This window comes from Gopherus evgoodei, chromosome 4, assembly GCF_007399415.2.
Source record: "Gopherus evgoodei ecotype Sinaloan lineage chromosome 4, rGopEvg1_v1.p, whole genome shotgun sequence".
NCBI lineage: Eukaryota > Metazoa > Chordata > Testudines > Testudinidae > Gopherus > Gopherus evgoodei.
The window spans coordinates 11,308,728-11,452,906 of record NC_044325.1 but is presented as its reverse complement, the minus strand read 5'-3'; the positions used below and the strand labels follow the sequence as shown (position 1 = coordinate 11,452,906).

Genomic DNA, 144,179 nt, shown 5'->3' with positions numbered 1-144,179 from the left:
CGACGTGCCCCGAATCAACCAATCGTCCAGATAAGGGAACACGTGGACACGGTTGCGCCGAAGATGCGCCACGACAACTGCCATGCATTTTGTAAACACCCTCGGGGCCGTGGACAGGCCAAACGGGAGGACCGCAAATTGATAATGACGAGCCCCCACAACGAAGCGGAGGAAGCGTCTGTGGCGTGGCCAAATGGCAACGTGGAAATACGCGTCCTGCATGTCGAGGGCGGCGTACCAGTCTCCCGGATCCAGGGATGGAATGATGGTCCCCAGGGATACCATGCGGAACTTCAACTTCACGAGGTATTTGTTGAGTTCTCGCAGGTCGAGGATAGGCCTGAGGCCCCCCTTGGCCTTGGGGATCAGAAAATAGCGGGAATAAAACCCCTTGCCTTTCTCGTTTTCGGGAACCGCCTCTATAGCTCCTTTGCTGAGGAGCGTCCGCACCTCCTGCCGAAGGAATTGCTCGTGAGAGGGGTCCCCGAAGAGGGACGAGGAAGGAGGGCGGGAAGGAGGGAACGAAACAAACTGCAGGCGGTACCCCGTCTGCACCACGCTCAAGACCCAGCGGTCCGATGTTATTTGGGACCACGCCGGGAGGAAAAACGAAAGGCGGTTGGAAAACGGAGGGGAAGGATCCGTAGGGGAAACTGTTACTGCGCCCTCGAGCGCACCTTCAAAATGAAGGCTTAGGACCAGGCGGGGGTTTTGAGGAGCCTTGGTTCTGCCCCCCTTGGTTCCCCGACTGCCTGCGCCTCCCGTTCCTGCCGCGGCGCCTGTAAGGGTCCTGCCGCTGGCGGAACTGGGAAAACGGCCGACGGTGCTGCTGTTGCTGCGGCCTAAAGGGTCTACGCTGTGTCACGGGGGTGTGCATCCCGAGGGACCGCGCAATGACCCGGTTGTCCTTTAAACTCTTAAGTCTGGGGTCTGTCTTATCGGAAAACAGGCCCTGGCCTTCGAAAGGAAGGTCCTGTATCGTGTGCTGGAGCTCTGGCGGAAGGCCGGAAACCTGCAGCCAGGAGATGCGACGCATCGTAACTCCTGACGCGAGGGTACGGGCAGCCGAGTCCGCAGCGTCCAAGGAGGCTTGCAAGGCCGTGCGCGCGACCTTCTTGCCTTCGTCCAAGATGGCCGTGAACTCTTGGCGAGCATCCTGTGGCAGCAGCTCCTTAAATTTGTCCACTGCCACCCAGGAGTTAAAGGCGTATCTGCTCAGCAGGGCCTGTTGGTTAGAGACCCTGAGCTGCAGCGCCCCAGCCGAATACACCTTACGGCCAAGGAGGTCCATCCGCCTGGCTTCTCTGGATTTGGGGGCCGGAGCCTCCTGGCCGTGACGCTCCCTATCGTTCACCGATTGCACTACCAGTGAACCGGGAGTCGGGTGAACATGTAAATATTCGTACCCCTTAGAAGGGGCCATGTACTTCCTCTCGACTCCTTTCGCTGTCGGAGGGATGGAGGCCGGGGACTGCCAGATAGTATTGGCATTGGCCTGAATGGTCCGTATAAACGGCAGGGCGACCCTGGTGGGAGCATCGGAAGAGAGGATGGTAACAATTGGGTCCTCTATCTCCGAGACCTCCTCTGCCTGCAGACTCAGGTTTTGAGCCAATCGCCTGAGGAGGTCCTGGTGCGCCCTGAGATCCAGCGGGGGGGGACTGTTGGAGGAGGTACCCGCCACCGCCTCATCCGGGGAGGAGGATGATGAGACCCCAGGCACAATAGTGTCCAACTGAGGGTCTTCCTCAGCCCTCGCCTCTGTCTCCGGAGCCGCAGCGGAGTCCTGCTGTTTGGACCCTTCGTCCCCTTCCGGGGAGGGAGGGGGGCGAGACAAAGAGGCTTCAGGGCCCCTACGCTCCGCAGTCGCCGGCCTAGCAGGGAGCTGCTGGGGGCCCTGGGCCTGATGGTACGCCCAGGGTGTCCAGAATCCCCACTGTGGGGGGCCTTGGTCCTGCAGCGGCGGATCAGCAAACAGCGCCGCCTGCCGGTCGGTGCCCAGCGCATAGCCGCTGTCCGTCTGGGAGGACACGGACGGCTGCCTGGAGGGCCACGGCGGGGCCGACCCTGGATGGTACGGGTCTGCGCGGGCCGGCACGGAGGATCGTCTCGGTGCCGGGGACCGGTGCCGGGAGTCATAACGGTGCCGGGACCGGGACCGGGATCTGTCACGGTGCCGGGCGCTGCTTCGGGACCGGGATCTGTCACGGTGCCGGGCGCTGCTTCGGGACCGGGATCTGTCACGGTGCCGGGCGCTGCTTCGGGACCGGGATCTGTCACGGTGCCGGGCGCCGCTTCGGTGCCGGGACCTACTACCAGCTCGGTGTCGGGAGATCGACCGGGACCGGGACCTGCCACCAGCTCGGTGCCGGGAGGTCGAGCGAGATCGGGACCGGGACCTGCCACCAGCTCGGTGCCGGGAGGTCGACCGGTGCGGCGAGTAGCGTCGGGACCTGCTCCTGGAGTCGCGGTGCCGGTGTCGACTGGAGCCTGACCGCGACCGTCTCGATGCCGACCGGTGCCGCGAGTGCGACCGGTACCGCTGAGGGGAGCGGTGCCGGGACTGCGAGCGGCGTCGGGATCTGGAGCGCCCAAGACGTCGGGGCCTGGATGGTGAACGACTGTCCGAGGGCGGTGCCGACATCATGGGCTTGCCTCTGGACGTGACCCGCACCGGAGGAACCGGGGGTGGCAGCCGAGTAGGCTCCGTCAGGGCAATAAGGTCCCGAGCCGAGGCGAAGGTCTCCGGTGTGGATGGGACCATTATCTCAACCCCAGATCTCATGGGGGAGCTCGGCGGCACCGGACTCAACAGACCCGCCGGGCCCGGAGTCAACGGTGCTGACGGTGCCGGCGGCGCCGCGGCCGATGTCGAGGCCGGGCGTTCAAGCCGGGTCTGCCTGGCCGGAGTATTAGACTTCGACGGCCTAGGCACTGATTCCGGTGCCGGAGAAGGTCGGTGCCGAGGAGTCTTCTCGGTGCCGGAGCGATCCGGTGCCGGTGCCGAAACCACGGTCTGCGAAGTCGACGGGTCAAGTGCCGCCTCCATTAGGAGAGTTCGGAGCCTCTGATCCCTCTCCTTTTTTGTCCTCGGCTTAAAAGCCTTACAGATGCGGCACTTGTCAGATCTGTGCGATTCCCCGAGGCACTTCAGGCACGCTTCGTGGGGATCGCTGGTAGGCATGGGCTTCTTGCAGGCCGCACACTGCTTGAAGCCTGGCGAAACAGGCATGAGCCTGGCGCCCGGTGCCGGGAAGGGCTAAGCCCCCCGGCCAGGAACTACTTAACAGCTATTTACTAAACTATCTACTTAACAATACTAATTAACAACTATCTATAGAACTAGAGATAAGCGATAAACAAGCGATAGAAACTAGGAGAGCTAGGGACGTGGAGGACAGCTATGCCGCGCTCCACAGTTCCAACGACCGACACGGCGGTAAGAAGGAACTGAGGAGCGGGCGGGCCGGCAGGGATATATATTGGGCGCCATGGCGGCGCCACTCCAGGGGGCGACCTGCCGGCCCACTGGAGTTGCTAGGGTAAAAAGTTTCCGACGAACGTGCACGCGCGGCGCGCACACCTAACTGGAATGGATGTGAGCAATCACTCGAAGAAGAATCAATATTATTGGGGCAGGACCACACTTGTCAAGGCTACAGAGAAGAATTTTGCAATAATCAAGACACAGGTTGAGGAATTCCAGCTGTGTGGCTGGATAGGAAAGGCCCTATCTTAAAGACCTTGGAGAAAGAATCGGTATTTTAGACCTAGCCTGGGTGTGAGGACCTAGAGAGAAGCCCAGATCATGGGCCTGAGCAAATGGTAGGATAGCGGGGGTGTCCACAGCAATGGACAGAGGAGGAAGGGTGAGGGCTTGGAGGGAGAGATTAGGAGCTCTTGTTTAGCCATGTTGACCTTGAGCTGACAGCTAGACATCCGCAAGGAGAGGTCAGAACAACAGGCTGAGATTTGAGCTTGGGCAGAAGACTAGAGAGGCAGATCTTTGAGTCACCAGCACAGAGATGGCAGCTGAGCTTGTATTTGCTGATGAGACAACCCAGAAAAGATGTAGAGGGAGAGGAAAAGGGGACCCACAGCAGAGCCCTGAAGAACTCCCACAGAGCTGTGCAGGGTTAGGAAGCTCCTCCGAAGGAGCAATTAGACAGGCAGGAGGAAAGCCAAGAGAGGACAGAGTCATGGAAACCAAGGGAGGACAAGCAGAGGAGCATGCTTGATGGTGTCAAAGGTAGCAGACAGGTCATGGAGGATGAGGCTGGAGTACTGGCGTGAAGCTTTGGCTAGACGGAGGTCATTAGAGACTGTGGCGAGAGCAGTCTTTGTGCAGTGCGAGGAGTGGAAGCTGATTGTAGAGGGTCTGGGATGGAATTGGAGAAGAGGAATTGCAGACAGTGATTGTAAATGGTGTATTCCATGAGCTTAGAGATAAGTGGGTGTTGGAGTGTTAGCTGGAGAGACAAGAAGGATCACACACGGGTTATTTTAAAATGGGGGAGATGAAAGCCTGGGAGGAGGGTGAGAGGTTAAGGAGAAGAGGAAGAGAGGGGATGAGCGTGGGCACCAAGGAGATGAGGAGATGAGATGGGCTCCCTGGGACAAGTGGAGGGTTTAGAGAAGACAATCAGAGCAGGAAACATTTCTGCGTCCGTGATGGGTGGGAGAAGGAAAGGTTTGTGGAAAGGAAGGGGAAAGGTAACGTCATTGCGTATTCTGTCAGTTTTCTTATGGAAGAAATCAGTGAGATCCTGCTTGGAGAGAGAAGAGGAGAAGGAAGGAAGGGAAGGTTTGAGGAGTGAGTCAAAGGTGGGAAAAGGCAACTTGGATTGAGGAATGGGGATGCAGTTAAGCTGGTGAGGTAGAGCTGGTTAGGGAGGATGATGGCAGAAAAAGCAAATAGTGGAGGAAGTCAGCCTGCCCCTGGTATTTCTGCAGGCAGGGGGAAAGGGGACGCTGTGGGTGAACCAGCACTGAGGTTTGGAGGGTGGATTTTGCAATAGGAGAGGGGGCAAAAGAGTCACGGGTGGAAGCAAGTGAAGCATGGAGCAGATCAATCACCAGAAGAAAAGGAGGAGAGGGGTGAAAGCAGACAAGATCAATGCTGATGGCCTGGAAATAATGGGCAGGCTGAGTGACAGGGCACTTGTTGATGGGTGATGATGAAGGAGACTGGATGATGATTGCGGAGGGGTAACTGCAAGAGATAGCGTCTGGCGAAGACCAAGTCAAGTGAGTAGCCCTTTCAACGAGGGTGAGAGTTGAACCAGGGCTGCAGGCTGGATGAAGAGGTGAGAGGCGGAAATGTGTTTTTAAGGGTCACATGGGCCATTGAGATGGAAGCTGACATCACTGAGGATGTGTGGGGGAGATTGGGAGGTAAGAGAGAGAGAGGGGCTGATGGGGAGGAGTTGGGTAGGTGGTAGATGACAGCTACATGGGGGGAGAGAAGAGAAGGGCTGCACAGAGCTGTTCCAAAGAGGAGAAGAAGTGGGAAGAGGGGGGGAACAGAAGTAGCAGAAGACAAGAACCCCAACACCACCACGTTGGTCTGATCACGCTGGGGATTGTGCTTGACCTGTTATTGATTTGAAGTTTATACAGTGCTAAGGAGAAGGAAAGGAAATAGATAAAAACCAATCCACAACACTTCTCACATTGCTGGCTGGAAAAGGCACATGGCAAGTCATTTCATTACAGCTCAGAGCCCTATTCACAGCTCTCCAGGTATGCAGGAACGGCTCCAGTCATGTTATGTCTGCCGGCATATACCCCCTTCCAAACATGCACGCCTAATTCCTATGTCTAGCATCGAAAGCAGACTCAAGCTGGGAAAGAACAAAGCAAACAGTATCTTTGCAAAGCATCCATCAGACAAGCCAGTGCGCGGAGGCAGCAGCATTGGTAATCTCATCCACTGTCTATTCTTGGGCAATTTACAACTGCATTCTCTGAATTAATAATGCTGCTTGGGCTGGACGGTCTGATCCAGATGGTCTCACTCTGGTCTTGTTGCCTACATTAGATTTAACATTGTTTTTGACAATTTCATGGGAATGACAGATGCAGCCTGAGCTGTCGATTACTCCCAGATGCTTGGATTAGTGCAAACCAATTTGCTTCGTGCCCATATGCAATAGGAAAGTGATTGAATCCAAGGAGGAGTTTTGAAACTATTTCCGCTACCTGTCTGGACTATAGGGGAACCTCACTGAGTAACTTGTTTGCATGTCAGCCCTAGACACTGCTAGTAGTGTGCTGCACAACATTGAGGGTCTGTAAGCAAGTAACTATTTGAGAAGCAAATCATCTTTCTACAGTTCCAATCCCTTAGGGGAGTTGGAAAAAAGCCCCTTACCTAGTCAGAACTCTTTGCAAGCTTTAAGAGTTATCAGATTCTTGAGAGTTAGGTTCTGCCCCATTTTGGAGAAGGGAAACTGAGGCACAGAGCAGTGACCTGACATACCCATGGCCAGAGAGCAACATGCCAGCAGGGCTGGGATTAGACCTCAGAATTGTATATTTCTCAGCCTCTTGCTCATTTTTCCCTCCTTGATTCGGATGTTATTGGTCCCCCCATGAGTCACCGTCAGAACCTCCTCTCTTGGTTTACAGAATGAGGCTGTGGCGGGAGGAAGTCCCCACAGGTCTGACTGAATTGAGACTCATTTCTCCTGGTCATGCTAAAAAGCTACCAGGCAGATTACAGATTAAGACCAAAGAGGCATGACAATCCATAGAGCAGATGCATGTGCACGGAGCCTTTCCGCAAGGGCACTCAAAGGGCCACATCAGCAAAGAGGTAAGCCTCCTGCCTCCCTCCCAACTCTCCCACCTGCACCCCAAAGATGGCAACTGAAGCAGTAACACACCAAGCAGGAACACAGGCAGACAGGAGTTTAGCACCGGACTGAAGCTCAGCAGTATTGTCAAGAAGAGAACTCAGGGGTCCTCCCAGCTAATGCCTGCACTAAACACTGTTACATTCCACAAGAGGAGGGCAAAGGGAAACTAATGTTATCCCAATCAGTGTGTGACAGTTCCCAGGGCACCCAGGACTGAGTCCTCATGCTACTCCCTGCCTCTATGGAGAAGCAGCCTGCCTGAGGAGGCGGGGTGTTAGGCCGGTGGCTTTAATGAGCTGTTAGCCACTCAAGCATCTCCACCAGGCTTGCCAGTCTTGTCTTCACCTCGCAGATTAACAACAGGTGCACACCAGTCCCTGAGTCCCTGTGAGGCATTCCCCTGTAAGATCCGGCCCCTGATGCTGGCTACTCACAGAAAGCCCTGATCCAATGGAGCAATGTGTCCCAGTTGACTAGTTTTACCTGAAACCACCGCTCCTGTAGAACACACAGCGCTTGGAATAAAACAAGCAAAAGTTTATTGAAGAAAGAATGGAGTGAACGGGTTCAGAGTGCCACCTCCCATCCTGTGTTATGCTGAAACCCTCTTTTGGCTACTCACAGACGGGGCGATCCTCTGGCTGTCGCAATGTTCCGTTTCTACCCCCAAGTGGTTTTGATCATTTGCAGTTGTCTCCGGCGGTTTTCCATTGATACTCTGGGTATGGAGCAAGTCTAGACAACGGAGGCTTAGAATCATAGGCATGATTAGAAATGACTGCAAGGCTCTAGTCTAACCCCCGGTCTTGCATTACAACACTGGCTAACCAGCGAGGGGCGGCAACTCCCTCCTGCTTGACTGGGCCATCACCGAGATGCATTATCCCCTGCTGACTAACTTCTGCTCCAAGACCCCAAAGCATACTTTCCATATAGGTACATTATTCTTTAACTATTACCGATACACACCTCTTGCAATGATGAGGATTCTCGATAAATTACAAGCTTTCTGTACATACCCCACATGGTGCCCCTTACGGAAAAATACCCTGCAAGACACACAGGGGTGCTGGAAGTATTTTTATAGCAGGGTTGCTGAGAGCCATTGAACCACACTGTGAACCTTGTATATGATGGAAACCGCTTCAAGCTGGGGGTGCAGCAGCACCTATGTCTCAGCACCTATGAAGAGCTGGGTTTGGTGTAGAGAGTTTGTCATGCTTGAGATGAGAGCTGTTTGCAAAAGAACAGGGGACCCTTTGCCCAGGAGCCTCCGTGACACAGGCCCGCTATGCGAATTGATCTCAGGCCTATTGCACAAGCCACTTCTCCCTTCCACACAAGACCAAGAATTCTATAGGCCTCTTCTTTTAATGTTGCCACGCGGCCGAGACCCACTCAACTGTGTGCCCTTGTATCTGGAGAGCACCACAGGAGGCCTCCTGCTGATGTTAATTTCTCTACCATTATTATTGTTTAGTTCAGAGGTCACACCAAATAAATACGTAAATAAATCAAAGGTGCCTCCTCTGGCAAAGTAGTAGATCACAGAGCAGGTCACTCTGTACAAGCAGTGGGAAATCAATGCACAACGAGAACACTACTCACTAATCGCAGAACCAAGGGAGCCTACGGGTTAACAACACTGATTTGGGTGGATTATTATTAATTAATTTATTTATTTTTTTACCACCACCAGTGTCAGGTAAAAGAAAGACAATTACCATGCGGCGAAATCAATCTAGTTACCATCAGTGAAAAGCAGCTCCCTAGTCACTTGGAGAGACTATTAGGCTAGCAGGCTGGATAATGGAGATGAGGAGGAAGATAGGGTAGCAGAACTGAAATGCTGCTCTGATGGGCTAATTAAGATAAGACTACATTCTGTGCATTTAGCTTCCGCCGCTAGAAATCCAGACACCAGAAAAAGCTGCTCAGCGCAACAGGCTGGGAGATGTACATGGTCCCAACTGAGATACTCAAGTGCCCGTCTTTTGGCTTTGGTACCTAACCAACATAGCTCAGACTTAAATGAATGAGGCAATATTAAATGTTAACATTTAAGTACGGCCAATTGCTGATCACTGAACTGGGCACCGATAGAACGTACTGGGTTCCTCTGCAGGTTTGAACTGGATATTAAATCAGAAATCTCTAGAAACTTATCAGATGTGATTCATTAGTCTAAAAGTTTCTCCAGCCTGCATTCCTCATTCAAAGAGGTTTGTGCTTAACAATACTCATCCCGTTGTGTGATCATCGCAACAGAGTTGCAATTGAAATGTTAACTGTGGTCTGCCAGCGTGGCTTCATATGACAGACCGTCTTGTCAGTCACAGACTATTAAAGCAGGATCCCCCATTTACCGACCAGAGCTCTTTTGAAAAAATTCTACTCTTGCCGTGTACCAGCCAGGGAGCCTCTGCATGTACAGTGTTGGGCAATAGAAAAACACATAGCAGAATTCTTTCACCTAGTTTTAACATATCTGTAGGAGGAAAACAGGGCCAGATCCTCAGCTGATATAAATGAACAAAGCACCTGCTGTCTGGTGATTTACACCAGCTGAGCATCTGGGCCTAACTGTTCCATTATGACCTGTTGGGCAGAGCAGATATTTATTGCATGATTGTTCATGCTAAGTTTTACAACCTCCATATGGGATTACATCAGATAGCAGTGGAAAAAGAGCTCAGGTTATTTTCATATAGTGTCCAGAGGGATCAGGGCCCTATTGTACTAGAGACAGGACAAGCATCATTGTATCTATCCCCCTGCCAAGATGAGTTGTGTAGTCTCCTGACACAGGACACAGAAATTATGTTTATTCCAAAATTAACCCTAGTTATGTTATTTCTTCTTTGCTTGGCTCCTTTTAACCAAACCTCAGGTATCTCTGTGATGGAATCCCCAGGGAGCAACCTGGAACTGGGGTACCGCTGGGCACCCTTAACTCTCCAGGTGGACTCTCTCTCACAATGCTTTGCTAGTTACAACCAGCAAACTCCTCCATGCACTGTTATCACTCAGTATTTCATCATGTGGACCCCCACACCCAGCTAGACTGCATGAATGTTTCCAAAGCCACTCACAAATCATGCAGAGAGAGAGAGGTACAAGCCAATTCTTCCCAGCTCCCCAGCCTTGCGCCCCAAAACTGTAACATCTTACACTGATCAGGCTTCTGACCAGGGCAAGTTCATTACCCAATCTGCCCCTCCCTCGATGTGACAAGGAAACACACAAGCCTTTGTAAACTGAGCTGAGATTTCCCAAGCATTTCAACTGAAAGACACTGTTGTAGGTAAAACAAACAGGTTTATTAACTACAGAAAGATCGACTTTAAGCGATAGGCACAAAAGGTCAGAGAGTTACCAAAGAAAATAAAAGATACGTGCACAGGCTAAATCTTAAACTTTATTATACTAGGCAGTATTTAGATCAAGTATTTTTCTCACCACACTAGATGTAACAGCTCTTAATACACAGGTTTCCCCTTTTAAGCCTGGGACCATTCTCCTCCGTTCAAATCTTTTGCTTCTCAAAGTTCTTGTTGCTTCCAGCCTAGGTGGGGGAGGAGAAAGGCAAAAGCATGATGCCATTGTCCCCAATTTTCTATCCTCAGTCCACGTGCCTGGAAGACACTACTAGTCCAGGCATGCCTGGTGGCCCTTGATGAATCATACAGTTGAGCAGTTCCCCTCGTGTGGAGCTTACGCAAATGTCATTGAATTGTAAACCCCTTGTTTTAATATTCTCCAGTTGGTCAATGGCTGGTGATGATCATTCAACGCCTGCCCAGGTGTTGGTCACCTGCTTTGTCGTTGTCACTGGAGAACTAGCATTAGACACTCTCAAACTTACAACATATTTCAGTAACAACCATGCAGCAAAATCTCATAACTCCATACACACCAAGGATATACATGTTTGGACAGAACAATGGGTTTCAGCAGATCTTGACTTTCCATGTGATCGCTTACATGGCATGTTTTGTATGAAATGTATCATAATTATACAACAGGGTGAATATGGGGGTTCCAGGGTGCTGAGGTACAGACTGCCACATCTGAACACTGAAGGGTCTAGCTGGAGCCTGCTGCCCACTCATGCTGACCCACATTGTCTCATCATTTCTTTGTGCTCCCCCACTTGTCTTAGAATATAAACTCTTAAGGACAGGGACCATCTTCCAGTTCTGTGTTCATACTGCACCTTGCACAATAGGATCCTAGTCTATGACTGGTGCTCTTAGCTTCTAGCTATGGTCAGAGCCAACACTAGGCATAAGCAAACAAAGCAATTGCTTAGGGTCCCAAGCAACTTAAGGGGGCCCCCTATTATTAGTATGTATAGTGTGTGGGGGCTCCCCAAAATATTCTGTGGCAGGGCCAGTGCAAGGAAGTTTCACACCCTAGGCAAAACTTACACCTTGCGCCCCCACCCCCAAGCCCTGTGGCAGCTCCCTGCCCCTCCTCCGCCCTGAGGCCCCCCCCCCAGCAGCTCCCTCCCCTGCCCTGAGGCGCTCCCCACCCCCCTGGGGAGCCATGCAGCACCTTCCCACCCCAGCTCACCTCTGCTCCGCGTCCTCCCCGAGCACATCGCCCCCGCTCTAATTCTCCTCCTCTCCCAGGCCTGCAGCGCCAAACAGCTGATTGGCACCGCAAGCCTGGGAGGCAGGAGAAGTGGAGCAGGTGGATACGGCTGGATTTTTAACACAGACAGTAGCTCCTGGCTGTAGCTCTGACTAAACCCTTCCAGTATCTAACAGACAATGGACCTTGCGTAACTTTCAGTACTACAACTTGCAGTCCAACTTTTGGCAAACTAAGCACAGGTGAAAGTCTGACTTTGCATCACCTTCCCTTCCTAGAACTGGCTTCATGTTCCAGGGATGTGGGGTGGGATTGTCCAAAGGCTCAGCACTGGACCAGCTCCATTCATTGATATCCATGGTAAATCCCACCCTGTGGGCTGCATCTGAATGAGGAATCAAAAGGGACCTGAAACAGAGGAGCACTTTCCACTGGCCATGGTATTGGGCTGGAAAGCCAGATTCCTGGGCTCATAGGAGGGCAATGTGGCAATCCTGCTTTTCCCCACAGACCATGCAAGCAGGCACTTCTCCAAAACCACTTGTCTTGCCAATCACTTGACTGCAGTGAAGTCTGCTATGAAGAGCTCTTTGTAGATAGAGGCTTGACGCAGGGACTGATGTGTCTCCATTTTGATGGGTGAGAGTGCTGCTTGCTAGACAGACCAAGGTAAAAATACCAGTAAGAGGAATGACTTGATCAAATCAGCTTCTTGCCACACTGAGCCTGACTGTCTCTCCAGTGCCTGGTCAAAGACTGAAGCCTTGTCTACACCACAAAATTAAGTTGACCTAAGTTACGTCGAGGTACAGTAGGGGCGGGCAAACTTTTTGGCCTGAGGGCCACATCGGGTTTCTGAAATTGTATGGAGGGCTGGTTAGGGGAGGCTGTGCCTCCCCACAGGGCCGGCTTTAGGAAGTGCAGGGCCCGATTCGAATAGATTCGATGGGGCCCCAGCAGGGATGACTCATCCAGCGGCGCTCCAGGTCTTCGCAGCACTGAAGGACCCGCTGCCAAAATGCCGCCAAAGACCCAGAGTGAGTGAAGAACCTGCCACTGAAGTGCCGTCAAAGACCTAGAGCGCTGCTGGGTGAGTAAAAATTAAAAAGGCGCCTAAGTTAGGTGCTCTTCTTTGGGGCACGGAGCACTCTTAGTTGCGGGGCCCAATTCGGGGGAATCGACCTAAAACCAGCCCTGCCTCCCTGAACAGCCAGGCATGGCCTGGCTCCTGACCCCTATCCGACCCCCCTCCCTGCTTCTTGGTCCCTGACGCCCCCCCCAGGACTCCTGCCCCATCTAATGTCCCCATTCCTTGTCCCCTGCCCTCCCAGGACCCCTGCCCCATTCATCCCTCCCTGTCCCGACTGCCCCAGGATCCCCCATCTCTGACTGCCCCCTGCCACCCCATTCAACCCCTCCTCTAATTCCTGACTGCCCCCCCAGGACCTCTGCCCCATCAACCTACCCTCTCCTTCCTGACTGCCCCCCCAGGACCCCTGCCCCTGATTGCCCCCGACTGCCCCATCCAACCTATCCTCTCCTTCCTGACTGCCCCTATTCAACCCCCATTCCTCTCCCTCTGACCGCCCCTACCCACACCCCTGCCCCCTTACAACCACCCCGAACTCCCCTGCCCTCTATCTAACCCTCCCTGCTCCCTTACCGCACTGCCCAGAGCATTAGGACAGGCAGCCGCACCGCCCAGCTGGAGCCAGCCACACCACTGCGCAGCACAGAGACCGGATCAGGCCGGGCTCTGCAACGGTGCTGCCCCAGGAGCTCACAGTCCTGCCCCCCAGAGCATTGCGCTGGCGGCTCAGTGACCTGAGGCTGCAGGGGAGGGGCAGAGGGCTAACCTCTCAGGCCAGGAGCTCAGGGGCCAGGCTGGAAGGTCCCACGGGCCGGATATGGCCCGCAGGCCATAGTTTGCCCACCTCTGACGTACAGCCACCACAGTAATTACTGCAGTAGTTCATTTCCACGTGATGCCTCCTCTGTTGGCAGTGCGCATCCTCAACAGGAGCGCTTCCATCAACTTGACTGTGGGGTAGTGACAGCCAGCCCCCACCTCACCCTGGGGCTCACAGCCAAAGCAGTCAGGCTCCACCTGTGAGGGACTGACAGCCAGTGTAAGCAATGCAGTGTCTACACACACACTGCATCACCCTAACTACATCAAGCTAAATGCTGCGCCTCTTGCAGAAGTGGAGTTATTAGGTTGGTGCAGTGAGCGTTTTAGTGTAGACACTGACAGAGTTAGTCCGATGTAAGCTGCCTTACGTTGAACTAACTCTGTAGCGTAGACCAAGAAACGCACACACACACCAGCCAAAGCGCGTCCCTATTCTTCAGGGATTTTAAACAATGTCTGGAGCCGTTTAACCTTTTGCCTCGAGAAGTTAAGAGTTTCACAAAGCTGAGTGTTAATACTTTAAATGTTCAGTGTTTTGAAACCTCAACTTCCAACAGAGAAAAGATTAAACACCCAGCCTTCATTAGCTTGCGATTGTGTGATGGGAAACTGACAGACATGCTTAAAAACCCAAACTGTACACGCTACAATCACATCCTCCACAACTGAGAACCGGCTCTCCTCAAAGACCTGCTTCCTCACTGGTCTAATTACCTCCCTCAAATGATGCGGAACCAGACACAGCTCCTCTGAGATTACAAAATACATGTTTTTAGATCAACTCCCCATCCAAAAATAAAAGAATTGCTGAAAGAGATTTAAACCAAAGATCAGAAGCTGTGATGAGCCCCAAACAGAGATTGTTCTAGTGATGCACCAAAAGCCAAAACCTTAACTAATAACCTAATCAAGTCCAGGGAAGGTCATATAAACCCACGTTAGCTTGATCAAAACTGTTAGGGGAGTTCTGCACACTGGAGTTTTACTTGCAAAAATTGAATTTCTCCCTGTAACCATCACAAAACTTTCCTACAAAGTCAGCCAGTCACACATCTTATTACAGAAGCTTTGCATTCTTGTGCTGTCCTCACATCATCCAAGTCTTCTAGATAAAATTAGCTCTTCTGAGAAAAGCTATTTTGCTATGCAAGCAAGCACTAGCCTTATTCATCATGGGTCAAAAGGAAAGGCCTCTGCCTTATTTTTAGCCTAGAAATAAGGCAGGACTCTCTACTTTTGACCCCTGGGGAATAAGGCCAGTACTACTTTGTGTAGCAAAAACCACACCAGTGAATATTCTCCCACTTAAGTAAACAGGCAATAATTTGTTGTGTTCATAGCACACACCCGGAGAAATGAGATAAAGGTAACATCACTTTATTTCTTGGAATTCAGAATAATGCACAAGAACGCAAAACCAGAGAGACACAAAGCAAGCAAGAGAGGCAAATTGCACCATACCTGACTGCCTGCAAAATGGATTGCAGAGATTGTCCATTTTAATACCAGCACTTACCCATAGTATACTGCCATGGTATGTTTCATAACACATTTTCTTTCAGTTTTCTCTGATTAACCTTGGGTAGCTTAAAACTTAATCTTACACTGCATACACACTTGCCTACAGAGCCTCCTAGCCTGCAAGGACCACCCATTGCTTATAAAGGGATAGCTTGCAAGTCCCACACAGTCCTCAATACACCACATAATTGGATTTCTCTAGAACAGGATCTGCCCCAGAAATGCAACCACTTCTTATGTCAATTTTTGAAGAGACTTATGGAAAATCCAACCACACACATCTAGGTTTAAACAAAAGCAAGCAGGTATGACGCAGCAAGGACAATTAGCCTTGGAAGTCAGTCACTGGGGTAAACAGTGGCAGAGAAATACTAGTAATTTTTTGCAATTTCTTTCAGTTTATAAATTTCATTCTGAAGCTTTTTGAAAAGTAACAATTGGGGGAGATTTTTTTTTTAAATGTGAAAATTTGCTACCAACATTCTATTTCTTCAGTTTTCATTCTCATCCCCTTTTCCCCTCCTTTCTTACTTCTGAGGGAATTTTGTGTCACTGTATGTGCACAGAATTCATGTCCCCCGCAGATTTCTTTGCTTCCCCGCAGAAAAATGACTTCTGACAAGAAAGCAAAGGGAACGGCACAAGAGCAGTCACGCGCCCATCCCTGGCAGCCAGGGGTGGCTCTAGACATTTTGCCACCCCAAGCACGGCAGGCAGGCTGACTCGGGTGGCTTGCTTGCAGAGGGTTCCTTGTGGTGACTGGTAGAGCGCCCCCCCGGCTTGCCGCCCCAAGCACGCTCTTGGCATGCTGGGGCCCGGAGCAGGCAGGTTTGTTTGGACACCCAGAGCAGCTGATAGAGATGTGACTCACTGCCAGGGGGGCGGGGGAGAAGAGAGAGAGAGAGAGAGAGACACTGACTGTCTCTCTTGTTCACTACTGCAGCACACTTGGCATGAAGGGGACGGGCTTCGAGGTGTTTCTGAGGAGGTAAAAATGGAGCAAGCTGTGTCCCCTCAGAGCAGAATGTAGCAGCCTGCCTGCGTAGTGAATTGTTCCCATTCTCTTTGTGAATTCCCCCAGGAGTCTAAAACACATATAAAAGTTTTAAGGCTCCTTTACATTGCCAGAGTGACGTAAAGGACAGTATGGCTTATAAATGCTTATGGCCCTTTAGCGATTATAGGGACTATAACAATGTTTAAAAGGGAACTGGATAAATTCATGGTGGCTAAGTCCATAAATGGCTATTAGCCAGGATGGGTAAAGAATGGTGTCCCTAGCCTCTGTTCATCAGAGGATGGAGATGGATGGCAGGAGAGAGATCAATTGATCATTGCCTGTTAGCTTCACTCCCTCTGGGGCACCGGGCATTGGCCACTGTCGGTAGACAGATACTGGGCTAGATGGACCTTTGGTCTGACCCAGTACAGCCCTTCTTATGATTAGAAATGGTCTCACTTTCTGGACTGAAAAAATTTCCTATCAAAATATGTTCCATTAACTTTTTGCTCATGACCTTTCTGGAGATGGGCAGTAGCCAATATAAATGTTGAGTTTGATTCTCCAGCCCTCGCTTGTTCTTCAGTTGCCTATGATGTAACACTAAGCATATGGCTGCATATATTTGTTGACTAATAACTAGAAATAACTAAGGGTCAAACCTAGCTATATTACTATTAAGCAAGAAGCTTGGGGATTTCCTCCAATGCTCCCCACTCCCGTTCTCCATCCACTGCATTGTAATATAAATAAAGTACCAAAATAATTGAAACCAGAGTAACTATAATCTATTATTTTGACAAATAAAATATGCAGAATTTTAAAATATTGTGTGCAGAATTTTTAATTTTTTGGCCCAGAATTCCACCAGGAATACTTTTTCCATTTTAAATCACTGAAAAGTGAGGGAAAGGAGAAAGAAATGAAGGAAATTAAACTCATACACTTTCACTTAGTCAAAACTTGGAACTACACTTTTTTTGCAAAAAAAAAAAATCAATTTTCACAAAAGGTCATCTTTTTTCCATTGAAAATATGTTTTGTATGAATTTTTGTGACCAGAGGTAAGTGGAGAACACTGAAGATGGATTCCACCCTGAACTTGTATTTCATGCTTTGTTAAGACTTTCAGGTCCTGACTTCGAGTACTATAAAACCAAGACAGAGTCAAGTCTGCAGTGCCTGTCCTCACAGATGTTCCACCACAGTTGGTGGACATTCTAGGGTAGTTTCTGGAAAATTGGTGATGGCCTGGGAGGGGTTGAAGTGGTTTCTTGGCACTTTTCTTTCTGATTACTAGGACTCATTTATATGTCCTAGATTTATCCCAGGCTGTAGAAAGCTGTGGAGTCTGCCAGCCATAGGCGCCAACTCCATGGGTGCTCCAGGGTCCAGCCCCACAGATAAAAAACAAGTGAGTTCAGTACTCACCAGCAGCCCCCCCAATCAACTCCTTCCCATCTCCCCCCCCAGTGCCTCTCGTCCACCAGTGATCACTGTTCTGGCATGCAGGAGAAGGGTGAGGAGTGGAGGGAGAAGGGTGAGGAGTGGAGGTGGGGCATGCTCAGGGGAGGGGGCAGAATGGGGCGGGATGAGGTGGGGCAGGAGTGGAGGGAGGGCGGGAAGAAGCCGGGTGGAGGTGGGAGCTCGGGGGAAGGGATGGAGTAGGGGGCAAGGCCTGGGATGGACTGGGGAGCAGGACCTGGGGCAGAGCAGGGGGTCAAGCACCCCCCCAGGAAATCACAAAGTTGGCGCCAGTGTTGCCAGCAATCTGAGAGGACTCCCTGTTGATAGGGTAGGCATGGTAAGTGATTTGTGCCTCCGTAGCTGGCAGATCCAGGGGTCTCACGCAAACTTGCCTTCCTTGAATCCTCTATTGCTACAGCCTCCCTTTGGCGGGGACCAGATTTTTCCTGTGGAATCTGGAGTAGGTGGAATGGCTGGGAGCTGGGGGGTTTCCCCCGATACCTTGTGGGGCTGGAGCTGGGAGGTCCCCCCACCACCCTGCGGGGCTGGGAGCTGCAGGGGAGGCCTTGCCAGCAGTGGCAGCTGGGGAGCTACAGAAGGATCCCCACACAGCATCTGGGCTACCCTCTGTGTTATGGAAGCCGCTGGAAGTCACAGATCCTTAATTACAGGCACCACCTCGAGTTAAGGTAGCCTAATAGTTTGCATTATAAGACCCTGGTTTCAGTCGCTTATAAATTTGCCAACCTTTAACCATTCAGCCTGAAACTCTCTATGGCAGCTGTCTGCCACTGCCTATGTTTTTTAGAAGATTTCAGCAGAAATGGTCATACATATATACAAATATAGCTCACAGCACAAGGCATCCCAGGAGAGTTATTCTGGCATTTCAATTAAAAGCCATCTTCTGCGTTTGAACATTCACATTGGGTTATTTGCAACAAAAGTGTCTAAGTATCCATTAGTCACTGTCTCCCTCTAGTGAAGGAACAGACTAAGTGCTCCAGCTACATAGCCTAAATTGCTTACAGTACACTGTGACCACCCAGCTAATCTTAGGTCTGATCCATTCAGTGCTATTGAATGCATTATACCTGGGGTTGATAGAAGCCAGGGCATGGACGACAGCAAGCTGGCTGAAACTCAGTCTAGAGAAGCATGCTGCAATGGTGGTAGGTTGGGAAAAGCAGGGGGAAGATGTGGTGAGGCTCAGTAAGGCCTTCGGATAGGATTTTATTTTTAATATTACCTCCAATGGTCCCTACAGCCCAGGGCAGGTGTTTTAGGTTTTACTGCCCAGGCCCCAAATTAGAATGTCAAATTTAGGTGATGACACTTACCAGCCACCAAATTCCATCCAGGATTAGATTAAAAATTGAATACGCGAGGTTAGGAACGGAGGGCTAGCTCTCCAAAACAGAAGGACTCATGATATCTCATGTCCCTCTAGTTGAAGATCCCTCAGGCACCACCGTACATCAGCAGGTGCTCTCTGTGCTCAGTTTAAGCGATGAACTCTTCCGAGTCACATCCAATTCCAAACAGCACAGCCCTCTCTAGACCCTTCCCTAGCCATTAGCTACAAGGAACAAAGATGCTTCTACGTCAATTCTTGATTCCCAAAGCAGAGGGGAACTGAAACAATGAGACCTGCAAGAATGTCTCATGAAAAATTCAAAACCACCAAGCCTGTGTCACTGCAGGAAGAGGGCCAGCCCAAGCAGCCTCAATTTTGACCAGGCACATGGTCTGACAACACAAATGCATGAAGCCAAGGGTCAAGAAATAGCAGTTACTGGTGGCTTCCTGTCCTCCTCCTTCATGAAGTTGTTTCCACAGATGCCCGATAGGATCCCCAGCCAGCCAATGAGATGCAGTTTTTTAAATTTACTGTAAAACCTTAATCCTAAAATGAGCACCTGGATTTAGCCTCTATTTTGTGAGCTCCCCAAGATTAACAGATACATCCAGTTTTAATCACAGAGAAACAAGACACAAGCAAACAGCTCCTCCTCAAATTGTGATGGGAAGTCGGCTGCTATGGACTGACCAGCCTCTTGTCCCAGAAGAGACTCTCTAGAGAAAACTGGGTTTTCAGACATGAAGAGACCCCGCAAAGGGAATGACAGGATTCAGGACCCTTTAAACTGAGACGCTGGCTTGGTTGGTTGGTTAGGAGGAACTGGCAAGCTGGTATCTTTACAAGCCATGTGTCTGCCCTGATGCTAAAAGAGTCTCTTGGAAGTGCCAGCTGCTTTAACCAGCTGGGATGAGCAAGGACCTGAGGTAAGTGATTTAATGGAGAATGTAATACAGCCCCCAGCGATTGGCAGCCTGGCCACACTTTCACTTTGAATGGCAGATTAATGGTGCTGCAATTTCTCCCTGCCTTCTGCAGCGCTGTACCCTTAGTCATCCCCAGTTCTGCTCTGTGCCCAGCACCCTCTCGTCTACGGAGGACATCACCAGACTGCTTGAAATTGTTACCATGTGTCCCATGCAGTTTTCCAACTCCTTGTGCTTCTCCAGAAGCTAACTTCTTATAGATATCAGTAAATCAAATCAGTAACTAAGTGGAATTAGTGCTTTGAAGTGTTCTTCCTCTGTAACCAAGGACCTTCAGTCCTTCTGCAGCACAAGCATTTTGGGATATTGGGCGTGACCTCACCTGGCCCTCTCTTTTCCCATTGCACGATGCCCACCCTTGGCCATTGCTGAGCTCAGCGAAGAAGCTAGCTGAGCTCCAACTAGTCAGGAGGCAGGGTCAAGGCAGGCTTTGGAAGGGTCTACTCCAGAACACTGCATCCTCGACAGAAGGAATGGGCTCTGAGTGGGTGGGCAAAGCCACACATCCAGTTCCACTCAGTGTCTGCGATTCTCATGCCTGTTCAGTCACCTCCCTCTTCTCTCATTCTGACAGGCTTGGAGCAAAGCCACTAGCATGCATCTGAAGTAGGTTAAGCCAGTGGTTTTCAGCCTGTGGGATAAACACTCCTGCAGGAGACTCCACAGATGTAGCTGCATGTGCTGCCATTCAACCAGCATTGCAGGTGACGGCAGCTCTGAGCCCCCCCTTTCCCATCCCAGCTACCCCCACTTGAAACAGGGGGAAATGGAGTTTGTAGCAGCTGCGGGGGGGGGGGGGAGGGGAGAGAATCAGTGGAGATTAAAGGAGGAAAACAGCCCTTCTGAACTCTCTTCTGCTTGGCCTACGCCCAACATGATGGGGAAGGGGAATGAATAGACTATGGAAGGAGCTTGATGGATGGGTCCCATTCCAGGGGCAGAGCCCTAGAAAACGTGATCCCCTGCTAAATGGACAAGAGGGGGAGGAGGATTTTGCTCCCTGCTGCCCTCCAATAAGCCTTAAGACCTTTAGTGGAGAAGGCAGGAGTACGGAGCTACCAACTTGTTTGTGCCGCTGGAGACAATCAGGCCGTTGGAAGAGAAGTTCAGTGCAAATGCGTCAGATCAAAGAAGAGCTCAGACTCCATGAAGAGCATGCGAGATGCTGTAAGCTATGTCAAAGACACGAGGGGGTGAGCTGTCAAATGTGGGGGAGGGGGAATCCAGGATAAAAAGCTTGCAAACAGTTGCATTAATCAAGAGGTTTTTCCTGATCTTGCACTTCCCTTATGTTCAGTTCCATTGACACCCACACCCTTGGAAGAAGGCTATTTTTACCAAGATCAAAAGGTGATTTTTTTTTTAAATTAGGATTGACTTTATAGGTCCCCCTCCCACCCCCTTCCATTGCAGACTTCCATCTTGCAAGCAACGAAGTAAGGCATTTCCAAGGAACAGGGGAGTTTTCAAAATGCATACCAAGCATAGTAAGTAAACCAAGCCCCCGACCCTGAGACAGATGAGTTTCTACCAACACTGTGATTCAGCACGCTGCCCTGAATGGTTTTGCTAGGGCAGTTCAGGACAGGACTTGCAGCTTATACACAAGCAGCAGGAAAACAATGAGCCCATGTGAGAAACTCCCATTTCTGTTACCCTAGACTGGAAGAAGTACCAGTGAATGAACCTCAGGAAACAATCCCACATGGCCAGTGAAAGAAGAGTGCAAAGCTCTGTCAGGCTAAACTTCGCTGACCCATTTCAAGCTTCCATGATTAAATCACATCTGTTCCCAGTTGCTTTATTCATCTTCTTGCGGATTGTAATATTAGGAGGTGCTATTGGAAATTAAGCCAAGTGCGATGCTCCTGGTCCGTTACGACTGTTCACGAGGCTACCTACGCCCATCTGCACTACTGGATTCATATAGACATGCCCTTTTAAAAAAAACAGAACCCCATGAAAGGGCAAAGGGCCCATCTAATCTCCGTGTACAGCAAAGGAAGGATTTCTCCATTCCCCATCGCTACAGACAGAACAATTTTCTTATCCCACGCAGGCTATTGCCGGATCTGCTTGGTGGAGAAGCTCCCACTGAAGTCCCTTATTGGTCAAATAGCAGCACGTTCTTCCTTCCGCCAGAAGTTCAGATTTCAGATGTTTATGAGCCGCCCTATGCGCTGGCCGTGTTCTGGCTCCTAGAAGGCTGGACTTGTAGGGGAACTTGCATGCTGTGCTCAGCCCAGCAGCCGGGGGTGTGTGGCTGCAGGAGGCAGGTGCAATTCCCAGCCCAGGTAAAGAGACTCCTGCTGGCTTGCTGAAAACAGCAGCATGGACACTGAGGTGCTGGCAGCAGCTCAGACCCAGCAGCCTGAGCTCAGACCCAGGGGAGCGGGGCGGGCTTGGACTCTGCCCACTGCCACTACGTCCACTGCTACAGGAGTTTGCCTACTCGCACTGGAAATGACACTCCCAGCTGCAGTGCAGACATACCGTAAGAGTTCTAAGCACGTCACCATGAACGAACTGAAGCAATAATTGAACTTTAAATCACAACTAACATTTGAACTTAGCACTTCAGGTGGCCATTTTGTTGAAATCACTTCCGTCACTCTCAGAGCAAGAGTGCAAGGGGAAGGGGCAGCAAACCCGTTTAGACACTGACCAAAAAACTTTACCATAAAGAGAATCTTAATTACACATTTTAAGCCAACATCCCCAATGAACACAATTCATCTGAACAGAACATTTACAGAGTTCTGTGAAATAGACTGTGTCACGTTGTCTGGTAGGCTCCCTTCCCACCTGCAAATCATCCCATGCTATTTTCCTGCAACTTTGCTTTTAAGTGAATAACTTACTCTAATAGGCAGCAGGTTTACAACAAACAAAAGGCAGTATTTCTTCACACAACGCACAGTCAACCTGTGGAACTCCTTGCCAGAGGCCAAGACCATAACAGGGTTCAAAAGAGAACTAGATAAATTCATGGAGGTTAGGTCCATCAATGGCTATTAGCCAGGATGGGCAGGGATGGTGTTCCTAGCCTCTGTTTGCCAGAAGCTGGGAATGGGCGACAGGGGATGGATCACTCGATTACCTGCTCTGTTCAATCCTCCTGGGGCACCTGGCATTGGCCACTGTCGGAAGACAGGATACTGGGCTAGATGGACTTTTGGTCTGACCCAGTATGGCTGTTCTTATGAACAGAGATAAGAATTTATTTTTAAAAACATCATCCCCCCGCGCCCCTCCCCCGAGACAGTCAGAGAAAACTTTTGTTAAGTAGATCCCTGTGCGGATACACAAATGTGTATCCATATCTAATCTGCAAAAATTGTCTGCGGATTTGCAGGGCTCTACCCTGGGGGCTGTTCGGCCCATCGTCCTGCTGGAGCTCAGTTGGAGAGAGCCACATGGGCAGCTGTGGGGAGCCTGCACAGAGTCACGGACCCTCCACCTGCCCTCGGCCGGACGGGCAGCCTGGGGGGCAGGTACACAGCCGGAACAGCTCTGAGCTCCCCCTCCTCCGCACCACAGGCAGGTGGATGTTCTGTCACAGCTCCCCACTACTCCTCAGCTAGACTCCACGCTGGCCTGGCCGAGGGGAGACTTGTGGAGCTGCCCAGGCCCCCTGCCCAGGGAAAGTGGAGACTCCACTGCAGCTCCCCATTGCAGCCCACCTGGCTCTTACCACTGCCGATCTGCAGCTCCGAGCTGCCCTCGCTGGCTGGAGCCGGGTGGGGGAGAGCCACGCTGGCAGCTGTGGGGAGCCATGGCGGACCCGCGACCTGCCCTGGGCATGGGGCCCCAAGCAGCCCCTCTCCCAGTGTCCCTGCCCCTCCAGACACCCTGACCAGGGCAGGTGGAGTATTCACAACGCGATTCCTCACAGCCACCCAGCTGGCTCTTTGTATCCTCATCCGTGCCGTTATCCGCAGAAACAGTACACGGATATCCATGGACATAAAGTGGATACCCGCGGATTTGCAGGGTTACATTCATAAGTCTCCCAGTTTGTGCTGCATTGTCTATTTGGAGGAGACCTCTGAAGGAAACAGACTGGGCCTTGTACCCAGCACTCAAATATAGCCTGGTGCTATTCCTTCAGGGAGGAAGGCATGGAGCTTTCCTGGCAATGCCAATAAGTCAAGAAAAACAGAAGCACTTTCTGAATAATAAGCATCCCTTTAATCGCTGACACCATTACAAAAACCGATTACATTAGCAACCAAAAAAGGAGTGTTTACTTGAGGCTGAAGTCAGAGGCAGCTACTCCCAAAATGTATCTAAGTAAAACAGTGTACGTCGTCAGTATTAAAATGTTATATTTATTCCGTTGTTGCCATTTCCCCGCTGGATTTTTCTGAACAAGTTTTACTGAGCAAAATAAAAGATAAAAGATTATACATTTACCGTATCTCCAGGAAAGTAGAGGTCTAATTATCCAAACAATTTATATTATAAAACTAAATTCTGGAGGTGTCTACAGAGTTTTTCTTCTTTAAATCAGTAGTCTAACAAGAATTAGAAAAGACAAAACTCTGTTCAGTGTTTGACGAAGTAGAAAGGGTGAAAACATAAATAAGGCTTTAATTTGGCAAAATATAATACAATGCCTTCTGCTATCCTCAAATTAATGATTCCCCCGTGACTTCATTCTGAAAGAGAGAGAAAAAATCCACTTAAGCCACGGAGTTTACAAATAATTACTGCTCAAAGAAATTCATGTACAGCAAACATTAGTTGAGTGGGTCATCCCAAAAACTGGGCTAGTGGTCACCTCAGTGGTGAAGTCCAGGACAGTATGGATGCCAAAGCCCAGTGGGTTGGGAGGATGATAGCAAAAGTGATCATCATTCCATTGTTTATAATGCCTTGTTACCCAAGGTACAGGGCAGCTCTGAAGAAACTTCAGCTTCTAAATACAAGGGTGGGACAGCTCAGACACTAACTTCACTGAACCTCCTCTGTGTTCGTGACCTAAAAACTAATGGCTAATTCTTATAAACTGAATCTCAAACTCTGTTTAGTCTGCTATAGTAGCTCTTTCCATTCAGCCTGCAGCCTTTGCAGTCCTCCCTCTCTCTAACTTTTAGGTTTCAGAGTAGCAGCTGTGTTAGTCTGTATCCACAAAAAGAACAGGGGGTCCTTGTGGCACCTTCGAGACTAACAAATTTAACTGAGCATAAGCTTTCGTGGGGGGAGGGGCAGAGGGCAGCCGGAAGAGGGAGGGAACAAGGGAATGGGGAAGCTGCCCCACCCTCCCGCAGGCAGGGCCACCCGGAATGCAGGGGCTTTAGGGGCTGCAGGACCCTGGGCTAAGGGAGCCCCGGGGCCCTGGCCTGCAGCTCTAAAGCCCCTTTTGGAATGTGGCCCTGAGTCCTCCAGCCCCGGGGCCCTGGCCTGCAGCTCTAAAGCCCCTTTTGGAATGTGGCCCTGAGTCCTCCAGCCCATGGCTGTGCAGCTGCCCCTGCTCCTCCTGAGTCCTCCAGCCCATACTCGCAGGGCCGCATTCCGAAAGGGGCTTCAGAGCTGCAGGCCAGACCCCTTAGCCCAGGGCCCTGCAGCCCCTAAAGCCTGTGTTCTGGGTGGCCCTGCCTGCTGGAGGGGGGAAGGGGGCAGCTCCCAGAATCATGGTTCCCAGAATCACGGCCATGGGGGCGGTGCCACACTGCACAGAGCCACCTGCACCCCCTCTGCACCAACGAGGAGCTGCCCCAAGTAAGTGCTTTGCACCTCCTGCCTGCTCCACCTCTGAGCCTCCTCCTGCCACCCTGAGCCCCTTCCCACACCCTACCCCTAATCCAGACCTTCAAATCGCTGTATCACAAACCTTAAACCAAGTTTTTCAGAAATAATGAAACATATCTAATCACATTGCTCTCACTAAAAAATATTAATCATAAATTATTTTTTGTGAGAGCAAAAAGGTTTTTTGTATCATTAATAAAATACCATAAAACAATTTTAAATAGTTTATTTCATCTCTCTCATCCTTTTTTAATGTCTATTTTTTGTATAATGTACATAGTATAGTAGTATAGTAGTACATGTATATAATTTATACATAAATAAATCTACATATATTGGGGGTGCATGCTCAAAAATTTTTTACTGATAGGGGTGCGCGATCAAAAAAGTTTGGAGACCACTCAACTATACTACAATTTTATAGCCCCACGAGCCTGTTTCAGCTGACATGGGCCGGCTGTGGGTGTCTTGCTGCAATGTAGACATACCCCAGGTTACAGATAAAATATCCATTTCCTACCTACTAGCTGATAGTGTTCTTTTCCCTTTGAGAGCATTTGGCTTATTGACACAACCAGCTTCTTGAGGTGTCCTACGTCTTGGCTTAGAGTCACTGCCAGGTTTAGTCTTTTTTCAGTCAATTCCTGAAATGGGAGTGAAGAATCACTAATAGCTCATTTACAGTCGAATTACTGAGATACCAGAACTAGATTCTCAATCCAAAATGACGCCTTCTTACGCACCAGTATACACCATGCAACAACGACAACAAAGACGGGTATCTCCACACAGAGAACACTGGAGAAAGTGAAGGGTCCGTTGATTCGGGACTTACACATGCAGTGGGGTAGCCACAATGTGCCAGTGTCGGACTGTTGGCAGCTTAGCACCAAATAACCAGCAGGTCTCACTGAATATCTGATCAGAGTACAGGACACATCCCATGAGGCATGCACATTGGGGGCGGAGATAGCATGGTTAGCAAGGGGAGCCAGAATGCAGCAATCTGACAGAATGATGATAGCAGCTCCCTTGAGTGACGCAAGTCCGTCTGTATCCAACTGTGTCCAGAAGGACCCAGTTGGAGACCTGGAGGAGTGATGTACACGTGTAATTCTAATCGACCTGCTGATAGTGATGGCTGGGAGGGGCACAGGAAATGGTGATCTACTTTACATGAGGTGATGGCCCTCTGCCCCTCCCCACAAGCTGGTGTACAAGGCACCAATGCATTTTATAAAGAATTTGGTTTCCAAATGGATCTTGTTATTAGCAGCATTTAATGGTGGTCATACCCTGGGGCACAAAGCTCCAGCTCCCATTCGCTGGAGACAGAGCACAGTTCTAGTCCCAAGAGCAGAAAGCTGGCCTAGTATCAGCAGCACAGATTCATCACCAAGATTTGGTGGTGATGGGGAACTTCAACTATTCAGATACATGTTGGGAAAACACTGCGGGGCACAGACTATCCAATAAGTTCCTGGACTGCATTGCAGACAACCTTTTATTTCAGAAGGTTGAGAAAGCTACTAGGGGGGAAGCTGTTCTAGACTTGATTTTAACAAATAGGGAGGAACTCGTTGAGAATTTGAAAATAGAAGGAAGCTTGGGCGAAAGTGATCATGAAATCATAGAGTTTGCAATTCTAAGGAAGGGTAGAAGGGAATACAGCAAAATAGAGAATGGATTTCAGGAAGGCGGATTTTGGTAAGCTCAGAGAGCTGAAAGGTAAGGTCCTATGGGAATCAAGACCAAGGGGAAAAACAACTGAGGAGAGTTGGCAGTTTTTCAAAGGGACACTATTAAGGGCTCAAAAGCAAGCTATTTCAATGGGTAGGAAAGATAGAAAATGTGGCAAAAGACCATCTCGGCTTAACCACGAGATCTTGCATGACCTACAAAATAAAAAGGCGTCATATAAAAAATGGAAACTAGGTCAGATTACAAAGGATGAATATAGGCAAACACAGGAATGCAGGAGCAAGATTAGAAAGGCAAAGGCACAAAATGAGCTCAAACTAGCTATGGGAATAAAGCAAAACAAGAAGACTTTTTATCAATACATTAGAAGCAAGAGGAAGACCAAGGACAGGGTAGGCCCACTGCTCAGTGAGGAGGGAGAAACAGTAACAGGAAACTTGGAAATGGCAGAGATGCTTAATGACTTCTTTGTTTCGGTCTTCACTGAGAAGTCTGAAGGAATGTCTAACATAGTGAATGCTTGAGGCAAGGGGGTAGGTTTAGAAGCTAAAATAAAAAAGAGCAAGTTAAAAATCACTTAGAAAAGTTAGATGCCTGCAAGTCACCAGGGCCTGATGAAATGCATCCTGGAATACTCAAGGAGTTAATAGAGGAGATATCTGAGCCTCTAGCTATTATCTTTGGAAAGTCATGGGAGACGGGAGAGATTCCAGAAGACTGGAAAAGGGCAAATATAGTGCCCATCCATAAAAAGGGAAATAAAAACAACCCAGGAAACTACAGACCAGTTAGTTTAACTTCTGTGCCAGGGAAGATAATGGAGCAAGTAATTAAAGAAATCATCTGCAAACACTTGGAAGGTGGTAAGGTGATAGGGAATAGCCAGCATGGATTTGTAAAGAACAAATCGTGTCAAACCAATCTGATAGCTTTCTTTGATAGGATAATGAGTCATGTGGATAAGGGAGAAGCGGTGGATGTGGTATACCTAGACTTTAGTAAGGCATTTGATACGGTCTCGCATGATATCCTTATCGATAAACTAGGCAAATACAATTTAGATGGGGCTACTATAAATAAGGTGGGTGCATAACTGGCTGGATAACCATACTCAGAGAGTAGTTGTTAATGGCTCCCAATCCTGCTGGAAAGGCATAAACAAGTGGGGTTCCGCAGGGGTCTGTTTTGAGACCGGCTCTGTTCAATATCTTCATCAACGACTTAGATGTTGGCATAGAAAGTATGCTTATTAAGTTTGCAGATGATACCAAACTGGGAGGGATTGCAACTGCTTTGGAGGACAGGGTCAAAATTCAAAATGATCTGGACAAATTGGAGAAATGGTCTGAGGTAAACCGGATGAAGTTCAATAAAGACAAATGCAAAGTGCTCCACTTTGGAAGGAACAATCAGTTTCACACAAAGAGAATGGGAAGAGACTGTCTAGGAAGGAGTATGGCAGAAAGAGATCTAGGGGTCATAGTGGACCACAAGCTAAATATGAGTCAACAGTGTGATACTGCTGCAAAAAAAGCAAACGTGATTCTGGGATGCATTAACAGGTGTGTTGTAAACAAGACACGAGAAGTCATTCTTCCGCTTTACTCTGCGCTGGTTAGGCCTCAACTGGAGTATTGTGTCCAGTTCTGGGCAGCGCATTTCAAGAAAGATGTGGAGAAATTGGAGAGGGTCCAGAGAAGAGCAACGAGAATGATTAAAGGTCTTGAGAACATGTCCTATGAAGGAAGGCTGAAGGAATTGGGTTTGTTTAGTTTGGAAAAGAGAAGACTGAGAGGGGACATGATAGCAGTTTTCAGGTATCTAAAAGGGTGTCATCAGGAGGAGGGAGAAAACTTGTTCACCTTAGCCTCTAATGATAGAACAAGAAGCAATGGGCTTAAACTGCAGCAAGGGAGATTTAGGCTGGACATTAGGAAAAAGTTCCTAACTGTCAGGGTAGTTAAACACTGGAATAAATTGCGTAGGGAGGTTGTGGAATCTCCATCTCTGGAGATATTTAAGAGTAGGTTAGATAAATGTCTATCAGGGATGGTCTAGACAGTATTTGGTCCCGCCATGAGGGCAGGGGACTGGACTCGATGACCTCTCAAGGTCCCTTCCAGTCCTAGAGTCTATGAATCTATGAATCACTGCTGGAGGAGAGAGCACTCCGATTCCAGTTCTGAAAACCTGCTGAGCCGGCTGCTGGCTCGCTGCTCACATTCCCTCTGCTTCCGTGGGTGGTTCTTAGCCCAGCCATGGGTAGAATCTACGGACTGACTCTCTATCCCGTTTGGTGCACCTCGCTGCACTCACCTCATTTTAAAACAATTGGATATAAAATTAATAAGGTTCTCAAACTGACACCTGATAGAGGACTATAAAATCTAACAAGATCTAGAAAGAGATCACTCTCCTGATGCAATCAAAATAATGTCAGCACTATTTATTTATCCAAAATTCATACTTTGCATAAATAGATGACATGTAACTTCACTGTCCATTTATTCTGGATTCCAGAAGTCAAACTTGCTCAGGTAAAACTAGAACCAAACATGATATAAACCCCTCTTTAGACTGCAAATATTTATTACTTTCACCAGACGATTCCACATAAGTCCATCCTACCAAAAGAAACTTACATGTTACTATTTTCACTCGGCTCAGTAAACTCTGAAGCTGGAAGACACTGGGGGAGCTTTCATTTGCAAGTATCCACAAGTTTAAAAAAACCTGACCTCAGTGACTACAATTATTCCAATACTTAGCTGGAATACAGAAAGGCACTTTGAGTGTAATTTTCAAAAAAGTGTCCAGCATTAGCTTAACTCTGTTCTCATCATATCATTAGCAATTTTGCCATTAACTTCAGTGGGAACAGCGTTACGCCAATGGTTAGTACTTCTGAAAAACCCACCCTATTAGTTATGGAAAAATTACAATTAAAAGTTCAGACAGAACCACTTTTAGAGGTGTTGAATATTAAGATATGGTTTCCAAGAGGTCCTCATCCTATGTTATCAGAACTAGTTCAACCACCACTAGATAATCTACTGAAAGGTAAGATTTTTGTAATAATCAAGTCTTAAAATACACAGCTTTAGTGAATGGTTTGTCTGAAACATGAGTCATCTTAAAAGGCAAAAAGTGATCATGGAAAAAAATATGTACCTCATTGTGCTAAGAGTATGACTGGATGCGTCAAAAATCAATGAAGGACCCTAAATTAAACCTCCCAGCTCTGTCTTGGTGCCCCTGCTTGTCTAAGACATGTAGGTTGGTAAGAACGTGAGAGAGCTACATTTGCACAGTACGAGATCTGCAAACATGTTTCTCTACTGTAAAAATAACTGGTAATCTACATTAAATAAAGTAGCCACTATAAGTGATCAGACAATTAAAATCAGTGTATGTTGAACCTCAGCACTATGTCAAGTGTTTAACATGGATTAATAAGTATGATTGCAAGTTTGACTTGCAGTCTAGCAAATTAATGAGCCATAATTAACTGACAGCTGCATAAGACAGCACAACATATGGATTACCCAATAATGAACTGGGACTGCTCCTCTCTTAAGGAAATAGGTAAATGCTGTTTTTTATTCACTCTTACACCTCTTCTCCTCCAGTGGAGAGGTCTCCTCTCTCACTCTTTAATTCTGTCTCCGTCTCTTCCTTTCATATTCATTGTATAATTTCGTTTCGCTAACGGGGACTGGCTATAACTCTTGTTTTATTCATACCTCTTGGGGCCAAATCCCAATTCCCCCACAGACGTGGGCTCAACCCGACGCAGTCACAGTTACAATTTCAGGGCTGCAATACACTTGCTGCTGTGCCTTCCCCATAATTCTCATAATTCTCCACCGCGAGGAAAAAAAGATTCTGACTGGTGCCTTCTCTCCTCCGCAGCTGGTGAAGAGGAGGGAATCTGTGCCAACCACTCCCCCGCTGCAAGCTTCCCACAGTCGGCCGCCACCAGTTCGCCTGCACTCAGCTATCCCTGGGCAGGTGGGGAAGCAGTATTTGCCCTTTGTACACTCTCTAAAAAGCCCTCCGATAAAAAGATGTTGGAAAAGGAGCCGAAGAACACTCCTATCCTACATATGCCTGCCGCTCTCATCTTCCTGTCCAGACAGACAGTAAGCCCCAGTCACAGACTACACGGGGCATTCGAGTATTTAGTGCTGCAGTGGGGTTTTACGTTAGGATTCAGAGATTAGAAATGGGTAAGACTGCAACTGTGCTTTCAAAGGAGCGTACTTGCTAGGTAAGAAAGTGTCCAGATGTCTGTGCGCTATTAGAACTCGCACAGCTCCTCTCTGTGAATTCAGATCTGGCATGTCCCTAGTGCTCAGTGAGGTATCTTTGAAGCCATCCAGGTGAGCCAGGTGTTAACACTATAAAGCAATGAGTTTAAATGTGCAATGGTTCACGTGTAGTTTCCGTTTTAGTTAAGCAACCATAATTCAGAACTGACGGAGCAAAGAAGATCCTGCCTCAGTGCAGCTGGCAGTGATGGCCTCTGCGTGGAACATGACAATCTCCTGACTTGTTTGCTTGACATCTCTGCACATTTGCAAACTCTCTGTATCATAAGGGAACTTCCCAGTCCTGAAGCTTAAATAGCTTCATGGGACCAGATGTGTCTTTGGCTGCGGGTTCCGTAGCTTGCGATGCAACAGTCAAGCAGTGTCAATGACTGATTGCTTTCTACTCTGTCATTCGTTGCGTCTAATGACTGCAGAGCAAGGATTCTTCTATAGTGCTCTGTGGAGATGCCATAAACAGATAGCTAAGGGTTAATGTCTCTTACACCTGGAAAGGAGTAACCTGAAACACCTGACCTGAGGACCAATCAGGAAACAAGACTTTTTCAAATCTGGGTGGAGGGAAGTTTGTGTGAGAGTCCTTTGTTCTTGGTCTTGTGCCTCTCTCTCTCTCGGCTATGAGAGGACCTCTGTTTCCTGCCTTTGTAATCTTCTGTTTCCCAGTTGTAAGTACAAAAGATCAGATAGTGATTTATATGGTTTTTTTTGTATTTACATGTGTGTAGTTGCTGGAGTGTTTTGAATTGTATTCTTTTTGAATAAGGCTGTTTATTCATATTTCTTTTAAGCAATTGACCCTGTATTTGTCACCTTAATACAGAGAGACCATTTTTATGTATTTTTCTTTCTTTTTACATAAAGCTTTCTTTTTAAGACCTGTTGGAGTTCTTCTTTAGTGGGGAATTCCAGGGAATTGAGTCTGTGCTCACCAGGGAATTGGTGGGAGGAAGAAGTCGGGGGAAATCTGTGTGTGTTAGATTTACTAGCCTGACTTTGTATACCCTCTGGGTGAAGAGGGAAGTACTTCTGTTTCCAGAACTGGAAATAGAGAGGGTGGAATCCCCGTTTAGATTCACGGAGCTTGCTTCTGGTGTATCTCTCCAGGAACACCTGGAGAGGGGAAGGGAAAAAGGTTTATTTCCCTTTATTGTGAGACTCAAGGGATTTGGGTCTTGGGGTCCCCAGGGAAGGTTTTTGGGGGGACCAGAGTGCCCCAAAACACTCTAATTTTTTGGGTGGTGGCAGCATTACCAGGTCCAAGCTGGTAACTAAGCTTGGAGGTTTTCATGCTAACCCCCATATTTTGGACACTAAGGTCCAAATCTGGGAATAGGTTATGACAGGAGAACTCTGCTCCATGAGGCTTCTGAAGTCACTTTTACCTTCAGTAGCAAAATGGAGTCAATTGAAATTGCTTGTCCCATCAACATCAGCAGCTCCTTCCCTCCAAATACACTGGACCCTTGCTAGAAGGCGGGATTTGGGATCCATGCGTGGTACCACATTAACGCGGGGACCACATTATAGCAGAGAAAACGTTAAAATGAATTTCAATGAAAGTAATTAAATTTGAGATCCATGGCCGCGACCGCATTGTATGCGAATTCGCGCTACACAGACGCACATTCTGGTGAGGGTCTGGTTTATGACATTTCTTCCACCCTTTGACAATGTCACAAGCTGAAGCAGACCTCCCCTGACATGGTTTAGCTTTTTAGCCCAATTTGCGTGCACAAACATGGTATGTGTGGGCTCACAATAGATATCCAAGATGTTTAACCAAGTCAGGCCTTCATGGACATTCACAGCCTGGCGTTGGTTGCCCAACTCTGTAGCTGCCAAAATATTTCAGCTGTAACCTTTTGATGACGAGAATCGCAAAATAGCCCCACGCTCCAGAAAGCTGCCACACTGCAGCACGAAGGGATTCTCCGAATCACTGCTTACTGAAATGCAGACCAACGAGATTCTGCTGCCACGCTGGTCCAGGGTCACCGTGTTCCCGGTAGCCCGGCATCGGCTAAACTGGGACTAAGACACTTCCAGTGGGCTGATGCGCTCCTCCCTGTGGTTCGTACGGCTCTGACTGAAGGGGTTAAGCATGCGTGTTGCAATACTGAGGCAGGACAAGCTGCCATCTCCATGTGGAATTACATGCTTCAGAGTGCCCATCAAATGCTTAATGTTTGAAGCTTATTTAGTTACAAGAAGATTGTATTTAAGTGTCCCTTCATGGAGGGAGAAGCGCTGTTAAAACTCTTCTCACCTGCCTGCACCCAAAGGACCACGCCAATTTTATTTCCATTTTGAAACCCCTGGCTCGTGAGTCAACCCTCTAGCCCCACCCCCAAAGGTGAACTTGAAAGATAAAGGGGTCATGGTGCAAATACCGGCCAAACCCAAGTGTAAACACCCTTATGATCCTGAGCATTAAGAGGACACAGCTCAAGGAGGAAGCACGTCTGACATTTTTCTATGCTAGGTACGTTCTGCAGTTACAGCTCATTTCTCAGAGTTAACACTTTGCATAAGACCTGAATTTCCCCTGGAGACGGACTCAAAGAAAACACTCACTGGCTCTGAGCAACCATCACTGTTCTCGATAACGTTGGCATCCCCGGCAGCTTTTCCTATTTCTTTCTCAAGAGACGCCAGTGACTCCTGGGCCTGTAGGGAAAAACAGAGGCAGCAATTAAAGGATGGGAAGCAAAGCACCTGTCTCCCTGCTAATGTTAGACACACAGGAAATAAGTGTTCTGGAGGAAACTTGTTGTATGTCACATTCGCTCAGGGGACCACGCCGTTCCTTGAGATTGACAGGTCTTCTTACAATCAGGTATTTTGCATGTCAGGTTGGCTACGTGTGAAAGTTATGCTAGCCAGGAATTTTAACAGCCTTGCGTCAAGATTAGGAAAAAAGTTCAGCAGCAGATAGTTTAATGTGAAAACTAACTTGAATAATCATCTGAAACCCAGTTCGTGTATCTGCCATTTATGTAGAATACAATAAAAATCCTCTAGGATGGAGTGACTTTATTGCTGTTACTGTGGGAATTAATCAACACAGTCAGCCCATACATTAGGGTTACTGCACCATCACTTGCTTTGGTATTCTTGCACCTTAAATAAGGCCACTGATCTCTTTTTAATGTAACCCTGCACCCAGAAAGCAGAGCTGCCGTAGTCTTTTGCCCTTCTCTCCAATTGCAATGTCCACCCTGCCAACAATGCTGGCTTGCAGACCTACCTCTACTAAAGACGTCTTCATCTGTCCAAACTAAAAGCCTGGTGTGTCTGATATCTCCTCAAGGATATCTGGCAGTAGGTTGAAGCTCAGAGCTTTCCATCTTCCCCACCAAGGCCTCCCTGCTTCTTCCTCTCAATCACTGGAACACCACCACCATTCTGCCTGTCACTCAGACTCACAACCTGGGTGTCACCGTCAACTCAGATCTCTTAAGTTCTCCTAACCAGGCAAGGTTTAAATCTTATCAATTTTTTCAGCATAACATCTCTAAGATAGGGCCTTTCCTATCCATCCACTTAGCAAAAACTCCCATCCAGGCTCTCTTCTCGATTATTCAACACGAGTCTCAGCGACCTCGACAAACGCAATCCATTCTCAATGCTCCTGCAAAGATCAATTTCCTAGCCCATCATTTTGACCATGTGACCCCTCTCTCCACACCCCTCCACTGGTTCTACCTTCTCTATCACAGCAAATCTAAGCTAGTGGACTTTGTTTTCAAGGCATATCATTCACTATCAAGACGTGGACCCCAGTCTCCGTCACTCACTTATTCAATTTTCAAACAAGCACCTTTATCCTTTTGCCCATGCTGCTGCTCCTCACTCTTGGGAGAAGCTCCCCATAAACATCTGCAAAGCTACCTCATCAGGGTCTTTCAAAACCCTCCTTAGAACACGCTTTTTCCATGATGCCTACAAAAGAAAATCTAACAGTTCGACTCTGGTGCAATGAGACCACTGCCGTCCATGCTCACCTACACGGTCTAACTGATGCCTTTAACTCCTCTGTCTGTCTGTCTGTCCCCATCTATTGTCTCTTGTCTGAAATTGTAAGCTCTTTGGAGCAGGGACCTTCTCTTTGTTCTGTTTGTACAGCACTCAGCACAGAGGAGTCCTGGTGCAGGGTGGGGGCTACCGTAATCCAAACAATCATCTACAACTCTCAGAGCAGATACAGAGAACACACACAACTTGAAATGACATGCATCTGAGGAAGTGGGTATTCACCCACGAAAGCTCATGCTCCAAAACGTCTGTTAGTCTATAAGGTGCCACAGGATTCTTTGCTGCTTTTACAACTTGAAATGTTACTGAGAGGAGCTGTTCTTTACATGAGGATCTCAGTGGAACATGCTGACGTGTCATATGAAAAACTCTTCCCAAGATTAAAAAAGACTGGCCTTACAACTGGAAAAGCTCCTTCAACAAATCAGAAAGAGCAAGAGTGTTATATCCATGTGGACCTGGAAAATAAGGGTTAGGACCTGCCCTGTACTAGCAGCGAAGAGTCCTGTGGCACCTTATAGACTAACAGACGTATTGAAGCACGAGCTTTCGCGGGTGAATACACGATGCATCCAACGAAGTGGGTATTCACCCATGAAAGCTCATGCTCCAATACATCTGCTAGTTTATAAGGTGCCACAGGACTCTTTGCTGCTTTTACAGATCCAGACTAAACACAGCTACCCCTCTGATATTTGCCTTGTACTAGTGCACTCTGCTTTCGCACTTCTCCCATAGCACTGAAGGGCATTAAAGCTGCCCTAAACGAGAAACTAAGGGTTCCCTCAGCATGGGAGAGCGACACAACCGGCCTCAGGCAACCCCATCTCATCCATCAAGCAGAACAGGAGCGATAGTGAGGCAGTTGGAGCGCACTGCGCTCCAGTAACCCCAGGCCTTTGCAATAACCTCTGTGGAGAAGTTACACACTAACACAATCTAAAGCAAACAGCCAGCCAGCCCGCCCCAGGACTGAGAGTGACGGAAAGGTGGCATCAGCTGCACCAAGTGAAACTTTCTCAAATCCAAGTATTGATCCTCGCCATGTAAGATCAATTTATATATTGATTAGCAGCATCAGCATTTCTCACCCATCTTAGGTTATCCCCATTGCAAAACACATTCGCAACAATTGCTGGTAAAGAATCTCTGATCTCATGCAGATATTTTTCTTTTCTAGATCTTATAACATTATAGGATCTACTCCAGCTATAAACAGGAATGCATTACCAAGTGTAACTCATCACTGCTAATGGTTACTGTTAAGTGCATATCTATTACATTTGCATCAGCATGAATGCTAATGAACAGAACACAGTTTTAAGCAGAATAATCACTGGCTATACAGCTTTTCAGTAGTGTCCTTCTGACCCTGTTCTATTCTCAAGTAAGCAGATATGTATCTTAGTCAGATAGTGCATCCACTCTCCAAGACCATATACAGTACCACTGTCTGGAAATCAGAATTCAGGCCCTACAATTTACAATCCCACTCTGCAAACATTCAGTTCAAAATTTTATAGTCCACCTGTATTTTAGCACAACTGAACTACAGATGTTATTAGTGCCTGGTTCAAAAAAATAATCAAAGCTTTTATAATACCTTAATCTGCATCCATTAAATAGCTTCCCTTACCTTAGGCAAGTCGCCAGCTACTTTCTGCCTCTCACTTTGATCAATTTTAAGTTTTGCTAGCGTATCATTTAACTGTGTTTTCAGCTGTAAAATAAAAAGAAAGAGTAAGGCTCTTTTTTAATTAGTATCCTTCTTGGGTTAATCCAGTGCATCGTTGACTGCAGAAGGAACAAAAATGACTAACAATGACTACACTCAGGGGATTAGTCAACATGTGGTACAAGATTTACAAGGAGAGCCAAGAAAGAGATTCAAATCTATAAAGTTAAATGAAAGGAACAAATGCTAGAGAGAGAGTAGGTGTTAGAGTCAGTGTGACAATAGCATATGGTTTCAACTTCAATCTACACTGCCAGTAAGAAAAGTTGATACCAAAAAAGGTTGATGTTTGACTTAATTCACAGCAAACTTCCAGAGTTTAGGATATTGCCACAATATATTACTAGTTCCGATCAAACTGTCCCCTCTCTACTAAAATTTGCCATGCCTTTGTCATCGCAGCATAGCACCTACTCATTACAAACCATGTTAACTCCACCAGCATTCTAATGTCATGTCTAATGGTTTCTCAAGCATCTATGAGAGAGATTAAAATGTTCACTGTGTTTAGACTTTACTATTTAGAATAGTAAGATGTTTCAGTCAAGGAGAATGATTTCTTTGTGTTGGTTGCACCAAAATACCGCCTCTAAAGAATGATTGAAATTTTAAATATATCCTTTTATTATTTGTATTGCTCTTTGACATGCATGTGAACTCCTATAGGACTGTGGCTGCAACATTTAATGCACGATCCTCAAAGGGGCAAGTTCACTAGAAACCTTGAAGTGCTGCTTTGGTGGATTGCTGGTCATGCAGCACATAGTGCTATTGCTCACTCTTCTTGGGAGCTAGCAGGGGATTAAAAACAACAATAAGGGTGCTCCAAATGCAGAATTATTGTGAATTTCACTGTCTCTTTCCTCAAACTCTTGCCTGAAGCAAATCCATCCAAATGGGAGAATATTCCTGCATGTTTTGTATGCAAGTAGTACAGTCAGTTTGCTACCTCATCATATAGAAACAAGCAGCAGGGAAAGTGACAGGATGATAACGCCCCTACAGACATCACCAAGCCAGCACCTTTGGCCTGTAGTTTGGCTACCTTGCTAAGAAGCTGGGATTTTTAACGGTCACAGCTGTAGACTGAGCGGTGAACTTTGCCAGCAATATTCAAACAGTCAGACAAGCAGAGCTGTGACTGCGAATCCCTGAGTGTTTGTAACAGCCCTGCTGAAGACATGCATTTCTTTAAACAAAGGCAATGTTCATTTTTTAAGGTCTGTTTCCTTCGGACATTAGGCATTGTACAGCAATAAAGTAAATTTTTGCTCTCCAGGGAGGAGGCTGTAGTCGTCAAAGTGGTTCTTACAAGCCAGGATTGGCAGATAAGCCCACAGAGAGGGCACTGTACCTGTAACCCCAGGTAATCAGAAATCTCCCAGGATATTCAGAGTGGTGACACCAACATGGGGAAGTAACAGCTGAGAGCTGGAAGAACGGCTGCATGCTAGCGACAATCTCACTTCACTTCTAGAACTACTAATCTCAAGGAGGTTTGGGTTTTTTAAATTTGAGAAGGCTTAACCCAGACCAGCTTTGCATGTAGGGCTGGTCAGCATGATACTGCAATACATCTTGGGGAAATTAATGCTGGGTTTACCATCCTAGCAAACACCCAAAACAGGCATGGAGACTAGGAGTGGGGAGAAAACACTGATTCTGGTTTGGAAGGCATGAAAAGCTCTGGTCACACATAGGCATATTAAGGCATCATCGATTCTCAGAGCTCAAATGCCAACCCCCCTGTGAAATGACGGGGAGTTAGAAAGGAATCTGAGTTGGATTAACCTTCACACTGGAAAATATGTATATGGAGAAGCAGGCCAGACCTGGGTTCATCCAGCTCCACTTTGAAAAGCCTACCAGTGGCAGCATTAGTTATCAGGCAGTCTCCAGGATCAAAATGCCGCCTGGTGCACATTTGTATGCCACTACCCAGAACAACCACTCGGCTGTTTCAGAGCAGCGATAAGTGACTGAGCAATGGGAACAAAACCAGAGAAGTTTGGGCCATTTAGTATACGCAGAGTTCTTTCCTCTGTGCTTTTGCAACTCACATTATGATGGGTGCTCTGCACTCTTCTCCTTCGTGTTTATGTGTACTGTTTGTGTTCTAGATATATCTTTGGAAGAAAGCCCAAGGTGGATTTTTTATGTTAGGTTGATTGGCGCACACGCATTTTTGGTAATCCAAGTGTCGTACATGCAGCCACACTTGTTTGTCTACATTACATGAAACACTGATCCTGAAAAAGCTTACTGAAGTATGAAAATATCTGAAGGTTTAAGACTTTTCTAAAGAACCAGTCATGCTATATTAGGAGCAGAGAAAGATAAATTGTAAAAATCATACTACAAAAGTGATACCGCAATGGACAAAAACACCAAGCCGAAGAGGTTAGCAGACAGACAGGATTTGGAATGGTTTCTCCATATATGCGTAATGTGAGCCCACTGGAGAATATGTTTCTTACCAAATTTAACTCTTCATTCTGTCTTACTGCTTCAGAATATGAATCATCAAGTTTTTTCTGCAATTCAGTCAACAGATCTTTGAGCTGAAATGAAGTTTAGAGTTTTTAGGACTTGTCTCCTTAGGATGCCTGTTTGTCTTCTGCTCTGTTATTAGTGTGTCCATCTACCCAAAAGTCACAAGCACCAACTCAACTCTGATAGTTAAGGGTTCTATCATTATGCCAGCTGACTGATTACCATAGAAAAGCAAAAGGAAAGCTGTTTTGTCAGTTATGATTACCTCTCTGACTTCTGAAACATAAGTGGATCGCTCTATTTCTGCCTTTTCTAGTTCACTTTCCAAATGTTCTCTCTCTCTTTTAAGCTAGAAACAAACAAAACAGAGTTAACATAGTTTCCGATGGCTTCCTTTCATTTTTTTTTTCCCCTTAAACATTACTGTTGAATATAAAATAATTATTTATCTTCTCAAACCTTGTAGCTGGCACAGGCTGGCCATTTAAATTCAGTTTTGCCTAAGATTTATTTGAACTTTGAACATAAAAGCTTCTAAAAAAAATGTTTGCCTGAAGTTCGGCTATCAAGACTAGAGTTAGAAGCCTCCAGAAGAGACTTCATTTCTGCACCCAGTAGCTCCCACTAACTTGAACACTTATGGAAATTGGGCCATTTATGGAAGAACCTAAATCTAGTCTTAGGAGCCAAACTTCAGGCACCTACTTTTTCAAAATCTTTGCCAAAAGGTTTTAGAGCTGAATCTGCAATGCAGCTTAAAATCGACAATACAAAACTGTTCTACTTGCGTAAAACAGTTCCCAAAAAGGTTTCAAATTTAAGAAGCGACTTAAGTTTTAGATACTATCGAACGGAAAGCTTCAAAAGGGATAAAGTATTTAAACGTACAGTTTCAGCTTCTTTGATTTCTTCCTTTAATCTCTCTATTTCATGCTCCAATGAACCGACTGAAGAGTGCATCTGCAGTTTTCAATACAGATGAATACACAATTTAAGGTTATCAGAGATCTATCAGAGCCACAGTAATTCATCTAAAAACAGAAACTTGGTAAACATTTTGTAAAACAGTCCAAGTCTTGGGTATATTAAAGGGCCTCCCCTCCCACTCTCTCACATACCACCCCCACCCCCACCTCACCCCCATCACAATACAAGGAATCCTCTGCCTGAGATATTTCAATCCCAAACAAAAGACTCATTAGACAAGTACTAAACCAGGCCTCTATTATTCATACTAAGGCAAATGTCCTTCATGTTTGCTCGATGGGGAAGATGGCGTCCATTCATAACTAGAAATAGCTAAACCCAGCAGAGTTGGCCATATTAAAAATCTGTATTATGACAGCAGATGGTACTGCATCTACAGTTAAAGACACCTCAGCCTGCTACAAATCTCTTAAACAAGAGGTTTATAATTCAGCTCTACACATTTGCTCCAGGTTGATAACCTGGGTTTCAAATTCCCAGCCTAGTAGTAGTTTAGAAAGAATTTCTTTTTGAAAAATTGGTTTGACCTATTTTAATTCTGGGGTAGGGAAGGAAGCGTGTAAGAGTTACAAGCCTCTTTTCTGCTGCTCATGCTATAAATGGATCCTTTTCTAAAGGAAAGAAGCTTGCAGCTGATTTTTCAGTCATGTTTTAACAGCTTTAGAGAAATGGTTATGAATTGACTATAGCTAAACCTTGACACACCCACCCGGCTCTGTATACACTGAAGGATCATTGTCTTCATAATACCAATTGCCAGTAAGAAAATAGACGACTGAAAGTAGTACGGACAGTGATTTACTGGGGCAGAAGATTCAGATACTAGGGCATGTCAGTGGGACACTTGGAATGTGTTAGTTACAGCATTCTCAGCTTCCTGTCCTATCTGCTATGCCATGTTTCTGTGCACTATTAAACAGTGCCACCCCAGACACAGCTGCATCACAGCAGCAGTGAAAAAAAGGAGTTCACTACAGTTGTACACGTACTTTGTAAAATAATTTGAGTTCCTCTGGGATAAAAGGCAAAAATATTTATTTTCTTTGTTCTTACTACTGTAAGGAACTGCCCCATAAATCTAAGGCACTTTGTAATACTTTAAGCGTGTAGAGGTCTCTCTCCAAAACAGGGATGATCTTACACATAGTATCACAATGCAGCAAGGCAAGCCCTTGATGTTACAGTGAGATACCCTGGGTATTTTATTACACTGATTACAGACTGATTTAATGTTACATATAAACAGTGGCTAGGAAGTCACCTAACAAATGAGGTTTGCAAAATATTCTAGTGTTAGTCTGAACCACACACAAAACATCCACAAGAAATGAAAAAAGGTTCAGCACACAGATTTTTATAAATACCTGTCTAAGTTCCTTCTGTGACTCTTCAATTTTTATTTTCCATTTGCTCTCCTCCTCTTCCACACTCCTCTGTAGTCTTTGTAAAATCCCCTCCTAACAGAGAATTTTAGTTAATTTCATGATAGAAAGACTGGCAGTTTGCAGTGTCATTGGGTGAAAGTGACATGGTTCCCTACCGTCTCTGCAAGGACTGCCTTGTACTTCTCACACTCCAGCTGTAACATTATATGCATTTCCTCAGCCTCCTTCAGCTTCTGCTCCATAGCCTGGGGGGGGAGGGGGCGGGGGGAGGAGAGAAATCCCACAGATTTTACATCGACACAGATCTATGTTCCATATTTAACCATCTTAATGTAATTATCAAGCTCTGTGTTATACACAGTTACAGGACTTCATTCTGCAACAGCATGGAAAGGAAAATCTTCAAATGACACCAGGTACAACATTCAACTAAGGTTCTTCTATGTTTCTTTAACCTTTGTAATTATAAATGAGTGTGGGGCTATTGAAAACAAGAGGCAAGCTTCACGTGCTCTAATAGTACAGATCTAACGGAAGGGTTTTTAATATACCGCTGAGCCTGGGAATGCTGTGCCAGGCATATGAACGAATACTGGTTTTAGCAGCATGCAACTGCACGCTGCATAAAGTGTTCCAGTACACTGGGTTATAATGAAGTGTTTTGTAGATGTCTGACTTAAGTTAATCAAGAGCTATAAACGTGAGCAGTTCTCTAAAAAACAGAGGATAAGTAACAGCTGGTGGTGTGTTTCAGCACATCAACAGTGAGACTCCATGTTTATTAATGACATGACACTGCAGCAGCAGTGGAGGGGGAGGGGAAGTTTATCTGGAAGCCACTAAAGAATGGTTAACCTGCCGTTCAGTCAATGTGACCCTCTGAGGCTTGCTGTCCGCACAGATGCCACATGTCCGTATGTGAAATCAGATGTGTGTGCCCGTTGGAGCCATACCTACACCCTAGATCGCCTCACACGCCCCCAGCCTCCATGCCAGGGCATAAAGGACCCAACTGTCACTCGACTCCTTCACCAATACGGCGTCCAGAAGATTGCACTAATTAACAATAGCCCAGAAAAGCAGGCAGACACTGCTGGGGTTCAGCCTCCTTGCCACAGGGGGCAAGAAGGAAACGAGGGACATTTGGGCCCACTCCACCCATCACACATTTGGGTGAGTGGGATATGAGGAGACCTAGGGTGCAGGTGTGGCCCGAACAGACACCGACCACCAAAAGAATCTCGCACGCAGGTGCCACATATGCTCCAATAATGGAATCCACATGGACAAGTTCTCAAAGGAACCATCAGTTCTTTTTACATCACTATGTAGTGTCGCTGTCACAATTTTGAAAGATTTTGTTTGACTTTTTACAAAGTGTTCAGATCCCTTCATTATAGATATTTGTTAATATCATTATGGATGTCAATTTTTACACAGCCTGTTATCTGATTTGAACCTTATAAGCAATTCACAAGTTTAAACAGATCTGTGCTACACACAGGGTACCTTACGCTATTTGTACTGACCTTAACTTCCTCTGACCCTGAGGCCTCTTGTAAATATTCGCTTGCCATCTTTTCAAACCCATCTATCCATTCCTTGTGACTCTGTTTGGAAAGATGCATGCAATTAAAACCATCCACAATTTAAAATCTGAACAGGGAGCTTATTTTAGAAACACTTGTTTCCTACTGGAAATTATGGTGTGGATTTTCAACGTTCAGTGAGTGGGAATCTAATGCACAGTGCCTATCTGAAGACGTTGCAGATTCAGTTTTGTGCACAAACTAACCTGACAGTTAAGAGTCCCAGAGGGAGTGACACATTTCAAAATGGTAGTTTCCAAAGGGGTAGATACTAAAAACTTGTGTATTTATGTCACCTGTAGATGCTAGGATGTGGCAACGGGTATTTCTGGGGACCTGGAGAGCATCATTTCTCAAGATCCCTGTACATGAAACTACGAGGAGTCCAGTGGCACCTTAAAGACTAACAGATTTATTTGGGCATAAGTTTTCATGGGTAAAAAACCTACTTCTTCAGATGCATGGAGTGAAAATTACAGATATAGGCATAAATATACTGGCCCATGAAGAGAAGGAAGTTACCTTATAAGTGGAGAATAAGTGAAAACAAGGCCAATTCAACCAGGGTGGATGTGGTCCACTCAATAATTGATGAGGTGATGTCCAGTTACTGAATTACTGATTGAATTGGCCTTGTTTTTACCCATGAAAGCTTATGCCCAATAAATCTGCTAGTCTTTAAGGTGCCACCAGACTCCTTGTTGTTTTTGTGGATACAGACTAACACGGCTACTTGTACATGAAACTGGCTATTGCCACACAGACGCAAAGACCTCACCAGGAAGGTGGCTATGTAAGAGCATAGGTGCCAACTCCGTTGGTGCTCCAGGGCTGATGCACCCATTGGAGAAAAATGGTGGGTCACCAGAAGCCTCCCTGATCAGCACCTCCCCCTTGACAGTGGCCCCACCAATCAGCACCTCACCCTACCAGTGCCTCCCGCCTGCCACAATCAGTTGTTCAAGATCATGTGCACTCGGGGGAGGGTGCTGAAGAGGGTGGGAAGTGGCAAGGGGGAGGGGAGCCTAGGGCAGAGTGGGGGTCAAACACTCCTTGACACAGTAGAAAGTCAGCACCTCTCTGTGTTAAGTGTTCATTTTAAATGCTCCTAAGATTTTAAAACAAACTAGAGCCCCAGGTTTTGTAGCCTCGATTCCTCTCCACGCGTTGAGGTGAACTCTCAGAATCAAGCACACTACTTTTCTGTATCTTTGAAGACATTCTGGACTCAAACCAGTTTCGTCGCTGGTTATAAAACTACTTTAGAAACAGCCTAAAAAAGGTCTGTTAATGGGAGTTGAGGGGAAGGCTCAGCCCATGTGGGAAATCAGGCCAGTAATGATTTATATTGCAGCAGAGTCTAAAAAGGCTCCAGTCAGATATTGAGGCCCCTGTGCTAGGCAGTAAACAAGTACCTGCCCTAAAAAGTTCGCAATCTTGGCAAATGTCAAGATCTAACAGGTGGCTGACACAGATCCTGAGGAGGCAGCATGAGGCAACAGTAATATAAATTTTTTTTTTTTTTTTTTTTTTTGCAGAGACTTGCTGTGTGCACCATGTGTCCAGCTGTTACCAGTTGGCAGGGTACGTAAAGAGTATGACAGTTTAGATGCAATGGAATGCACATACTAGCTTATCTTACCAAGTTGGAAGGAAGAGACACCTTGGGAAACAGTTTCTGCAGCAATTCTCTAGTTTCCATCTCCACAGTCTCCAAGTATTGCTGCCTCTCCTGCATTGAGAGAGAATGGGTCTCATGAAGCAATACATTTCACAGACATGGCAATATCCTTTTCTAGGCCTAAAATCATGCATCTAAGCCAGGGTTTAGTTTTAGACTAACACAGGCTCCATTATTTCAAATATGGCCAACATTTTTCTGAAACTGAATTACTTCAGAACTTGGCCTTCACATAGTTTCTGATTTGGGGTTTTTTATTTGCATAACATTGCGCTCCAATCTAAAGCATTCTATGGAATTTTATAGCCGTGCTCAGTCATCCTGTCAGAACATGGACTACACTGTGCAGAGAAAATGCATACTCAGATTATGGACAGTTTCAGAGTAGCAGCCGTGTTAGTCTGTATCCGCAAAAAGAAGAGGAGTACTTGTGGCACCATAGAGACTAACAAATGTATCTGAGCATAAGCTTTCGTGGTGGGCTGCAGCCCACGAAAGCTTATGCTCAGATTATGTAGACACTTCAAATCAGTAATAAAAACTAAGTGATATTTTAATAGTAAAAAGTTAGGAATTGGACCTTAGAAAGAATCCACATTGGTTCTGATCAACTTTATCCTTTTCTTTTTTAAATCACCCCAACAGAACCCCCTAATTTATAATTATAAGGCAAAGAAGAAACTGTGTTAATGCACACTTGAACCAGGCCAAGAAAGCAATGTTATCTTTTCCAGATTTTATTTTACTATACTTAATGGGTAGCTCCTCCCTCCCGCCACCTCTCTCAGAGCCCTGGATGAAATGGAAAATCATCATTAGAGCTGGGTGAGATTCTATACGTTTCCTTTGCCTTTTTTGTGCGTGTTTTACAGTTTGTGGCCATATGAGCCCAATGACAAAACAAAGTATTATTTTCGGGCACCTTAATATTAAAAAGAACCACCTACGAAATGTTTGGTTACCATATTTGTAATAGATGGGTTTGTATGGACTTTTTGCCAGTCATTTAAACACACTCTTCTTTATTCAGGATCTTTGGATTTATTTTGAAACAAGGCAAGCTGCACCAACTGTGCTCACTAATACAATTTTTTAAAATTTGACTTGTAGATTACTGAGCCTCCTACTCTGCAGTTACTCAGCCGAAAGTGACATCTGCAGCCTTAGTAGTTTGGGATCCAGTGTCAGAGACAGATGGGAGAGAGATGAGGCCGTGAAGCTACACAGTTAAATTCAATGTTAGCTTTCAGCAAGATAGGCTTCACCGAAAGAAGCAAATACCAGTTTCATGAAAAAAATCTTCAGATTAAGAAAGAGCAATTAAATGTAGCGAGAAGCAGCTACATACGCCTATGTCTCAGAATGTTGGGCTGAGCTAGAGCATGTAGCTTTCTTTTGAAACAACTTTGAGATTCAGTGCTATTTCCCCCTTCCTCTGGCTAGCTGACCCTCCCCGCAAACATGCTTTTCCTTCCTCTTTTTAAATAAAGCAGCGCGTCTACTATTTTGACATTTCAGGACTTTCAGGCCAAAAAGTTTCCTTTCAGAACAACCCATTCACAATTCCATGATTTCACTCTGAACATGTGTTTCAGTGGGAGCTGGAGCTTCCCATTCTTTCAGGAATATGAATTTCCCACTGAAGTGGGGGGCACAATTTTTATCAAGGTTTTCTAAAATAATCCAGTTGTTCCTGTTCATTAGGCAATAAACTCATTCAGCCTGACATCAAAGCGAAAGGCCACTGACCACTGAAAGCAGTTCAGGCATAAGGGTTAGGGTCTGGCTTTTGACAGTTCACCACAAGGATAATGATTCTAACAATTATGCAAACAAAAACAAATCAGCATGCCCACAAATTAAGAAAAATAAAAGCAATTTAAGACGACAGGTAGAAGCAGAGGTGAAAGTATATGAAAGCTCATTCAGAACAGACTGTTTAAATTGCAGTAAAAGTTAAATGCTTCAGTCTGAATTAAAAAACCAGCTGCAGATTTGTTTCTAGCTTAACGCATTGTTTCTACCAGTTAACCTTACAACCTTGGCAGTCTTGTTCACTTTGTCCTGCAGCAATTTTTCAGTTGATGCCAATGCTTCCATTGCTTTCCAGTTTTTCTCCCGAAGGTCCTAATCATTTTTAGAAAGAATGATTTCAGTTCATCCAATATTCAAACTGTTTCTGCTTTTACTTTAGAGGTATATTTTGCATTACACTCAGTAATTTGCATTTAAATGCTGGTTACTGCAAGATGATTTTGCTGAATAAGATGACGTACACTAGCAAAAACAAGTGGGATGTTTAAGAGTTTGAATGAAGAAAGAAAAATGCCAATTTCCCACACATACACCCACCCATGTATTCAGAATTGTCCCCGTTGTTATTGTACTGCAAGCATATTATTACTGGGCTAACAACCCTGCACTTTGACTGCACTTGTGAGAGGAAAGCGGAAAGTACTCAGAAGTGAGGAACAGAGACACCAAACCACAGATTACAAAACAAAGCTTAGGCATGTGGAGCTGCATAATTTAGAATGACGCTAAATACACATGGAAGTGTATATGCTTAAATCCCAATCCTGCAATAGGATCCCCACAGGTAGATCCTGGCACCCAAGCATGGGATCAGGGCCTCGATTTGCATTATTACACAAAACTCATCCTCACTATATGGAATTAAAGAGACCCCAGCTTCATTTCTAACTCATCCCCTTTAATTTGAGAGTTTCGCCAGAGTGATGAGCACATTCCTAATCTGCTCGTGAATGACGCAGTAATTTGCTGTGCTCCTACTTCTTTCTTGGTAAGGACATCATGCACATTCTCCACAAGATAGATCATATTTCGCAGTTTGGAGTCTGAGGTAATTAGGTAACAATGTGAAGATAAATATTACACCTCCGTTATCTGAAAAGGGAAAGGTTGGGGTTGGGAAGAAAGACTGCTGGTACTTGGGAACTTGCCTTTTCCAGCCATCAAGACAAACAGTAAGTCCTTGGCAAGCTACTGATTAGACCGCTGCATTTTTAGTTACTAGACAAAAAGCATGAAGTCCAAACGTCCATTCAACATTTCTGCATCACCACTTCTGTCACCTGAAGATCCCAACAGCAATGCAGTCATTACAGAAAAGCAAGCAAGTCCCCGCTAAACTGTGGCGTGAACCTAAGGGTGTGGTCTCCCATTAGCCTTAACTGGAGTTGCATGTGCAGTGAAGGGGGCACGTACACCTGGCATTCCACAGAATATGAGCCAGGAATACAAGAGATGAGGTCAACTTACTTCCCCATGCTGACTATTCTTTGAAAACACATGTTCATTGGTCAACTCCCCACCATTTCTGGCTTTGCTTTGAAGCTATGTTGTTGCTCACCATAGACAGGCTAGCAAGTTCTCTTCTTAGCATTTTCTTGTATTACAGGTGTCCCTTTTACATCAGGCAGCCATAATTTTCTTGACTCATGTGCATTAGAGATTCTTACACGCTGTTTTGCTTTATAAATAGGTTTGATCTGTTGGATTTGTCAATGTTTATATATTCATTTTCTCCTATTAAAACACCCATAGCAACCATGGGCTCCGGGCTCCAGACTCCTGTTGTCCAGCCTGGCACAGATTATGCATGTTGTGGAAGCAATGCAGTAGGTTAATGCGTGAGAAGAGATGAGTGCAAGCATCACTTTGTTTCACCCATCAGCTGATGACCGGAGTGCTACCATGGCTGCAGTAGAAGGGACGCTTGCTGCCCTTCACTTTTCACTGTAAGAACTGGGATTATACATTTTTAGAAACGGGGGAAGCCAGATTTGAGTCATGAGGGGTATTATTTTTCTGTGCTGTCCAACACACAAATCAGATAACTGTAACCATCTTTTTCCCCAGTGAGACTCTAAATTTGACAGTACAGTTAACCACGTTAAATTTACGTTTATGAGAATGCCATTAGATCTTGCTCTCCAGCAATTTCTCTTAACCACTGGGGAAGGGGAATGTACAAAGATTTAATAGCAAAACTCAAATGTTTGGCAAACAAAGGGATTCTTAGGGTAGCTGTTCCCAAAGGAGAAATGACGTGAGCACACAACTCGGTACAGGGCTATAGAACAGAAGTTGTTTTCATGGCAGCAGAATATTGGGCACTGTTTAGTTTTGTGCACGCAGAAATACCCCTTGAGCTTTTGAAGAATTTACTTACATTGTTCTTTTTCCGCTGTTGCTCAACAGCATTTTTCAGGGAGCCGAGCTCATTTTGGAGACTGGTGATTTTGGTCTCTTTCCCTGCAATACTGAATTAGCAGAACACTCAGTCACAAATCTTCACATGCAAGATACTTAGAATGAAATATTGAGATTTTCTCCTTCTGCCACTTTGCTTGTAGCGAAGGCAGATTAATGTAGCCTGCATGCAAAACAGGGCAGTTTTGGAGAGATCCACCCATCTTGCACAGCATCATCATCATGCAGTACTCACTGAACAAGTGTGCAATTTCAAACACCTAGTCCTCATCTGAAAGGTCTTGCATAATTGTGCCATTACATCTTTGTTCATAATCCTCCTCTTGCTTCCAATGCTTTTGTCTTACTGCTCATTTTAGTCCCCCCCACTTTGCCCTCCCCCCAGCACTTAATCCAACTGCCCCTCTCTTCGGGCCAGCACCCCTCTCCCTTAGCCTGCCAGACTCCTTTCTTCAGATCACTCCTCAAAACCCATTTCTTCCAGAAACCCTTTTCAAAAGCTCACCCTTAGTTATCTACTCCCTCCGCTTCTGCAAGGGATGTTTTACTTCCTGTCTATTTTAGACTGCAGGCTCTCTAGAGTAGGGAGCATGTCTGCCTGGATCCGTAGAACCCAGTGCAAGGTATTCAGCAGTATTTAAGTGATTGTAAACCAAGTAGAGAAAAAAAATGTGGCACATTTTAATGCATGAGAACGAGAGCATGAGACCATTACACACACTGTAAGCAAGCACTGCATAACCTTTAACACAATTCTTTCAGTATGCTTCACTTCTAGCTTGTAACACCCTGTCATTCCTGAGCTTTTCCTCAAGATGATACTTAGGCCAGCCAGGCAATTTCATGACATGCACAAGAATGCACTGGGAAGCAAAGATCTAAAAATTCACTTTGCTTGGAACCTTAAATGAATTTTCATCTCAGCCACCAGAAGGATTAGGCTAGCCCATTAACCTTGAGCGTATTTAAATTTAAACTCTAAGAAATGGCTTGCTCCCACTGTGCCCTCAACATAGAATATGAGAGATTCAGGGTTTGCAGAACACCTGAGCTAGCGATTGCGATTCGGAGAGTTACATCTGTGAAGCTCCAATTTACCAGACACCTAACTTATTACGGTCATTTCTCACTTGCATGCCTGCAGCTTTTGAAAATCCATCTGGTTTGTAGTAGGTATGAGTTTTCAGTGCAATAATGGAAGTCACGTGTATTAAAAAACAATTACCAGCAATACTTACACTTGCAGCAGCTCGTCGCTTTGGACAGCCAGAGACGCCTACAAACAGATCAGAAATACATTAAAATGGATTAACAGTAGCTGGGAGTACTGTTGAGGAGGTGCCTTGCTTTGCTCACCAGCGCTCCCTGCCAGATCAAGCAGCAACATTAGCAGCCTCCTGTCCAGTCTTTTTGGCCAGAAGGTTGGTGACTGCAAAACGTGGCCTGAAAGGTAGTGAATGCAAAGCAGAGGAGCAATGTGGTGGGGTAATCAAGACTGCAGCATGGATGCAGACCCACAAAATAAAGTGGAGAGTAGGGACAGAGGGACCAGATATCTAGCAACTGGGAAACAGTTACAAATTCCCCTAACATGTCTTTAAATTGTTCCAGGATTGGTGCAGCTGATAAATAATGGGGATTAGCCTGCTGTGCATACTCACAGCAACAAGCCCCATCAATGTCAGTTATCAGAGTCAAAGTGGGAGCCATACCTGCTTATGAGTCTCTTGCTTTAATTCTTGGATTTGCATTTTAAACAATTCGTTTTCTTTCTGTGCCTCCTGTATAAAGAGAAGCGATGACATTATCTTCACACCCATGCACTCTTGTTTACCACTCAGGACACTAGTGCATGGGATGCTTATTCTCCATTAACATCTCACCTGTAACTGTTTTCCTTTGTTTGTAATTTCTCTCCCTCTTTCTTCTAACACAGCCTCCATCTTCTTCACCTCTTCTTCCTTCTCTTTCAATCTGTGATGTTCATTCGGGAAATCAAAAAGTGCATTGATTAAAAAATAAGCACCACTTTGGATAAGAGAGTTTGATATTCTAAAGAGGGCTAGCTTCACAACAATCAAGAAATTAAGCCTGGACATTTACAGCATATACATTACATAAGATGCTGCCAAGCAAGGTCAATCCACAGGGATCACCACAGCACAAAGTAGTCTCCACATACAAGCAATCTATGATCTCTGTGCCAAGAAAGCCAAAAATAGCACCAGCTGTGATACTGCAGATACCATCCCACTAAGAACTGGCCAGAAGCTACTGAGTCATTTTCACATGTCACTAAACGGCAAATTCATTTAGTCACCATCAACGTACATAACATTCAAACCAGAAACAGGGAAAGGTCACAAATCCCCCTCCAGCTAGCTCCCTAGAAGAATTAAACCTGGCTTCTGTGATTTCAACCTGGAATCCCAGGTTTGGCCCAGAAGTAGCTAGAGTGTCACCTGAGGCACATGGCCAGGGATGATGTTTCAAGACTGTGGAAGGCGAGTCCATCTCTCTTTTATTGGGCTGAACAGGCGTGGGACATTACCAAGCGTTGTGGTGGATTCTCCATCACTGTCAATATGGGCCTGTGTTATAGGCAGGCAGACTATATGTTCACAGTGGTCCCTTCCGGCTTTATAATCTATGAATTGTCTCTCTGAGAAGCACACTAAGCTATCTGACTCTAAAGACGTTTAAAGCAACTCTCTTATGAAACACCGAATACACGCATCCATTATCTCTCTTCACGTTAGATAGTGTCACGCTAACGGTTAGCATGAAAGCAAAAAGACAATGGAAAACGTAACTTTACAAATCAAGTGGTAGAGTGCTTCAGGAGTCCTGTGGAGGTAAATCAGCCATCTGTATCTCTTGTTGTTTAGTTGGTTGCTGCCTGAGTGGGTATTTCTAAACAGCCCGTAGTAGCAAGTTGATCTCAGAACCCAAGGTCCAGTTTAAAAGTGCCGTATACACAGCTATTTTTAGCATGGTAGTGCAAGCCCAACCCTGTCAACCTGCACTTGAAGGCTCGCTGCCAGGGCCAGGTAGACGTACCCTTTGATGCAGCACAGACCCTGGCCACTTTGTCAAACATATATTTAATGTCAAGGGAGATGGGGACAGAACAGAATACTGAGAGTGCTGAACACATAAGAGCCCCTAAGCATGCGTTAAGATTCTAGTGAAATTCAAGAAGCCTCTATGATCACTTCCTTCTGCTCTGTGTATGCACATTAGTATTTAGTCAGGCCGGTGTGCTTCTATCAGCACTAAAGCTTATTACAGCGAAGAACATGAAAATTCCCACAATGAAGTCCCACACATTTCAATTTCATAGATTATTAGGGTTGGAAGGGACCTCAGGAGATCATCTAGTCCAACCCCCTGCTCAAAGCAGGACCCATCCCCAAATGGCCCCCCTCGAGGATTGAACTTACAACCCTGGGTTTAGCAGGCCAATGCTCAGACCACTAATCACAGCACAGAGACCAGAAAGCACAGACGAGGACACTTGAGAAGCTGCGAGGCATACTTACAAGATCTCCAGATCCTGGGTTTGTGACACAGTAGATACCTATCAAAAAGAAACATTCAGATCCATACCGACAGCACAGTAAACACCTTCAGTTTAACAGTGAATATTTACGTCAGTCGGAATGACGACAACTAGCTCTTATAGAGCGCCTTTCATCAGTAGATCTCAAAGCACTTCACAAAGGGAACTACAGAGAATGAAGTGTCACTTTTCTAGGAAAGACCAAAGGGTTTTAGGTCAATTGAGTTTAAACATCTATATTGCTCCAAAACCACATGACACCAAATTTTAAACAAAAAACCCACAAAACTGATGCCAACTGGCACAAATCTAACTCAACCAGCCTCTACCACCTCCAGCCACCAGTGGGATAAAATACTCCCTGGCTACAGGACTGACTTAAGACAGAGTGTGTGTTTGGCACCACCTCTTGCCCTCAGAAAAAATGAACCAAAATTTCAGCACTGCAGATTTAATTCATGCAGCAGCAACCTACCTTGAGATCATGCTGCATGCCAGCCCTTTGGTGCCCCATGTAGGGAACAAAGAGCAAAATCCCAGCCCATCACAACTTCTGTGATAAAATCAAAGGGGAGAGGCACTCAGATTCCAGGCAAGGGCTTTAAGTGCACCCAGGAGATGGATGCTCTGTCTTGTGTCTATGTCACACTCACATCTGTCTGAGACACTGAAAGACAGGCAGTCTGCACTCGCTACAATTACCATGTGGTCTGCACAAAGAACTCCAAGAAGTGCACACCACTGCAGTTCAGCCTCAAGGTGCCAAAAAGCAGATAAATGTGATAAAGTTCACAAACTTCAAAGGCTCCAGATCACTGCTACCGCCACTATTGGTAAGAAATCCCCTCCTTTTTGCTATTTCTGCAACTTTAGCCTCATCTTAATCAACTCAAGCTAAACCACGACAAAGCCATTGCAAATCGAAATAAGCATGTTCGCAGAATCTTTTGCACTGGTTTAACCAAAGGATTGTCTACATATGGAGTTACTCCAGAATGGATATTGCACTTTAAATTCACACTCTACCTTAATACAAATTAACTTTCAAGTGTATACAAGTCCTAAATGGGTTTAAAATCACTAAGTTAAACCAGGGCCTGTCCTTTCAAATGGGCCATAAAGTAGAAGCAAAAGTGTGAAGGGTCAGACTGGGGTGTAAACAAGAAGGCCCTGCTTCATCCTAGGGCTGGCTATTTCAACAGGAACAGGAAGCTGAACTAGAGAGAGGGAAGCATATTGGAACTAGCAGCCATACAGGCAGCAGCAGTGCTTTTCCTCAGGCCCTAGGAGACTAACCTAACCAGAGGGTTTGTTCTGTAAACTTTAAGTTGGGAGCTCTGACCCAGAGGAGGTGAGGACCCTATGAACTGTTTACTGTACTTGCTACGGTCCTGAAACCTTAGTAAAAGGAGAAATGTTATTTTGTTAATGTGTGTTGGCTCCTCCTTGCCCTGTGAAAGTGAATCTGTTAACTTCCCCTGACAGGGCAGGAAGGCAGAGTGCACCCACAATGCTGCACTGGGGCACACTGGGATGGCCCATGCCTTTACAAAAACCCAAAGACATTGCCAGACCATTCTGCTCTGGAATCCATACCTGCTGTAGCTGTTCCGAGTTCTGTTGCTCTAGCTCTTGAACTTTACTGGTTAAGTGGGTAATTGTATCTTGTTGACTCTTTGGAGAGAAAAAGATTTAAGTGTCTGTAAATTCTGTATTCATAGTTATTGCATCAAACACTTCGCTGGACAATATAAAAAAAGTTTACCTGCAACGATTCTCCTTTCTTAGCAATATCTTTCTCCTTCTCTTCCAATAAGGCCTCCATAGTTTTCATCTGTTCTTCCTTTCCCTTCAACCTGTACCATTATGCACAAAAAAGTGTTTTAGTCATTTGAAAAAGAACTTAAAACTGTGCAGCAAGTGCATAACAAACTAGAGCAGGCTGCATGATCCAAGGCTCCACTGCAGTTTATGCCAGCTGAACAGGAGTACAAACACTTTCAAGCTCCTGCAAAAGCAGAGTGAAATGAAAGACGCACTTGATCAATGCTACAGCTCATTAAATCAAAGTGGACTGAAATTCTGCACTGATATATACTGCAGTGATTCTATACACCATTTCTCCTTGTCTCAAGATACTTCCCCGCTCCACGCGAAAGGGGCTGAATGGATAGTCATGGAGATTTAAGTCGTATTTTTCCACATAAGTACAGAAAGGATTCCAGTATAAATGTCCCACACTGCCCTGCCAGCGTTCTCAACTCTGACTTGGATGTAGCACCTATCAAGTAGTTGGGTCTTTATGCCCATTGAACACTTGATAACCTGCTCGGTGATCTCAGCAAATAGCCCCGCTATGGCAATGGCATTCGCAATAAGGATGCTTGTCCAACAACACTATTTGCTCATTTCACACAGAATGGACATTAGAGAAGTTGAAATGTTCTTAAAACAAAATCTGAAGAAGGATGCCATAGAGCAGATTATACGCTTCTGTTAAAGTAACAGTACTTACAGGTTCTGAAGGTCATTGACTTGTGAAGCAATTGATACCTAAAGACAAACATTTGGTACTCAATCACTTCTATAAGACTGGGCTATCCACACCAAAGTCCAGTATATACAGCTAAGCAAACAGACAACTATTAAAATTAGTTTGGGGAGGAAGAATGGGAAAACAAGGCCATTAGAGAGATTGTTAAAAGGGTCAGTGTCTAGTAGTTTAGATCTGTAGGAAAGAGTTACGAAACTGAATGTTATCATTTACACACTTTCCATAATGATTTAGCATACTCCCTGCAGGGTCAGAAATAGAAGCACTCCAGCACTGGGCCAGTGTACGAGAACCAGAGGCATAAATGGACCCTAAAGACATCCGTTTTGTTCCACTAGCCACCTTGAGCGAAGTTCAAAACAGATGATCTCTTTTATTAATTTAGATTTGAACACAAGAGATTTTTAAATAGGATTTCCAGACTGCCAGTGGTCCTTTAAGTCTCTGTTCAAAGAAGGATGCCAAAATAGAGTATTTAATTTTTGTGGGTGGATGAAAGGGAGACAAAGCTTACCTGGAATATTTTTTCATTTAAATTCTATATCAAAACAGCAGACTATAAAAAAGTCTACAGTGCATACTCCTAGCAAGAGACCTGGCAGGAATCACAACAGCTCAAAGGCCATTAATTCCAGTAGGTAGTGCCCTGCTCCAGTGTTGCATTAAAACCTGAATTATTTCCAAGGCCTTGTCTACAGCAGAGAAATGCATCATGCGAAGTAATGTTTGTACTACTATAAAAACACCTCATGTCCATACCCACCAGTGCATCAAACAATTTACAGGGGAACTAGTTACTGTTGAGAGCAGACTATGCATCAGAGCTAGACAGTGTTGGGTCCTCAGTCATTTTGGTGCCAGTGTGGATTGACTAGCCAAAAGGGTTCAACTAGCACTCTGTTAACGCTCCACAGTGCCCTGGTGGTTTCACAAAGTCTCCCACAATGCACTGCACGAGCACAGCTCTCACCTCCCGGAGCAGCACTTCAAGGAGGTGGTGTCCTATCTAGCTCTCATGAGACTGCAGCTGCATATTGTGTTCAATTCTGGGCACGCTACCAGAGGATTAAGGGAAAAAAGCAGAGCAATCATCAAGACCAAGAGAGATTGCTTTAGGAGAAAAGATTAGACAGAAAAATTACGTATAACTTTGACGAACACCCTCTAAGTCAGGGGTTCTCAAATGGGGTGGTGACCCATCAGGTTGTTAGGTGGGGGTCATGAGCTATCAGCCTCCACCACCAATCACTGCTTCACCTCCAGCATTTATAATAGCGTAACTTAAAAAAAACTATGTTTTTAATTTATAAGGGTTGGGGGGTAGCATTCACACTCTTGCTGTGTGAAAGGGCGCAAACCAAGACAAACGTTTTGAGAACCACTGCTCTAAATATTTGAAGGGGATGAGCACAGACAATAGGCAAGAGTAAGGGTAGTGCATCGAGGTATAACTAGGAACAACAAGGTGAAATCAAGAAAAATAAAGTATAGGCAAAAAATCAAGCAACTTCCTGACAGCAAAATGGAGAAGACTGCCTGGACAAGAGTATCCTAAATAGGGACAGTAGTCCCATTGTTTGGGACACTAGATAAACTAGGACATCGGACTTTTACCTCTTTGCTCCTGGTAGATGGAGTGAAAACTCACTCTGCAAAGACTTGTTTTCAACTACTGGCTAGGGGAAGAGAATGGCTGGTATGTTTACCTGGAGAACAGAAAGGCCAAGAGCACAGACCTTCTAGCTTTAGAGGGGATGGATAGGATCAGACAGGAGGAAAATTTGGACAAGAACCATTTTTGACCCAGTAGCTTTTAGCTAGTAGAGCAGCTGATGCAGGACAGTAAGAGGAAGCTCCTTCACTGTTTGCAGTCAAAGGGAACAGAACACTGGAGGCACTAGAGGGTGCCAGGGCTCTACGAAACGAAGGCGTGTAACTGCTGGAACTAACTGCGCAGAGCTGAGAGCTACAGGAGTTCTCACCAAGTCTTTCACTAGCAAGCACAGGACTCTGAGTATCTGTTATGGGGTTGCTGAGGAAGACATCTGTTAGAGTGTATCTTTATAGTTTTGTACCCTATAACCAAGGGCTTCATTTTGGTTTGTAGACATTTTTAAGAAAAAAATTCCCCGGTTTTACAAAAAGCTGTTTTTTACTCAACTGCATCTGAATTTTGGGTCACTAAGGAACACGAAAAGACTGATGATATTAAGAAAATCCAATACACTACATTAGGTAGGTGTGTTTATGTTAAAAATAAGTTAGTCTAAATGTTAATGCGAGACTGTCTGTTAAAGTAAGGCTGTGTAAGACACATACACATGTGCATACATGTACATCAATGCTCAAATCCTAAATAAAGTGCCAAAACTCCCTAGACCCGACTCCCTGTTCTGGAAGGAAAGGTCATCTCGGGTAACCTGGATAGACCCAAGGGGAACCCCAGATACCTGTTTCCCTGCTCCAGGAGAGATGGCGGCTCCATAACCTGTGCAGATCAGGTAACTGATCCACCATCTCTCCTTCCAGAGCGGGCCTGGAAGCAGAAGGGGTAAAAGGAGGCAGAGTGAGTAAATGGTGCCCCCTCCAGCCCCACGCCTTCTGGGCCCCGTTCAGCAGGAGAGATGGTGGCTTGGTAACCTGGGCCACCATCTCTCCTGCTGGAGCCAGGAGTTGGGTCAGAAGTACTCTCTTTTCTCTATTCCTTGGGTTATTTTTCTGTCCCCCCAGTATTAACCCTGATATTTACCTAGAAAAAAGTGAAGTTAATTTTTGCACTAATTTTTACACTTGAAAAAAAGGCCCCAGTAAAACAGTTGACGTACTAGAACAGATATGCTAGTAAGCAAGCATCCATTGCAAGGCTGCCTCATACTTCCAGCTCTAAGGAATTTTACCTGTTTTTCCATCTCAAGCTGGGAATGTCCTACTTCTTCCTTCAGAGCCTCTATTTCCTGTGTGAAAGCCTTTTCAATGACAAAACAGACAGGATTGGACCATTGAGAAAGCACCATCACATGTATTCTACAAGTCTATCACTACTAATTGCAAGGCAAGAACAAAGAAATGGAAGTTAATGGCACAGACACAGAAAGGCAACAGCACAACTCTGATAGGTACCTGAACCGTTTTCTCCTTGTTTGTAACTTTGAGGACTTCAGCCTCCAGGAGTTCTTCCACCGATTTTATCTTTCCATCCTTCTCACGGATTCTTAGCACATAACAGAGAGGAAACATCACAAGCTAGTTGAACTAGCGTAAGCAATCTTCATTATTAACATCACAATAGCCCCTAAGAGCCCCAGACAGGCCCCTCTGTGCTCGGTGCTGTACATCTGTATATCAGAATCACACAAGTGGGTATCCTACACACACCCAGGATAGCGGAAGGAGGGGGATACGGCAATGTGGTACAAGCTTGCTTTTGCAATAATGAGCTCTGTGCATCGTTGGTAGTAGGGTGACCAGATGTCCTAATTTTATAGGGACAGGCCCGATGTTTGGGTCTTTTTCTTATAGAGGCTCCTATTACCCCCATCCCATCCCGATTTTTCACACTTGCCGTCTGTTCACCCTAGTTGGTAGGTACCTAGTTTGGTTTGTAATCAGCAGCAGTAGTCCTAGTAGGCCACACGTCTACCTTGAGATTTCAAGTTCTGGCAAATGTGCTTCAGCAAAATATTTACTGCTGTTTTGTTTTTCTTAAACTTCAAGAGTAAGAAATACAAATCCACTCCTTTCACGCACATTAAAGGAGAACCGGTCAATAATCTAATGGTCCAGCACCTAGTGAACAAGGACAGGCCTAGAACCCTAAGGCCTGGACTAGCAAAACTAACGTGAGTCCTATGTCAATCAACTCCTGACCCCTACACTATTTGGTGCAGATCTATTACTGGATTTACAGAAGCATTATTTTAGCTTAACGTGTTGCTCAGAGCTCACAGCGCCATGCAAACTTTGTGCACCTGACTAAAATGGAATGTTCAGGAGAGGCAACATACCCCTGAACACAGCAAAGAGGAGTTGGAAAAGAGGGATGAGGTTTAGGGCAGAGGGATGATAGGTTCATAACACTACTTACACTTTCTGAAGTTCTTCCACCACTGATTCGAAAGAAACCTGAGCAAACAAATATTTAGTTCAGAGAGACTGAAGAGTTCAAAGTAACTACCTGGTGGTTAGTGGGAGGGAAAGGGCCTGGAGAGTGCAGGGATCAGTAATGGGACAAAGCTCTGCAAGCTCTAAGATGTTGGTTTGAATTTAGTCTGGGTTTGTGGTGGCCCTAAGTTTTTATCATAGGATAGCGGTTTGATGGCTTCCGTGGTGGTCCCTAGTGGATGAGTGCCCACCATCACTACAAAACTCAGTTATTGCAGCACGCTCCAGAATAACTTTCCCCAAAAAGAAAAAGTTCAAGATAAGCTATTAACTGGCAATGCCTCACGAGATAAAGCCCAGCAACTGCTTCTTTAACAATGGTCAAGGCAGACCACAAAGGCATTGGAAAGACCATAGTATGTAGGAGCCTTAGGCATGGACAGGCACCCCATTGGGCTAGCAGGCACTGTACAAACACAGGCCAAAAAGACAAGACTCAAAACCGCTGCCTGGCTCTCTCAGGCCCTTAAGGTCACCAGTCCATTTTTCAGGCGACAGACAGCACTCCCAGTGCAATCGATAACTCTGCGTACAAGTGCAGGTCACGCTTTGCTAATTAAGTGGGTAGGTTTATTCGTACATATAGTTAAAAAAAAAATTAGCATATAGTGCCTAACAGACTATTTGATATCATCAGATTGTTATGATCTGTATTTCCTTGAGCTTTGGGGAGGACAGAGAGATGGGGGCTGAGATATTGGGGCAAGCAAGAGGCAGAGAAACTCCTTTGCCAACTGGCTGGTTTAAAGGGGTTGGGATTTGCCACTGGATTTGTTATACTATAGATTGCATTTTAGCAGCCAGTAAAGCAAATAGAGAATGGGGATAGATATTGTACATTCATAAACTTCAAAATCAGTAAGTATCGAGTTAAGTAGGCTTCCCGTGAGCTTTTTTCAGTATTAAAAGCACTCTCGTGAGCTGCTTGGGTGAAACCTGGTGCCAGTAGGTGAGCAGCCTCCTGCAACTGCCCAAAGAATAAAACAAGAGGATTCTATAATGGACACACATACAACCCCACCCAAAAAAACCATTAAAAGTTTTGATCATATAATTAGACATCATAATTCATATCTACATTTAGATCGCCAGCACAACCTTATTTCTGGCATTTTCCAATCTGAAGGTTTGACTTTGCAACTTTAATATTTTGAACATAGGTTTTGTGTGTGTAATTTCCTAGGGTGATTTTTTTTATTATTTTTAAATACTAAATACAGAAATTGCATTGTATGGTATCATACAGACTCTATAGGAGTCATCAGTAGGTTTGGAACCTTTAGATCACGAGGGACAGACTTCTGCCACTTGAGCTAATGGAGTAACTGATAGCAGTAGTAGGTTGTCACCCTCTTTGTAGGCCATCACTAGACGGGAATAGAGAAAGATTTTGCCAGTGGGTTTTACAGATGTTTGCTGACGAATGGTGAGATCCAGAATCCTGCATTCCATTTCAGGATCTGGAGGTAAGAGACTAGGAGCCAGTGAGAATGGGGAAGATACACAGGATGGAACTGGAAATGGTGGGACAAGGAGACTGGGATGGGATATTCTGAGAGGTGAGACTAGGACTTGCTGGAAAAAGAGACTGGGATGAGATGCCTGCAGAATGGAGATTGGGACTGGCTAGCTAAGGAGAATGGGGCCAGAATGAGGAGCAAGGAGTGGGAGAAGAGAGAAGTCAGGAACGGGTTGGAAGGGCTGGGGCAGAAGAGGGTCCCACTTGGGGGAACAGATGGAAGAATTTATACCCACTAGAGCCTGCTCCTTTCCAGAAGCTAGAATAGAACCCAAGATTCTTGAGTCTCACCATTCCTCTGCAGTCAGCAAATATCTGAATATCTGATCTAATGGTTCCAACCCTGCTGATACCCATGTGGGTATCAAAAAATTGTACAAGATTATGTAACCAAAGGTTGTCTCAACGCATAGAGATGCAAGGTGGGTAAGAATCTCTTATTGGCAGGGCCCTACCAAAATAACAGCCATGAAAATCATGTCACAGACCATAAAATCTGGTCTTATTCATAGATTCTAGGACTGGAAGGGACCTCAAGAGGTCATCGAGTCCACTCCCCTGCCCTCATGGCAGGACCAAATACTGTCTAGACCATCCCTGATAGACATTGTGTGCTTTTACCTTATACAATACAGATTTCACAGGGGAGACCAGTGTTTCTCAAAAGGGAAACCCCAAAAGGGAGTTGCCAGGGAGAGGAGGGAGTGTCACAAGGTTATTTTTGGGGACGGGGCTGACAGTATTGCCACCCTTGCTTCTGTGCTGCCTTCAGAGCTGGGTGGCTGGAGAGCAGCAGCTGTTGACCAGGTGCCCAGCTCTGAGGGCAGCACCCGCCGGCAGCAGCACAGAAGTAAAGGTGGCAATACCACACCAGGCCATCCTTACTTCTGCACTGCTGCTGCTGGAGGTTCTGCCTTCAGCGCTGGGATCCCGGCCAGCAGCTGCTGCTCTCCAGCTGCCCAGCTCTGAAGGCAGCGCCATCGCGAGCAGCTCAGAAGTAAGGGTAGCAGTACCACAACCCCCCTTACAATAACCTTGCGACCCCCCTGCCTTTTTTTGTGACCAACTCCTTTTTGGGTCAGGACCCCTAGAATTACAACACCACCATGAAATTTCAGATTTAAATAGCTGAAAATAACTAAATTGATGATTTTTTAAATCTTATGACCATTAAATTGGCCAAAATGGACCATGAATTTGGTAGGGCCCTATTTATTGGGCCAACTTCTGTTGATAAAAGAAACAAGCTTTCGAGCTACACAGTGTTTTCTTCATAATACATACACACAGGTGCCAAATTAAAGTCTCACAGGCAACCTCAGTTATGGCATTTCCTAACTTCTGAGTGCCTGACTTTTAAAATCTTAGTGTTCTTTTAATGTAATTTGCACGTAATACAATTTAGGATTTAAAGTCCTACCTGCTCTGATTGCTGAATTTGCAGATTTTGAACTTCTTTTTTCAAGGATGAATTTTCTGCTCGCAGTGCCTTTTAAAGAGAAACACACAGGAAAAGTGAAAAACGCAGTTTTAAGAAAGATCAAAAACAAATTTGTTCACTGCTGTTTGGATGATACCTCTTAAAAGCAATATTCTCCTTCAAGTTTTTATATCTCTCTCGATTAAATTGACTCCAACTGAACTAGGATAGAAATTAAAGATGGAAAAAAGACCCACCTAGATCTAATCTCCCTACGCCCTGGCAGTATCTAATGTTTTATCTAGTCTAGTTTTACAGGTCAAGGGAAGTCAGTAATTTTTTTTTTTTGTTTTTTTTTTGTTATTTTAGCCTAAAAAGCTTCCTTCTCTTATTTTTACCACTGTGAAACAAGTCTCCCCTCTTTTGGAATTTACACACTCCTCAAATACTGGTCAACCCTTTCTGACCTCTTAAAAACTGCCTACCCACAATATGTACGTTTGTAGTTTATGGTGGCACCCACCATTGTACTCCTCTTCTCCATCCCAGCAAGTCGCATTAAAGGGCTACTTTGAACAGAATTACAGGAGGGGGGCATGGGTGAGAGGGGCTTGGAAATATTTCTTGCGGGAATGTTAGGTCAAAAAAAAAAGTTCTGCAGCGAGTTTAGTAATCGTCGCAATTTCATCTGATACAAGTTCCATGGCCTCTGTGAAAGTTCTCACATGGACTCTGAAGGCCAGCCTTCACACCTTGAACTAGACTTTAATTCACAGTGAGCTAGAGCAGTGAAGAGCACCAGAGTGATGTGCACACAGCAACTTTGGTTGCTTAACAACCACGCTATTGCTTTTTGTGCAAACTGTAGCTTTTTTATAGCAGATGGCTTCATTCCTAGATTGGGGTTTCAGTCACTGAGCCGGTCATTTACAAGTACATAGATCTCCATGCTCAGATTGGTGTTCTACCACCATGGCTTTCTGGGCTTTCCATCAATCTAACATTCTTCCATTTTGATATATTTACAAATACTTCTAGGTGGACAGTAAAAGCAAGTTCGATCCGTTTACAATTTACTTCATCTTCCAACTACCGCAAGAGTAGAAAAAATCACAGAAGCTGTAGTAATAATCCCAAGGGTATAAATAAACTTTTTCTAAATGTAATCTTGTCACTAATCACTCTGGACATATACATGTGAGATCGCACTAGTTTTTAGTCCTGACCAACTAGGACATTATCAAATTCCTTTAGAATAAGAATAGACTGTTCTAACTTGTGCACAAAAACATCAGCAGAAGGAAGTGAACATTTTGGCCTCAAGGAGGTCACTTTTCCCTATTCAAAGGAAATGTTCTGATACCTTGACATGTGGACCCACAGCTCAAAGTTACACATAACATGAGAAACCCCAGTCTCTCTTTCCCACTGATAATATTGCAAGAGATTTTTACCTTCAATTCCTCCTCCCTATTAGCCACTTGTATGAGCCCAGCTTCCAGCAGTTCTTCAACCGTCTTAATCTTTTCATCCTTTTCAGTAATACTGAGAAATTAAACAAAGATGTTACAAGATATTCTCCATGAAGAAACAAGTTTGCTCCTACAAGAAATTTTCATGGAAAAACTAGTAACCTTACTGCCATAGGATCAAGGAGGTACTTTAGCTTCCTTGATGACAGCTGAAAATCCCTTACCTCCTTTCCATTTGCTCCAACAGTTCTTTATTAGCCTATAAATTAAAGTATGAAAAGCTGGTCACCGATTGGATCAACACTGGTTTAAGATTTAGTAACAGAAAGAACTGATTAGCATCAGCTTGTCACCGAGTTTTTGGATTAAACTAGTCCAAGAGGTAGAGTTTTCATAATGTGTGCTCCCAATACTGCTATTGGAAAGTGGAATCTGAACCTGTTAGGACAAGGGTGCTGGGCCAGACTAGCTTTTATACTCTTCATATTAGTTCACAAACAGCAAGGAGCTCTGGACATCATGCTCAAATCTCATGAGGTGCCAACTGCCCCCTAACTCCGACGATGTCGATGGGAGCTGAGGGCGCCCAGCGCCCTGCAGCATCTGGCTCAGAACTTCCAGCCCACAGACCTGAACACCTGCGAGTGTAATCAAGATCAGAGTTTCTACATTTTCCAAAACTATTTACTTAGCTGGGGCACCACGCACCAGGTTCTGGCTTTTACATCTATGCAAGGGCCAACAGCAGTGCATGCTGGCAGCAGCTTTTTTAATGCCACCCACAAGGGAGGAGGCGCTCAAGCCAACAACTGGAGAAAACCCTGCATCAGGTTCCAAGGTGCCAGTTGGGAATCTCTAACTGTCACACCTTAGAACAATGGAGACACTCCAGGGGTAGGAGCTGCTGATTGGCAGTTGTAACTGCAGCTAAACAGATTACAAAGCTGAGGCAGCAAGACCTGTGGTGAAAGGGTAAAGCCATGTCTTTTGCTGATGCTTTTCACAGGCAGCCACTACCAACATGTCTGGTAGGTGAGGAACAAGGTACATGAGGGAGTGCTCCAGGTAAGAGATCAGGAATAAGACTAAGAATAACCAGTAGTACTGGTCATTATGATAGTCACAAGGAAAAAGTGTATTAGAAAAAGGTTCATCAGGTTAGACGGAAAAATACAAAAGGGGTCCAGACTTTTTAAGTTCAATTTTAGCTTTATGTTGCTTGCTGTGAAGCCTAGAGTTTTGGTTGGCTGAAGAAATATGGTACTATTGCCCCTCGTCCTGTCACAAGCCCCTACCGCAGAGGGGAGGCCGCTGGCAGGGAACAAGAGGCAGCTCACAGACGAATGGCTACTGCTCCCTTTCAAGGGAAAACAAGCAGGCAATTCAGTCTGGAAACTGAAAGGTGAGTGACAACGTGGTAAAAAGGGTCAGTCTGGAGTAGAGACCAGCCCAAAACTCTGAGGGAGGGAGCAGCACTAGCAGACAACCTGCATGAACACATAGAATTACTTGTGCTATTTACACCTGCAGTGAAACCAAGAGCATCAAAAGCAGTAAAAGAGTTAGAGAAGCAAACACAGCAGCATCTACAAAGTACACACAGAGCTAAATGTTGATAGCAAGGTGTCTTGCACCCCCCACTCCCTCTGCGGAGTGAATACACTAAAACATTGGGTCAAATGGCCATGGCTCTTATTTAACAACCTGTCACATGGAGCAAATGAGAAGAGTCATACCATTGCCTACAAGAATCCACCTCCACTCAGCCTTGCATCACATCCATGTAAAGTGACCCGGAGCAACCCCCCTTCCCATTAGCACAGCAAGGGCTTGCCTGGTAGAATGACCAGTTTACTGTCTCCATGCCACTGCCAGGAGCTGTCCCTTTAAAGTGCCCATACCACCTCCCTCCTTGCGGCATCGATCTCTCACGGATCAGCTCAGGCTAGAGAATGAGCCTCATCCAAATGATGAAGCAGGGCTCCTTCCACCAGCAGGATATTATCTCATTTACCAGTGCTGTTTCACCTGTAACACCATGACCTTCCATACTTTCTGCTACAAGCAGCCCCATCTGACTGAGCTATAATTATAATGAACTGTGCCTGAGAGGTCATCAGGACCCCAAGGGAAGGAGACGCCTATAACAAGAAAACACAGGCCAGTAAGCACCAAAATCCAAATGAAGAAGAACCCTCAGGGATTTTGAGCCTAGATGTCTCTGATCGCCAATGGCCATGTTGGCTGCTGGGACAGGTGACATACAGACAAAAGGAAAGAGTGATGGCCTCTGTCTTGACACATCATAGCGGGGGGAGGGTGTAGCATGGCTCTGATTCCACCAGAGACCCTCAGGAGGCCCATGATGTTCTTCTTTATATCCAGCAGCTTGACTGAAAGCTGCTGCTCATCCATCAGGTTAGGGCCACAAAGGACCTTCCATCTTGCAGTAGTGAAACCAGAGCTCTAAAAGCAATGGACGGAGCAGCTGGAGTTTTCAACCAGCAAAAGTAGGGATCCTGGTCAGAAGCAGAACTCTTTAAAACAAAAACCAACTCCACCAGCTATGTAATAAGACATCAGTAAATATTGATTGTACCTGCTCGGACAAGAGAGCCTGCAATTTTTGAACTTCCGATTGCAAAGCTTTGTTTTGATCCTTAAGAACCTGCAAGGAGATAGCAAGCCGTCAATTCAGAACGGCATACCCAAATTACTTTGTTTTGTAACATTAGCCATCTAATGAATCATAAGTAGAGAAGCTGCAGCTTTTTTTAAAACAAATACAGTAGCATAGAAAAAAAACTAAAAAAAGTTGGTTTTCCCTCTTTCTTGCTTCTTCAGAACACTAAGACTTGTGTCCCCAGATAGCCAAGAGAAATAGTCCCCATCCCCAGGGATGGGATCACAAAAAAATAATTGACTACCCCTGCCATAAAAGATGCAGCAGTGCTGGGAGTTGTAGTTCTTACCTAGTATACGACAGTGAAATCTAGACTATCCTCCTACAAAAAAACAACACTTATTAGCACCACGACAACCTATTGCTGATGACTGGCTTTTACAAAATGCTCCTTTTGTAAAGGAAAGGTTCCAATATCCCCTCCCAGATGCTTGCAAGCTACCCTAAAATGTTTATAAATACAGCAAAAACAGATGGGTCTGCAGTCTCTGGCATGCTCCAGCTCCAGCTGGTGGATTAGATGCCTATGAGAAGACAAGTAATCATACTGTGGGTCCCTCGTCTGCCTTTGATAATCACTCTAAAGGCGACAAAGCTGTTTCTCTCTGGAGCATGGCAGAAACAGAACCCCATCTTAATTGGCAAATCAAGACCTCAAAAAAAAAGTGCAGATCTAGCCTAGATTGCTATTTCTGAAACAACGCTAGCTTCTAACGAACACATTTTTCTCCCCACCAGTTACACAGATGACTTCATAGACAGACACTTCACCTCTTTTGGATAATGGCACCAACTTAATACTGCTTGGGATGCAAACCTCCATTTGATACTATGAAGAGCAGAACAGTAAAAATGTTTTACGGACTGGAGATAATAAATTTAGGATCCATGGGATCAATATATTCTTATCTTCTGTACTGAGAGCATCAACACCATAGCCGGACCCTTCCTGCTCACCTTTAAAGTCCCATTAGCTTAGATAAAACTGTTGTTAGTTTCTAGGCACTTTAGTTCATTATACAGCTACACCTCTATCTTGATATAACGCTGTCCTTGGGGGCCAAAAAATCTTACCGCGTTCTAGGTGAAACTGTGTCATATTGAACTTGCTTTGATCCACCTGAGTGTGTAACCCCATCGCCCCAGGGCACAGTTTTACTGCATTATATTCAAATTCGTGTTATATCAGGTGGTGTTATAGCGAGGTGGCGGTGTATTTGTCCACAACTTGCTGATTGTTCCCACGTGCTGGAGAAGGCAGGAAATGCAGTTCTTCACCACGTACTCTTTTTTAAAATCTACATTTAGCTCCATCAGCATGTATTTTTAGAGCCCTGCTTCCATCACTTTTACCAGTGATTTTCAGAATCCTTAAAAATCTGCTAGGCACCCTCTCTAAATACATGGTTCTTACCCCAAAGGTTTCCAGGGCAAGTTTAGACAGGAAAGGAGTACAACAAAAAGGATTGTGATTATTGTTGGACAAAAATTTTTGGCCAAAAGCATTTTTCCCCAATAAAAATGCAAGTCTGGCAACACCGAAACATTCCACAAAATTTGTGTCTGTTTTGCCAAATTGTGCTGAAAAAAAACTATAGAAATCCAAACATTTCAAATATTCAAAATTTTAAAAAAATTCAATTAAAAATGTTTTAAAGCACTTATAATCTAAATGAAACACTGTTGGACCCCAAATTAATTTCACATTTTGCTGAAAAAAATTAAAAATTCTCTCTCGGGTTGACCTGAAACATTTTTTTTCCAGAATTCCCAGCGAGCTAAAAGATCAATTATTTGCACAACTAGTTATGATTGAGAATCAATTCATTTTGGACTAGGATACTCATCCCGTTCTGCCTTTCCTCTGATGCAAAGCCCTACATCTCCCAGCACTGTTATATCTTTTATGGCAAGGGTAGTCTATTTTTTGTCAGGATCCAAATTTCTTGGTCAAGGTATAGTCAAGGTCCAGACTCCAAAGAAAAGAAAAGAATGATAATAAGTAAATAAAAAAAATTGGGGGTTCGTTCAAAAGCATCTAGCAGTCTAGCTTTGAGCCACGGTCTGCCTATTGACTACTCATGCTTTATGGGTTACCCTAGGAGGTTGCGTGTCAGCTCACTGCAGAGTTAATCTTGTGTGGGAATAGAAGTAAAGGGTAACCCATAAAGCATGTGTTGAAGGAACTACCTTTAGGAAGAAGGCATCAAAGCCCTTTATGGGAAGCAGACCTTGCTTTATAAGAGTTTAAATCCACAAGCAAGGATGTTTGGCGTTTGTTTGTTTAACATTGTTCGCTTGTGTGCGCACATAATACAGAAACAAACATAGCTCTGCACAAAGGAATTCAAATGTCGGCACAGTTATATCTTTAATTGATAGCTTAGCTGACACAGTACAGATGAGACATTTTAAGTTTAAGCAAAATATCAGATATTTTTACATTTATTTAGAGTTAAAAAAAGTCGTAATCAGATCACTAGCAACATGATAATCCAAACTATGTATGCATCAACATCTGGCAGGACACATTTCAAATATAAAATGCAGAAAAACCTGTCATGGTTATTACTGAACATCTCATCCTTTCAGAGAGTTCATTAACTATTTAGAGACATTAGTCTTCACAGCTGCAGCTAGTATATTTAAATGGATTTTAACACGGATGTACTCAGTTGCACAGCTTGCTGCTGCTACGACATCCTGAAAGGACGCCAGCAATATTACATATTCTTGTTTACAATTCTTAACAGCTGAAAATACACAACCTCCGCTCTGCAAATCAGTGCAGTTGTTTGCACTGCTACAGAATCTTTCAGAAATCTAGAAAATGTTACAAACAAACTTAACACAGAGTACAGTACCTTAAATTCTTCCCTTGTGTTTGAGACCTGGGCAAGTTGTCCTTGTAGCTGTTCTTCAAGTGCTCTTATTTTGTCATCTTTAATATGAATACTGAGACAGTAAATTACACAGTTAATAATACTTCCCTTTTCTACTCTTTTACAAAGCAACCATTCAATTAAAAAAGGTATAAACAAAGCTACAAAAAAATTGTTTACCAAATGCTGGTTGGATTTATTTTATTTACCTTTTCTGCATCCTCTCCAGTTCATGTGCAGCAGCCGCCTAGATATAAAGAGGATTAGCAGAGTCTTAACATATTACATCACAAGACTCAATCAACCCCACATTCCCCAATATTCAAGCTAGAATAAGTCAGTTTCAGTGGTTCTTTCACTATATTAGTCTCCAGCATAAGTGACGGAATAACGTTATCTTTACTCATTTTTAAAGACTGCAAGCTCACATCTTCCACATTATACATTCAACAATTGGTCCTCTGCACTGGTGCTCTCCGATATCCAGCACTCACTACAATGAAATAAAGCACTGTCAAGTATTTTAAATACTTGGCCATAGGGCTGAAATGCAAAGGGCCAGATTTTTAGAACTGCCCATGGGAAGCAGTGTGCATGTATGATTATTTTAGATAGTGGTCAAGACTGCACATGCAATCATGGTATCTGAATTCACAACTGTGGGCATAGTGTCTTGAAGGAATCTGTTTGAAAATTTAAATGAATCCGTATGATGAACAAATTAAAGCTGTAAACTGCAGTAACGGGGGTGTTAAATAAGCAGACTCTTTCTTAAGAAGATTCCTTCCATGTTTGCTTTCTCAAAAGTTATCACTAATGAGCCCAGATCTGCAGCCTTCATAGTTTTACCCTATTCCAAGAGTAATTTCATTGAAATCAATGAGGTTACTCGCAAAGTATGGTGCCATTCAGGTGTCTGTGTGGCAGAATCTGGCACTTAATGAGTTAAGTAAACATGGTTATTTTACCTGTTCATTTGTCAAAGCCTGTAACTTCTGCACCTCCGCTTTTAGGGATAAATTCATATTCTGTATAACCTACAGAGAAAAAGAGATGAATTCATTTGCTTTTTAAAGACACTATTTCAAGTATTCCATATTCTTCAGTGCTCTTTTGCTAAGAGCCTAACATTAACACCAAGATAATCTCTGCCTTTCTTGTAAGGCGGACAACTTTCTAATGTCTGAAAACTGGACACCCCTGCCCCACCTCTTCCCCCAAAACCCCGCCCCTGCCCCTTCACTGAGGCCCTGCCCCTCATTCATTCCTCTCCCTCTCCTCCCCCAATTGCTCACTGCTCTCCCCCATCAACTCCAGCATGAGGAGCCCCCAGGGACTTGCAACCCCAGCTCCAGTAGGGCACCTGGTAGTGCAGGTCAGAAGAGCAGTGTAGCTGCACGGGAGCAGCCAGGCAGCCCTGCTGACAAGCTAGGACATGGCCCTCCTGCACAGAGGCATCCCTCTGAGCTGCGTGCCTCACAGTCCCCTTTCCTGCCCACTCAAGCCCTCCCCGTCCTGGAACTGCCTGAGAGAGTGGCTGGAGAAAGTGTTGGCTGGCAGGACAGCATGCGTTTCTTCCCTCCCAGGGAATGTTCCATCCCTGCTGGGAGCCCCTCACCCCATTCACCATGGGCCCCTGCACTCTGTCCTCCAGTGCAGCCCTGCAAATTTTGCTCCTCAAAGCTGGTGCATGCGTGCTGCCACAGGAGCTGCCACTTCATGGCCAGGCAACAGGCTGCCCCTTCCCTCTTTCCTCCCCCACTTGCCCATACTGACCAGATACTGCTAAATTCCCTTTTCAACTGGGCTTTCCGGTTGAAAACCGGACACCTGGCAACCCTACTTCCTTGAAGTTCATCTGCCTGGGTAACCTACATGCCTAATAAGGAGATAGTTCTTGAAGAGATCTGTTGGCAGGGGATAGGAATGAGCTGTGTCTGGGTCATTGTTGCTAGACAGATGCACAATTACTTCTCCACATCCAGAAGTTTCTGGACTTGTGTGCGGCAGTTTTGGGTCTGCTGGGTTTGTGGGTTTCAGTTCACAATTACAGCTTCTGTAATGAGCTTGCTCTTCAGTCATTCAGTTTCCGTCAAAGGGGCATTTCCTATACCTTGAGCTCCTCCTCCTTGCCGGCTAGATTGGCATGTTCATTGACTAAAGAGTCCTCCACCTGCTTTATCTGTTTGTCCTTTTCTGCAATCCTGTACAAATCAGAGATGCAAGTAATTTGCAACAAGACCTTTTAGACAGAAATGGATGTATAGTGTTAGGCTACACTTAAAAGAAGGAATATGCAGGCCCAAAATCCAACCTACTATAATTAATTCTGTTGACAGAGTGTTTTGGACATAAAGAGTTTTTCTTTTTTGTTTTAAATCCTCTATGCTTTCCAAGAGTTTACAAGACGTGCACGAAGCCTGGTGCATCATAACACCCTCCCCCTCAACGGGACAAGTACCCTGAAGCTCTGCTTTAGAAGCTGTTCTAACATTCTCCTGGCCCTGCACATGCCACTGATCCACACATTCAGACGTCAGCAAGAGGGGCAGCTCTCACTCCCACACAGCCAACACAGCTACACACAATGTACTCTAAGTCTGGGGTGGGGAGGGGAAATCCGTAGGAAGAAGTTTCACAGCTTCCAAGAGGATCACACACAATGCAAAGTAAATACTTAAGTGACAGCGTTTCCTTCACAGTTCTCTCTCATATGTGCCAAGCATGAGTTAAGAGTTTTTACATCTTGAGCAGGCAACAAAGCAAACAACTTCTTCATAAACTTATAGGAGAAGGGATGCTTACACTTTCTGCAGTTCTTCTGCCAGGACTGAAGCAGAGCTCTACAGAGGGGGAAAAAATAGCTAGATGTAAATCAAAAACGAAAAAAGTCCTTTTCTAAGCTGAGCCAGAAATAACATTTGCTGGACTTGTTTACTGGAGATGTTTGAAACTGGCACAGGCCAAATACCCAACATTTCCTGGCCAAAGAATTTTGAAATGGTATAAACTCATACCAAAATCCTTGCCCACACTGGTCCAAGAGCCAAGGAACATGACTGTAATGGATCACATGGACCTGTAATTGTGGGAGTTCTCTTATAGTTTTGTGCCTCAATGCCATAGATTCTTCTCATCCAGTTTCCCCACTCATACCAGATGGCAGAGAACAGCATCAAGAAGACTAAAATGAATGTGAACCCAAGTCACCTCAGTCATTTACGCAAGTCCCCACTTAGGAGTAGGTAGACATCCAGCACTGCCCCCACCCCTCAAAATAACCAGCCCAACCTGTCACCTTTCCATCACTGCCCTCACTCCTGAAGGGACCAAACTCTACAACAAAAGGCAAGTGCCAGATTATTAATGGGGTCTTCAGTTTGTTCAGGCCACATGTGAGTATCTAGCTTGGCTGGAAGCTGAAGCTGGACAAATACTTACAGGATATAAAAGAACAAGTTTTTGACAATGAAGGCAATTAATAATTGGAACAACCGGCTAAGGGCTGTAGTGGATTCTCCGTCACTGGTAATTTTTTTTAATCAAGATTGGATGTTTTTCTAAAAAACAGGTTCAGGTTCAAAGAGAAATGATTTCAGGGAAACCCTATGGTTGGTATTATCCAGGAGGTCAGGCCAGATGCTAACTGTGGTCCCTTCTGGCCTTAGACTCAATGAAGGGATAGCAAGTTTGTCCATGCACGACTGAAAAAATTCAATACTCAGCTGTAGGCAGGCAGGGAGCTCTGAATCTTTGTACTTGTTTCATTTGTGCCTGCATTAAGCAGGAAAAGTTGAAGAGGGCTTTTCTAAGGCTGCTGATTTCTACAATTGGCTGTGCAGAAAGTCAACTTCTCACTGTCTGCAACCCAGAAGCCAGGAAGTATCTGGATGTGACTGGAGCCTCTAATGAGGCACTGAAATCTGATGTACAGTATTTAACGACACTGTACAAAGAAATAAGTTGTCAAAGCAAATCAAGCGGAACCAGAACGTTTAAACATGAAAAACAGTGAAAGTTATCGCAAGTCATCTATTGTTTCCACTGAAATAGTCATTGGATTTAAGAAATTATTCCACACAACTTAATGTTGTAAACACTATTTCTACGTGAACTATAAAATGTGTGGTATGCTTCATCATGCTCTATTGCCCAAGGCGTCATGGTAACTTTCTACATTCAATGTACCATATCCAGATTTAAATAATATAATTGTTGTAACTGGCTTTTGAAAGAACATTTACCAGTTAAGACTGCAAGACAAAATGTCTAGTGTGAGAACATGCTGTACCTGGGCTGCCATTTGTGAATGAAACTTCTGAAGCTGAGCTTTCAAAGCCTCATTCTGCTCCATCAGCTCCTTATGGAGAGAGAACATAAAAAGAAAAGCAAATTTAAATATACATGTTTTAGTTCTTATCAACTGCACTGTTTTAAAGTTGCATGTTAGGCATTTACACTTGAACAATGTTGTGAAGGCCAAGACTATCACAGGGTCCAAAACAAAAAAACATTAAGTTCATGGATGATAAGTCCATCCATGGCTATTAGTGAGGATGGACAGGGGTGGTGTCCCTAGCCTGTTTGCCAGAAGCTGGGAATGGGCAACAGAGGATGGATCACTTGATAGTTACCTGTTCTGTTCACTCCCTCTGGGGCACCTGTATTGACCACTGTCAGAAGACAGGATAATGGGCTAGACAGACCTTTGATCTGATGTAGTATGGCCGTTCTTATGTTAACCACATTGTTTGGATGACACTATTTTTTAATTACAATTATCTTTTGGTAGTAAATTTAAGAACAAGAAGGAATACAACACAACACAGTATGTGCCACAAGAGAACATTCCCTTCCTTTCCACTCCATATACCTCATACAACATAAGCCAGCTTGCTTGAAACCAATGCAGCAGGTCAGAGCATCTCCTCTTACAGGATGACAGCTCATCACTGGAACAAAGTACACCTCTGCCCCGCTATAACACGGTCGTGGGGAGCCAAAAATCCCTACCGCGTTATAGCTGAAACACCATTATATTGGGGTAGGGGCAGCAGGGCTCTGGCAGGGATTTAAAGAGCTCCGGACTCCAGCTGCTGCCGGGAGCCTAAGCCCTTTAAATCACTGGTGAGCCCCACTGCCCCAGCCCCGGGGTAGCGGCAGCAGGGCTCCAGCGGGATTTACAGGGCCCGAGGCTCCCCACAGCAGCCAGGGCCCTGGGCCTTTTAAAGCACTGCCAGAGCCCCACTGCTACCACACTGTACGCGAACCTGTGTTATATCAGGTTGCATTATAGCAAGGTAGAGGTGTATATTCATTCTTGCATTCAGTTGTAAAGCTTTGTTAAAACAAAAGCCCAGTAATATCATTCAAATTCTGTTGCATGGAGAAAGATCTTCAGCTATTAATGCAGTACCTGCACCTGCAACTGCACAGAATCCTCTGCAGTGACTCTCTTTTGTTCAGCATCCATTAACTGCAACATCCTTTGCTCCAGCTGTTGTTTAGACACTATTGTATCTGTAAGTTTGCTGTGCAGGCTCTGGACTTCACTGTCTTTGGCCACAAGCTTATTCTGCACATCTGCGACAGAAACATCAAGGTTTTAATTAAACAAAATATTTAAACATTTGTAATATATTGGGAAAACTGAGCAACGGACAGTTTTTATTTAAGCAAGCATAGTACTTAACTATGCTTAACCCTTCACACTTAAAACAACCCAGGCCATAGATACCATGTTGAAATGCACCGTTTTCCTGAGATGTCAGCTGGAGGAGGTACTGAGTACATTGATGAACCGTTTCCTTTAAATTCTCTATAGCTCAAATGTTATTTGCCTAAGAATATGTTTTTTACATACAGGAAAAGGGAGAGGCGGCCATCTTTGGTAGTAATAGGAAACTACATACGTTCATACCTTGTTGTGCTGCTTCATGTTCTGCTATCCTTTTCCTGAGATAGGCCTGGATTTCCTCCCATCTCCTCTCTGCTTCCTGCTGTTGGACCTACAATTGAAAGTGGGAATTGAGACAGAGGAAAAAAGGGTCAACTTTCAAGTCCCCATACTGACCTATGTAATGGAGTGCATCTCTACTTTCTAGACCATGTCTACACTTAAGCTACAGCAGCACAACTGCAGCACCTCAGTGTAGACCTCACTACAGCACCAGGAGGGGTTCTCCTTTTGCTGTAGTTAATCCACCTCCTTGAGAGGTGGTAACTAGGTTGATGGAAGAATTCTTCCATCAACCTAGGGCTGCCTACACCAGGAGTTAGGGTGGCATAGCTACATCTCACGTGTGCAGATTTTTCAAACACCTGAGAGGTATAGCTACACCAAAGTAAGTTTCTACTGTAGACCATCCCATAGCGATGTTCCTAAACCTCTATCCAATATAAGGCAGCATATGTCCCTCCCTTCAACATAAAGCAAAGCCACAGTGGAGACATCCAGCAGTCAATAAGCCTCACCCTAAGCCAATCCAGTCTATTTCAACAGCTTTGCAGTCCAAACTCTGAACTAAATCCCAAACGATCTAAACCACAGCTCTTTAGCAGACAAGTTTCTGTAACTAACAGGGGAAAACGTCACTCATCAAGTTCAGGAAGGAGTGCCAGAATCCAAAATTGCCAGATCTTGTGTAAATCTGCATTTGCTATCCAAAATTTGGTACAGTTGTAGACACCACCTGTCCAGCAACAGCGATTCATGTGTTCTTTCACTGCAAATTGATTTTCTTTTAGTAACAAGCTACCAGCACTCTGAAATTGAATTTTCTTTTGACAGATTATTATTATTATATGCCCACATAGGAAGAAAAGAAGCACCTCTGTTCTATCAAAGAGAGGGAATGGGGCAAACCAGGCACATCCCAGGCCAGTAAAACTAGATTACTCTTAACAAATATAGCATTTTGTTTAGATACATGTATCTGAATAAGTTACTCCAACCACAAGAACAAAAGGACACTTATATCATTTGAAACACCTATTGGGACAATGCTTCCTAAGTTACTACAGGATACTATTCCAGTCACAATTTTTTGACTATTCAAATATGTTCAGAGATTTAAGTTAAGCAAGTTTCTTTTAAAAGACAACATTTTTCTGTAGAAGTAGTTTTTACTAAATAGGAGTGTTCATAAAAAGTGCAATATATTCAAAGCTCACCTAGAAAGGAAGCATCAAATGCAGGCCTGTTATTTCCCACCAATTGCAATTTTCCATTTTTATCAGACATCGAAAGAGTAAATACAGAGCTAATGTGTAGGCTTATAGGCAATACATATTTTAGCAAGGTTTCCTTTCAAATTTCTCATATATCCTAAAATATCAGGAGGCAGATTTCCCCACTCAAAGTAATATAAGCTTTGTTAAGGGCACAGCATAATTGCAGAGGGATAAAGAAAACTGAAGTCACCTTTAGCTGGCCAATTGTTTGCTCTGCATTTTTCTTTTGGAGTTCCTCCTGTTGCAATTTATTGTTCTTCTCCGTCAGTTCATTCACAAGTCTAGCACAATCCTGACGCAATTTGTTCAGTTCACTAGACTGCCTAAAGAAATAAGAATGACTGGTTTTTCATAACGTAATCTTAAGCAATTACAGTTCACAAGGATCAAGTCAATGAAATATCAGTTCACTCAAATATCAATATCAAATCAAAAGTGTACACTTCTAAAAGAAGCATTTAATATCAATTTACTCTCAGAGTAACAGAAGTATTTAGCATTTCAGAATATGTACAAAATTACACATAAAAAGCAGTAACGTTCCTGACTCGAATCATGTTAACTGCAGCTGGGTGTCTGGGCACCACGTAACAAAACAGAGCCCTGCTTCTCCCCCTTATCAGGATCTCAGGATGCTACAGCAGCACAAATGACCCTCTTCATTGGCTCAGAAGCAATATGAGTCACAATATATAAAACTTTGAATGACTTTGCTTATCTCTCTTCTCCTAAAACCACCAACAGATAATCATCTTATTGCTACCCATCTGATGCATCTTTTATGCAGATGTTTACTATTTTTGTTAAAATAGCTTAAAATCTTCCAGCTCCCAAGATTACACGGTCAATATTTCTACTGAGGCCTCATGGCCAAGGGCTATATAATTTGTCTCAGACAATGACAGTTAGCACTTCTATGCTTCCTTCCATTGGAGGGTCTCTAACTTCAGCAACTTTAAGAGGTCAGCTCTTCAGAAAGTACCAAGCACCCACCCACTGAAAAATAAAGGTCTCAAATTGAGGCATTCAAAGCCAATAATCACTTGAAGATCTTGGCCTAGGTGCCTAACTCATTGAGTGTCAGAACATTACTCCTGAGGGTGCTGGGGGAGTGGGGCTTGGTGGGATGGGGGTCTAGATGTGGCTGGTTGGGGCTCAGTGGGGTAAGGATCTGGGTGTGGAGGTCATGTTGTAGTACTCCAGGTATGGGGGGCGGGGGAGGCAGAAAGCTCACTGGGGTGGAAGTTCGAGTGCAGAGGGGCTCAGTGGAGGGGGTAGGTCTGGGTGCGGAGGGGAGGGGGCAGGTATGGGGGTAGGGGTCCGGATGCACTGGAGTTGTGTGGACAGAGGAGCAGCTCCCCATACAGTGACCCCTCTCCCTGAGGCTGAGCAGGGATGGGAGCAGGAAGTGGGGGAGCAGGCAGTGTGGAGGAGGGTCTGACCCAGCCCCAGTCACTCCTTGCAGGGGAAGAGCAGGTCCCACCCTCCCCCAGCCCAGCCGAGACTAGCAGCCTAGCCAGCACAAAGTAGGAGCCACCAGCTGGGTTGTCCCCTGCCCTACCTTCCCTGCAATGATTTATTTCTCCACTGGCTGATCCGGGCACCTGCAATAATGTGCCTGAGCTGCTGGTGAAGGATGCATCACTGTTCTTGCTGCTTCCCCATCAGAAAGTCATTTTTCTGCGGGGAAGTGAAGCAATCTGTGGGGGACGTGAATTCTGCATGCATACAGTGGCACAGAATTCCCCCTGGAATAATTGAATATAGTTATATATCAGTACAATCAAGCCATGGCTGTGGAGACGGTGTCAGTTAGCTGTTCTGGCCACCTTTTCGGTGTTCCACTATCTTCAGGGAAAGCCTCAATAAGTTTTAAAAAACCTGATTGCTCAGAGGCACTGAACTCCTGAACATACTTGCTTTCCATCTGGTTGGTAGAAGTACTGACAGCATCTCTCAGGATACCATTTTCCTGCTTCAGGTGGCCTATCTCAGCCTCCATCTGCTCACGAAGTTGCTGGAACTAAAATAAATACCACACATATTTTAAAGCTCTGAGGAAGAGAAATAGCTGTGTAACAGACACCGTTACTGTATTGTAAAAGAAACTTACAATAGTCTCAGATCAAGAAAATTAATTTGGAAGGCTCTTAGGTTTTGCAGTCCACACACAAATAAATATGTACCCCAATCAAAAATCTACTGATATTTTAAGCTCAGATAGTTGAATTAAGGACACATTTGCCTTTTAAAGCAGTGTTCCCTCTTGTGTGCATGTGCCACAATGTTCTTATGCAGCATGCAAATCTAGTAATGGTAGATCACTGAGCATTCCTGCTTATGTGACTTAGTCCAATAAACACCACTAGACATTTATAAAGTAGATTCAGGGGAGGGGCTGACTTCAAACTTCCACAGAAATAAATTAAACTGAAAATGTGCACAGAAGTTTAAAGCCACAATGAGAAGATTGACTCCCACCACAAGGCTGCGCCAGTAGCCAGAAAGCTTGATTCAGCACTGAAGAAGGCAGACTCCATATGCCAGATGACAGGACAGGCTGGCTAGCGAGAGTTACCAGTTTGTTGAGGGCCTACAAACACATGTAGCTTAAACATTTCTTTCCTCCTCTACCAGTGCCAAAACTTTCTGTGACAGCTGAAACCAGTTCCAGGACCTCGTTTCATCAGATGACTAATTTATCAGTGAGGATTTTCTATACAAAAAGGCTGAGACACAAACAGTTGCTGTTGGGGTGAGACAGAAAAAAGACAGAAGCTACTGGAGTGCCAACATTTAGCTCACATTGACATAGGCTCCAAGTTGCTCTCAATACCACACAACCCTGGAAGTTCCAGGAAGAAAAGGCATCCAAAACCCAACAGGCAGCTCAGATAACCAGGCTGTCAGCCAAACAGCATTCACTTCTCTGCAGTCTAATTTCCATAGTACACCAGCAGGGGGAGTTGAACTAGAATGCCAAGAACCAGGGAGGGTTCCATTTACATTCTCCCCACAGGCTTCTGCCCCTCTCCCAGCATGGTTCAGGACCCTATTGTGCAGTGGGCTGTACATAGATAGCAAAAGGCCTTACTCTGGAGATCTTACTTTGCTTCAATAACTTTGACAGGGTGCCCTCTGATGTATGCAGAAGGACTGGAAACGTATCACTTGATCTTAAAATGTCCACGTTCCCCTCAATACTGCTAGAGTGACAGAAAAAAAAAGCGATGACTAAAAACTCAGATTTTAGCAATCAGTTGGTATAAATACAGCCATGCTTCTTCCTACAAAGCTTTGATTGACTGTAGATGCAACAAGTTTGCCTCTGAGTTTGATAAAGCTAAAGCTTTTCTTAGGTCACATTGTAACTATGTTAATGAAGGCTAGCATAATGAGGGTTGAAATGGCTCAGAGGACAATCTTATGGCAGAGTGGAGGATAAGTCCATCAATGGCTATTAGCCAAGATATTCAGAGATTCAACCCCATGCTCTGGGTGTCCCTAAACCTCTGACTACTGCAAGCTGGGACTGGACAACAGGGTATGGATCTCTCTCTCCATAACTTACTCAGTTCTGTTCATTTCCTCTTAAGCATCTGGCACTGGCCGCTGTTGGAAGACAGGATACTGGGCTAAATGGATCGTTGGTCTGACCCAGTGTGGCCACTCTTATGTACTTAGGGTCCTTCATGATTTTCAGTCAGGCCTTTAGCAATGCAGAGTGCATTTTATAACCTCCCTCCATGAACATATTTGCTTTTAAGGATGCTTTGCATCCAGCATGTCATTCAGAAGATAAGTTGTTAATAGCGCCAATCCATGTGTACGGCTATGAGGGCCATCTTTCTGAAGCTGGATGATTTAAATAGATTTTGCACCTCAAGAATCGCACTTTTCAATTACAAACATGAGACGATCACAAACCACTTTATGAAGAACTGGGAGTGTTATGTCCATTATACAGACAACAGAAGCACAGGGTGGGTAAGTCACAGAGTCCATGGCAAAGTCTGGACTAGAACTGCAGTCACCAGATCCCAAACCTTTGCTCCAGCCAGGAGACATGCTGCTCATCCCTGGTCATTTGCAGATAAGGGAAATAACGAATGAAAAGTAGTACAGTATGTTACTTTATATGACAAGACCTGTTTCTTGAAAACAAAGGCCATTTATAGGGGCTTGCTGCCTTCACCTAGATAAAGAATTTATCCCAGGCTACTCACCTCAATCACTAGAGATTCTGGGTAGCACCTGCAGTTTATTCATATGAAAACAAAATCAAGTGTTGCATCTTTTGCTAGAACAGTCATTTCTCATACTAATCTATCGGTGCTTCACTCAAGAAATCAAAATGGCTTTCATAGAGCTTTACCTTCATCTTCATCCCCTGGTTTTCCTGGTAGCTAACGTGGATCTTGCTCTGAAAAGTACCGTGTTCCTTTTCTAGCACGTTGATTCGTTCTCTCATCTTTGTCGTAACCAAATTGCTTCTCTCCTTCTCTGCAAGCAGTTCCTTGAATAGGAAATTGGTTAAAAAAAAAGTTCATTTCCCCTGTCCCCTCAATCTCCTAAAAAATCTTAAGGCAATAAATTACTAATTACATTCCATATACATCAGATTAGAGCCATTATCAATATTCTTTACCCACAGAAGAATTCAAGTGTTCAGCCTGACCAGCAACATGTTTGATATTTTATATGGATTTAGCATCAACATAAAAGCAGATTAGAAAACACCTGTCAGGGATGGTCTAGATAATACTTATTCCTGCCTTGAGAGCAGGGGAATGGACTAGATGACCTCTTGAGGTCCCTTCCAGTCCTATGATTCTATAATTTCACAATTTAAGTAAAATTGGGTGTTGCAATGAAAAGAATGGTCTCTTGTTGCTTCAGAGAAAGTGGAATAGGGTTTCTATCAAATTAAGCCAAATTCGTCCCTCAATTGCCTCTGTATGCCCCAGTGAAATCGATATTTCATAGGTATAACTAAAGGCAGAATTTAACATGTCTAATAAACTAGGAGAACACAGTTATAGGATTGCAGCAAAAGTACAGTACATTTTAGATCAAATATGTTGTACAGTACAGATGAACTATCCAGCTGAAGTGAAAGTAGAGTTCAGCCTAATGTTCAGGTCCCATCACTAGCCAGAGTCATTCAGTACATAACTCCTAACATTAAATCATACAGTATAGGTTTAAATCTCAAGTAATCAGGCAAGTGCAATCCAATTCTGCATACTTAGTGCAGAATGATCATTAAGTTAAATACAAACTAAAAATATTACTATTAGAACCACATTACTGTGCAAACACTTTACAATGTCATAAAATACGAGCTATAGCATTTCCCTTGTAGGGTCAACAGTAGCATCTTCAGTATTCTGCAATTAAACCAACCTGCTTCTAAGGTTCTCGACAGACTAGTAGCAAACACTCAACAATCCAGACTGGCTGAATTCCCTGACCAAGAGAGGATAACCAAGATGATAAATTCATGATTTTCTAACAAAGAGGCAAGTTTTATTTGGTTAAATTGTTTATTAGATGGTGCAGAGATCCAAACAGATAAAAATTTGCAGGACTGCTTCTTGGAAGCACACACATTTGTGAGCGTGCTGAAGAAAATAATGTTGACTGCAGCATTCTGCCAAGCTTCCATCAGATTAGTTAGCGAAAACATGCACAATTTACTTAGAACTACTAACTTTTATAACTTAAATAAAAGCTATTTTCTCCTTTAAGATGCAACTTTATTATCCTCATAATGCTGCTTTTCTCAGAGTGAAGTTTTCAAGACAGTGACTTAGGATCTTACATCCCACCGAAAGGCCTACATCACTTTGGAAAAATGGGAATTAATCAGTCTGATGAAATGAAACGCAGCAGGGGCTTAATTTTCAAAAGCATCTATGGGAACACGAACAGGCCATTTCTTTCATCTAATTGCTAAGGAAATCAGAAAAAGGCAATGTATTGAAAACTTTATGCAGTGTTCAACACTAGAAAAGCCTTTAAAGCTGAAATTTAGACTTAACTCAGAAACAAGTGCACACTTTGTCACTTAGCCAATTTACGATTTACCTCCCACTAATGAGGGGATCCTTTATAACCAGTGAGACAGATCTCTACCAATCTGGAAATAATATACCTCTGTTTTCCACACTTTAAGAAACACTTTAAACTTAATATTGGTATGTGTATCAGTTGTGGGCCAGCAACAGTCTGGATATTTATCCAAACTTCCCTCAACACCTTCCTTCCACCACTGATTCATAGTATGTATTCACAACTTCATCCTCTCTTATATCCTTCTATGCCCAATAACTTGCAACTGTGGCAGCTCCTTTGAATTAGCTTACTCTGCTCTTGCCCTGCAGCATGCCCCAGAGAACACAAACACTTCCTACACTAGTAATTTATTCTCTCTTCTCTCAACTCTGTCACCTCTCTTACAAAACATCCTCCCAGGAGCACTTCTCCTCCCAGGATCTTGCTAATTTCTTCTGAGATGCACCCCGTTATGAGATAAGAGTTACTGCCACTGTGACTAAACACCCTTTCCTCTTATCTCAGTGTCAGACAGATCTCACTTTAACATGTAGCTAGAAATGTTCCCTCTAATTTTTCCCAAGCACATGGACACCACACGTGTGTCACACATCACCTCCATAGTGGTGCACATAAATTCATGTGGCGGGGGTGGGGCTGAGAGGTTTGGAGAGTGGTAGGGTGAGGGCTCCAGCTGGGGGTGCAGGCTCTGGGGTGAAGCTGAGGATGAGGGGCTCAGGGCTGGGGCAGCGAATTGGGATGTGGGGGATGAAGGCTTCGGCTGGGGTTGCGGGCTCTAAGGTGGGGAGACTTGAGCTCTCTCCCCCCCACAGCTCTCTCCCCCCACAGCAGCACCTAAGCTGCAGGGGGAAGGGGTGGGCACCTCTGCCCACAGTGGCAGCTCCAAGGTTTGGGCCACAGAATAAGTGCCTCTCCTCCAGCTATGGCAGGTCTGGGACCGCAGGAGAAGCGCCTCTCCCCAGGTTGCGGCAGGTTTTGTGCCAGGGCTGGGGAGGGACACCTCTCCATGCCACTGCAGTTCTGGGGCTGGGGGAGAGGCATCTCTTCCTGACGCAGCCCTGAGCACCTGCGCAGCCACACAGCTTAGAGGGAACTTAGGTAATCAGTCTACCTGTCCCCTTGGACACACATTTTCCCCCTTTGTTGCCTTTCAAAACTATTCCAGTATTTCTCCCCATTGTGCAAAATCTTCAAGGTCATTCCAGCCACTCCATATCTCCTTTCGCAAGCTTCGGGAGCTTGGAGACAGTCAACTGCTATTGCATTCATTTCCCATCCCTCTTTTCATTCTCTTTCCATTTCTGCAGAGTGACGGGGCGGAAGTAAGTTTTCTTTGCCAGGTTACAGTCCTCAAGTTCAAGGGCTTCCTGCTCTACTCACATTGTCCACCTACCATTATTGCTCTATGCTGCTGATTTCATTGTCTTCCTTGTGCTTGCATTACTCCGCACTTCTTTTTTTTTTCAGCCACTCCTACTGCTCTTTCCGTGTCTCCACCAGTAGTTCTTCTCTTTCACTCTGCATGCCACCTTCCCCAATGTTCTGTCCTTGTTTTCCCTCCTCCCTTTTATACCTCATTGAGTCTCGTATGTTCAGCCTCCAGCTACACATGAACTACTCCCAAGTCTCTCTCCACCGCGCCCTCTGTTCAGTCTTACACGTGCCCTTTCAATAACTCATCTTGAATGCCCCCACCCCCCCTCAAGCCAGCTTCCTCTTCTCCAAACCATTTACTAGCACTGTTAATAACACTCCCCACCCATCCCCACTCATCTGCCCAGGCTCTCAACTTCAATATCTTGTTGGACTTTCCCCTATACATTTCTAAAAGTCAATCCTTCCCACTAAAAACCTTGTTATAGACATGTCATTTCAAGCCTTCCTGCTTCTACCTGTATTCCCCTCCACTCCACCGCAAGTGCTACTGCGAAGTCTCTTCTCCAGCCTACTATAACATCTACCAATTGTTGTACAGGATTCTCTTCACTTTTGGTAGGTTTTGCCTTCTTCTGAAATCTTCAAATTAAAAAAAGTCTAAAGACTGTTTTATATTTAGCTATACGAAACCAGTGTCCCATACAATTAAACTGTTAGAGATCGGATACAGTGAACATAAACCTGGCAGGCGAAAACAAAATCAAGAATCTAAGCTTTCTGTGCCTTCCTCATTAGCACTCAATTCCACTGATCATTGTGCGTAGGAACATGGGAGCTTGTGGATACCAGGAAAAGGACCAACTGAAAATTGTGGCATATGAATCTCTTTAATATTAGAAATCATAATACTTGACACCCAGCCTACTTATACTGATGAAGCGGATGCTATGTTTAACACATTATGCTCACAACTTTTTAAAAATAATCACATACTCCATTAACTGAAATACTGGAGTTATATCTTGAAAGCTTCCTGGAAACTAGAGCAATACAAATGCACTAAAAATGGCCTTTGATGGAGTGAAAAAAAGCTTAGCCTTGATAAATCCCTAAGAGAAAATCTCTCCTTTTGTTTCACATTGATCTCATGAAACTAGCAACGAGTGACTTCACTGAAATTCCACGAGGTTCCTTGTTTCCTTTTGATTCCATACCTGTTCCCTTCAATATATTCACCTGAGTCAGCTGCTTGCACTGATCCTTTGTAATAGCAGCTTCTTCCTTCAGAGCAGCAAGCATTTTGTCTTTTTCTTGTAGCTGGTGCATAGCTGCAGCTGAATCTTCCTTACTAGCCTACAGCAAAAGGATATGAAAAGTGATCAGACATGTGGAAAGTATTAAAACTTGATTATCGATTATGGTATATATTGAAAGTTGCAGTAATCGTGACTGGAGTTTTGGTTTTTTCCTCCTTCAGCTAATGCCCACTGCTACACAATCCAGCATGCAATCTTTTGTCAGCCTGCTACCAGCAACGTAATGCATGAGAAGGAGTTTGGGTCTGCTACCAAAGGCCTCTAACAAATATCATTAGACAGGAGATGCTTTTAAAACACATAACACAGCAGATATAGCTGCACTGGAGCAGATTATTCTCCACATTTTAGGTCAGCTAAGGTGGCGGTGGTTTGGGGAGAAGCTATCTAAAAAAATAGTAAAGAAGTTGTGTGCTGCTATGACACAAACTTGGTCTCCTAAAGCATCTTACTACCTAATAGAGGAAATGTTGCCTTGTGATTCCCCTCCACTTATAACAATGACAGCAAAAACATTGTACCTGCCAGAATATTACTCTGCGGCAAAGTCTATCAACATGATTGAATCACATTGATCCCAGGAGAGGGTTAATATATAATTAGATGTTATTGTAAAGCTATATGCAAAAAGAATGGAAGAAAAGGGAACTGGGCAAATTCTAGATCTGAAACTCCTGTGACCTCTGCCGCACATAGACATTTTAGAATTCCGCTTATGTGACTCATGGCAGACTTACTAAATGTTTTTGTGACTATGTGACAATTTCCAGATTAAGTCTGATAACTGGTGAAATATCTTGGAGATCCATATTCAGTTTTCTTTGAAATTTGTCCATTAAATGGTTCCATCTTCATTTTGTGTTTGTGGCAGAGAAAGGTAGAAGGCACGTGAATACTTAGAGGTAAAGTAAGCCAATTGTTTGATAGCAGCTCAATAATACAAAGTAAATACTTTATTCACTTGATAAAGTAACTGACACGTAATATTTCCTGCTTTCCTCTGCGGAGTCTGAGGGCCACAACTACTAAACTCTATAGCAAACCCCAGAAAAAGTACACAGTGAAAAGGGAGCTTTTCTATAAAAGCATATTGTACATACAGATGTGCACACGCACATCCAGCCTGTGCTATTGATTGGGTAATAGCGACATTTTCACCCACAAAAGTTACTGAGTTTTAGAAGCCAAGACTTCTATGTTTCAAACAGCTCCCTTCAAATCAATACCAACAAATAGCCATATATCATGCAAACCGGGGGCTAGGCTGTATTAATGAGACAGAATACTACTGAAAAGTATCATTATACACATTGATTTTACACAAACACCATCCACACAGTGTTCTGGTCTGGTCTCCCCATCCCAAGAAGAATATAGTAGGAACGTAAAGATTCAGGTTAGGTGACAAAGTGATTTTAGACATAGAAAAACATCCATGAGAAATGAAAAGTATCAGGACCACTGTGGGGATTCACAGGAGATTACATAAGGGTAGCTGAAATAACAAATGACAAAATATAAAATAAGGAGCCTTCAAATTTCTTTGGATGTCAACAAATGGAAAGAGTTATGAAAAGGAAAGTTTTCACACAACGCATAAAGTAGCCTGTGGAACCCAATGCCAAAAGCTATGAAAGCAAAAAGCCTAGTAGGGTTCAAGAAGCATCTGGCAGCCGACTAGCTAAGGCAAAAGGTGTAAGGGATATCACTCCTTCAAGACACACGATGCAGTGACTGCTGGGTTTAATGAGAAAGCTTCCCAACTAATTGAGAGATAGGCAATGGCATGCTTATTGGGGTTCTGCACCTTCCTTTGAAACATCAAGTACTGACAAAAGATATTAGACCAGATGAACCATTGGTCTGACTTAACATGACAATTCCTGTTTCTAGAACGTATTGAAGATGCGAAAGTGCATTATATCTGTTTTCAAGACCACAGTTAGCTGCATACATAGTACATCAGATTTTTCACATAGGACAAGTTATCAAATGATCTTCAAGACCTATAGTAAAATTGCTGTGGGGCCCAGATAATGGAGTTAGACTTTACATAAGGCAGACAGTCTGGCCCCACTTCAAATAAACATCTGTACTGAGTGGATGCAGTGACCTTTTCTCAGGCGTGATAAAGCATTCATTGCCTTCTCTCTTTTGACCCAATCACTCTTCCTGTCACCAGCCCAAATTCACCCACTGTGTTTAAGCTCCTGAGATAACACAAGGAGTTATATTATACCATCTCCATCAGAAAGGACAGGGCCAGAAGATGGGGCTACTTTAGCAGTGCTGCCATCTTGTAGGTCTTGCCTTCTGAAATGTATGGCTCTATTTCTTACCCTCAACCAATCAATGTTCATTTTACATGTGCGCAAAGCCAACTCTCAGCCTACCAGCCCAAAACCTAACACAATAACCAATATACATATATTGATGGCTGACCATTGACTTGTATACACAAACAACGCTGAGCAAGTAGAAAAAGAGGCGATCTGGAAATGAATGCAAGATCTTCATGACAGCCATTATTCAGGCAAATCACATTTTTGGACTATTTAACTTAACAGTGTCCTTTCCAAACACCTGTGCATTAAAAATAAATAGTAATACTAGCTCTTACAGTGCTCACCTTCTGCAAGGCATCCTGTATCACACTGGATTTCTCCTTTAGCAGCTCAACCACACAAAGGGCCTCATCTTGAGTGAAGATCATGCTCTTCATAGCCAAGAGAAAGTCCTTAAACTTTACTTCGGCATTTTCTATAATTAAATGATAGCGAGATTTACATTTACATTCATTTACTTTGCTGCAAACTAATAAATTTATGTAGGCACATTCACATGTATTATCATGTTTCAAACTGAAATTAAACAGCAAAGAGTCATATATTCAGTGAAGATAATATGCCTTATATTTAGAATAGAATGACAATGAAGCCTGCCAGCTGACTCTCTGGAATACAGTTCTACTAGAATATCTATCACTATTTGCACACTCAGAACTATATGAAGTCACCAGCCATAAATCAAACAACAAACAGGTTGAAGAAAACAAAAACCAGCACATGAATTAAGTGCACTAGGTAGGAGAGTCTTTAGGTTAAGAGACAGTAACTTGCACTTAGTTCCCAATTTAAAGGGCAATTGGTATTATTTTGTAAGTAAGAGTGATGTGCAAATAGCAAGGTTATTGAATTCATCAAGCAGCATGACTCTGAACTGAAGAAAATGGAAATTTTCAAGAATAAAATAGCCTCAGTGTAAAATAACTTTGATTCATTCCTAGAAAACAGACTGATTATATGTGGATGGAAGAGACCAGTCAGATCCAGTTTGCTTATCTTTGGTATATGAATAATAACAGTTCAGAAAAATATACTCCACCTTTAGTCATTTTAGTAAAATTTAGCATAAAGTTCTGGCATATTCAATATACCTACCAAACATCAATTAGCACTAGAATGAATGTCAGTGGAGTAACTCATGAGAACTAATTAATTCGGAAAGAAAAGAAACCCACTCCCCAAACGGGCTTTAAGATTTGACGTGGGTACTGAGATACAAGTCCAATCAAGACCAAATCCCATTTACTAACACAGAAGTGGTAGAAGCACAGGTGACAAATTGAATCAGTTTTATCAGCACTCAAGAGATTACCTAGAAAGAGAACAAGCCAATGAATGACAAAACCCTGAAACCCACAGACCAGGGAAAGATGTTGAGCATTGTAGTTAATTATCTGCTCTATTCAGCAGATAAATCCATATTAGCCTTGACCACAAGCCTTCATATCAAGCAGTAACTAGATTTAAGGCCGTCACTAATGCAGTTATCATGGAGCGAAACTCCAAAATCCCTGGCTGGCAGGAGTCATGTAGGTTAAGACACTGCAGGAAGAGAAGAGCTTGGCTCAAAGCAACATGTGCTTGGTGCTCTGTAAATAGAGGAGAATCTTGCCCAAGAAGCTTACAACTGAAATATGGGAATGTTTCTAAATTAGGTGGACAAATCCCAGTTGACAGAAGAATGAGCTACATTTGAATTACGTTCAAGAGAATAAACAAGGGATGGGTGTAACTGAGAAGCTTTTAGCCTCACTGTAGTATAGAACAGCCATCTGGACTACAAGTACAGGAGAAAAGTGCTGGGGTGCCAGGCTAAGTTCCCAGAAAGTTGCCAGGATCCCTTCGATTCTATATTTAAGTTACCGTATATAGAAATCAAAGTGCCATAAAGCACACTGCCAAGTCATTAATTAGATAATGTTTATAAGGACATCAAGAGACTGATCCTTTTTATAGGTTTGACTAATGGGTCACCACCTCACTCATTCCCAACATCCCCCTCTTTCACCACTCGAACACATGAAGGTCACATTTCAGGACCCTGTTGTGTCCGGCAGCCTCTTTCAGTCTCTATTGTTTTATGCCTCATAGCACACTGGCTTGCTCAGAGTACATGGCACTTAAATTTGGGAGTGGTGACTACATAGACAGATTTCCAAGGCCCCCAAGCCCTATGACTGGACTTTCAAAAAAGCTTGGTGGCGGGTTCCAGGAAAGGACTGACAGTCAGCGAGTGTCTAATGAATTTAAGTGGAGCGAGACTTGCAGGTCTCCTCTGAACTTTCTTTTGAGGGCAGAGGGCTCCCAATATGCAGCAGGAAGTCAATAAGGGAACTGTGCTCCTTACAGAGAACTGTAAAAAGGATCAAAAAAAGGATGTGTAAATGTAAAAGCAATTTCTTGTAGTCACAAATAAACCCCAAAAGACTGGGTATTCCTAGGAAAAAAGAAAGGTTTTTTCCCAGGATTAAGAAAATCAATATCTGCTTTCCTACTGGAATAATTTTGACAATATAGTGACATTCTGAAGATGGAGTTGAACATTTATCTCTTCAGCTCAACAGATTTATGCAACTTGCACACGCAATGGAGGTTGTAAATTGATTACATTGTCTCTTTTTGTTACATTACCTTTATCAGTTTCATTCTTCGGTTTCTTAGCACCGCTTTTCTGGATCATCTCGGTTGTGTCTTGTTTTCCCACATCAGCCACTTCTCTCTTTTCCGCCAAAGGGTTCAGATCAGAGTTATCCATCAAAGGAATGTACGTAGTTGCATGAATAACAGGCTCATCAACCAAAGCTGCAACTACAGTTCCATGGAACATGTTAATGTCATATAATTATCTTCCATTTCAAAATTTAAGCACATCATGCTAGAAAGAGGTGGGTGAAATGTACCTGGTCCCCTTGAAAAAATTCATCAGCTAGTTTCATAAATCCCCATTTCCATTATTCACCACAGATTAATAACCTGAGTACAGGGGTTCAACTAACTAATCAAATGAGTATCTCTAAAACAATGATTTAATTTACTCAATAAATAACTCAATTTACATTGGTCAATATTGCCTTTTAGCACTTAAACTGACTCATATTCCAACTTTCATTTCGCTTTAATGAAATAGCCTCAGGTAGCTTATGAGGTTTGACTGCCTATGGCTGAAACACCATGGAGAGTTCAGCATTAATGAAGTTTAAGGTGGGGAAAAAATGACTATTACATTTGTGAAGTACTGATCTACTTTATATGCAATACACCCAGCAGGTTATTCCCATAAGCAAACTAAACTGTTTAGGCAGAATACTCTAGGGACAGCAGTCAGGCCTAGCATACTTGCAGACTGAAGTCAATTTCACTAAGAAATCTAGTATTGTGCAACAGCAAACTCACAGGTTATTTGTACTACAGTAGTGCCTAGAAATGCTGAGTTATATTGGGAGCCCCAGTGCTAGGCAATGCATAAACCCACAGCAGGAGACAGTCTCTGCCAAAAGAGGTGGAGTGATTTGCCCAAGATCACCGGGCAGGTCAGCGCTGGCAAGAGAAACCAGCTCTGACACTTAGCCGAGCACTCTATACTCCCTCTGAATCATAAGTCACCATCCTGTACATAGTTATATCTGTCTACTTCAGGAAAGTTTACCATTACATCCAACCTAAATCTAAGAGCAGTTTAGCTGAACCAGCTGGAAGCCATACTACAGGCAAGCTCATTACAGCCCTCTCCCCCTCAACGTTTTACTGAAACTCGCTGAAAAATGAGTCTAATCCAAACAGGGGTAAAAACTGCTCGACTGTTGGACTCTTGACTACATTATTGGTTTTCATGCCAGTTCAGCTGACCTGATGCTGGAAATTATTTGAGTTTTTGGTAGATTTCCCTCTGCCTGAGCAAAGTCTACGGTCCAAGAAATGTTAGCACTCTGGCTGAAACAGACTGAAGAAAGATAATGCCATACAGGATCAATACCTGTCTGACAGCGACTAGCCCCATATGCGTCAGAGGAACATCCAAGAAATTCCCTTATGGACAACTATGCAATAAGATACCGCTGAGGAGTTGCCTCATGAAGCAGCTATTTTTACTATTAATTATTTGTTTTACCATAGCAACTAGAAGCCCCAGTGATGAACCACTGTGCCAGGCACTGTGCAAACAGAACAAGAGGCAGATGGATAAAGACAGACAGGTCAGTCAGAGGAAACAACAAGAAGATATTGGTCAGCATGATTGGCAGTGGCCTCTCTCAGCGCACCAACAGTCTAAGATTGCCAAGCTTTCTGAAGGCATCACGGCTAAGGGGAGTTTTTGGAGGAGGATAATAGTTTTGCAGATGTTTGCAGGGAACTTCTCCCAAGTGTGAGGAGGAAGCAGGAAGGTGCTTGTTCTAAAATCTAACACATGGGTGATGGAGGCTGGCAGAACAGGCTGATTGGAGGCAGGAACTGTAATCTCAATAGCAAATAGACTCACAGACTCAGACTTTAGGGTCAGAAGGGACCAATATGATCATCTAGTCTGACCTCCTGCACAAAGCAGGCCACAGAATCCTACCCATCCACTTCTATAACAAACCCCTAACCTATGTCTGAGTTATTGAAGTCTTCAAAATTGTGGTTTTAAGACCTCAAGCTGCAGAGAATCCACCAGCAAGTGACCCATGCCCCACGCTGCAGAGGAAGGGGGCAAACCTCCAGGGCCTCTGCCAATCTGCCCCGGAGGAAAATTCCTTCCCAACCCCATATATGGCGATCAGCTAAACCCTGAGCATGTGGGCAAGACTCACCAGCCAGCACTCAGGAAAGAATTCTCTGCAGTAACTCGGATCCCATCCCATCACAGACCACTGGGCATACTTACCTGCTGATAATCAAAGAGCAATTGCCAAAATTAAGCTCTCCCATCATACCATCCCTTCCATAAACTTATCAAGCTTAGTCTTAAAGCCAGATATGTCTTTTGCCCCCACTACTCCCCTTGGAAGGCTGTTCCAGAACTTCACTCCTCTAATGGTTAGAAACCTTCATCTAATTTCAAGTCTAAACTTCCTAGTGTCCAGTTTATACCCATTTGTTCTTGTGTCTACATTGATACTAAGCTTAAATAATTCCTCTCCCTCCCTAATATTAATCCCTCTGATATATTTATAAAGAGCAAGCATATCCCCCCTCAGCCTTCTTTTGGTTAGGATAAACAAGCCAAGCTCTTTGAGTCTCCTTTCATAAGGCAGGTTTTCCATTCCTCGGATCATCCTAGTAGCCCGTCTCTGAACCTGTTCCAGTTTGAATTCATCCTTCTTAAACATGGGAGACCAGAACTACACAAAGTATTCCAGATGAGGTCTCACCAGTGCCTTATATAATGGTATTAACACCTCCTTATCTTTGCTGGAAATACCTCGCCTGATGCATCCTAAAACTGCATTAGCTTTTTTAACGGCCATATCACATTGGCGGCTCATAGTCATCCTGTGATCAACCAATACTCCGAGGTCCTTCTCCTCCTCTGTTGCTTCCAACTGATGTGTCCCCAATTTATAACTAAAATTCTTATTATTAATCCCTAAATGCATGACCTTGCACTTTTCACTATTAAATTTCATCCTATTACTATTACTCCAGTTTACAAGGTCATCCAGATCTTCCTGTATGATATCCCGGTCCTTCTCTGTGTTATCAATACCTCCCAGCTTTGTGTCATCTGCAAACTTTATTAGCACATTCCCGCTTTTTGTGCCAAGGTCAGTAATAAAAAGGTTAAATAAGATTGGTCCCAAAACTGATCCTTGAGGAACTCCACTAGTAACCTCCTTCCAGCCTGACAGTTCACCCTTCAGTACAACCCATTGGAGTCTCCCCTTCAACCAGTTCCTTATCTACCTTTCAATTTTCATATTGATCCCCATCTTTTCCAATTTAACTAATAATTCCCCATGTGGAACAGTGTCAAATGCCTTACTGAAATAGAGGTAAATTAGATCTACTGCATTTCCTTTGTCTAAATAATCTGTCACCTTCTCAAAGAGATGATAGGGCAGGGATACACCATGAAGCGCCTTGAAAATGAAGACAAGCAGCTTAGGTTTGATGTGACAGCAAAAGTAAAGTGAGAGCCGAAGAGATGGGCGACACGGTCAAAGCGTGGGCTAGGAATATGAACTTGAAGCAGCCTTTGGAATGGATATGAGCAGGGGAAGAAAGTACTTGTCAAGGCCAGAAAAAAGATGTCGCAGTAATCAAAATGCAAAGTGATGACCGCCTGAACCAGTTTATGATCAGCTTATTCTTCGAAACATGAGGGCTCATTATCCCTAACATAACTGTGGAGGTTCCCCACCCTACAAAGTTCTTTACTGAATCCTAACCAAGCGCCTCAGTCTCAGTGTCATTGGGTGGTAACGAGTACCATTGGCTTGTGTGTTGTGTAAAACAAAAATTAGTCCCTTTTATTAGTTTTAAATATGTTGCTTTTCAATTTCACTCCATGTCCCATTGAGACGTCGTATTATGAGAAAGGATGAATAGAAGGCTTGGGGTAATTGAAATCTGAAGACTTTCTAATGACTTTTGCCTAAAGCTAGGTAGCTTTTAAGCCTAAAACAAATCCCCCTTTTGAATAATTTTTTTTTCTTTTCTTTTAAGGAAATTAAAATGTGTCTATGCTCTAAAATTCCTACTTTATTAGAAAAGCTACTCCTTTACCAATCTTAGGGAATGCTAATTGGTTGTGCTACTCAAGTGCACACCTATTTACATAATACCCAGTTAACGATATCTGAACTAAGAAATATTCTGCAGTATTCTCTCACCATTATCAATTTTTTGTTTCTTTGTAGAAACTTTCTTCTTTCCCGATCCACTTTCTTGTTTTATCTCATGCTGGAACAGCAGGGGGTCTTGTTTTTTGGTAGGAGACGTAAATGACTCACTCTTTGAATCCTGGTCATCTACAAAAGGGATATGAAAGAGACATTCACTTCTCTATTTACAAATAACTACATTTAAACCGTGAAACTGCAATAAGCAGTAAAGGCATTCCAGACTGAAGACACTCTTGCCTACACTTTAATCAGAATTTAAAGTTTTGTGTGCATATGTAATAAAGCCAAGTTAAACCCGAAGACAATACAGGGTTGTAGCAAACTTAGCAGCAGCAGCAATGCTGGGAATTAGACATGCAAGCAGAACAGAGCAGTGAAACCAAAGACAAACAAATGGCAATTGGCTTTCTCTAGTTTTAACAACTTCAATCAAGATGCGTTGCAGCACAAAAGCAAAATTGACGGTCTTTGTTACAAAAGTTAACTTCTCATTTTCAGCAACTTATTCCTGCCACCCCCTTAAACAATTCCCCTCTCCCCACTCAAAACATTGGAACTGTGAGAAGCAGAAAATAATGTCCCATGTTATGGAACTATTCCTTTTAAAGTTGATTTTAATAGACATTCAGATCTCTTTTTGGAGAGAGTATACTACGTGATCTTCCCATCAGAGCTGGAACACACAATAGGGTTATGGCAGTTTCGGTAATCCAAGGACAAAAGTTAGTTGTGGTTGCCCTTAAAAACAGTCTTGTCAAACCACATTTCATAGCCAGGCCCACAAAGACAGTTTCTTAAAAGATCTGAATACCCACACTGTAGGATTTAGTACATCTGCTTTTCTATTCTAAACCACAAACCAACAATGTCATTTTTTTTCCACTCCCTGTGTCTAACAGGTTACAGCTGCATGTAAAAAGGCCAAGACCTCCAATTGTTTTTTAATTATTTTAAGAGTTGGAATAATTTTTAAACCATTGTTCATATTTAAGTAATTGTAGTTAACACATTTAACATACTAGCTTTTGCTACCTCGATAATATGGATAAAAACCAAGCCAAGACGGCAGTCTATGATCAGGCAGCGTCCTTGCCTTCTGCAGGAAGGATCTACACTCTAGTAACTGAGGTTGGCTATAATGGCTGTACCAGTTTCTTTTCTAGCTCCAGGTAGCATTTTATTTAAAATTTTCTACTTCTTACAGCTCCAAGATAGTTACCCAGTGGAAAGGGTTCTTATCGTAGGTATCGGACTTCGCAGTAACCAACTTATATAAAGAGCCTAGGAACTTAAAGCAAAATGAATTGTCATAGGATTCAGAGCTTTATGTATGCCCACTCTCATCATAACAGCTGTTAGGTGCTAGAGTTTGCAGTACTGTTGTAGCCATGTTGATCCCTGGATATGAGCGAGACAAGGTGGGTGAGTTGGACCAATAAAAAGTATTACCTCACCCATCTAATCTCTCTCATGTCCTAGGGCCTCATTTTGGGATAGCATGATGCCAGAGAGTGTCTAGCAAATATTTTTCTCCAGTCTTTGAGGTAATCAAGCCTTTAATAGCTTAAGACCATTTAGTCAAACCATAGAATAAAGCAGAATTAGGAGATAAGCAGTTCTACCTCTCACCAATTTTGGAAGAGGTAAATAAACGGTGAGGGGGGGATGGGGAGGACTATCACTGCTAGATGAAATATGGAAAAAGCAAAAAAACTCTTAAAGATGAGAAGTGAACTTTTGTCCAATGCAGAACTGGTAGAACAGTTCTGATAAATAACTAAATTCTACATTGCCTTGCAATAAGCAGAATAAGGCATGCAAGTAATATATGTAACATGAGATACCGATTCCATTTTTCTGCTTCTTCTGCCCAGGTTTCTTCTTCGATCCTGCTGCTTCAGAGGGTGGAGTGGGCTGTTTCGTAACAGGGACTGGTTCAATTTTCTTGCCTGCAGGCTTGGATCCTTCTGATTCCTTAGACACATGCTCCTCTTGCACAGTCTTATGTTTCTTCTCCTTCTTCTTCCGTTCTCTAACGCTGCTCGAAGCTTCAGTCAGACCCAAGGGAACAGGAAGTATGGGCTCTTCATCTGCAATCAGGGCATCAGACAGTTTAAACTCCCGAGGTGTGCTCTCAGAATCCGACTCGTGGAGGTTCCCATTCTGAGCATCTTTCCTTTTGTTCTTTTTCTTCTCGGTTTTCTTTTTATCCGTCTTAGAAGGCAGAAACTTTTGGTCCCTTTTTTGTTTTGCAAGGACTTCATCGTATAATGTTTCTTTCATGAAAAGCCAGAAGAATAGGAAGATGACTGTAATAACCACTGAAGGAATGAGGATGATAAAATAGGTAGACTCATAAAACTCCATTGTGCTTTTTCTTAACTACTTCCGTTAAAAAAAAGGGAAAAAATCTAAGGACAAAAGAAAAAACAAAAATTAATTTCAGGTCAGGTTTTTCAGATTCCTTAACTACTACAATTTTTTTTAGATAATTACTTATAAGGCTACTATATCAAAACTAATAGTTACTACTTAAGTGCAAATCTGAAAATCTACATAAATAAGAATTTCTGGAATCAGTTATCCTTGGACAAATCACCTCTCAGAGGTTCTTAGTCTGTACAGAAAAGCTTTACAGTTTATAAACACTAGTGTCCATTAGTTTAGGGGCACGGGGGTTCCCCACCATTTGGATTTCAGGAATTTACATTTTTTAATGACCGAAAAACACATCACAAAAATACTTCAAAGGCTGTTCAGCAAGAACCAATAAATACAAGGTAACGGGTGACAGTGTCACCCCTTAATCCAAACCTTTTGCAAAAAGTTAAACCACGTTTATTAAATTTTAATTTAGGCAAGATAAATCAAATTTCAGCCTATTATATAGCCAGATATATGATATAACCTTAGAAGTGAGCTGAAGGGAAGAGGAAAGAGAAAACCAAGGCCTAAATCTTGGCCTACCTTGAAGAATGTCCTGAATCTTGCCCCAGACGAAGGAAGGATTTGTTGGATAAATATCCTGGTTTTAAACAGGGTCAGAGCAAATGGACAGGACCTAGTCCATGGAGGGCCCCAATCTTTAGGGAAGGTTTAAAAGGACTCCTGAGGCCCCAAAAAACTGTGTTCTGAGCTGAAGATGTGATGAACTTGAAACCACAAGAAACCCCACAGGGTGGGGTTTGGAAGCACTGCTCTTACTACAGCCTGTGTTAGGGCTAAGGGAACCCTGGTAAGCTTATTAGCATGTGTGTAGAGTCTTTTATTGTTTTTCACGTTTTCTCTGTAGTGCTTTTACCTTCATAAAACAGGCTTGCACAGATACTGTGTGGTATCTGCTAGGAATAACACAGTGAAGACATGGAACTGTTCAGCCTGGACACATCCCCGTCAGAAGGGAGAGAGTTGCGTGTCTCCACTCGGAGGTGACAGCCAGGGAAGCCAGAGGGCTGAGAGTGGGAGCCCTTGCTGAAGTGCTGATGGGAAACACAAATGCAATTGCTCTGAACTGTGAAACTCCAGAAAGCCTTTGACAAGGTCCCTCACCAAAGACTCTTAAGCAAAATAAGCAGTCATGCGATACGAGAGAAGGTTCTCTCATGGATTGGTAACTGGTTACAAGATAGGAATCAAGGAGTAGGAATATATTATCAGTTTTCAGAATGGAGAGAGGTAAATAGTGGTGTCCCTCAGGGATCTGTACTGGGCCCAGTCCTATTTAACATATTCATAAACAATCTGGAAAAAGGGGTAAAAGGTCAGGTTGCAAAATTTGCAGATGATACAAAACTACTCAAGATAGTTAAGTCCCAGGCAGACTGCGACAAGCTACAAAAGGATCTCACAAAACTGGGTGACTGGGCAACAAAATGGCAGATGAAATTTAATGTTTATAAATGCAAAGTAATGCACATTGGAAAACAATGCTAACTATACATATACAATGATGGGGTTTAAATTAGCTGTTACCACTCCAGAAAGATCTTGGATTCATTATGGATAGTTCTCTGAAATCATCCACTCAATGTGCAGCGACAGTCAAAAAAGCTAACAGAATGTTGGGAATCATGAAGAAAGGGATAGATAAGACAGAAAATATATCTGCCTCTATATAAACACATGGTACACTCACACCTTGAATACTGCATGCAGATGTGGTTGCCCCATCTCAAAAAAGGTACATTGGAATTGAAAAAGGTTCAGAAAAAGGTAATATTGATTAAGGGTATAGGACCGCTTCTGTATGAGAAGAGATTAATACAACTGGGACTTTTCAGTTTGGAAAAGAGGTGACTAAGGGGGGATATGATGGAGGTCTATAAAATCATGAGTGGTATAGAGAAAATAAATAAAGAAGTGTTATATACTCCCTCTCATAATACAAGAACTAGGGGCCCCAAACGAAATTAATAGGTAGCACGTTTAAAAACAAACAAACACAAGAATGTATTTTTCATGCAACGCACTGTCAATCTCTGGAACTCCTTGCCAGAGGGTGTTGTGAAGGCCAATACTATAACAGGGTTCCAAAGGGAGCTACAAAGATTCATGGAGGACAGGTCCATCAATGGCTATTAGCCAGGAACGGCGTCCCTAGCCTCTGTTTGCCAGATGCTAGGAATGGGCAACAGGGGATGGATCACTTGATGATAACCTGTCTGTTCATTCCCTTTGGGACACCTGCCATTGGCCACTGTCAGAGGACAGGATACTGGGCTTGGTGGACCATTGGTCTGACCCAGTATGGCTGTTCTTATGAATCATGTAATAACACTGATCATCTGAGCTGAAGCATATAAGACATCAAGAGAATTCTATGGAGTTCATCACATCATCATACATGCACATTGACACTGGAGTACATAAGCAAAGCAAAAATGCAAGGGAACATACATGCAAGCATCCACACATCAAAATAAAGCCATAAATCTAATTGTAGGCCCAGAATTGACAACCTACTTTTATTTTTGACTTGGACACTACGGATATACTTTGTTAGAAAGTGGAACAGAGTTGGACTTCTGTACAAGTTTTATTTTCCTGACCTTAACCTGCTTTAGACTATTAGTTTCCAAGGGCTCGTCTACAGGGTGGGCTAATGCACACTCTGGGAGTATGATTGCCAAAGCAAATTGGCATGTTTCACATTAATTGGTCTGTGTAGAGCCTGCTGGTGAATTTTAACAAAGTGTTTGAAACAGTATTACATTAAAGCGCCCTAGGTAACTTTTAGTGACCAAGTGTACATAGGCCAATTAAACTACATTGAATCAAGGCCACTTTGTTTTTGAATGAGAATGTCCACACGAGGGTTTAATGCAGTTAAATTAATCCACTTTTAATTCACAACTTTAGTTTGGATTAATCTTTCTGAGCATCCCTGTGTGGAGAAGCCAAAAGAAAAGAATCCACTTAATAATCAAAGTTAGAACCATTCAAAAAAAATGAGGCTAGAATTCCATCTGAAAATATGCAACTACAAATTCATTAACTTTGAACTTTATTTAAAAATAATTAAGGTTGGAAGTGTGCACGTCAGTGGAGTCCAACAAACATGCTATCACACCTTTTACAACAAAACCTACACCTGATTATCAGAATATGTAGAGATGAGCAGCCAAGGAACACAGCCCGTTTCCACAGCTATTTAAATTGTGTCACCTCTTCTAGTGCCCATTCACCACAATGATGCCCTCTAAATTTTGTCAAAATAAATGCAAAAATCCTACCAAGAAGTTACCAGGAAATTTTATTTTCTTTGTATCTGGAGTCAGTAACAAGTCATAGTGTCTCTCTCTCTCTCTCTCTCTCACATGCACAAAGTCCTGGATAAGAATTCTGTGCTGGCTACAGCCATAGAATAAAAGGAGAGGAAAGCAAAGGACCACTTCTACATCCGGACACTTGAAGGCAAACCGTATGGAGTATTTTTCCACCACAGTCTCAGTACAGGGATTCATTGATAATCCCTCTTTAAGAAGCCCATTAATTGTTTCCCTACTGTACTTGGTCTGGCGTACAAGCTGATAATTTTTCTAAGCTTTCCCTCCAAAGAAATAAGAATTTCTCGTCAGCAAAGCCAATAAAAAAATAACCTGAGTTTGTAGGCGGAACCATTTTGATGATTTTAAGAGACTAAGGCCTGGTCTACAAGGGGGAAGCGAGGGAGAATCGATCTAAGTTATGCAACTTCAGCTATGTGAATAACGTAGCTGAAGTCCAAGTACTTAGATCTACTTACAGTGGCGTCTTCGATGTGGTAAGTCAATGGCTGACGCTCCCCTGTTGACGCCACCTACGCTTCTCGCTCCGATGGAGTACCAGAGTCGACCACTTGGCAGTCAATTTATCGCATCTAGACGCGATAAATTGACCCCTACTGGATCGATCATTGTCTGTTGATCCAGAGTGTAATGTAGACATGCCCTAAGCAATAAAGCTGGTGCAGAATTAGGCAGCGCCTTTGTTACACTGTACCTCCTTCCAGGAGCACATGACCCCAGTGCTTTTGGATCTAAATTGGCTCCCTATTCACTACCAGCTAGAGGGTTGCCAGGCATCTGGTTTTCGACCGGAATGCCCAGTTGAAAAGGGACCGTGACAGCTCCAGTCAGCAGTGCCAACCGGCCTGCAGCAGCACAGTGGGGGTCCAGAGCTAAGGCAGGCTCCCTGCCTGCCCTAGCTCCATGCAGCTCCCAGAAACCGCCGCCAGGTCCCTGCGGCTCCTAGGCACATGGGCAGTCAGGAAGGCTCTGAGCACTACCACCACCCCTAATGCCAACTCTGCAGCTCCCACTGGCTGGGAACGGGGACAACCTACTTCTCTCATCCCTCTCACCCCCGCACCTCGACCCCCTGCCTGGTGAAAGTGAGTGAGGGCGGGGAAGAGCGAGTGATGGAGGGAGGGGGGATGGAGCAAGCCGGGATGGGGCACAGTGCAGGGCTATTCAGTTTTGTGCAATTAGAAAGCTGGCAACCCTAACCAGTTAGAATTTTATAGATAAAAATCAGCAAGTAAAGCCCTAAGGGGGTAGGGTCTACTTATCTGAAAGACCACCTCTCCTCATGTTACGTCATCACACACAAGCTCAGCGGAGGCCTCACCCACAAGGGGAGGTGAGTTACATATATAACAAAAAGAGTTCACCCATCAAAATAAGTAAATAATGAAAGTTAAGACAATTTTTCAAGACACTATAAATTAAAAAATTCCTAATTTTTAATCCAGCTTCCCAGACAAAGTCGAGCCTCACATGAGGTGCAGCACAGGGAATTTCAGGAAAGTTTGTCTCTTTTCGGAAAATAAGTGTGGGAGTTTGAAAGTTGGGCTTACAACAGAAAACTAACTTCAGTTTTAACTATGATGCAGCCACAGTTATGCTATAATACCAGCTTCTTTTGTTAGTGAGTGAGCCAAATTAGTTCTCTCGAAAAAATGAATTTGATATTTTCCTCAGCCAGAGTCAATATTGAACATTTACACAAGAGCCTAATCCTTGAAAAAAAAATGCGTAATTATGCAGATTTCACAAGTGTAGTTAAATTGATCATTACAGTACATTACAGTAATTATACAGTTCACAATATCCATCTACTTAAGAATGCTCCTTGAGAACCATACCAGTCTTCTCTATCACCAACATACAACTCCTTCAGGACTCTCAAACTCACAACACTGTCTGGACTCAAGCAACATGAATTGACTGTCATTCATTGGAGCCCTTGCCCCACATACCTCTCCATATTCAACACAAGACAGACAGGTGGAGTGGACCTAAGTGCACTAAGGAAAGGAACACTGCAAAGATCCCTCCCAGTAGTCAGAAGAGATGTTGGAACAGTAGACAAGACAGCTTTGAAAGGAATTGCAGAGAGCCACAAAACCACACTCCAAGATCTTGATGCACTGCAACATTTTCATTGTGATGTTGCATCAATATGAAATGAAGCTGAGCCAAACCGCTGCAGTATCATAATGTGATGGCCTCACGATGATTTTGTGGCTCTCCACTAGGGAAAATGTGAGCCACCACAGCTGAATACCAGAGCTCTGAGTAAATAAAAGGAGAGACTCATTTTTAAACAGAACAATGGGTCAGTAGAGGATACATGTCTATAAAAGCTTCAAATAATTTCCAAAGGAGCCGTCAATACGTCATGATGTCAGTTTTGTAATGAGGAATACGTACCTGATAAAACGAGTTCCTATCTGAGTTAGCAGACACGTTCTAGTCTTTGCAGTGAAACTCTTTTTGACAAGTTTATTCCCCCAAAGCTTTATTCTGCATGTACAGTACAATAGATTTTCAGAATCCCAATGAATCAAATTAAAATGTCATCAATGATTATGGCAAAATAGCTTGGAAATTCAGGTTCAGCTGCATAACCTCAACGTGCTTTTAAAACATAGTTACCTACTTTTCCGTAACTGTTGGCAAGATATGTTGTACATACCCACACCATTGTGGTTGAGTATGCACCTCATGCACAGCTGTCGGAGAGGTTTCCCTCAGCAGTACCTGTTGGGGCAGGATGAGCTGTCTCTGGTGCCTCACACCACTGCACCCAGGTGTAAAGGGCCAAGCTGCCCCTGACTACACTTGGTTCCTTCCAACTGGAAAGACTCTGGTAGGGAGGGGAAGGAGGAGAAGTCATGGAAAAGACACACGGAACACATCTCAAAGAAAAAACGGTTACCTACCTTTTTGTAACTGTTGTTCTTTGAGATGTGTTGTTCACGTCCACTACACATTAGACGTGCACGCACCACGTGCACAGATGTCAGAAATTTTTTCCCTTAGCAGCTCCTGTTGGGCCAGCAGGGAGGCCCCTGACTAAGTGGCACCTCATGGTGGCGCATATATACCTCTGCTGATCCGAACCCCCTTCGGTTCCGTCTTGCCGGAGACTCCGACAGAGGGGAAGGAGGGTGGGAAGCGTAATGGACGTGAACACCACATCTCTAAGAACAACAATTACGAAAAGGTAGGTAACCATTTTTTTTTCAAGTGATTGTTCACGTCCATTACACATTAGGTGACTCACAAGCTTACCATAGGAGGAGGGTAGGAGTCATGGAACAATTGATTGAAGCACAGCCCTGCCAACGGTTGCATCCTCTCTGGCCGGATGATGGACTGCATAGTGGGCTGTGAAAGTGTGCACCGACGACCAGGCGGCTGCTTTACAGATCTTCTGGAGTGGAACCTGTACCAGGAAAGCTGCTGAGGACACTGGAGCCTTAGTCGAGTGAACCGTGATCGCCAGGGCTGGCACCTTGGCGAGCTCATAGCACGTGCGGATGCAATCCACAATGCACAATGATATCCATTGTGTCAAGACACGAAGTCCTTTCATTCTTTCCGCAATGGCGACAAACAACTGTGTCAACTTGCAGAAAGGTCTAGTCCGTGGCAGACAGAACGCCAGGGCCCTACGGACATCCAGAGTATGCAGGCTATGGTGACACAGGTCTGTGTGTGGTTTGGGAAAGAAACAAATGTCTTGCCCCATATGAAATTGCGAGATTACTTTAGGAAGGTATTTGGAATGTGGCCTAAGTTTCATTTTGTCCTTATTAAAAAAAAAAACTGTATAAGGGGGCTCCAAGATGAAGGACCTCAACTCAGACACCCTCCTTGCGGACATAATGGCCACCAAAAATGCCACCTTCCGGGAGAGGTGAGCGCAAGAGTTAAGGTTAAGGTTCCAGGGAGGGATCGGTGGGCATGAGTAGGGAAACACCCTCTCCAGTCCCTTGAGGAAGTGGGCTACCATAAGGTTGGAAAAACACTGAATGCCCAGACTCCCTTAGGTGGAACGCCAAAGTGGCAGCCAGATGCACTTTAAATCGAACAGGGGGGGAGACCTTGATGTTTGAGTTGCAGTAGGTATTCCAGGATGACTGGAACGGAATGGCTGTATATGTTTTGGTTCACACCAGCAGGAGAATCTCTTCCACTTAGCAAGATATATTGCCCAATTGCAAAGACCCGAACCGCAGGCAAGCGTGTTTGACCACGTGAGTGCACGCCACCATGTGCCCTAGGAGCTTCAGGCAGCATCTGGCTATGGTTGTGGGGAACCTCAGCACTGAGTCTATGGCACGCTGGATGGCCACAAATCTGGACTCCAGGAGGCTCGCCCGTGCCTGTACTGAGTCCAGGACTGCCCCGATGAACTCCAGCCTTTCATGGGTATCAAGGAGGACATGGGCACATTGACTAGGAGACCTAGCCTGCGGAATAGGTCCAGAGCCCCCGTCACACGAGAACGGACCTCCTCCTCGGACCGACCCGCCAGGAGCCAGTTGTCTAGGTACGAGTATACTCGAATTCTCCTCTCTCACAGAAAGGCTGCCACCACTGACATGCATTTCGTGAACACACGGGGGGCTGCTGCCAGACCGAAGGGAAGGACCATAAACTGGTAATGGTGCTGGTTTATGGTGAACCGCAGGAACCGTCTGTGAGTGGGATGAAGAGCGATGTGAAAGTACGGCATCTTTCATGTCGAAGGCAGAGTACCAATCCCCCAGATCCAGGGACAGAATAATAGTGCCTAGGGAGACCATGCGGAAACAGATCTTGACTAAGAATTTGTTGAGCCTGCACAGATCTAAAATGGGTCAAAGACCCCCCTTTGCTTTGGGGATGAGAAAACAGGAGTAAAACCCCTTTCGCCTTAGATCCTGAGGGACCTCCTCCACTGCCCCCGCCTCAAGGTGCGTTTGTACCTCCTGTAGAAGGAGTTGCTCATGAGAGGGGTCCCTGAACAGGGACAGAGAAGGCGGGTGGGAGGGAGGAAAGGAGGAGAACTGAAGTGTGTATCCCACTTGTACTGTGCATTAGGCCCAACGGTCTGAAGTTATATGGGACCACACACAGTAGAAGTGGGACAAGCAGTTCAAGAAACATAGGGAAAGATCCAGTAACTGGTTCGGAATGCTGTCCTTGAGCACACCTTCAAAACCCCTGCTTGTTGCCACCCCTGGCCTTGGCTAGGCATGTTGTTCTGCCTGCACCTGTTGTCTCTGCCTCTCCTGCAATACCTCCTGCCTAGGGCAAGGCTAGTATTGCCTTTGCTGCGGCGGCTGGGGCTTTAAAGGTTTCCTCTGCGTAGGTGTGGTGTGCATCCCCAATGACTTGAGGGTTGCCCAGGAGTCTTTGAGGCTATGCAGCCTGGCATCCGTTTAGTTCGAAAAGAGACCAGACCCTTTGAAGGGGAGGTCTTGAAGTGTATTTTGGACCTCTGGCAGAAGGCCTGAAGCCACGCCGAGCGTCTCATCACCACTCCTGAAGCGACTGTTCTGGCTGCTACATCCACCGAGTTGAGAGAGGCCTGCAGTGAGGTCGTGGCTACCATCTTTCGTTCATCCACAAGGGTCGTAAACTCAGGCTGGGAGTTCTGGGGCAAGGAGTCTTTAAATTTGGAAACTGCACTCAAAAAACAGAACAATGCAGAACTTTAGAGCCTACAAGTCCACTCAGTCCTACTTCTCGTTCAGCCAATCACTAAGACAAACAAGTTTGTTCACATTTACAGGAGATAATGCTGCCCACGTCTTATGTACAGCGTCACCAGAAAGGGAGAACAGGCATTTGCATGGGACTTTTGTATCCAGCATTACAAGGTATTTTTGTGCCATATATGCTAAACATTCGTACGCCCCTTCATGCTTCGGCCACCATTCCAGAGGACATGCTTCCAGGCTAATGACTCATTTAAAAATAACGTGTTAATTAAATTTGTGACTGAACAACTTGGGAGAGAACTGTATGTCTCCGGCTCTATTTTATCCACATTCTGCCACATATTTCATGTTATAGTAGTTTCAGATGATGACCCAGCACATGTTGTTCATTTTAAGAACAATTCCACTGCAGATCTGACAAAACGCAAAGAAGGTACCAATGTGAGATTTCTAAAGGTAGCTACAGCACTCAATCCAAGGTTTAAAAATCTGAAGTACCTTCCAAAATCTGAGAGGGATGAGGTGTGGAGCCTGCTTTCAGAAGTCTTAAAAGAGCAATATTCTGATGCAGAAACTACAGAACCCGAGCCACCAAAAAAGAAAATCAACCTTCTGCTGGTGGCATCTGTCTCAGATGATGAAAATGAACATGCATCGGACCGCACTGCTTTGGATTGTTATCGAGCAGAACCTGTCAGCAGCATGGACACATGTTCTCTGGAATGGTGGTTGAAGATGAAGGGACATATGAATCTTTAGTGCATCTAGCATGTAAATATCTTGTGGCACCGGCTACAACAGTGCCATTAGAACACCTGTTCTCATTTTCAGGTGACATTGTGAACAAGAAGTGGGCAACTTTATCTCCTGCAAATGTAAACAAACTTGTCTGTCTGAGCTCAAAACATAGGACTGAGCGGACTTTTAGGCTCTAAAGTTTTACATTGTTTTATTTGTGAATGCAGTTATTTTTTTGTACATAATTCTGCATTTATAAGTTCAACTCATGATAAAGAGATTGCACTGCAGTACTTGTATTAGGTGAATTGAAAAATACTATTTCTTTTGGTTTTTTTACAGCGCAAATATTTGTAAAAAATATATAAAGTGAGCACTGTACACTTTGTATTTTGTTGTAATTGAAATATATTTTATAATGTAGAAAACATCCAAAAATACGTAAATAAATGGTATTCAATTATTGTTTAATCGGGATTCATTTTTTTTAATCACTTGACAGCCCTAATTATTTTCTTCTTCAGAATGAGACTCATCTGATGAAAGAAGCCCCTTATCTCAGGTGCACCAGAAGATGCATCTGCAACCTCTTTATGGTAAAAGGTATTTTATACTTGATCCAAAGAATTACTACAACTTCTAGTTCTATAATCTCAGTAGAATCAGTCTCCGCTCCTGTTCTACTCTCGTTACTCACTACAAAGTCAAGAGGAGCATGAACAAAAGCATGCTTTCACCATGAATTCTGTGATCAGACATCTATATAATAAACGCAGGAAGTGTGACAGGAGAGAGAGTATTCAGAAGCCACAGGACGCCTCTTATACAGAAGAAAGTTTCCAAAAAAAATAAAAGCTTTAAGATGTGATTTGAAGTAGATGCTTCTACCATGGACTTGTCAAAGCATTCACTCTAAAGGAGTCAGCCTCTCACAGATATGCCCGATGAGAAAAACTGATCTGATAGCATAATTTCACTTAGCAACCCCCTGCATAAGCAAGGCTATAATGAAAACTTCCAGAGCTACTGTATTGTAGTTACAGTGTAACTAGAATGACAAGCTGACTGCCTTCAGCATGAGAACGATGGCATTTATAAAGGCTTTTTGATACAGAGTCTAAGATGACATTCTTCTCAGCACAAATGGGAAGCATTTTGCCTTGCATGAAGTCGTACTTATATCTTTGGTCTAGTTCAGTGTTTCTCAGATGCAGCCACCGGGGGGCGTTTCCTGAGGCCATGACTGCCTCCTGAATAGAGATAGGAGAAAGGGCAAAGCAGCAGCCCCTCCCTGCAGCACCTAGGGGCTCTGAGGCAGGGCTTCAGCTCCCCCCCCCACACACACACACACACACACACCATCCCACAATCTTCAGCTGCGAGGCTTCAGGTGTGGGCTTCAGCCCCCCTGCCTGGCTTCAGCCATGGGACTCTGGCAGGGGGCTCTGGGCTTCAGCCTCCCTCTCCCCCTCAGCTCCAGCCGTGGGGCTCCAGGTCTGGGCTTCAGTAGTGCCAGCCTGACTGGGTGCCATGGTCAAGAGGCAAAGAGCGGGCTGAGCCCAGGGTGCAAAGCTGCAGAAGGGAGTTCAGGGCAATGGGAGGAAGGAAGCAGTGGAGTCCGGGGGGAGGGAGCAGGGACCAAGGGCACCAAAATACAACTGCACATTATTTTTATTACTGAGCGTGCAAAAAACCCTTCAGAAATAAACTACAACCATTTGGGCATGTACATGTGCAGGTTTGTTTTTCCTAAAGTTAAGTATTTTAAGAAAATTTGTCAGATCGGCATTTGTTGTGAGAACCGCTGACTTACGATTAGAACAATTTCATTCCAACTCCCATTCTTTTTTTCCTGTCCAATTTGCAAGCATCCCAAGCAAAAGGGAAACCAAACTGGAGGGGTGGGGAGAAGGGGTGAGAAACTGTCAAGAAGTAGGAAAGGTAGGATAGAGAAACTACTTTCATCAAAAGATACAGGGAAAACTTGAAGAAATAAGGAAAGTGGATAGAAACTGAACTATTTAACCTGTTCACTTCTATTCTTTTTAACAGTAGCATAAGGACACTTTTCAAAAAAGTACTGTAATCCTTTTTCCTAATAGGGTTTGCAAACAGCAGTCTTATTAAACACAATAGACACTACAAGGTGCAGTCCTTAGTAAGACAGAGCCACTTTGGAAGTGGTTGTGACACTCCACAATGCACAGCAACAGCCAAACACAACAAATCCTACCGTAGCCAATCACTTAACGTGCACCCTCCCTGCCAAGCAGCAGCACAGTTAAAAGCACACTGATTCCATGCATTGCTACAAACGCTTGACATGCTACCCATCAGATGTTTACCCTGGAAGAGGCTTTTTAAGTTGAGCTTCTGATTTCTCAAATTGAATAACTGGGCTGGATTTGACAATCCTCCTTTCCCCATCTAAAAAGCTTTTATACTCCTTACATAAAGTTCTAAACCTATCACCTTTGATGGCATCTCTTTAACCCTTCTGCAAAGGGAGAAGAACTGCATTCTGCCCTGAGTTATCAAAACTTAGCTTTACTATTTCACTTTTTAACCTGCACTCACCCAACACCACAGAAAATGCTTAGTCAATTATTTCATTTCTAATGCTGCATCTAACATGATTGTTTATTAGCAACTGGCTTCCTATGAGTGAGTGAGTTAACTTTGTATTATATTTCACAATACCAAAAGCTACTGTGTAATTAGAACTCAAGTTTCTCTCTGCTGATATATAACCTTCAGATGGATATTCAATTAGTTTTAATCCTTGGATCTAAACTTGTACTCTGCAAGACAGAAATAAGTTATAGCTCCATCTGGTTGATGCATGAGCCATTCTTAACTTAGCCCTGCATGATAGAAGTGTGCTGACTATGAACTCCGGGGTCTCAAGACACATGTAATCCCGAGATTTTTATGCTGCTTTAAAAATTAAAACATAGCTAAGGACAATGAATTTCATTTTGATTTTTAAAATATACATTGCTAGATTTCATTAAGGCTACAGCACCCTTAATGAGGATTTTCCCAGGGATTTTGTCGAGAGTTCATGAACCTTCTTACTGCTGAATGACACAGCATCTTGGTCACCCAGCAGCCTGAGCCATGCCAGTAAATCCTGTGGCAGAGATTGACGAGATACTACACTTAAACAAGCATCAACTTGCATATGCAAGGTTTTCCCAATGTTAGGTGATCTTCGGCACTCTAGGTATAGTATGTAACCACATAACTGAAATCAGTAGCTTATGGTTCTTTTAATCAGTATTTAGTCGATTCACCTCAGGAGTACAGCACACAGCGTCATCAATGGAATGCTGATTAGAGTACCCAACCAGAAGTTACTGTTTGATTATATCTTTTATGTCTGTACATGACCAACCATACACCTCACTGTCTAACAGAAACCCTTGAAAAGGCAATCCTCATTTTCTCAAAGATCGTAGCCCTTCAGAAAGGAAGGCTTCAGAGTAGTTAGAGAATAGCCCTAGGACTTGAGAGATCTGGGGGCAATCCCTGCTCTGCTACAGACTTTCTTTGACACATTGGGCAAGTTGTCAAGGCCTAGTCTACACTAGAAAGTTAGGTTGGCTTGGCTACATCACTGAGAAACATGAAAACTCCACACCCCTGATTGGTGTAGTTAAGTCGACCTAAGTCCCCACAAAGGCAGTGCTATGTCAACGGACTAATTCTTCCATCGACCTAGCTACCAACTCTTGGGGAGGTGGAGTATCTACGCCAACAGGAGAATCCCTCCTGTCAGTGTACGTAGTGTCTACACTGAAGCACTACTGCTGCTCACCTGAAACACTGCAGCATTTCTAGTGTAGACAATCCCCAGGTCTGTGCCTCAGTTCCCCAGCTATACAATGAACTATAAAATAAAGTGAGGATAAGTCCATTGAAGATTATTAGGCGTTCAGACACTAAGCGATGGGAGTCAGATAAGTACCCAAAATAGCTAACATTTGTTTCAGTTCAGTATGGTTGTTACTAAAAGGTGACTTGCAAAGAAAAAATAGATTGGGTTTGTTTACTTTGTTCTCTTTTGATGTATAAAAAGATGGTTGTTTCGAGATCGTTCCTGAGTCCACATGTGCATGCACATGTCCTGTCCAGGCAAGAAGACTGCTGCCTGGAGGGCTAGTGTAGCGCAAACCAATGGTTCTCAACCAAGAGTATGCGTACCCCTGAGAGAATGCAGAGATCTTCCAGGGGTACTCATCTAGATCAGTGTTTCTCAACCTGAGATTGCAGCTCCCAGGGGGTCATGGGATGGGTTATGGGGGGGATCACAAGTGCAGGGGCAGTATTAGGGGGAGGCAAGCAGGACAATTGCCCAGGGCCCCACAAAGCTAAGTTACACACTTGACCCCCACCGCCTGAGGCTCGGGCTTCAGACAAGGCTCACAAATGAAAAAAGCTTTCAAAGTATCACACTGAAAAGTAAATACAGTATTTATATTCCAGTTGATTTTACTTCATAATTATATAGTAAAAAATGAGAAGCAAGCAATCTTTCAGTAATTGTGTGCTTTGACACACTTGTATTTTTGTGTCTGATTTTGTAAGCAAGTGGTTTAAGACAAATCAGACTCTGGGGGTATGTCTACATCTACAATTTTGCAGCGCTGCTTGTTACAGCTGTATTAGTACAGCTGTGTAGGGCCAGCGCTGCAGAGTGGCCACACTTACAGCAACCAGCGCTGCAAGTGGTGTTAAATGTGGCCACGCTGCAGCGCTGTTGCACACCGCGGGGAAGGAGACCTGCTTGGAGGAGGGGGTCGGGGAACACCAGAGCACACCGCGGGGAAGGAGACCTGCTTGGAGGAGGGGGTCGGGGAACGCCAGAGCACACCGCGGGGAAGGACACCTGCTTGGAGGAGGGGGTCGGGGAACACCAGAGCACACCGCGGGGAAGGACACCTGCTTGGAGGGGGGGTCGGGGAACACCAGAGCACACCGCGGGGAAGGACACCTGCTTGGAGGGGGGGGTCGGGGAACGCCAGAGCACACCGCGGGGAAGGACACCTGCTTGGAGGGGGGGGTCGGGGAACGCCAGAGCACACCGCGGGGAAGGACACCTGCTTGGAGGGGGGGGTCGGGAACGCCAGAGCACACCGCGGGGAAGGACACCTGCTTGGAGAGCGGTGGAGTTTGCTTAATTACCGGAGAGGCTTCCTCAGGTATGCTGGGATACCTGCTTATTCCAAGGAGGTCAACAAAAACGCTGGTGAGTGTCTACACCTGATGACCAGCGCTGGATCCTCTACACCCGAGGCACGACCGGGTGTACGGCCAGCGCCGCAAACAGGGAGTTGCAGCGCTGGTAATGCCCTGCAGGTGTGTACACATCCTAATTTGCAGCGCTGTAACCCCCTCACCAGCGCTGCAACTTTGTAGTGTAGACAAGGCCTAGAAAGGGGTACACGAGTCTGGAAAGGTTGAGAACCAGTGGTATAAGTGACATTACAATGAAAGTAGTGTCCCTTAGAACAGGAAGGGATTTTAGTCAGACTATTTAGAACTTGTTTTGGTTTTAACACCTAGCTATCTTTAGTGGCTAATTAACAAAGGCTTCCTTTATTCAGAACATTCAAGAGTCAACACCTTAGCCTTTCAAGTACAGTGTTAAGCACTCACAATAAATGTAGCTTATACCTCACACTGCTCCTCCAATAAACCAGGGAAAACCAGATTTTACATTTTTACTATTTCTAAGGGTATGTCTACACTGGCAGAGTTACATTGCTGGAAGTTACAGTGCCGCTCAGGGCGCTGAAGAGAACGGCTGTAGTGTGTTCACATTGTCAGCGGCCTGCCCAATAGAGTGTTCACATTTGCAACACTTGCAGTGGTATTCAGAGCAGTGCACTCTGGGCAGCTATCCTCACAGAGCAGCTCTTCTTCTTCTGCCGCTAAGAGCTGTGGGAAGGCAGAGGGGGGTTGCAGGCAGAGGTGAAAATAAGCTGGTACAAGCTGATACGGCGTACTGGCAAGAGGCCGTACGCCGTGCTGGACTGCACCAACTTTTGCTGTGGGGATTTAAAGGGCTCTGGCCTCCCCACCGCAGCTGCCAGCCCACACCCCTTTAACCCGCCCCACCCGCCAGCAGCTCTGGCGGCCAGGCTGGTGCCAGATTTAAAGGGCTCTGGGTTGCTGCAGCGGCAGTCAGCCCAGGGCCCTTTAAACCCCTTGCCCGCGGCTCCGGCGGCTGGGCTGGGGCCGGATTTAAGGGCTCGCCTCTGGGCTGCCGCAGCAGCAGTCAGCCCCGAGACCTTTAAACCAACCCCCCCCCCCCAGCTGGTGCCCTAGGGCCTTTAAATCTTGAGGCCACACCCCTTCCAGATGAGGCCACGCCCCCCTCAGGACTCCGGCAGTAATGGTAAGTCCTGTAAATTACTTTCACCCCTGGTTGCAGGACATCCTGGGTCCTGTCCCAATGCCCTGTGATGCATTGCTTTGCATCCCAGCAATCGCTGTGCTTCCATCCGCATTTGGCATCATCTTTCAACAGTTTGCATTCTGAGCGCCCTGCCTCTTCGGTCTGCAGGAATGATCCCCCACTGTTGACCAATATGTTGCTCGCTCTCACTAACATGTCATGAGCGGCAATGGAGTTATTCCTTAAACTACAAAGGCAAGAGGTGTGTGACATTGATCTCGGCACGTGAGTAGCTACAACACGAGATTGCTTGTGGCATTCACGGAGGTGCTGGCCACAGCGGAACGCTGCTTTTGGGCTTGGGAAACATTGCCATGCACATCTGGATGATGAGCAGGCAGTGCAGAACTTTTGGAGAAGGAAAGCCACATTTATGGGACTGTGTGATGAACTCGCCCCAGCCCTGCAGCGCAAGGACACACCAATGAGAGCTACCCTGTCATTGGAAAAGCAAGTGGCGATTGCACTGTGCAAGCTGGCTACTCCAGACTGCTAATGATCAGTTGCTAACCAGTTCAGAGTGGGAAAGTCAATCGTTGGACTCGTGTTGGCAGAAGTGTGCAAGGCCTGCTCCAAAAGACCATGACTCTGGACAACATGCGCGACACTGTGGATGGCTTTGCACAAATGAGTTTCCCTACCTGCGGAGGGGTGATAGATGGCACGCATATTCCAATTCTGGCACCAGACCACCTAGCCACTGAGTACATTAATCATAAGGGGTATTTCTCTATGGTTCTCCAAGCGCTCATGGATCACCGTAGACATTTCATAGAACTTAACACAGGCTGGTCTGGAAAGGTGCATGACGCGCACATCTTTCAGAACATTGGCCTGTTCAGGCAGCTGGAAGCAGGGGCTTTCTTTCCAGACCAAAAGATCAGCACAGGGGAAGTCGAAATGTCCATTGTGATCCTGGGAGACCCTACCTACCCCTTAACGCTGTGGCTTATGAAGTCATACATGGGGCACCCTGACAGCAGCAAGGAACAGCTCAACAGGCTGAGCAAGTGCAGAATGACTGTTGAGTTTGCTTTTGTCCATTTAAAGGCCCAATGGCGCTGTCTATATGGGAGGCTGGACCTGGCTGATGACAATATTCCTATGCTTATAGCCGCATGCTGTATGCTCTATAATATTTGTGAAGGGAAGGGTGAAAGCTTCACTCAGGGCTGGACCGCTGAGGGTCAGCACCTGAAGGATGAATTTGAACAGCCAGAGACCAGGGCTATTAAAGGGGCACAGCATGAGGCCATAAGAATCACAGATGCCTTGAGGCAGCAATTTGAAACTGAAATCCACTAATATTTGTTGCTATGCTCGGGTGTGCAGTGCTTGTAATGTTAGGAGGGGATTGTGATTGGTGCAAACAATGCACTATGAAGGTTTAAGAAAATTGCCTGTTTTGCAGGGCTCTGTTTGCTTTCAATTAATAGAATAAAGATTGCAGCAGGTACAGACTGGAGCCAGGAGGTTGATAAAGAGTGTGTTGGTGGTATCCAGGGGGGACCACGCACGGGAAAGAGTTCTGTGACAGTGGCTGCAGGGGAGGGCAGGCGCAGAACTGCTCAGTTTGTAGTGCTAGTAGCACCTGGAGCATGTCCGCTTGACGCTCCATAACTTTTAAGAGCCGCTTCGTGGCTTCATTCTGGCATGCCATTTTCTCCTTTTGGTCCCTGTTCTCGCTGTCCCACAACTCCTTTCATTCTTGTTTTGGCTACGGAGTGCATCATGACATGACGCAAAAAGTCCTCTTTAGTTCTTCATGGCTGCTTTCTAATTCTGAGCAGCCATTCAGCCGGCGATAACAGAGGGAAGCTGGGCTCCCAAGGTCATATCTGTAAAGCCAAAATGCAGTTTGCAGAAGCAGTATTGTTTGCAACACACAGACCACCGATTCAGTGATGTCAAACACAGACACTATTCACATTCCTATCATTAACTGGCTGACCCCAGTCAAGCACACAGGAGCCACAAGACCCCCAAAATGGTGAATAACCCCAGGGGCAGAGGAAATCAGTGTTCCAGGACTGTACTGTACACTGGGCACATGGCTCTTGGGGAGAGCCAGCACTGCAGGGGGGCCTTATAATCATTCCTATCCTCATATTTTCCACAGGCTGTGTTCATTACGGAAGATATGTCGCTGCTGAGGGTGAGCAGGGAATCAAGGGGGTCTTCTCCAAGACTGCGGCTTCCACCCTGGCCCTTATGCAGTTTGCCTGTGTGCAGCAATGGTCCCCCACCCCCCCAGGGACAGCAAAGTGGAGAGGAAAAGTCACCCTTACTGGGGCAAGAAACAAAGCAGCTCTGCCAAAGAACCTGAGGCAGCAGATTGCCCAGTATCTCCATGAGAGTTTTGTGAGATCCCTGAGGGAGATTCCCATTAAGTTAGAGAATCAATCAACAGCCTGTTCCACCGCTCAGACTAGGCACATCATACAGACAAGCCTGCTTTCTGCAACCACCTGCCCTCAACAACTTGCTTCAGTGATTCCCAAAATCAAAGCCACTTACCAGGGGACTCCTCTCCTGTTTGAGTGTCACCAAGCTCCGACAGCTGTGACTGGCTAGCTTCCTCTGGGGTACAGAAGACCTCCTGGCTGCATGCATCTCTAACCTCCGAATCATCCTCTGTCTCTGGGTCCCCCTTCCCCTCCACAGCCTCGTCCAAGATTTCCTCCTCTTGGCTTGGTCCAATCTTGATTGGTACACAAGCCACCAAAGAATCCACAGGGACCTTCGCAGTGGAGGTGGGGTCGCCACCGAGTGTCATGTCCTGCTCTTTGTAGAACCAGCACCTCGTGGACAAAGCACCAGAGCAGCGATTTGCCTCCTTGTGGTAGGCATTCTGCAGCTCCTTCACTTTGATCCTGCACTGCAGGGTGTCCCAGTCATGGTCACTTTCTGTTATGCACCATGAAATCTGTCTGTAGGTATCATAATTCCTATAGCTGGAGCGCAGCTGGGACTGGACTGCCTCCTCTCCCCAAATGCTGATAAGGTCCAGCAGCTCGGCATTGCTCCAAGCTGGGGATCGCCCGGTGCATGGAGCTCGCACGGTCACCTGGAAAGATGCGCTGAGACCACTGCAGATGCCACCAAGCAAACAGGAAGGGGACTTTCAAAATTCCCAAGGAATTTAAGAGGTGGGGCTCACGGTTGGTCATCTGAGAGCAGGGCAGTAGAATTCAAAACCATGACCAGAGAGGCGAGAAAAGGCATTGTAGGACACCTCCCAGAGCCCAATCACAGTGCTGTAACCAGGGTGTCTACACTGGCACCACAGTGTTGTAGCTCTGGCGCAGAAAGCTGTACACCTCTCATCAGGGCAGTTCTTGGTTTTGGATGTTTTGGGTTTTTTTTTTACCTTGCTGCAACTGCGCAGTTTCTGCACACTAAGTTGTTTAGCAGCGTGTACACCTCGGGAGTTACACCGCAGAAAGCTGCTTTACTGCACAGAAACTTGCCAGTGAAGTTAAGGCCTACACATTACAAATCCCTTTCACCTTCTTTATACATCAGAAAGCAAAAAAGGGCACAAGCTGTAGAAAGAATTTTCCAGGCCACCTTGAAAACTGTACAAGTTTTAGTAAAAGTGCAAAACAAAGATCTAGAAATCAAGAAGAGTGATTTTAATTTTAATAAAGGAATTATTGCACCAGCTTTGACACAAACACCTAATACACCTACTATACCTGACTACTTTTGCATGCAATGTGCTATTCAAAAGGAGTGCCCAACATGTGTGCTCTGTTTGAACTAGTGCTCTTGAAACTAGAAAAGTCTCCGGAAGAGAAGTGTGGTAAATCAATCACAAACGCAATCAGTTAATTGTTACAGCACTGGTGATACTATCCAGATCATACATTAATCTCAGACTCCTAAAATTAGACTTAACTCTTTATGCCTGGGAAGGCTAGAAGCCTTAACTGAACATGCTTTAAAGTTACTCAATATAGCATAGTTGGTGTTTTAAAGCAAACAAAAAAAACAAAGGAGGAAAAAAGACTTGTCAATACCTCTTTTTGTCCTTGACTAAACTGATCCTATTAAACCATTTGCTGAACACAATAATCTCAGCACTGCAAATACCCAGTAGGTAAATATTTTCCATTCCAAACATGCTATTGTTTCTGCCATTTGTTGGGCTATGCTCAGTTGCTTTACATTACTAATTTATTAAATTCCACAAAAGTTTGTTTCATTTCAGCAAAGGCCTTTAACCACATACTTATAGAAAGGGCATATTTAGAGGACACATACATTACAGTAATGAGGTTGCAGTACCAAGGACTGAAGCTCTTAATCAGGCAGGAGCATTAGATACCTATAGTTATACCCAGGGCCGGCTTTATGCCGATTCCCCCGATTCCCCAGAATCGGGCCCTGCACCAGGGGTCTTCGGCAGCATTTTGGCAGCGGGGGAAGGTCTGCTCCGGGGGTCCTTGGTAACATTTCGGCAGTGGGGGTCCTTCGGTGCCACAGAAGACCCGGAGCGGACCCCCACACACACAGCCAAAGTGCCACTGAAGCCCCAGACCACTACAGAGTATTCCAATTGGGCCCTGAGGGTCACAAAGCCGGCCCTGGTTATACCCACAATTTAATGACCTTGATTTTGTAAAGAGGGACCACAGATAACCATAAACAATCTATAGCATCTCTTGAACACAGTGCCAAGTTACTAGTAGAAGATTATGGTCAAGAAAGGGGCAGAAGGACTCCATAAGGAGAACTGAGCTGAAGCTACAAATTCCATTCTTATCAATAGTTCAGGCAAAATCTGAAATCAGACAAAAGGTTTTTAATCATCAGAGAAGTGAAGCTCTGGAACAGCCTCCCAAGGGGAGCAGGGGGGACAAAAAACCTAACTGGCTTCAAGACTGAGCTTCATGGAGAGGATGGTATGATGGGACTCCCTATGATGGCATACAGCCAATCTACGATTGCTAGCAGCAAATCTCTCCAATAGCTGGTGAGGGGACCCTAGATGGGGTGGGTTCCGAGTTACTACAGAGAAGTTTTTCCCATGTATCTGGCTGGGCTTAAAGTCTATGAGATTTCAAAAAGGTGTGTACACGTACACAAAGAGGTAGACAATTGCTGACTGAATGTCAGTATCTAGGAAACTCCAGTACCTCTTACAATATTTATGAAAGGGAGACTGTTTATCTACAATAGTTGTAACAGACTTTTTTTTATGCAAGTGACAACATGAGCTCAGGGCAGACAGAGGAGAGGACGATGGACAAAACTAGGAGGGTAAATAATTTGACTTGCAATAGCGCTACTGGTACCACAGCCATGATAAGCCATATTAGTTTTCAGAATGATCCCACTATCTGATACTCCTGTACATCTTTAACATTACTACTGGCTAGTACCAGAATCCGCTTAGCATCCTTTCCCCATGACTTCAGAGCAGGGCCACCCAGAGGATTCAGGGGGCCTGAGGTCTTCGGCGGCAGATCCTGGAGCAAGAAGAACTCCCTACCACCGAATTGCTGCCAAAGACCTGGAGCGGAAGACGCTCCAGGGGCCTGGAGTCAAGGACCCCACTCCAGGGGCCCCAAAGACCTGGAGCGGAAGACGCTCCAGGGGCCTGGAGTCAAGGACCCCACTCCAGGGGCCCCAAAGACCTGGAGCGGAAGACGCTCCAGGGGCCTGGAGTCAAGGACCCCACTCCAGGGGCCCCAAAGACCTGGAGCGGAAGACACTCCAGAGGCCTGGAATCAAGGACCCCACTCCAGGGGCCCCAAAAAACTCTTATGGGTGCCCCTGCAGGGCCTGGGGCAAATTGCCCCACTTCCCCCCCCGCTTCAGAGGTACTCTTTTGTTATCTCTTCAGTGCCTTGTTCCAAATTGTTAACCACGCTTCATAGTTTCTGTAGCCCAAGCACATCGCACACACCAGGGACTCCCCTTGCATTCCCCCGTGAGCTCCATGGGCCACCCTTCTATTCCCTTCTGTTTCAGGAACTCCCCACAGTCGTTCCCATCCCGTTCCCCAGGGTTCCAAACTGTTACCTCCTCTAGAGACCTTTAACACCCAAGACTTAAATGCGTGGACTTTGGATTAAATTGCTTCCCTTTCACCTTCTCTTGGCAAACAAGGGAGTTGAGAAACAGGTGTATAATTGTCTGCTCTTCAATCCACCAGACTGCAAGGCTGAAGTCGGGTACTGTGAAATGATGCTTCTCTGCCTCATCCTCAAAATATACCAGGTTTCTCCTGTTTTCTCTCACTTGCCTTCACACCCTGTCCCGAGGGACTGAGCTGAGAGTGCATCAGGTTTAAACCAAAGAGAAATTCATTGTGAAGGTTGACATTTCTGATTTAAGCCTTTCCCCCACCACCACCACAGGACTGCATCTGAGCTACTTTTCAGGCAACAATTTTTCGACCATTAGAGAAGTGCTGAAGGCCAAATTACCCCCCAGTATATCTGCACAGAGGCACTGTAACTGAGGACATAATTTGAAAACAAAGGCATTGCACAGCTGGCTGTGCTAACAAGGCTGTTGATATGCAAGCCTGAAAAGAATTCAGTTCTCTCTCCCAGAGCTTTGTTGCTTCTGCAAGGGCAAGAAGATGTAAAAGATCTTACTTCTTCACTGAAGTCAGATACATAGTAGAGAGGGTAGATTTGCTGAGTGACAAGGCAGCCCCCCTTTACACTCTGCCTTTGGAGTAGAACTACACTCAGTTTTGCTTTCTTGTCGTTTTAAAGTACCACACAGCCTAAAAATGAATTGCTTTATGCTCACAATAGTCCCGTCTATCTGCTGTGTAACTAAATGGCTTCTGTAACTTTGCTTGGGACATGTTTTGTTTTTTACAATTTGTTTTCACATTACCCACTAGTTCTGAATTTTGTAAGTAAAACAAAAGCTTGCTTTTTCCAAGGGTCCTCACATAGAGTCACTCGACAAAGTTCCACATTAATGCAGGATTATATGCCAAAATAAAAGTAAAAGCTATTAGATTGAGAGCGAAAAAGCAGCGTTTAGATTAAAAGAAGTCTGAACAGCAAGCAGTTTTACCTGCTATATGTACTCCAGTATCTGGGAGGGTTCTAGTTTCTGCTCCAACTCTGAATTGTGTGGCAGTTAAAGCCAGGAATAAATTTGATTCAGCTCTCTTGGGTCTGATATTCAAAAATGTCATCCATCCACAACTCCAGCTGAAGTCAAAGGGAGCTGCAGGTGTTCAACACTTCTGAAAATAAATCAAGCCATCAGCATGTTCTTATTTGGATGAGCTGTCTGGAAAGTTAAAAGAAGTTAGTGTAAGTGAAGCTGACTTTACCAACTACAACAGCTTGGGTTTATCACGCACAAAAATCATTTACGTGCATTTAAAGCCATTATTTACTCCCCACAAACACAATAATGGCCCTTGCAGAGTAGTTGTGGTCTACTGTGTGAGTACATACTTAGGACACGATCCTCCATAGATTACTGCACGTTGAGGGCTCCTCTTACATTGTCTGATAGTCACCATACAGGAGATGCTGAGTATTGCGCATCTAAGGCCTGAGCTATAGGTTTTGTACCAGTATGACTATTCTGGTAAGGGGTGCAATTCTTTACTGACAATTATACCAGTACAACCCCTAGTATGGACACCGTTCTACTGGTATAAAGGTGACTTACTCCAATAGAGTTTGTTCCCCGTCCCATAGAGGGATGGGAGATACCCCATTTATACTATGGTAACTGCACCCACACTAGAGGGGTTGTATCATTTTAACTACATGGTTATAGTTAAAGAGGTACAACTTGTGTGCTTAGAGAAGCCTCGAGACAGAAGAGTGGACCCGTGACCCTTTGACTGTAAACTGACCTTTATAGAGAGTAACGCCAGAGGTGTGTACTACCCACTTGGTTTTAACCATCTTGTTCATTTGACTCTCTTACTCTGAAATTCCAAGTGCAAGCAATACTGGTTGGGTCAAATTTCTTTTAAGAGAAATAAAGATCTGTCCTTTCACCCATATAACACTGTGCTCAACTCATTCTTAATGGGAGCAGGAAATGGCTAGATGGCAGGGGTGGGAAGGCAGCAGGTTAGGTATCGGGCTCAACCTCTCATCTCTGAAGATTTAAACTCAACTCCTAATGTCAAGACAGCTTGCAAAGGAGAAAAATATTGGGCTTGTATCCTGTGCTTCTTTAATGTATAAAGGGCTGAAAATTGTCAGAAGAAAGAGGACTTGTGGGAAATGCAGGTCTTGTTTACTTCGCAAGATGGTTGCATCTAGATTTTTGTGCACAAACTTCTCAATAGTGAAGCTCCACTAATGGGAGCACCAGTGCACACAAGGAGCAGGTTTTCTTTACCAGTGTAATCAAGAACTGCTTTTAGCAAAAAGAGGACACAGTGGCATAAATACCAGTGACTGATTCACTCAAGTGACCCTACTGTAGGGAGCACACGCCACCTTGCAGCATGGACGCAGTGAGACACCACTTGACCTCAGAGATACTGCTATGCTAAAGGGAAAATGCAGAAAGACCCCACACACACAGGAACTCTAAAGGATACAAGTATATTTTTCAACTTTTCACTAATGCAATTAATAGGGTGGTTATGTTTAACCACTGGTATTTGACTGACTTGGTGCTCTCAGTTTGCTAATCAACTTTTCTTTAAAATTACCAGGTTTTGTTTTTTGGTTGTTTGGGTTTTGTTCTTTTTTGTCTGGTTGGTTGGTTGTTGTGGTGAGTTTTTTCCATCCCAGATCACTCTGATTCAGGCTATTCACTGGGGTCTATTTGCCAGGACATGAAATACAAGCTTTGAATCTCTATTACCTGACCTAAGGAGCTCTGTCCTAGCGGCCAGACAAGAGACTGCCAACCAGACATGCCAAACCCACGGAAAAAACAAAAAAAAACAAACAGACAGAAATTGGGCTTGGTTTTGGCTTCATTGGCTTGTGAGTTGTTTGTTGGCTAGTTTTTGGCTTTTCTCTTGTTGCTTCCCCCCCCCCCCATCAGCTACAGCAAGCAGGGGAAAGTGAGGGAGAGAGAATCAGGGGTGCACAGTGAACTCACCACAGTCCCAGACTGCACGCCAGGGGGGGAATCTAGTCACAGAGTGTTGGAGTTCTTAGGGATTGACTTGTTTTGAAATGGGATTAGCTTGATTTTTGGCTTGTTGTGAAAGTTGGGGTGCTTATTTACCGTGTGAAAGCTAGCAGCTGTATTGCCAACCCTTAAAAGTTTCCACCCAGCTGCTGGCTGCGGAAGTAGGAGGGAAGTAGAGAACCAAAGGTTATACTTCACCTTGCAGATGTTAATAAGTTACCCAGAGCAGTGTTTATACCAGCTCTAGTGGCCAAGGGCACATTTACCCAGGGCTGGGTTGCTGGCATTTTCCCCTAAACACGCCTGACCACAAAGCAGTGCCAAGCAGCCGAACAGTGACAGCATGTCCGACTACAAAACCAAGATATCGGCCATTCACTTTTAAACAGTTCACACCTATGCTACAAAAGGCCACAGACAACCCCTTTCTTTTTGGGGGAGGAGGGAGGGCAGGCAGTTAAGCAGGAAACGGGTGACGGCTTTGAATGAATATTTACATATTTTGCTGAAAACCATGTTAAACAGACATTCCCAGCGGTGCTATACCTAACACTAACACTCAGGGCCGGTGCAAGGAAGTTTCGTGCCCTAGGAGAAACTTCCACCTTGCTCGCCCCCTCCCCCCCGCAGCAGCTGAGCCCCTCACCTGGGAAGCCCGCCATCCCCCCTGCCTGGGAAGCCGCCCTCGCAGCAGCTCCACCACTCCCCCCCCGCATCTAACCCTGCCTGGGTAGACAGCCCCCCTCCGTGGCAGCTAACCCGGCCTGGGGAGACCCCCCACCCCCTCCACGGCAGCTAACCCCGCCCAGGGACCCTGCCCCAGCTCACCTCGGCTCCACCTCCTCCGCTGAGCATGCCAGTGTCGCTCTAATTCTCCTCCCCTCCCAGGCTTGCAGCGCCGATTGGAGGAGACTTAGAGCGGTGGCTGTGTGCTCAGCAGAGGGGAGCTCTGCACACTGCCCCTGCCCCAGTGCCGCCCCTGCAGCTTCCCTGGTTCCCCCTACAAATAGGGGACAGAGCAAGGCCATGCCACTGCCTCCAGAAGCAGCATGGAGCAGCCTTCAACCCTACTCCCTGGCTGGAGCACTGGAGCGGGGCAAGCCCCAGACCCTGCTCCCCAGAGGGAGCATTAGGACTGGCTTAAAACGGCCAGCGGGCTGGATCTGGCCTGCGGGTCATACTTTGCCCACCGCTGATCTAGAGGATCCGAACAGGGCTTCGGCTAATCTGATTTGTACTAGTAAAAAAATTCTGGCTGGTGCTAGAGATGGAGCATCTCTCTTTATCATCATGCCGCCCCCAAGGCATTAGCAGAAGGCTGGCAGGTAATTGGGAACCACCCTGCCTCTATCATCACTGCTCTAAGTGTGCAGTGTTGCAAGAAGGCACTTGTGCAGTCCAATCTGGGGGAGAGGGATGTGCGGCAGTCAAGCGCAAACATGCAGAAGGCACCTCCAAGGAGAACAGACCAATTCTCTCACCCAGAATGCAATACAGACACCAACACTTGGCATGCGTCTATTCATATGTCATAGAGCCCTGAGAGGCAGTTTGTTTTCTGCTAAGAAATGGCTTTCATTTCCACTCTGTCCAACTTTCTAACACCTTCAGGCAATCTCCCATGCCATGCTTTATGCATGGAAGGAGCTCCCAACAAGAGCCCACAAAGCACCGACCTCCTTCAAATCCTTCCTCAAAACTACAGTGCCGTGATGCCGCAATAAACTTAGCAACAGCTAAGCAGCTGGTGTGCTGACATGGTTGAGCTTAGTTGGCTCATTCTTACCTGGTGCGCCTTTCACCGTTATTGCATCCCACTGTTTTGTCTTGTGCTTAGCCTTTGCTCCAAAGAGTTTATAATCTGTTATAGGTTTTTATAATGCTTAGCACAACAAGGTGGAGGCCTCAAGGACTGCAAAACAAATATTTTTAAGCCAAAACTGCTTTTGAACCCCTTCCACAAAACGCCAAAATCCAATCTAGCAGTCCTTTGCCAGGACAGCACGCACGCAGGGAGTCTACTATATTAGTTTGGATATTCGAATTCCACAGCAGGAAAACATCACGCTGTCTCTAGAAGAGGTGCTGGAATGTTGCCTGTGTTTGACCATGATTGATTATGAGTGTTCCAGTGCGTCATAATTAAGGATTACAAGTTCACCCTTTTTCTAATGCTTGATTTAGGGAGCCAAACACATTCATTGTTAAAAGGGGGTTTTAAAATTGAACTAGAAGCTACAGCAACAAGGGCAATTGTGAGGATTCGAAACCAGACAGCTGACACTATTAAATGTGAAAGTTTCACACAAACTAATAGTTAGGGGTCTTGCAATGGAACCAGAAAAGTATTTGTTGTCTATGCGACTTCACAGCCAGAGACCCAGAAGCCCAAGCAGGTCTTCGCCCTAGCAATGCAGCATGCTGATCCTGGTCATTTCAGCAACAAGATTTTTTCCATTATTTCTGCTTAGTCTGCTGTTCACACAACCACACAAAAAGACTGAGCAACTGACAAAAAAGTGCTTTGTTAACCTTTCCGTGACTCAATGATTCTATTGTTAAACAGCAATCTACGAAATGAGTAACTGACAGCAAACCTCTACAGAAAGAGGGATGTCCCAGCTATCTGAAGTACTAAAGAAGATCTGACCCACCTACCTACCAAGCTACTTTGGAGAGAGACAAAATTTAAAAGAGTGATTAAGAACACTTCTAAATGAGGAAATCACAATTATTAACGGATTGGGTGGCATATTAGATACGGTTTACTGAACCAACACGCAGTTTAAAGAAATTATTTACCCCACAAATAGATTATATTTAAGTAGCAGAGAGATTTGGGTTTCTGCGTTAACAAGTAAGTCACTGCAAACAGCATGTACTGAGACAGCAAGCGTCTGTTTCACAAATCATCATAACACAGCAGTCATTTGCAAAACAGTCTCTGCTTTAACCCCATTTTCAGACCAAACTTTTGAAACATTCACCTTCTGGGCTGAAAGTTCTCTTGGACCAGGAAATTATGAATAAAAATTCCTTCTGTCATTTGAATTATCAGAGGTGAGAACATAAAAGTTCTCCAAGTTTCTCTAAAAAAAAAGTGGTTAGAAATTTCGGAACATACCCAGAGTTCAAAACCCACCAGGAACAAATAATTCTCATTTACTAATGTCTTTGCTAAGTTTAAGACGTGTTTCGATTTCAGATGCTGACTACTTGAAGACAGCATACTCAGCATAAGTAGGACAAGTCTCCCTCAGTCAACAGGTGAACCTTAGTCAGATGCACTGTATAAACGTGCACAATAGGATTACTGAAATAGGAATTTAAATGGCCGATGGAGAAACCTGTAAACTCTGCCAGCAACATCACTCTAGATTTTTTTTTCCTACCCTCTAGTCCACACATTGCCCCACACAAACTTAGGAAGTTAAAAGCAAAAATAACCATGTTGATGCAATGTTAATGTGGCACCCTATAATCACAATTCAGGAAATACAAAAATTAGTATCCCAGGAACAGTGTAAACTTGTACAGGCTGCATTATGTACTACTCACTATACTCATTTTTCTTGTTAAGCTATAAATAGTTCTACTCTGAGTAATACCAATGTAAAAATGGTACCTTACTCAACAGATGAGTTTCCTGTAGGACTCATTGTCAACTAAATTAAGATGAGTTTTACTACTTTTTAATTCCTGAACACACTGCAGAGCCACACAGCAGACAAAGTGAGTTGGATTCTATTCTGCCTCATGTATTAACATACTTGTTAATTAAATTCTGATTGCTGGATCAAATTTTGTCCTCTGATACACTATGAAACCTGATTAAAGAAACTGTACAGACATAAGCAAGAGCAGAATTTGGACCACAATCTTTTTTCAGGCTTGTCCTGTATTGTCAGCAAAAAATATTTTGGCCTTCTCATCCCAGATTGAATTTGCACAGCTAGCAGTCAGGGAAAGACTCTTTACTTGGAAGCTGAACAAGTGTGTTTCTCAAGGATTTCCATATCAGATGAGAACTCTAGAGTTCAGTTTTTCCATAGTATAACTGCCCTTTCATTTTGCATATACTATACAATATATAAGACTGTGGTACTCAGACATCAAAGTGATAGAAGTCTTAGGCTATATAATGCAGCAGAGTTAAAGTTCTTGGAACTCTTAAGTCAAAGGTCAGGATATGGAAAATTCAGTGTGCCAATAGAGTAAAAAGTTTACAAAAAGTTTGGGGAAATCCCCAAAATTAAGATGTATTCCCACAATGCTAGTTGAAACCAAGTTACACCTCTTACATATTTGACAGGATACATTATATATAACATATAGTATGTTTAACTTTGTGCAGCAACTTTCACGTTGGAATTTCCCAGTTCATATTCCACTGCTCATCCTGAGCGTTTTGTTTCCCTAATGAAAGGCGTGGGTGGGAGAAGGGAAATCAATACAGGGTGTGTAAACTCACTGGCCTAGGCCTATGCTAAAGGCTCCCATCACCAAATCTGAAAAGTCTACAGCCTGGCTAGAATGACCTTACCACAGCCACACACCATTTTTAAGAGGGCCATGAGATGCATTCTCACTGAGCCCAGGTACATTTTAAGGTGCAACAAAGTAGAGAGCTGCTCAAATCACAATTAGAATGGTGTACTACATAGGTAGAAGGGACGAAATGATTCCGCATTATGTAGAATCTACCCTATTTCTTTTGTGAAGAGGTTTCCTAAATTTAGCATGCAACCCAAACCTGATAGTGTATCACAGGCTTTAGATATGAAAATGATCTAATTAAAAAGTAGTGGAGAGATGTAGGAACTTCTCATTCAATTTCTCCAGGAAGCCTGCTGCTGCACTAAGTAAAATCATAATCAAGACCCATCTGAGAAGTTTTGCCATCAACTAGAGCAGCAGTCGCCAACCTTTTTACGCACAAGATCACTTTTTGAATTTAAGTGCAACCCAGGATCTACCCTGCCCCTTCCCTGTGGCCCCACCCCTTCCCCGAGGCCTCTCCCTTCATCACTCGCTCTCCCCTTCCCTCACTCACTTTCACTGGGCTGGGACCGGGAGTTGGGATTCAGGAGGGGGTGCAGGCTCTAGGCTGGGGCCGAGGAGTTTGGTGCATGGGAGGAGGCTGTGGGCTGAGCCTGGGGCAGGAGGTTTGGGGGCAGGACGGGGTAAGGGGTGCAAGCTCTGGGAGGGAGTTTGGGTGCAGAAGTGGGCTCTGGGCTGGGGCAGAGTGTTGGGGTGCGGGAGTGGGTATGGAGCGCAGGATGGGGTTTGGAGTGCTGGCTCTGGGAGGCGGATTGGGGATGGAGTGCAGAAAGGGGGTCAGGGTTGGGGCAGCGGTGCAGGAGGGGTTCGGGATGCGGGCTCCTGCTGGGCAGCACTTACCTCCGGTGGCTCCTGGTTGGCGGGCTCCCTGCCTGCTGCAGCCCCATGCTGCTCCCAGAAGCTGCCAATGCACCCCTGCGACCCCTGGGGTAGTAGGAAGGAAGGGGCTCCAAGCGCTGCTCCTGCCTGCAAGCAGCACCCCCACAATTCCCATAGGCCACAGTTCCGCATTCCCAGCCAACGTGAGCTGCAGGGGCGGTGCTTGCAGGCAGGAGCAGCATGCAGAGACCCTTGCCACTCCCCACTCCCCCCAGGGACATGCTGGCCGCTTCCAAGAGTGGCATGGGGCTGGAGCAGGCAGACAGGGAGCCTGCCATAGCCCCATAGGGCGCCAAACTTTTAGCAGCCGGAGATCACGATAGACTGGCGAGGCTTCGCAACTGACTGGTTGATCCTGATCTACGGCTTGGTGACCACAGAACTCAAGTTTCCAGGACTGGGAGGATGCTGCTTCAGACTTACTTTTTATTTTCTTCCCTACTTTCCAAGTTCAGGCAGTGTCACTGAGGACCCCTTCCCAACCAACTATCAGGTCCCACCAAAAGAACAAGCAGTTTACACTTTGAACTTTGAGAAATAATGTTTCCCTGCAGCCTGACCTGTTGAGCATTCAATAGTAACAAGGAGATGAGGGAGAAAGTAGCACAGTCCTTCCTATCACACCTCAGAACTGATGCTGCACATTCGACAGGTATTTGTACAGATACTTGATGCCACAGGATATGGTCCTCCCACTTAGTTTATGAGAAATCCTCTGTGCTTCAAAAGGGATATATGGGCAGCAACAGTATCCGCTTTCAAACCAGCAGAAACTTCAAGTGCAAAGGAACCAGAGACAATCAGTCTCTCAGAATTACCCTCCACTGGGTCTCCCAGTAGCAAAGAGCAGCCCACCTTGGCCCTGGCATGCAGCCAGAAAACTGCTGGGCTCAGCGGATCCCTAGATGCCGGAATGACCTTTAGGGACCATGAGCAGCTGGGCAAAATTTAAAGTTGCCCCAATGGTGCTCTAAAGTATGCTGGGGGGCTGGGATCATGGAGGCACAAGAGATGCCTTATCCCCCTCCCCCACGGCTGTGAGTCTAAGTGTACCAATGCGTAGGTGCCACAAACAGCAGGACAAAAAACAAGTTTCTTGCTAAGATCTGAGTCAGAACCACTGTCTGGCACTAAGATAATATGACTTGCTTACTAGGAAGCCGAGTTTTATAGCAATAACAACATAATGTTTGAAATGGCTTTGGGGAGGACAGACAAGGGAGAACATCATCTGCTTTTCAGGAGCAGGACTGACCTCTGTCCACTGAAGCAGTAGAGATCTCTAACGGGTGACTATGTGCAGAAGAGTGGCTATTCGACGACAGTCACTTTCAGGAACCCATCTTCAGTTTCAGATCCCATTTTGGTTTCCAGCTGCCAGCCCGGCAAACTCAAAACACCCTTCTACTTGTAAACTGAGCACATTTGGTCTGGAAGCCACCAGAATTCAACAGCTAAAATGGAACCACAGTGTCCTACAGGGAGCCACAACAGCATAACCATACTCAGATTCTTCTGGCACTCTGAAGATACAGCACAAGGACTTTGGGGACAGTTCAATTCCTGCTGATTCAAAGTTTTTGCTCACTGGATGAGGTCTGAAGAGGCCTCCCTTCTTTTCAAACTTTTCTTCTTGCTTTAAACTCTGAAGCAAAGGGGTTAGGAGAAAAATGCCTCAGCCAGTGATCAAAGATTAATCCAATAGTCAAATTATCATCTAATGACATTTTTAGTTCTCTTATCAATCAGTCACAACCTAGCCGAACCCTGGAACTATCCCAGAATACCTGTGCCTCGTATGATTGCAGAATCATCTTCCTTGGCACCTAAGCAGTCACAAACAATTCTGACTGCACTCAAATCTTCCTGCGAGCAATGGAATGCTGCTGATATTCTTCCAGATGTTTGCAGTATGAGAGCAGGCAAAATCACACTGATCCGGAAAAAAGGGGGGGGGGGAGGGGGGGCACGGCAGAGCATTCCTTAACTGAGTGATAGGAGTGTCAAGAGAGAGAGTTACTATCACTGTCTAAATGCTCAACAACTTCCTTCCTATGTTCTTACATAAATGCAATAGACACCTTACCATGCAATGCACAGGATTGACCTACACTGGCGTGTGTCACTCCCCAAGACAAAGCATCCTGGTATTGTGCCTAGAATCTTCCAGCTGGTCTTTAAAAAAGAAAAGTTGTTTTCTAGTCACTCCTGTCCTCCAAATTATTATTACAGCAGCACCTAGGAGCCCCAATCATGGACCAGGGCCCCATTGTGCTAGGTGCTGTTCAAACAGAAAGCTAGTCCCTGTCCAAAGAATCACAGAAACGTAGGGCTGGAATGGATCTTGAGAAGTCATCTAGTCCAGCCCCCAGCAATGAAGCAGGAAGAATTATACCCAGACTATCCTGACAGGTGTTTGTCCAACCTGTTCTTAAAAACCTCTAATGATGCAGATTCCAAAACCTCCCTTTGTAACCTGTTCCAGTGCTTAAGGATGCTTATAGCTAAAAAGATTGTCCTAATTATCTACCCTTGCTAAAGATTAAGCAGATTACTCCTGGTCCTACCTTCAGTGGGCATGGAGAACAATTGATCAGCATGCTATTTATAACAGCCCTTAACATACCTGAAGACATATTAGGTCTTCCGCTGAGCCTTCTTTTCTCAAGACTGAACGTGCCCCCCCACTTTTTTTTTTTTTTTTTTTTTTAAAGCCAATCTCTCCTCCGTTTCATCACGTTTGTGGATTTCCTCTGGACCTCCTCTAATTTGTCCACATCTTTGAGGGATATGTCTGCACGACATGTCAGTCAGCAGCACGTGGTGTACATACCCAGGTAGCCCCCCAGCATTGGTATCAATAGAGTAACCAAGAGGCTGACTTGTGTGTGTAAAGACATGCCAAAAGGGTGTGGGTACATACCCCACGCAGCTCTCTATTTGCTCAAGCCTTACCTCCCATGTCTACAGTGCTATTTTTAGCCACTGTAGTGTCCCACTGCCTCCCTGCTGCCAGAGCCTTTCCCTACAGTAGGAAAAGGCTCCAGTCACAGAGAAAGGTTCTGGCAAGCAGGTTTGTCGCTGCCTCCCCCTACAAGAGCCTTGCCGCTGGCTCTGCAGTGAAAAGTTCCAGCAGCGAGGAGCTGCTGAAGCCTTTCACTGCTGCGGTGTCTTTCACGGACACATGTAGCTACACACCACAGTGTGGATACAGCTCGCTTTTCACAGTAACGTAGATGAAGCCTAAGTGTAAGCTTTCAAAGGTCTTACAATCTAAGGAAAGAGACAATGGATAGACAGACAGGGAGTACCTCCGCTCTGATGCCACTGTAAACCAACATTTAATTGTACAAGAAATGCTGGAAAACTTGCAGGAGTTTTGGAAACAAGAAGCCAAGAAATAAATGCATAACTGTATTTCTATTGATCTAATCTATGAAAGAGCTTATAAATGTAGCTTGTAACCAACTTACTCAAGTTGCTTCCAGAAAACCACCAAGAAACAATCCAGTCCTCAAGAGAGCCAGTTCACATTTATTGCACAGGGTAAAGCAGCATGAACCCTGGATGCATATATACCTACTTGAAAGGACCTTGTTTCTCAACTGTCCTTAGAAATTATATGGGTGTTTCAGAGGCTTCTAAGTCAAGCTTTGTTTTCTTCGGGTTAGCTGACATACACTCAACGGCCTGAATATCCACAGATTGGCCTTGTCAACCCATCCACTTAGTTAATAGGTACAATCCAGAACAGAAAGGAGCTGAAGTTCATGAAAGATTGAGGAAGCAAACGCAAATCCAGCTTCCTCACAGTGATGCAAAAGTTTTTTTTCCTCCTGCTGATAACAGCCCACCTTAATCGATTAGTCTCATTAGAGTTGGTATGGTAACCCCCATTCTTTCATGTTCTCTCTGGGTGTGTGTATAAAATACAGTAGAAATATCTATATCTTACTGTATTTTCCACTGCATGCATCTGATGAAGTGGGCTTTAGCCCACAAAAGCTTTAGCTCAAATAAATGTGTTAGTCTCTAAGGTGCCATGAGTAGTCCTCACTCTTTCTGCAAATACTGACTAACACAGCTACCACTCTGAGACTAGGTTCTGTAACATCAGCAACACGTGTATACTTTAAAGAGAGTATTGGGGGCGGGGGTGGAAATCACATGAGCCATTTCACAGGGGTATTCTAAAATGGATTTTCTATAGCATAATAGGAGGTTGCTGATTCTGAGGGATGGGTGTTGACAATAACCACCAGTAGACATTACATGAATCATATAATCCTGTTCAGAGTAGAACTGGACACGGGATCTCTGGAACCCTGGAGGCTGGTGCCCACTAATGCTCCTAAGGTGAAGCCACACCAGTGGTGGGAAGTTTAAAGAAAAAAAAGTATGGCGTAGACTAAGTTGCAGATTATTAAATTTTCCCTGGGAAGAGCCCATTGGAATCAGTCATCAAGACTGACAACTAGAAATACCGCTGTTTGATTTACTGTTATTTACCAACCCTAACAAAAAGTTTATTGGAAAATCCTGCTGACATGTCAATGAAAGCAAGGGTGTTAACTGTAAATGCTGCTGGAGGACATTGTTATAGGTAAAAGGGATTAACACAATAAGAAGTGTGGGATTAACACCACAATAAGAAGCATTACAAGTTTAAAGACATATTACAACCTACAGAAGGAAACATGCACAGTGACCCGCAAAATGACCTACAAAGAAAAACATGGGGTTTGTCTCATTTATCTTTCATAGTCTTTAGAAATCTTCTGTGGGAAAAAGACTTCACCTGCTTCTCTCCTCCTTCCCCCACAATATCAGGGATTCAGATCTTAGCCCTCTAGGATAAGCATGGTATAGGTAGAGAACTGCAGAATTATAAGATTTATGACATCACAGATAGCAAGGAAGTGATTTATAATGAAACTGTTTAAAACTTCAAATCAAAAGCTAACCACCACACATAAGCCCCCAACTCACCACAAATACAGGCTGAGGTAGCTCTCAGTTCATTTCCCTGGATACTCCAAAAAGACCACAAGCAAAGACAGGGGAGACTTGATATTTCTCAGATATAAAAACAAGCAGAAAAGAAACCATCCAGACTTTCCAAACACCCACCACAAAGCAACTCCAAATACCTCCCTTTGTGTGGCACCTTAAGGGAAATTACAAATACCAAAACCCTACACTTAAGGTTCAGAAAGCGCAATAAAAAGGACCAGGAGGGTTAAAGTTAATTTTAATAGACACATAACACCTATATTATTAACCACTTAGATCACCAGAACCTCTTCTCACACACCTATTCTCCCCCCCACCCCTACCCCTTGTATTCCAGTGACCTTGGACAAAAATAGACTAGTCACTCCTATGTGTAGTTTCACTTTCTGTTATTTCACACACTAACAGGATGCTGCAATGTTTGGGTGGAGAACACTTCAGTAACAGAGGGTCTCCATTTAAGATTTTATTAATGCTGTACTTGTTGAAACAAGCTTTTACAAAGCCTATCTCCTCAGTTGACCCGACAGTGTCCCTTTAAGCTCATTTATAAAGATTTTTGTATTCATTAAAATGTAATTTCATTAATCACAGCACTCCTGAGCCCAGCCAGTAGCAGTGCAGCAATTATTCTGCTGGGCAGTGCTCATGTGCAAAGAATCCAAAACAGAAGTTGCTTCTAGTTCCCCAGCAAAGCAAACTCACAATAGAGAAATTACAGGTAATATGCAGGCATGAACAATTCCTGTGTTTGTTTTAAGCAGGGCCAGGATCTCATCTACCACTTCCCTTCCCCAACCCAAAACTGATTCTTAATTTTGCATGGAGAAGCACAAGGCCATTTCACTGTAGCATGTGTCATTCATCCAACTTAGACCAACCAGAAACAAGGCAATCACTGAGCCTTTCAGCAAGAACAGGGCAGCGGAGAGGCAGAGGGAATAGATCTCTCTCTCTTTTGAAACCATACTCTACAGTCTGGGGGTTAGGGCACTGGCTTGGGATGTGGGAGTCCCAGATTCAAGTCTCTGCTCTGCCTGAATCAGAGTGATCTGGGATGGAAAAAACTCTCCTCTGAATCCCACTTTCTATCAACTCGTGCATTTTAATGTGGCCAAGAACTAATTCTAAGAAGACAGTGCTAGTCAGAAAGAGCAGATTTCTTTCTGCTGGATGCTGTTTTTACAGCAATCGAACAAGCATGCAAAAGCATGAAAATGCTGTCAAACATGATCTTTGGGTAATTTCCACCCTCCCGCCTACTATACCAGACACAATACCACTACAATTAACACTTAGTTTGTAAGTTCTTTGGGGCAGGAACTCTCTTTGTTCTGGGTTTGTATGATGCCTAGAACAATGGAGTCCCATTCTGCAACTGGGGGAGGGAGAGCTCCGTGGTTTGAGCCGTGAGTGGCCTGCTAAACCCAGGGTTGTGAGTTCAATCCTTGAGAGGGCCATTTAGGGAACTGGGGTAAAAATCTGTCTGGGGATCAGTCCTGCTTTGAGCAGGGGGTTGGACTAGATGACCTCCTGAGATCCCTTCCAACTCTCATATTCTATGAATACAAATTAATAGCAAAATTTGATTTGTCTGGGGCAGATATTTAGATCAGCAGTTCACAGTCTTACTGGCCTCAACAATCACACTCTTTAGTCAGAAACATTTATTTTTAGGGCCCCATTCGCCTGGTGGGCATGTGACTTTTCAGAGACCCTCAAAGATGATGCCATACTGTCAGTCTGTAAACAGCTCAGTTCTGCTACTTTTTGCCACTACCTGAGCAAAAATTAAGAGCTAGAACATATACACAGATTTCCCTTAATATTTATGACAACGCTTTGGATACATCGCATGCAGGAATATGATTTTACTTGATTTGCTAAATATTTACTATTGTATTATCTGCCCCACAACTGGAGCTACAAGCATCCTGATGGAGTGAAAAACTGCCAGATTTCAATGCGACTTCCTTATATTTCTCATCTATCCTCCTTTGGAATATTTTATATTGTATATATGTTAACTAGTTAACTTCTTTTCCAGTGTAAAAGCTTTCACTCTTCAGCCTTTTCCAGCACAGTAACAGTCTTGCATTTAAAGCACAGACCTAAACAGAACTTTTCCCACACAGTCACTGAATTCCGTAAAGAATTGCAGCTTCTAAAAAGTTTTGTTAAGCATCTATTATTGTATGGTAACCAGGTTCAAGCAGTGATTCAAGTATTTTGACCTATGATTATCTAATCTCAGAAATAGGTGGAGTAAGGAATGATGTTAAAAAAAAAGTTATATAGTTAACTGAATAATCACACTGTGTATGCAGGCTTGAGCAAGTCTTGCCCTTCCCTTTCAATAATTTTAACAAAGCTTAGCCTGCCCAGCTGCATTATCTGCACATTTCTTCTTTGTGCGGCATAGGGGGTAAAAGGAGGAGGGGGAAGGACAAAATTTGAGGATTTCTTTATTTAACATTTCTTCCCTCCTCACCTTTTAAGCAGAGTATAAAGCATATTTGAAAGACTGAATAGACGGTTAAGTAAAAAAAAAAAAAAAAGCTATAATAAAAGTATTGTCTAGTTAACAAATCCTCAGGTCATTTTTATCCAAACCCAACCTTTTCTCACTAGGAGTTATATGCAAAAGTTATATTTTAATCATAGCACACAAAAAGCAACATAAGCATAAAATGTGGTAAGGCGAATCACACAGCCTGCTCATGGATGGAAAGGGCAACCAAATTTAGGCACAGGAGCTCTACAAGGCAGATAATCACTTCCAACCCAAACCCATGTAATGTTAGGGATCTACTCTGAGAAAACTGGAACACAGACAAGATTTGAAGAAAGGTGTAGCGTACCAATAAATCTCTTTGATTTTCATGGCAAACACTTAAGCATTTTGAGCAACGTTTTCCTTTATCTGTTTCAAACATTTACTAAACTGAAAGCATGTGTATTCTTACAAATAAATACAAAAGTTAAAAGCAATTAGAACGTGAAATGGCATCAATGTAGCCTATGGGGAAGGTGTTCTGATAGCACAGTGATGGGTGGCATTACAAAATCCTAAAAAAACAACCAGACAGATGTCTGAAGTGCTTGAGCTCTGTGTGATAGGCAAGATAAACAGTTAAGGACGTTCGTCTTACACAGCCAATTATAAATATTTTTATAAAGAAAAGTATATCACAAAACGGCCTGTACTCTGACCTCCCAATAATCAAAATATAGCTGATTTCAAAATAGAGAAAGTATTGCTTTTGGGAAAGAAATGTAATTATACACTGCCCAGATTAAATGCAAGTGTACATTCATAATATATGCACTTTTCCTATATAATTACATATACATTATTCTAAAGAAAAAACAGAATGTATTTTACTAAGGCACCCTATTGTCAGTTGACGTTAACTGATATTTCCCATTTGCCAATATGTACAGAGTACTCAGATATCATTATCAAGACAAAAATTATAACATAAAACCAACAAATGTATGGGACAGAGTTAAGGCTGTTATATTGCAATGAAATATGCATTTCTTTAAGAGAAATGCATTCATTTTGTGCACAATCAGATGCAAGATGTCCTTAACACTTTATGTCCTTGCTTTTAAGCAACCAGGTTAGTAAAAATGTTTTACTTATAAGCAAGAGTATATTGTCACACAGCATCCCTTACTTATTTGCTTTTTAAAAAAATACCGAAGATCTCCTCCGCAACTCGTATCTTGCTTTCCCATTTTAAAAGTACTTCCCTGTGCAAAAAGAATAAAAATGAAATTGGATGCACTCCTCAGATTATTGTTGCATCTGAAGAAGTGGTGTTTTTTATCCACAAAAGCTTATACCCAAATCAGTTAGTCGTTAAGGTGCAACCAGACTCCTCATTGTTTTTGTGGATACAGACTAACATGGCTACCCTTCTGATACTCAGATTATTAAAGTATTTTGTACCTCTCCAGAGTTAATAATTAGTTATATTTCACAGTGCAACACATTTTGCATTTCTCAACTAAGTCAACGGAAATGGGCTAGCCTATTTCACATATAGAGTCTAATTCAATGTTTCTCAAAACTAGCAAAATGCTGCAGCATTTTGGTTGCTAGCAGTGCAAGGGAATTATTTATTTTGTAAACATATTAGTTAAACTGTGGGATTTTTCAATATTATGGAAATTCTTCTGAAATGAGTTTGGTGCAAATCTGATTTAAGAATGTCCTTTTAAAAACATTATGTCTTAAATTATCACAATAAATTCAATTTACTGTGATTTTTTTTTTTTATTCCATAGATTTGCATCCAGACTGCTTTGCTGGCTAACTGTTAAAAGAGGAGGGATTTTTAAAGTCATTGTTGTTTAAGACAATGACTCTCTCTTTCTCTGAGGGAATGTATGCTAAACTTTCTTCTGACGTTACCAAAAAAACAGGCAGTTTGTAAGGCTCTCCAAGATAATCAGTTCTTAAAGCATAGTTTTCTCAGTGTTAGCGTAGTGACTAAGTGATGATGAATTCTGTACATAGCATGCTTGTCGTACAGCTGTCACTGCAAATCAAGAGATGGACCCATTATAGAAAACGTTATTTCCAAAATATACAGCAGAGTAGCTTTCTGTTTTTCTCAGATCTTTAAATATGCTTCCAGAACTTCTAACATCAAGTTTATTTTTAAATCTGTGACTCTGAAACTTTGTACTAGTTCACTAATTCCTAATTTAAAGTATCTTCTTAGAAAAATTACTTAAGTGTACTATTGTTGAAGAATAACAAGTTTTTTAGATTTCCTTATAGTATTATGCATACACCAAAACATAAGCGCAGAATGTTTGCATTTTGAAGTCTAACTTTAAGGAACAGCCAGGCGGCATGTCCTCCAAAACTTCCTGTATTGTGTCCAATCGATGGCAGTGACACCTACTTGTAATAATTCATATGCACATCAGCTTATCTGAAACTGAATTTAGCCAAATTACTGCTAGAGCCCCATAAAAGTAGTTCTAAGGCCTTGGCTACACTGGCGCTTTACAGCGCTGCAACTTTCTCGCTCAGGAGTGTGAAAAAACACACCCCTGAGCGCAGCAAGTTACAGCGCTGTAAAGTGCCAGTATAAACAGTGCCCCAGCACTGGGAGCACGGCTCCCAGCACTGCAAGCTAATCCCCACGGGGAGGTGGAGTATGTGCAGCACTGGGAGAGCTCTCTCCCAGCATTGGTGCCACAACCACACTCGCACTTCAAAGCGCTGCCGCGGGAGCGCTCCCAGGGCAGCGCTTTGGAGTTTCGAGTGTAGCCAAGCCCTTAGTTTAGGCTTGACATTCTTGAAACTTGTTTCCCCCTTCTTCCTTTACATAAGGAATTACAAAGGCAGAAAGTAACACATGCTCTTTCATTTAAACTCATTTCATTTAAACACCCATGAAAGCTCATGCTCTAAAACGTCTGTTAGTCTATAAGGTGCCACAGGATTCTTTGCTGCTTTTACAGATCTACTCTTTCATTTAAAGTCACTCCTGTACGTGGTGATTATGCAGCTTACTCCTGCAGTCTAAGTAGATGATCACATTTATTCCTTACATTAATACAAGCAAGGTTTCCTTTCTCTCAATACATTGTTAATATAGCTGTTCTTGATATGAGGGAAAAGCAACACGTTATCCAAAGCCACGGTATTCATAAGGAAGATGTCCATACTTAAACTAAATATTTACAAGGACAGCAGGTAACATCTTTCAGGGAGATTCAGGGATCGAAGGAAAGCATTTTCTTGAAACATGATGTTTGGGTCAGTCTAGTATTTTCCAAAGGCAAAAAGTCATCCCTAGCAAGGATGGTTTTGTAATAGCCAAAGAAGTCTGTGTCCAGAGGACATAGGCACTGAAACTAAGGGTGTGGCCACACCCCCTGGCTTGATTTGGTTTCCATCATAGAGAGGGTTTACAGTTTGCTTCAAAGGCTCTCAGCACCCACACTATATAAATTGTTTCAGCACCACTTGCAGAGGCAAGGAAATCTCTCCTTTTCTACCCACACACCCTTCACTTAACATATTTTCAACAAGTTTTAAGGAGCAAGTTACATTAAAATTAAGCTCCCCAAAAAAATCAGCACAGCAGCCTTTTCGGCCCTGAACGTGTGAGGTGCTGAGCACCCTCAACTCCCAGGCTACAGTGCATCTCACAGGCCCAGAGGGACTCTGTTCTTGGATGACTGGAAACTATTTACATCCCCAATCTCCAGTAAGAACAGCATCAGAGATCACAGCTAAGGCCCTGAAATAGCAACAGAGTACAAGACCACATGCCCAACACCCGGCTCCCCATACAGCCAACCAGGGAGTGAGGGGACTAGTAAATACATCATTGAATCACACAGCAAAACCCCATTGCACCCCTAGAGGGAAGGCTAACCCACCTCGGCCCTAAACCCCACAGCCCTGCTGAGAGAGCACCCCTACTCCCAGTGCGACAGACAAGGGCAGGTCTGGAGCCAGACTTCGGTCCCCTCAGTCCCATGCCCCAACCCTTTACTCCCAAAAATTTAGGTAATCTTCCCCTCATCCCCCCAGGGGCCTCCCTTCTCCACAGGCTGGGCCTCCTCACACAACTATGAGGCTCCTTACACACAGACTCTCCCTTGCACAGCCCCCCGATATCTCCTTCCCATGGGATATCCCCCACACCCTTTCCCCATGGGATCACACACAGAACCCTCCACAGGGACCCCACATCCTCTCCTCATGGAATCCCTACACACATGGCCCCCGACACCCTTTCCCCATGGGATCACACACACACACACACACACACACACACACAAAACCCCCCACAGGCACCCCCACATCCTCTCCCCATGAAATCCCTACACACACCCTCTCCCCATGGGATCCCTACACACACAGCCCCCCACACCCTTTCCCCATGGGATCTCACACACACACCCCCACACCCTCTCCCCATAGGATCCCCACACAGCCCCCAAAAGCCTCCCCGCCCCCCCCACCCCCACTCCAGGAGGATCCCTCTGCCCGGCACCCCCAGGGCAGATCCCTCCCATGCGCCCCTCCCTCAGCGGCTCAACCCACGGCACAGGGGCGGGGGCTGCCTCCCCCCCACGCCAGGGCTCCCGCAGCCCGGCCCGAGCGGGACAGGGTCCGTTCCCCGCCGGGGCCTAGCCGGGGCGGGCGCTGCGCGTGCGGCTCCCCGGGCGAGCCCGGCCGGCGGCTCCCGCGGCAGCGGGCGGAGCGCAGCGGGCCACTCACCCTGCGGCGGCCCGAGCGGAGCCGCGAATCCCGCAGCGGCGGCGGCCGGAGGAGGCGGAGCAGCCGAGTCGGTGCCTGCGCGGCGGCGGCTGCCTGGCAGGAAGGGGAACGCGGGGCGGGGCGGGCAGAAGGAGGCGGCGGCACCGGCACGTCCACGGCGTCTGCCGGCCCCTTCCCGCCGCCCGTTAAAGGCGCAGGGCCGCTGGGCCGGGGGCGCCACCTGGGACCCGGCCAACCGGGATCCGGATCCGGATCCTCGCCCCCCGGTCCCGCCCGCGGGGATTTCCCCCGACACCCTGAGGGGACCCACCGCACCGGGAACACCCCCGACACGGCCTCCCCGCAAACTCCCAGCCTCAGACACCTCCCGCACCGGGATTCCCCCTCGACACGGCCCCCCCACAAACCCCCAGCCTCAGACCACCCCGCACCGGGATTCCCCCTCGACACGCCCCCCCCCGCAAACCCCCAGCCTCAGACCACCCCGCTGGGATTACCCCCAGACACGCAAACCCCCAGCCTCAGATCCCCCCGCACCGGGATTCCCCCTCGACACGCCCCCCCCCCGCAAACCCCCAGCCTCAGACACCTCCCGCACCGGGATTCCCCCTCGACACGCCCCCCACGCAAACCCCCAGCCTCAGACCACCCCGCTGGGATTACCCCCAGACACGCAAACCCCCAGCCTCAGATCCCCCCGCACCGGGATTCCCCCTCGACACGCCCCCCACGCAAACCCCCAGCCTGAGACCCCCCCCCCAACTGGGATTCCCCCCAGACACGCTACCCACGGGAACCCCCAGCCAGAACACCTCCCACTGGGATTCCCCCCAGTCTTGCCCCCCACGAGAACCCCCCAGCCTGAGACATGCACCCCCACAAGGGTTCCCCCAGAGACCCCCCCCATGCGAACCGTAGCCTGAGATTCCCCCCAGACCTCTCCCATACGGATGGCCATCCTGAGACCCCCCACACACCAGGATCCCTCCCAGACTCTCCTCAAGGGGACTCCCAGTCTGAGAGCCCCCTGTACCGAGATTCCCCCAGACATGTCCCCCATGAGGACCCTCAGCCAGAGACACCCCATCAGGATTCCCCCCAGACCTCTCTCACAGAGATCCCCGCCCTGAGACCCTCTCCACGAGGAATCCCCCCAGATATCCCCCCCCACTGGGACCGAGATGACCCACTGGGATTCCCCCGACACACCCTCCATGGGGACCCCTTCCTTGAGACCCCCATACTGGGATTCCCCCCCCAGACATGGCCCCCACAGGGACTTACAGCTTGAGACCCCAATACCAGGATTCCCCCCAGACTCCCCTTAAAGGGACCCACAGCCTGAGACCCCCGCTACTGGGATTCCCCCCAGACACACCCACCACCGGGGGCATGGAGAGGCAAAGTGACTTGCTCAAGGTCACCCACAGGTCAGTGGCAGAGCCAATAATTGACACACACCCCTTCCCAGGGGGGAGGGCGCTAGGGGCTCGAATGGATATGGGGTAGGAGTGAGGCCTTGGGCACAAAGGGCTGGACCACATGGCTAGCTTCTCCAAAGGGGGGCTCACGTGTCACCCATGGATCTAACCAATTAGCCAGTGCCACAGTTATGCCCCTGCATGTGAGCTCTGCACATTACTACAAGACTCTAAGGCATGGTTCAGGTTGGAACCAAATTAGGGATCAATGTTACCCAAAAGAGCCACAGTAGAGTGAATTCGTTGTTTCCTTTACTATCATTTACTATCGTCCTATATATTCATATTTAAACAGTGTAACGGGAAATATTATTTTGTTTATATATAGCCAAGTATTATTACTTTATCAGCTACATTTAGTTAATAACATAGTAAAAGCAGCCTGATTGGTTAAAAACTTAGATTGCTTAATAATTAATTCACACAGTGTTTTAATATCATGCTGCAAAGAGCCGCAGGAGATATATTAAAAAGCCACTTGCAGCTTGCAAGTCCCAGCCTGGGTATCACTGCTCTAAGGTCTCATCTCCTTTAGAAGATGATCTGTGAGTCTCCTCCACCAGTGGAAGTTATATGGTACGTTTATAGTACCCGCCAGATCGGCAGGTAGTGTTCGATGTATCAGGGATCGCGTAATCGCGTCTCTTCTGGACGCGATAAATCGATCCGCTAATCAACACCCCTACTCCACCTTAGCAGGAGTAAGTGCAGTCGACAGGGGCACCGCGGCAGTCGACTCACCACCGTGAGGACAGCCAGGTGAGTCGAACTAAGATACTTTGACTTCAGCTATGCAAATAGCGTAGCGTAGCTGAAGTTGTGTATCTTAGTTCTAACCCCCTCACTAGTGTAGCCCAGGCCATAGTGTAGACCAGGGCCAGCTCTAGCTTTTTTGCTGCCCCAAGCAAAAAACAAAAACAAAAACAAAAAATTGGGGCGGCCGGACTGCCGGATTGTGCCGCTCAAAAAATGGCCGGAATGCTGCCCCTTAAAATGTGCCGCCCCATGCACGTGCTTCCTCGTCTAGTGCCTGGAGCCAACCCTGGTGTAGACAGGGTTCTGATGTTTTCCACAGGCGAACCCATACAGTGCTGTCTGTCTCCATCTGAAGCCAGCTCCAGAGCATCAGCTGTTTCCTGTAGCTTTACCAAGTAAGGCTGGGTGAAATTACCAAAATCTTTTTTTCACTGCTGTCATTCAGAACTCTGTGGGCAGCAGGGAAATGAACAAGACTCATATAGCTGGGCACAGGAGCAACTGACATGTCCAGGGCTACAGGCTCAAGAAGCAGCTTGCCTACCGAAGCTTGTCTCTGCTCTCACAACACGCAGCCAAGTGAAAGCGTGTGTCCTGGCCCCACTGCGGATGATGTCTCCATCCCAAAAGCCCATAACCTTCTGGAGTGCAAGGAAAAGGCAGAGGAGCCAAAAACAATCAAGAAAAAGAGTCAATGAATAAAAATAAAGGAAAGAAACCAAATAGAGGGGATGGGGAAGGAAAGAGAGAATGAAAACAAAATGGGAGGGGGAAAGGAATGAATGGAGAGGAAAATGTACAGATGTGGCAACCATGCTGAGATGTTGCACAAGGGGCACCAACTAGCAAGCCGTTTCATCAGTAAAAGGCAGGGTAGATAAAAATCAATTATTTAAACAAAAAATCAGATTGTTTTTATTTAAATCAGATTATTTTGGTGAAATGCTTTTTGAGGAAAAAACCTATCTAAAGATAGCTTTAATTAAGATACATTATACCTCAAAGATATCTCATCATGGAATAGGGATTATAAATGCTAATTCTATAGTATGAGACAATATATTCATGTAATGTTTAAGAAAAGTTTTGTAAATGAGTTCCAATAGTTCACAGATTAGGGACCCAAATTTACAGGATTCCACGAGCTTTTTATAGATTATTTAGGTTAATCTTTCTATCTACCCAACCGGTATCAGTGCTCAGTCTGGAAGATACTTTCAGAGATGCTTAGTTTTGCAGTTCTTAAACTGCATTTGTGTCTCCAGAGGTAACATGCTTGTTAACAGCAAAAATGTGTTTAAATAAATAAATAATATATAGAGGTGAGAAATAACAGACCTTAACTCGACTGATCCTCTGAAAATTTGTGTACACAGAGTCAATCCCTTACCTCTCCCTAAA

General features: G+C 44.9%; 1 protein-coding gene across 12 annotated transcripts; it reads right to left on the bottom strand.

Moving 5' to 3' along the window:
• Positions 1–23,876: 23,876 nt before the first annotated feature.
• On the bottom strand, positions 23,877–140,653 carry KTN1 (kinectin 1). Of its 12 annotated transcripts, XM_030562969.1 has the most exons (46): positions 140,542–140,653; positions 120,780–120,954; positions 98,357–98,534; positions 96,900–97,466; positions 95,044–95,181; positions 90,863–91,039; positions 88,507–88,646; positions 85,807–85,923; positions 81,491–81,631; positions 79,032–79,138; positions 77,306–77,438; positions 75,803–75,890; positions 75,299–75,465; positions 74,174–74,242; positions 72,688–72,725; positions 71,996–72,086; positions 70,851–70,919; positions 70,092–70,129; positions 69,865–69,955; positions 66,917–66,985; positions 64,542–64,576; positions 64,300–64,390; positions 62,846–62,914; positions 59,830–59,867; positions 58,866–58,956; positions 58,643–58,711; positions 55,707–55,744; positions 54,957–55,047; positions 54,788–54,865; positions 53,172–53,209; positions 51,513–51,603; positions 51,342–51,410; positions 50,868–50,905; positions 49,589–49,679; positions 47,434–47,520; positions 45,355–45,444; positions 43,653–43,733; positions 42,279–42,368; positions 42,103–42,195; positions 40,640–40,711; positions 40,017–40,100; positions 39,736–39,819; positions 37,160–37,243; positions 34,063–34,155; positions 25,981–26,100; positions 23,877–24,363 (listed from the first exon to the last, which is right to left on the bottom strand). In XM_030562969.1, the coding sequence occupies exons 4-46, from the start codon at positions 97,420–97,422 to the stop codon at positions 24,334–24,336; spliced, it is 4,131 nt and encodes a 1,376-aa protein (XP_030418829.1). In that variant the 5' UTR covers positions 97,423–97,466; positions 98,357–98,534; positions 120,780–120,954; positions 140,542–140,653; the 3' UTR covers positions 23,877–24,333. The 12 variants fall into 12 exon arrangements, with proteins under 12 accessions (XP_030418829.1, XP_030418831.1, XP_030418828.1 ...); XM_030562971.1 differs by lacking the exon at positions 98,357–98,534; XM_030562968.1 differs by lacking the exon at positions 120,780–120,954.
• Between the last annotated feature and the right edge of the window lie 3,526 nt (positions 140,654–144,179).

What these genes read in the sequence shown, in the direction of transcription:
- KTN1 (XM_030562969.1), bottom strand. Translation starts at nt 97,422, where the DNA reads ATGGAGTTTTATGAGTCTACCTATTTTATCATCCTCATTCCTTCAGTG. An exon ending in CCTTGCAGAAGGTGAGCACT is followed by an intron (nt 85,924 to 88,506) that starts GTAAGAGCTAGT and finishes CTTTTGCTGTAG; the next exon opens with GCTAGTAAGGAAGATTCAGC. An exon ending in AAACAATTGGCCAGCTAAAG is followed by an intron (nt 75,891 to 77,305) that starts GTGACTTCAGTT and finishes TTTCAATTGTAG; the next exon opens with GTCCAACAGCAGGAAGCAGA.